At 41.8% G+C, this 121,905-nt stretch overlaps 9 protein-coding genes across 15 annotated transcripts; 6 read left to right on the top strand and 3 right to left on the bottom strand.

Annotated features, from left to right (window-relative positions):
• Nucleotides 1-817: 817 nt before the first annotated feature.
• Nucleotides 818-18,852, bottom strand: arsb (arylsulfatase B). Its single transcript, XM_055052448.1, has 8 exons — nt 18,366-18,852; nt 17,589-17,775; nt 16,327-16,517; nt 16,042-16,249; nt 13,743-13,986; nt 12,835-12,905; nt 2,917-3,048; nt 818-1,642 (listed from the first exon to the last, which is right to left on the bottom strand). Exons 1-8 carry the CDS (start codon nt 18,639-18,641, stop codon nt 1,377-1,379), a joined length of 1,575 nt encoding a protein of 524 aa, XP_054908423.1. The 5' UTR covers nt 18,642-18,852; the 3' UTR covers nt 818-1,376.
• A 486-nt stretch (nt 18,853-19,338) lies between these two features.
• On the bottom strand, nt 19,339-33,056 carry dmgdh (dimethylglycine dehydrogenase). Its single transcript, XM_055052440.1, has 16 exons — nt 32,776-33,056; nt 32,370-32,538; nt 30,365-30,463; nt 30,123-30,287; nt 29,161-29,365; nt 25,502-25,750; nt 25,213-25,411; nt 24,210-24,379; nt 23,974-24,127; nt 23,358-23,523; nt 23,132-23,262; nt 21,466-21,683; nt 21,171-21,325; nt 20,851-20,910; nt 20,629-20,763; nt 19,339-19,990 (listed from the first exon to the last, which is right to left on the bottom strand). Exons 1-16 carry the CDS (start codon nt 32,895-32,897, stop codon nt 19,778-19,780), a joined length of 2,610 nt encoding a protein of 869 aa, XP_054908415.1. The 5' UTR covers nt 32,898-33,056; the 3' UTR covers nt 19,339-19,777.
• Nucleotides 33,057-37,049: 3,993 nt separating this feature from the next.
• bhmt (betaine-homocysteine methyltransferase) lies at nt 37,050-42,076 on the top strand. Its single transcript, XM_055052457.1, has 8 exons — nt 37,050-37,176; nt 37,324-37,456; nt 37,560-37,672; nt 38,375-38,566; nt 39,405-39,552; nt 40,486-40,668; nt 41,304-41,532; nt 41,620-42,076. The coding sequence occupies exons 1-8, from the start codon at nt 37,162-37,164 to the stop codon at nt 41,798-41,800; spliced, it is 1,194 nt and encodes a 397-aa protein (XP_054908432.1). The 5' UTR covers nt 37,050-37,161; the 3' UTR covers nt 41,801-42,076.
• Nucleotides 42,077-45,669: 3,593 nt separating this feature from the next.
• Nucleotides 45,670-71,007, top strand: jmy (junction mediating and regulatory protein, p53 cofactor). Its single transcript, XM_055052432.1, has 10 exons — nt 45,670-46,921; nt 55,095-55,268; nt 62,489-62,639; nt 63,565-63,734; nt 64,189-64,354; nt 65,002-65,192; nt 65,283-65,357; nt 66,087-66,182; nt 66,688-67,207; nt 68,041-71,007. The coding sequence occupies exons 1-10, from the start codon at nt 46,106-46,108 to the stop codon at nt 68,349-68,351; spliced, it is 2,670 nt and encodes an 889-aa protein (XP_054908407.1). The 5' UTR covers nt 45,670-46,105; the 3' UTR covers nt 68,352-71,007.
• A 266-nt stretch (nt 71,008-71,273) lies between these two features.
• LOC129374190 (homer protein homolog 1) lies at nt 71,274-89,327 on the bottom strand. 3 transcript variants are annotated; one of them, XM_055052460.1, is made up of 10 exons: nt 88,024-89,327; nt 78,539-78,695; nt 76,069-76,200; nt 75,898-75,990; nt 75,476-75,529; nt 74,489-74,631; nt 73,727-73,886; nt 73,542-73,652; nt 72,919-72,999; nt 71,274-72,617 (listed from the first exon to the last, which is right to left on the bottom strand). In XM_055052460.1, the coding sequence occupies exons 1-10, from the start codon at nt 88,026-88,028 to the stop codon at nt 72,429-72,431; spliced, it is 1,125 nt and encodes a 374-aa protein (XP_054908435.1). In that variant the 5' UTR covers nt 88,029-89,327; the 3' UTR covers nt 71,274-72,428. The 3 variants fall into 3 exon arrangements, with proteins under 3 accessions (XP_054908435.1, XP_054908436.1, XP_054908437.1); XM_055052461.1 differs by lacking the exon at nt 75,476-75,529 and having other exon boundaries at nt 88,024-89,325; XM_055052462.1 differs by lacking the exons at nt 71,274-72,617; nt 72,919-72,999; nt 73,542-73,652; nt 73,727-73,886; nt 75,476-75,529 and having other exon boundaries at nt 74,485-74,631.
• Nucleotides 89,328-90,788: 1,461 nt separating this feature from the next.
• Nucleotides 90,789-95,632, top strand: si:ch1073-398f15.1 (cardiomyopathy-associated protein 5). Its single transcript, XM_055052349.1, has 2 exons — nt 90,789-91,017; nt 91,272-95,632. The coding sequence occupies exons 1-2, from the start codon at nt 90,893-90,895 to the stop codon at nt 93,502-93,504; spliced, it is 2,358 nt and encodes a 785-aa protein (XP_054908324.1). The 5' UTR covers nt 90,789-90,892; the 3' UTR covers nt 93,505-95,632.
• Nucleotides 95,633-97,629: 1,997 nt separating this feature from the next.
• On the top strand, nt 97,630-100,786 carry dtwd2 (DTW domain containing 2). The gene is made up of 6 exons (XM_055052348.1): nt 97,630-97,850; nt 98,174-98,264; nt 98,804-98,898; nt 98,988-99,186; nt 99,856-99,984; nt 100,109-100,786. The coding sequence occupies exons 1-6, from the start codon at nt 97,696-97,698 to the stop codon at nt 100,286-100,288; spliced, it is 849 nt and encodes a 282-aa protein (XP_054908323.1). The 5' UTR covers nt 97,630-97,695; the 3' UTR covers nt 100,289-100,786.
• A 761-nt stretch (nt 100,787-101,547) lies between these two features.
• Nucleotides 101,548-111,968, top strand: LOC129374120 (cytotoxic granule associated RNA binding protein TIA1-like). 4 transcript variants are annotated; one of them, XM_055052345.1, is made up of 12 exons: nt 101,548-101,777; nt 103,697-103,793; nt 103,982-104,080; nt 106,567-106,621; nt 106,945-107,032; nt 107,515-107,590; nt 107,685-107,790; nt 107,968-108,063; nt 108,152-108,236; nt 108,795-108,936; nt 109,042-109,190; nt 109,996-111,968. In XM_055052345.1, exons 1-12 carry the CDS (start codon nt 101,752-101,754, stop codon nt 110,132-110,134), a joined length of 1,158 nt encoding a protein of 385 aa, XP_054908320.1. In that variant the 5' UTR covers nt 101,548-101,751; the 3' UTR covers nt 110,135-111,968. The 4 variants fall into 4 exon arrangements, with proteins under 4 accessions (XP_054908320.1, XP_054908322.1, XP_054908321.1 ...); XM_055052347.1 differs by having other exon boundaries at nt 107,965-108,063; nt 108,795-108,921; nt 109,045-109,190; XM_055052346.1 differs by having other exon boundaries at nt 107,965-108,063; nt 109,045-109,190.
• Nucleotides 111,969-113,619: 1,651 nt separating this feature from the next.
• cunh2orf42 (chromosome unknown C2orf42 homolog) lies at nt 113,620-120,341 on the top strand. Of its 2 annotated transcripts, XM_055052254.1 has the most exons (9): nt 113,620-113,708; nt 114,999-116,025; nt 116,936-117,037; nt 117,195-117,275; nt 117,456-117,560; nt 118,730-118,837; nt 118,930-119,030; nt 119,679-119,841; nt 119,974-120,341. In XM_055052254.1, the coding sequence occupies exons 2-9, from the start codon at nt 115,020-115,022 to the stop codon at nt 120,210-120,212; spliced, it is 1,905 nt and encodes a 634-aa protein (XP_054908229.1). In that variant the 5' UTR covers nt 113,620-113,708; nt 114,999-115,019; the 3' UTR covers nt 120,213-120,341. The 2 variants fall into 2 exon arrangements, with proteins under 2 accessions (XP_054908229.1, XP_054908230.1); XM_055052255.1 differs by lacking the exon at nt 117,195-117,275.
• Nucleotides 120,342-121,905: the final 1,564 nt, after the last annotated feature.

Below are 121,905 nucleotides of genomic sequence, written 5' to 3'. Positions count from 1 at the left end.
CAGAGGAGGTGGGAGGCAAATTTATAACCTCAGCCACTTTCTCAGAAACGTAAAATAATATCATTCATTGCTGAGGAAACAAGCAAGCCGAGCGAGAGTCTGTAGTTTTAAAGAAAAAAAACCCCAAAAACATTTTACTCCCGAAAAGCATTAAAGCGACAAAGAGAAAATGAAACGAGAACTGTTTAAAAATTAAACAAATATATGTGTGTGACCATATGGTCTGTCTGTTACTAAATAAATAATTCAGCAAATTGTGATCTCAAATCTCAAAAGCCACATTAGGTTTAAAGCTCATTCTGGCCTACAGAGACTGATAGGGTTTGGAATAGGCCGTTTTCTGTAGAGTTGCATGGTTCAAAACGTCAAGTCAATAATCAGGAAGAGTTGAAAAACTGAAGAACACCATGGAATCTACATAAGGCTTCTGTTTTTATTTTTTAACATTAAATGGATCAGATTTTTTTTTAAAATCTCATTTGATGAGCTTTCATTGATTAGATATTTTTATTTCTATGATTTTTCTGATGCTGCTACATTAGCCACTGCTGCCATGGAGAATACCATGCTTTTTTTTGTGACACACCATAAAATGGTCAAAAAAATATTTGCTGAAAACTCATTGAAAAATAGATCACACACTGAAATGAAATAACCTTCATCGGCATAGAGTGAGAATGTGCATAGGATCAGATGAAACATGTTCATATTAATTTTTGGAACATTGCTGCGAGGTAGCAAATTTTAATAACCTTGTCCTGGAATGTAGAAAATCTTTTTCGGAAAGGAAAAAAAAAATGTACACAAGCTGAGAAACTGTAAAAAAACAACAAGACTTTATTCAATTACACAATATAAACAATATATTAATCTGGCCTGCCATGGTTGTTTTATTTATTCATTTTCATTTGATTTATTTCACATCTGAGTTCTGCAAAATCAAGTTGGGACATCCAACAGCAACAGCAACAGTACAAAGGCACAAAGCAACCTCCAACATACAAATATATTTATTTATATAATACATTTTATGCCTGGCAAATAACATAGAAGATTCAAAACTAAGATCATTTCAAACAATGATCAAAAATAATTTATTTTTACTGCATATTTTATATTAGATTAGCTTTAAGGAGCTACTTTAAAATCAGCACGTCAAGAATAAATAACTTCTGTTGACTTTCATCCATCAGATAATTAACAGCTGACGTTCCTCTGAATGATGAGATTCTTTCAGCAAGAGAGGAACTTGAGGACTTGTCATGTTGTACGGACACCGGAAATGTAAAAAAAAAAAAAGTTTATAAAAACATTTCTTGGTCACAGTGAACAAAGTGCAAATAGGATCCATCATAATGCCTCCATGCTGTCTCCATCTAAGCCCACGGCCCCCAGGCTCCAGTGGGGCCCGGGTCACATTTGGGGTCGTCGTCGGGGTAGTTTATGGGCAGCGCAGTTTTCTGGTGCTCCTGGAGTCTGGTGAGGAGGTAATCCACCACGCCGGGGAACTGGGCCGACACCTCGTTCCTCTCCTCGGGGTCTTTTTCCACGTCAAACAGCATGATGGGCTTCAGAGGGCCGAGCTTGGAGACCCCGGAGTCTGAGCCGTTGTGGCCGGGTCGGGGGAACCAAACCTCGCAGCCTGAAGAGAAAACGAGGTAAAAGACATGAACGTGTCATAACCTGCAAAAAAAAAAAACAACAACAAAAAAACCCCTCAATCTTACAGAGTATTTTTGGTCTAGTTTCTACTGTTAACTTCTTAGTACAGTTCAAATAAGATAAAACTAACATGCAAGTAATTTTTCAGCAAGAAACAGGTTTAAGTCTATAATTCCTTAATATTGATTACTTAATATTGTTATTCATAACATGGGAAACATGCTTTGTTATAAGTGAAATAATCTGCCAATTAAACAAGTAATTTTTCTGAAATATTAGGAAATTATTCACTTACAACAAGCTCCTTTGTGTCATTGAAACGTTATCCGTTCGTCAATTGTACCTCATTTCAAGTGTACTAACTAATTTGCACTAGAAACTAGACCAACAATACTTGGTAACCCGTTGTGTTTTTGCAGTGTAGGTTAAAATGAATTACGCTAAAGTTACATGCAATAACTCTCAATAAGCTTCAGTATTTATATATTTGGGTTAATCATAGCATCTTAGAAGCAAGCTAGCGTCTAAAACAGATTCCTTATCAGCAGGTCTGACAAGGTTACAACAAGATGTTCTCACAGAATGTGACGGAAACATATGGAACCAGATTACAAAAGACACAATGTAAAAGAAAAAAAGAGAACAAACTCCCTCAAAAATTTATATTTATAATGATATAAAACGGATCGGTTAGAATTACCCCAAAAGCATTTTTATTTGTCAACTGTCAGAAAGATGAGAAAGAGAGATTTGGCTAAATAAATATTTTTTCAATGAAAATACTAAACCGAAATTTCATAGTTTTCCAGAATTCTGCACGGCACAAATCTGGGACAAACATCCTGAAAACTGGGAAACTGCTGAAACACTGAGTTCCACCTGAAAAGTTGACTTTGATCGACAGTGAGCGGAACATCGATCAGCATATTTGTTGTGTATTGATGGTTTTGATGATGGTATTTGACCAAATGTCATATTTGCTTGTTTTGTATGATATTACTGGGGTGCACGTTGAACTACCTTGTCCCTGAAACTTGCTGTACAGGTAAACCTGACTATGAAGTGGGACACTAGCTTAAGACATGTCAGCAATGAAAATGAGCAATGCTGTGCCAACACTTTAACCCACAAAAGTTTTCTACCAGAAATGAGTGAACATGAAAAGTAAATGACAGCACAGACGCTCTACTTGTGTCCGACTTTCTGCCTTCACTTCGACTAAACGTGTCATTACTGGGCACAAAGAACACCGACCTGGGTATCCAGTCAGCAGCTTCCAGTTTGAGGATCGGATGGCGGCGTGAATGGACGCATTGAAGCCGGTCTTGGCCCAGCGGTCTTCAGCGACCCCCCGGGCCAGAGTTAACCGACTCTGGCTGCCAGGACCTGCAGGGGAGAAGACAATGGAGCTGATACTTCACTTCGTCAACCCCCCAAAAAAACATTTGAAAACGCTGATCCAGAGGATATCAGACCATCAGCGGACACAAAGCCCCTCCTGTGGGTGTCTGTGTAAACCAGACGGGACGGAAGAACGGCACCGAAGCCTAGAGCACGCCCGAACGTCGCAGTTGGTATCGAATGAAGACGTCAAAATAAACAGACTGAGAAAAAGGAGGCGGGGGCTTAAGAGTGACTTAAAACAAACAAATCTTTAAAAGCATTCATGTCATTTTTCCACAAAGCTGATGATGTTTCCCGAGGTTTTGCTGAGAGATTCTCTTTTTCCGAAATACAACAGGAACATAGCAGAACGGTGCAGTGGGACGGTCTTCTCTTCTAGCTAGAGCACAGAAAGATGCTGGGAAACATCTTCTGGACTTCACATCCATCATCCTGTCTTCATTTACCAAACCCGTCATCAGAACAAATGTTGCCGGACAATAAATTGTCCCAGAAGTTATTACGACAAAACGATGTCGTTGTTTTGAGACCCCTTTCAGGTAATGTGATGGTCATGGCATAATAGCACCAGAACACATTCTCAAAGATCAACATGAACACTTAACACAGGAACCATTTTAGACATTTTAAATATTCAACATTAATAAACATAAAACAACAAATAAAACAAATTATGAGGTCTCTGTAGACAAAAAGTGTTAGTTGAGACCAGACTGAAAACGTTTAATGTACAAATCATGCAAATTATTCAACTAATTTTAATTTATCAGTGATTAATTCATTTATTTCTTATTGTGACAGGCGTAACCAAAATTAAAATTCAGCTGATTTTCCTCATCTTTGCATCCTTTGGCAAACTGTAGTATTTGAAAACGTGTCAGTCAGGAGAGGGGTACAAAAAAAAACAGCCTTTGATTCACACAACGTTAGTGTTCTGTTAGATGACAAATGAGGTGGATGAAATTTCACAAACAGGGACGTCTTGGGTTTGTTTCTTCGCTCTCCATTGTTTTCAATGTACTTTTGAATTAACGGGTCAGGACTCGTTACTTGCCAACACTCAAAATCAAAGGACTTGGATTATCTGATCAGGACATCCTCAGCAAGGACACACACAAAACATCAATAAGCAATTACTTTTAATTGGAAGGCAATCTTTGACGAGAGAATTTGTAACAGGCAGGATTTTCCTCAAACGCGGAGCATTTAAATGTAGAAATCTGACAGATGGCGGTGATGTGGTCGACTCAGCACCAGTCTTCCACGCCTGCCAAGCACAATGAGTAATTCACCACGAGTGGAGCTCCACAGATACGGTGAAAAATTACAGCCACAGACACCAGTTGGCAGCACTTCCTCTGCTTTCGTGAAGCAACAGTCAATTATTTATCATTGTATTGACGATGTCCAGGACTTTCTGGAACCTCCCGCCGTGAGCTTTCTCAGCCGACGGAAAAAAAACAGATCTCCCAGAAACGGAGCACACATGTCTGTGATTTCCAAGAGGAGCAAGGGAAACCTGGCCTTGGGAGCATTCCCAGGTTCATGCCGCTGCTGACCCCAACAATGTGCTCCTGATTAAGCAGATTTGCAAGTGATCTCAGCCTCCCAGCGCTGCAGGAGAGAAAAAAAAAAAAAAAAGCAGAAGAAAAAGAAGAAAGTTCTCCCCTGCCTTCTTCGCGTACGGACAACGCCGCAACCCACGCGAAGCCCGTCCACCGCAGCGACATGACTCGAGAGTCAAAACATTTCCGATCTCAGCGTTTCTGAACCACACGATAAAAGCTACGACATTCAGTCCTTCACTCTTCGTTGCGCAAGTGACATGCGGGCATCTTAATGGCTCTCGCATGCATTCGGCTGGGCTGCTCAACAGGGAGAGGCCTGCGAACTAAACAGGCGCTGTTGCACAATGGAGTGGTATGTGCAACAGCGCCTTTCATAAGCCTTCAATTTTGTTTTTCCTTCTCCACTTTGTCACATTGCAACCACAAACTTTAATGTATTTTTATTAGGATTTTAGGTGTCAGAAAGACACAAACAGGCCCATAACTTTAAAACATAAAAAGAAGAGTGAACCCAGCTGTGAAGGCCTCAGAGGTTTCCTGAAGAACATTAGCGAACTGGAAGCTAAATGGAGCTAATGCTGCATTCAATCTGTAGTCTAAACTCAGGAATTCCCACTGCCCAATTGGGAAAAAAACTACTTTTTTCCACCCAAAGTTGGACCCCTAACTGGATCCTAACCCTAACAGTTAGGATACTTAAGGCCGACTTTAGGGTTCAATATGGCCGCTTTTCGCTCCAATAGTAACATGTTGGAGGCATGTTTATTTTACAAGACACACTAGTAAGAGTGCACGTAAAGTCTGTTACCGTAATATCCGGACTATTGAGCGCACCTGAACATACATCAGTAAAACATCAGTAAAAGTTCTGTCTGAATTTAAACCGTAAAATTGTAGCAAAGCTCGAACAACAAAGACTTTTTCTTCTTTCTGTCTGAGCTGGGGTTTCTGCCGATTTCACCAACTCAAATTTAAGACCTTTTTAAGACCATTATGAATTAAATATAAGACCTGCGTTACGACAAAAATGCACAAAGGAAAATTGCAACAAGGCAAATTGTATCGGTTGGCAACAGACGTGAGCAAACTGAAACCTTTGCACTCGCACATAATGGATGTAAAAAGGCGAGCTATTTAGCAGGAGTATATTAGCTGCTAACTAGCCGCAGTGAATGCGTGGTCAAAGTTTTGAGCAACAGTAAAGTTCTGCAAGAAAAATGAAAACTAGAATATAGAATATATGCAATTAAACAGTCCTGCCACAGCAAAATTTAAGACCTGTGATTAACGTAATTAATGCCAACTTATTGTTTTTCAATGGATTTAAGGCATTTTAAGACCTTAAGACTATTTAAAAGTCACCGGACACAATGGAAGTGAACTGGAGCTTCATCTACTTTGCAAACAAACCAAAAAAAAAAGACGAACACGTCAAAAGGATTGTCTCCAGATGTGAAAAACCGGTAGAACCTACCACTTGCGCCTGTGACTGCAGTGAGACGGTTCTGGAAAGTATCGACACAGGAGGACTCAACAGAAATGCACTCCGACCTACTGAGATTTTTGTTACTCAAAGTATCTGAAGACCATTTATCATTTCCTTCCACTTCACAACAATGCAGGCCGACTTTTGTGTTGGACAGTCACGAACCGTTCCAATAAAATACATTAGATCTTGAAGCAAAATTCAAGAGGAATAAACACTTCTTTTGCACAAGCAGGTGGGAACATAAATTATGTGAGCATTAATGGACTTGATTTGTTTCCTGGTGCTCGAGCTCTGGCTAATTTAAGGAATTTGGGCCTCCAACGCTTTTTCCCCCACATGTCCACGTGTTAAAATCATTCCACGGATGAGCTCGGGAAGACGATACGCTCTTCTAGACCCACGGCAGACGCTCTGCGAGAGGAGGAGCGAGTAGAGCGAGGAATATTTTGAATAAGAGAAACAGCTAGAGGGGGAAAAGCTCAAGAGCTTTGTAGGAAAATTTGGGGATGTTACAAGTCTTGGGTCAAGTCCAAGACTTCTCTTCCCACACCACCTCCTTTGTGCCTCTCCCAACAATCGCGGACCCCTCTGTGACACATTTAGTCGACATCCCTTCTGCTCGCGCTGCGAGAGCAACAGGAAAAGGAATTTTTTCAAAGCCAACTTGAAAGGAGGAAAGTATGTCGGCGGGGGGAATAGAACCCTTTTCATGAATTAAACCCAAAAAAAAAACTCAAAAGAATGGCAAGAGACCGAGAGGAAAAAGGGGAAGGAACTCGAAGTGAGAAGCAGCCTCAATAGGAGAGGAATCCCAAAACCAGGAAAGCTAAGAAAGGGAGGCTTGTTGTCGATCTGGTCGATCTGGTGTTGCTCTTCATGGGCTCCTCTTGTCTCAGTGATTTATATAGTAATGGTCACTAGTAAACTGCGAGGAGAATCCCAAGCACCATGGGATTTGGCTCCATAAAACCATCCCGTCTCAAAAACAGGTGACGTCAGCAGCCGGACTTTCAACATCTTGCTCCTCCGAACTGCGGCTAATTACCATATTCACTTGCTTATGTAGTTTCGGCCGATTCGAGAGGTCAGGAGTTCAAGCTTTCCTCACAAATCTTTGGAAATTATCAATACAGAACGCAACAGAAAAATATATATATATTTTTTTACAAGATCTGAAAAGTTTTGGATGCAAGTACAATTTGAAAACAACAACTTTAAGCAGGTATTAAACATACTTTTGATTAAAAATAGTTGATTTTATTGGGCTGGTGTAATATTAAAATTGCTAATGTTTCCTTTTCATTACCCTTTAGTGAAAAATAAAAAGAAATAAAGGCGTTAAAACATCAGTTTTGTCTAATTAATCTATATACGTATATATGGTGTTGAAATAAATTCAATGCTCAATAATCGTCTAATTTATTGAATATTGAATGGATGTGTAGAGGCAGAATCATGCTGTGGGCTTGGGGGACACTTTTCTTCATTAGGCACAGTGAAGCTAGTCCAACTTAATGGAAAGTAGAGTGTAGAAACACTAGAGCCACGGGTATAATTGAATGAGTTTGAGCAAGCGTTAAAATGGCCCAGTCAAAGTCCAGACCTGTATCCTATCAAGGATATGTAGAAAATTGTTCTTCAGAAGCTCTTTGACTGATGTTGGTGCTATTTTGTAAACAAGAATGGACCAGAAGGTCCAAACAAGAACAAGAATAATGCACTTCCTTGTATTGGGATTTAACAATGTATTATAAAATCCCAATACATTGAAGTGTGTGCTTTTTCACTGAAAGAATGTGGGAAAAAGTTCAGACATGAACACTTTTGGCACTATAACTTTCTTCATCCGTAAAGCCAAGAAAAACTCTGTTCCTAAGCTACTAGATTCCCAACCTTCAAACCCTGCTGTCCAAAAAGGCCCAAACAAATGTTCTCCCTAATCCCTTGTTTTCCACAAGCCACTCGAAAACAGCCTCGTGTCAAAATAGCTTGGCGAGATATATTGGTGTGGGAGTGTTGTTCAAATTACAATCCGCAACGCAGAGCTGAGGTCACAGGAAGAGACTCGCCACCACATATTAAAAACACTGCACTCCAGTTCATAAAGCTGTCACAAAGGATGTCACAATGATTGCATGTTAAGGGTTAAAACTATGGGATTCATACCGTTAAGTAGGGAACAAACCATCACCATCTACTTCCTGTCCCAGCAGCCAGCGTGTGGAATGCCGAGGTGGAGGTACACCCCGGATGTGTTCGCTAAATTTTCACCTCGCTTAGCTTCACCAGCATCCAATATTCATTTTGGATAATCAAGGAAAACATCTTTAATTAGGCAACTAATGCAACTAGCAGGGGGGCTTCACTTTGACTAGCTAGCTATTAGCTTTCCTCAAGGTTCCCACGCTCCAGAATGTCCCAGGCTAAAATTATCCAGAGTTCCAGTCTGAAAATTTCTAACTAGAACTTGAGATTTGATAGAAACATTTATCTAAATGTAATATTTTATTTAACTGAGTTGCATGGACAGCATCTTTAATGAGCCAACTGATGCAGATAGCTACACAGCTAGCTGTTGAATCGCATCAGTTGCCTCCTGTCCGCTAGTAGCTAGCCACGGCTAGTAGCTGCTGCTAGCTACTAGACAGTTAGCAGCTAGACAGATTAAGTAGCTAGCTATTGACTTTCCAGAATGTTCCACGCTAAAATTTTCCAGAGTTCCAGTCTGAAAATTTTCTACCAGAACTCAAGATTTGATAGAAAGATTTCAAATAAATATTTTATAAAAAATACATTTTTTAATTTGATAGAGCTTAAATAAAAACTTTCAAATTATAGCAGAGCTATGAATTGTGGTGACACTGAACTTTACGCTTTGTTCAGTGTGTACCTTTGTATTTAATTGATATTTTTTGTATTCTTTTGTATTTTGCGCACTGTGTGCCACTTTTCTGCCTGTAAGCTGCTGGTAACTTCAATTTCCTGAGGGAGTCTTCCCAAGGGATCAATGAAGTACAAGTCTAAGTCTAAGTCTAAAAGAAAAAAATAGACAAAATACACATGAGTGGGTTGTTCTTCAAATCCTAATAAAAGGATCAACCAGATCTGAACGTCAAAGTTCTCTCACAGCATTTCTATCATAGCACATCTGTTACAAACTTGGCAAAAAGTTATTATTTTGATTTTTGTCTGTTTCATAGGACCACATGATTCACATTTGTTCTTCCACAGGCCCGTTAAACCCCTACTGTGGCACATCAGATTTCAGAACAAAACAAAACGGTAATAAACGGGGGGAAAAAAGCATGGTATTTTTAGATGTTGAACATTAAGGTCCAGTCTTCACCTCAAAGTCAGAAATAGCTGCCGCAGACCAGAGAGTCCCATTAAGCCCTGAGAGATGGAGGTGGTGGTTGGGTTCACAAATTATTAAGTGGTTAAGAAAGGAGTCCACCCCTCTGTGTTTCCTCAGTCACGTGACCCTCTTCCAGGAATCCTCCCTACAATCAGAGGTTAAACAACACACGCAACACCCAGCTCTAAAAACCAGCATTTTAGCACTGTTGGCTGATAACAATGACTAATCACAACTTCAGCTGCATCAGCAGACACGTTATGGCTGAATAGCAACAAGAGGAGGCTCTAACAAAGCGTGAAGATGAAACATGTATCGCATGTTTCAAAGGTATTAAGTGAACCAGACGCAGCAGTATTTCGTTTTTGTCACAAAGTCGCAAACTTCAACAGATGGAGGACAAGATCACACGGTTTTCAAAAGCTGCTTGTTTGCAAGTAAAACAAAATATGAAAAGGGGGGAATGCATTTGTATTCATCCTCCCTGAGCCGATGCTGAGCTGTGAAGTAAGTACGAGTCGTTTGGCTTCTTCGCGGCGTAATTGCGATGTTTCTTGTTTTTATTATTACGGCATCCTGAAGTTACTGGTGTTGTGGCAGTCTTTAAAAAAAAAAAAAAAAAAGTTGCACATTTTTTTAAAGCTTTATTTTTGCCATTATGAAAAAAGTTGAAATTGCTGCACATTACCTTCCCCCTCAAAAGAAATTAGTTTAACATAATTAATATGAAAAGTGCAAGTAACATTCTCAAGCACCTTTATGAAGCAGCACCAACAAATAAAACTATTTCATGAGAAATAGTCTCCAGCATATAAATGTTGTCATGAACTGTCCTTCGGTAAATAGACACCTTTAATTTTATTTGCATTAAAATATGCACTGCAAGTGTCCACTTAGCATTGTTTGGTAAATAATTACATCTTTATGCACAATTGGATTAAATCTTAAATTCACTGTCCATTAATAGAATCCACTGTGCATTAAAAGTACCAAATGACACTTTGTGACAACAGCCGTAAACATTCATAAAGACTCATTCATGTTCATGACAGATGTTATGCACAAGCTAAAATAAAAGGGGTCTAAAATTCAGCCGAGTTGCAGTGATTGGTCAGAAAAGAAGAAAATAGAGCAAACATTCAGGTGATTGGTCAGATGTGCGGGAACAGTTGCCGTGACTGGTGAAAATTTGCGTTAATATTTGCGATCGCAACATTGCAACATCCTGGAGGATACTTGTCCTTAATTGAACTTCACAACTTTACTCCTGTGGAAACCAGGACTCTGCGGTATCATTCTCACAACTCTGTCCAAATTTTCCAGGTCTTTTTTTTTTAAATACTAAAGTTTTTTTGTCCTTGTTGTTTATTATTACTGCATTGTGACAAAAACACAGTCCACAAACACACCGAACATCCTCTAATCTCCAAACAAGCTTAGAGCAAACATATTTTTGTGCTTTGTCTAATATTACTCAACGACGTGCTTTGGGATCTGCTGCGGGACTCCAAACTCAAACAAAGCTCCTTTGATCTTCCTGCCCACGCCGGGAGGAAAGAAAACAGCAGATGTACACTGGCAGACGAGGAGAAACACGAATCCCGCACAGCGCGAACATGGGCGGCGGGGGGAAAGACGCGGCAAGAGGTTTCCATCTTCTCGGGCTTCATCAAACCGCCGGCCATCATCAAGCCGCCGGCCATCATCAAGCCGCCGGCCATCGCCCGGGGATGAATCACGACTTGGACAGCTTGAAACCGTCCAGCGAAGGTATTCTCCCACAGTTCGGGGATGCTCATGGTAGGTAAATTAGAGGTCGTAAATTTCGGTACGCCACGGACTCCAGCAAGCTGACGAAACCTAGTCGAGCTGCGAGATTTACAGCACAGCAGGGATGTATTCTTTAGAATCATGATTCCTGTCATATTCACTGTGATATAGATCACCGCTGGGCTCCTTTTACGTCCGCATGAGAATGAACCACTTCTTTCAAGATGATTTTTCATGGGTACGTTGTAATTAGAGTCCAAAGAAAACTTTGTAGTTAGGAATTTGTGAAGGAAAATAACTTAGTTACCAAATGCAGACAAGCTTTTGCAAGTTGCTCTTTTCAGCCTAAATTATCCCACATTAAATAACTAAAAAAAAAAAAAAAAGAAAGAAAGAAAACCAATTCATTTACATCCTATGTGGATTTTGTAGGAAACTGTGAATTGCTGTTAAGTAAAATATAACTTCATTTCCCCATATAAAAACAAATAAATAAAACACATCCATCTAAAGAAACTGAAATTTGGAGCAGCTCCCACTGACACACGTAAATGTCGAAGTTTGTAACTCCGTACGCCGTCGGGGTTAGCTAATATTAGCATTTAGCTTTTTCCTGTTTAACGTTCCGCTGTTGGTTTTAGACAAGCTCCAGTTTTAGGGTGTCTTAATATGACCTTTGACTAGAGTGTGGCAAATTTGAAATGCAAAACTACTCATTATAAGGTTGCCAATCACACATTGGGCCTCTGCTGCACTGCGACTGCTTTTTTAAAACATTTCATTCCCTTCGCTGTGATTCGTCTGCGCAATCGATTAAAAAACACGACAAAGTAATACCTGCGATACGACAGCAGGAGTTAACGACGAAGTCAAAACAACAAAGATCTGGGTATTTAAAGCAGCGCCAGGCTGCAGCTTGTGTTTACCCAGATGTTTACCCTTTCCTCAAATTCGTTAATTCTTTTAGCTCAGAATTAAAGTTTAAAGGGGAAAAAAAAAAGAAGTCTGTGGAAAAAATGTGTTTATTGCTTCGTAATTGTTGTGGCTTCTAGCAGGGAAAGTACTTGTGTGCAAGTAGAAAAATGGGACCCTTACTTCAATGTTTCCAATAATCAATCGTCGAATATTCAGCGTAGGCGTGCACAATGCACACATTATTTTTTTTTTAAAGAATTTTAAGAATGAGAAGAATTTTTCTCAAGAAATATCTTTGTTGAAAGCGGGTCAGGGCTTCTTTAAACACACAAAGGTCTGAATTTTTTAAATTTATATTTGCATTTTTAGGTTGCCCACAGTATTTAGGGGCTTTTTTTACTCTATTCAGGGATGGAAGGTGTTGCAAACAATAAGAAGATTGGAAAAAACAAACAATCAAGGAGCCAAGACCAAGTGATTCCCTACTGGCCAAAGAGGGATGTACAACATGCTCAAAGTAGACAGTTTGCTCAATTTTTTAAAATAAAATGGAAAAAAAAAAGTTGACTTAAATGTATGGATTTTTTTTTGTTTTTTTGACCAGAACAAAAGCAACAGTTCGTTCAGACAATAGGTCCTGATAGTGGGCCCGGATGGAAGAAGGAACTTACATGGAGCGAGGTCAGAATACAAAGGGTCGATGTTGTGCAGCAGCTCCTGTCTGGGTGAGGCGAAGCCTTTGCTGCAAAAAAAGAAAGAAAAAAAGAAAAGTGGGGGCGTTACTGTTGAACACATGGACGGACACAAACACACACACACACACACACACACACACACACACACACACACACACACACACACACACACACTCAGAGGGATGGTGACGTCTGACTCATGCACAGTGAAAACCCCGCTGGGACCTGTAAATGTGAACCAGCTGGCTGCCGTTTGCCAGCTTCTGACCGCACTCCACCGCCGAGAAAACGCTCCCTTCGTGTTCACCACACGCTCTGATAACACAACTAAAATAACTCTGGCTCTTCTGCTGCCTGCTCCTCGGTTCCTGTCCTGCCGTCAGTCGATAGGTCGGCCTCTGGAGGTGAGTGGAGATGTACGGCGTTGTCGCGGAGCGCCAACCAGTGGCCGTGTGCTGATTCGGTCCATCAGATCGCCAATAAATGATCACGATTGCCTGTCAGGTGGCAAAACTATTTGTCCTGTTTTGTTTTTCTGGTTTTACTTTTATTGTCTGTTCGAAATAAATCAATAACCGGACATATCGTGAAGGACACATGATCACCATCAATAAATAATACGTCTGAAAGAATATTAAATACTTGCACTGAACTCCGATGCAGAACCGCACAGCATTCTGGGAGATGTGGACATGTGACCCCTCAGAACTATATTCGCTCCTTTACAAAGTTTCATAAAATACAAGGGGGAAAAAATCCATCCGGCTACAAAAGTAATTCAGTCGATACTTTCAGAGCAGAAAGTATCTGCTCTGAAACTGACAGCAGAACATCAGGTAACAAACACAGATCCAGGTTTAGGGAAGCAGAAAGTGGGGCAGCACCTGATGGTCTTCCACACGTTGAAGCCGTCCAGAGGCTTTGTGCTGCTGGTGCTGCCTCCCGCCAGGCCGACCAGGGTGGGCAGCCAGTCGGAGATGTGGATGAGCTCCCGGCTGACCGTACCGGGTTTTTCCAGCAGCGGGCCGGCAACGAACCCCACTCCACGCACGCCTCCCTCCCACAGCGACAGCTTCCTCCCACGCAGCGGCCAGTTGCTGCCACCGTACACCGTCTGACCGCCGTTATCTGATGAAGAAAAACAGGGAAATCTGGTCAAAAGAAAAGCAGATTTCAGCTTTGGAGCTGAAATCAAAAGTTTTCATAGCTCTTTAGGTTTTTATGTTATGCTAAAAATCCACATATTTGGATGTGTTTTATTAGTACTTTTTGCTTTTATTGTGAAATTGAAAAAAAATCATTACTTTGTCATAAAAATTATAGGTGCACTGACACGATAAATTCTGACAGACGATAAATTATCCCAAAAATTATTGCGATAGATGATAATATTGTCGTCTTGAGACTATTTTGAGGCATAATGATGCCACTAGCTGGAGATAGGCACCGGCATCCCTCCCAACCCCACCAGGGGCAAGGATGTTAGAAAATGGATGGATGGATGATGCAAATTTCCAGAGAACATTTAACGCTGGAACTGGAAGACATTTTAAAAATTCAGAATAAAAAAAAAAAAAACACAAAATTATGAAATGTATCAGTAGGCTCAGACAGGCAAAACTGCCAGTTGGGACTTAAATAGACAATAAAAGTTCAAACTTACGACTTTGTCAAATATTTGCAAAATTTTTTGGATTGTAATGTGTGCAGACAAATTTTACCTACTCACTTACTCAAATGTGATTCTGATTTATTTGTTTATATTTTTGTAGCACACAGGCTGTCATCATCCATTACGCGGGTTTTTATATGCACGCTTCCCTCGGTCACGTCCAGCCAGGGATCCCTTTTCAGTAGCAGGGTGCCATGCGAGTCCAGGAAGTAGCCTGTGTCAAACTGTTCTGGAAAAACTCTCTCCTTAATACCTTTCCAAGCTGACCTGTTTGCTCTTTTCCTCCGCGCCGGTTTGGGCCCGGCTCTCCCTCGCCCAGAGGGGCGAACGTTTTACAGTAAGACGGCAGAGTAAGTTCAGGGCTCATTTACTTCCTGTTAGTCACGACACACAGGAGCCAAGCACAACAGCTCGACCAGGTTGGAAATGGATAAAACTTTACCGGGGGAGCAAGAAGTGTTTCATGAAAAGGTTGCGTCACTAATTATCAACACGCTGCAACGTGTTTTTTTTTTTTTTTTTTTTTCTCGCTTTATTACTGTAAGCGTTTGCGGTGTTTCCGACCAGCAGTGAGGCTCTGCAGCCAACCGTATGCGTGGAAGAAATAATGAAACGGGACCACCTACTGCATCCAACCTCACGTTTTCACTATCAAAGCATTGTTCCTGTTTTCTAATTAGCCATTAAAAAGCATGAACGCCACTAAAAATAACCCTCAAAGTGGTTGCCTGCTTCACATGCTAACCATTAGATGTTCCACATGTGGAAAACTGTGAGCAGCCACATGTTTAGATGACCAGATGATGTTCTCTCATAAATTCCTTTCAGATGGAGAACTGTCAAAAGGCCAGGGACTTTGACTGGCCCCAAGAAGTGCAGCGACATGCTGCCCTCTAGTGGGACATCAGGATATCAAAGAAAAGAACAGGTTAAGATCAGCTTGATTAGATTTCTACTTTTTTTTGGCCAGCATGCAAATATTTTAATCTCTAGATGTGCAAAATTATGTATGCGTCTGATCAGAGGTCTTTGTATAACTTTGACTAAAAATTAACAGGAACCAAGTGTTTTTAAATAGAAATATAATAACAAATGCAAGTTTTTCCATTTTTTTTAAATGTGCATTGCATTTTCACAATTATTGACAAAAAAAAAGCACCACATGCTTTTACATTTGTTTCCTTGTTATTAGGTTGGAGTCTATGTACTTAAAAAAAAATCCATCCTCTTTTATGTTTATTTTAAATACGATTAGAAGAAAAATGCTAGCTCTTTAAAAATGATGAGAAAATTTCAAGATATTTGTCTAAAATTTGTCCCTTTTTTTCCCCCAATAATCGTGCAACATTTGCAAGTTTTATTTCACTGTCATGAGGGCAAAATGGCTCTTTAGGTAAAGGTCACAGATAGTTACGTTATGCATCTGTAAAGGTAAAATAAAGCTGTTTTTGTTGGGTTTTTCTAACAGAATTGCTAGAAAGTGTTTGGTTCTGTAGCACATGGTTGTGTACCTGTGGAGAACACCAGGACCGTGTTGTTCCAAAGTCCTTCCTGCTGCAAAGCCAGGCTGATGTTCCCCACGGCCTCGTCCATGGCCGACACCATGCCTGCGTACAGCCTGCGATGACGGTCCTCAATGAAACTGTAGGGGGCCAAGTACCGCTCCGGTACCTGCAGGGGTGAATGAACCGCCTGCAGCGCCACGTACAGGAACAGTGGCTGAGAGATCAGAGGGAAAATGAAATAACATATATAAGGCAGGGAAACTAAAAAAAAAGAAGATGTGTGTGCATCACCTTGCTGGAGTTGTGTTTCTCGATGACACTGACGGCTCTCTGACTGAACAGCTCAGTGGAATAGTCTCCTTTATACGCCGCGGCCACCTCTTCCCCGTCCCTGAGGTCCAGCGCGCAGCGCGTCAGGTTCAGGGGAGCGATGTCATAGCAACGCTCGTGAGTGAAGTAGTCCTCACTTCCCGTCAGGTAACCTGCAACGCAAAGGTTACGACTTCAAACCTGCAGCCATGAAACTTCCCCCCAAAATCATTTCCTTACTAGTATTTGTGTTACAGTATCCTCATATTATGCCACATATGTTTACAATGTTGAAGTGATTTGAGGAACTTTGGCTCACACAAATGCAGTTTGTGGAGATATTGCGAGGGAGTGTTTATTCGACTGTTATATCCACTTCGACCACCAGATGTCAGTGACACACAAACCCTTAGAAGGTGCCGCATGTTTTGGATGTTTCCCTGGTTCTGCACTCCTCTATCCATTGATGGCTCACTATCAGGCCTCAGAAGAGCTTCGATCAGGGTTGCCACTTTCAGAAATCAAAATAAGGGACGCCCAGCAGAACTGTACTCCAATCAGAGTAGCATACCTTCAATACATTTACACTTAAGTAGATTTACTTGAGCTTTAATAAAGTGGGTGTAAAATGTATTTGGTAAAAATCCACTCAAGTACTGAATAATTGATCATAACACCTGATTTAATATTCAAAATGTGTCCAGAGACAGACCAAAATATAAAAGATATGTGAGTATTCTGGAATTTCAAATAGTATTACCAAAATATTTATACATATAAGGCGATAGGCTTTGTAGGACGTAGTGTTGCGGTTGGGAAGTTCTTCATCTCCTGCCATGACAATATAGTTGACCTTAACACAGTAGTCCCCAATCCCCGGGTCGCGTAAGAAACTCTGGAGGATCTTTTATTTTGAAAATTCTTTAACCAGATTCTCTCGGTTACGTCTTACGTGCCAACATTGAGCCCACAAGCAGCAAACTGAGTTAGAAATGGATCAGATGTCTTTAGAAAGTTTCTTTGGGAAGGAGAAAAGGCCCAGCATGCTAGTTTGTTCAATCTCCAAGCCATTGCTTTCTGATGCCGTTGCTTCTCTCACTGGACGATTGTCCCATCAATGCCCCTCCGCCCCCCACAAGCTGAATCCTGCCTTTTTCTTTTATTTCTTCAATTCATACATGGAAGCTGATTGTGAGAATTAAATATCCTCTTTCTAGAAATGTATTATTTCTATTGATACAAACCAAAGTATGTGTCAAAGCCGCGGCGCGTGGGCAGGCAGTCCTTCTTGTACATGCCCAAGTGCCACTTGCCCACCATGTGCGTGTCGTAGCCCGCCTCCTTCAGCAGCTGAGGCAGCAGTGTCTCATCCAGAGGGACGCAATACGGCTGGCACGGCCAGATGATCTGGTGCTGCATCCCCGTGTGGATCTGAGGGGGTTGAAGGCAACCGGACTGTTAGGAAACGGATGGAAAAAGCGGAAAAAGTTCCTTGCAGAAGTAGCAAAGAGGGAACTGGCAGCCTGTGATGGAAATGAAGCAAAAACAACAACAAAACAAAACAAAAGAAAACAGAAGTTGCAAAATGAATGTCAACATGGCTTCCTTTTCAAAAACCACGTCTTTAACTCTTCAGCATGTTTAAATGTAGGGCTTTATCTGGTAAATGTCAAGTAAAAACAATATTCGTTTTTCATTCAGGGGAAAAAAAAGTTGGATGTAGAACTAGTTCCTGAACCTATATTTAGATTAAGACAACTATTTTTAGTTGGTGATTGCTTAATTTTAATGAAACACAAGAAAGGTATTGATTAAACAACGACAATTCTGCAAAGAATAAATAAATAAATAAATAAAATAACATTTTTTGAAGGTTTTAGTCCAATGGCATCAGATTGCATGATGGCCCTAATCTAGCTCCATAGAGACAAACCGATTGTTTTGTTGTGCATATTTCAGATTTGTGCACGTCTGGGTGTTAAAAACGGCAGAACTGTCTGTCCCCTGCACTCGGGTCTCACCTGGTACCTCCCGGTCATGAGCTGGTTCCTGGACGGGGTGCACACCGGCTGGACGTAGTAGTTCTCCAAGCGGACGCCGTGAGCCGACAGGCGGTCCAGGTTTGGCGTCCTGATCTCCGAGCTGTGGTAGCCGACGTCGTACCAGCCCAAGTCATCGGCCAGGACGAAAACGACATGAGGCGGCCGAGCTGCTGACACCAGCCCGGTCAAGACAGACAGGAGCCCCGCGGCCAGGAGCCAGCAGCGCGTCGCCTGACTTTCACCGACCCGCGTCATTTTATTAGCGGAAACAAGGAAGTTCCTGCGGCCGCTGGCGGCGAAGTAAACGAGCTGCAGGAGCCGTTCCGGAGCAGCGTTTTAACACAAGAAAACAGGAAGTGTACTATTTACACGATTTGTTGTTTGAAGGTTCAGCACCGCGGTGTGTAACATGCCAACAGCGTTAGCAGTCAACACGCAGCGGCTCGTTCTCCCAGTTCCGCAAATTAAAAACACTGCCCTGGCTGCGATAGCCAATCAGAAGGCGGAGAAGAAACAGCGTCACACAGTACGCGGAAGTGTAATTTGTAGTAAAGAGTAATAGAAATATGATGTTGTAATTATGTATGTATATATATATATATATGAATGGAAGGCTTTAAATAATGGCTTGGATTCATAATGATGTAATAAATACAAAATTTGTTATGGATTTAATAAATTACAGTATTGGACATCTGACATTATAGTAGATACAATTACTTTCTGAATGTATGTGTTTCCAGTTTGATTTAAATAGTGACAAACATTTATTTAATTAAACCATAATGGCACATTTTGTCCGGATAAATCCTTTTTTCTTATTATTATTATTTTTTAAAATAATATTTTAAATATTTTCAGGTTTATATGGGTCATGTGCTGTGTAATCAGTAAACTGTATAATTTATAGCTTAAGGTCTACAGAGCTGAACTGAGCAGGATGCTGACGACGTACTATTTACACAATTTTAATTGCCTTAGTCACACAAGAATGATTTACAAAACAATACGCCTTTTTACATTTACGGAAACAACTTTTGTCCTGGTTATTTCTTGGCAGCTCCAGCTATCACACGGGAACATCTGACCTGTAAACACTGATCTTCCTTTTATGGAATCAGAAAAAAGGTAAATACTCCCCTCTCACACACACACATACACACACATTGCAGAGGACTTCACATGGCATCCAAACGATTTGCTTCTTTCATCTTGTCAGGACACAGGAGGTTTTTCTGTTGTTTGTTTTCATCTCAACTGTCCCCTGATCTGCAAATAGTTCGTCAACATGTGGACCACATTTCTTTATTTATTTTTCCTCCTTTCATTCTGATTTTCATTCACAGCAAGATTTTTTATTTTTTTAGCCGGTCTCTGATGTCGACGGCTGCTTATGCTTTGGCCTTTGCTTTCTTGGCGAGCCGGGTCCGCGTGGGCTCGGTGAGGACGAGGGGCTCCTGGATCACTGTGGCGGGGAACTTCTTCCCCAGCAGCTCCACCTCCACCTGCTGGCCCACAGAGCACAGCTCCAGGGGCAGGTAGCCGAACGCCAGGCTCTGCTGGCTGCTGTAGCTGTAGGCTCCGGACGTGGTGTTGCCCACCACCTGAGGAGGAGGAGTTCAGTTTATTGGACCTCTATTAAGAAAAAATAATGAGTAATAAAAATAACACTCACCTCACCCCTCTCTCACACACACACAAACACGCGCACACACACTTTGTGGAATCTAGAAAATTTCTGAAATTTATCGCAATTTTTTACTTATTTTTTTTGTTGGCTTAAAAAATTAACAACTTTTTAAACTCAGAAATTTCCTTGTTTGTTGTTTTTCTAGAAAATTTAAAATGTTGTTTTTGTTTGCAGAAATTGACTCCTCTATATTTTTCTGTCTGCATAGATAACCATCATTGTATCTTCATCATCACAGTCGATGCATAGCTTAAATGTTATTCACAGTGTCGTTCATTTCTCTAACATAGTATGGGTTTTGCTTTCTAGAATACAGGACAAGTTACTTAAAATGAACCACTTCTGCATTAATAATCGGCAAAATATGTAATAACTTTACTAAGCAATGTAAGCAAAGTATTGCAAAATGCATTCAAGGATTTTGCTGCATTTTTCTGAATTACTACTTCATGCGGCTTTCGTGCCTTATTGCATTTTGAAGCCTGATTTCATTACACGGCTACATATCGTGGTGTTATTACATAATATCACAACGATTTTATCGTTTCCGACCTTGCCGTTGAGCCAGATGGTCTCGTTGCCCTCCGGGTCGACGTCGTCCGTCCTCACAGAGAGGTAGGACAGCTTCCTCTTCAGGCCTTTGGCTTTGATCTCCTGAAGCGCCGCTTTGCCGATAAAGTCGGCCGGCTGTTCGCAGACCAGAGATTTCCCGCAAGTCATGTGACAGATGCTTCAATACAAAACGCCGCTCCTGCTTAAAAGCACCGGCCTTACCTTGTTCAGTTTAATGAAGTAGTCCAGCCCAGCTTCCAGAGGATTCGTGTCGCAGTTCATCTGAAAAAACAAAATGTTTTCATTCATAAAAGAGCAAAACTTTGAAAAACCGTCTCACGTTTTCTGGCATTGGAAGCGACATAGGAAACGCAGCAAAGATGTAGAAAAGACAATTCGTCCAACGAGAGAAGACTTTGATTTTGTGGACTTAACTAAAAAAGATAACAAAATCATCTGGAAATTATGTATAACGCAGGTAGAGAAATGGTTCCATGCAGTGTGAGTTTGGTGACGTTCCTCTGTTGTGTGAGTTTGTGCACCTCCGCCCCCCAGCCCCTGAAGCCCTTCTCCAGTCTGAGCGAGGCCATGGCGTAGGTGCCGAAATTGTCGATGCCCTCGTCTTTCCCCGCTGCCATCATGGCCTGGTACACCGCCAGGTTCTTCTGGTCCATGTACAGCTCCCAGCCCAGTTCCCCTGCATATGGAGACACAGAACATCCACAAGCAGCTCTGAACTCTGAAACAGTGGAGTGTGGATTCCTCTGACCATACTTCTTTTTTCTCTCTTTCTCTCCTTTTTTTTTATGAATGAATGAAATGAAGTGTGTCCTCTACCGGTGTAGGAGATCCTGATGGCCCGGACCGGGACGCCGGCCAGCTGGATGCTCTTGCAGTGGAGAAACTTGAACCCGGCGTCACTCATGTCCTCGTCGGTCAGCTTCTGGAGAACCTTCCGCGAATTCGGTCCCGCGATTCCCAGCACACCAACGTCGTCCGTCACGTTCCTGACGTCCACGTCGTATCCGCCCTCTGCAGCTTCTGCCTCTATCCACCTGAGCCCAGTTCACAACAAATGCAGGAAAACAAATTTTTCGAATCAAAACACAGAAAAACTGTTTATTTTTTGCACATTTAAACTTTTTTTTCTTCTTTTTTTGTGCCATAAATATCAATCTTTGAATACAAGGCCGACACCATGAGCCACGCAGCTCCACTGCGAGCAGTGGAGGTCGCTGCATAGCCGCTAATGTTCCCCAGCGTCTTGACAGTGGAGTTTGTAGGAATGTCTCGACGCGCTGCAGCTTCCAACTGGAGCAGAAGGAGGAGTGCAGCATCGACAGCTGCTGGGGGGTTTTAAATTTCAGCGGTTAGAAAAAAAAAGGAGAGGGAGAAGTTATAGAGCAGGGGCCGACCTTTAGCTGCAAAGAGCTGAAATGTTGCTGCAAACACAGAGTAGCGGACGTGCATGAGACAAGCTTCTGCTTCTGAAACGCTACCTTTTCACTTGTTTACGACGGCGAAACATTCTGCTTCACTCGGAGACAAAGTTTCCGCCTGTTTCTGCACCAGTTGCTGGAAGGGCTACAGCGTTTCTCACATGAATTTGACTGTTTAGTAAGAAACAAAGGACATGGTTGAAAAATCCAGGGGTAACTTCCCTCCCCTACCTGTTGCTGTGCCCCACCAGGAAAAAGGATACCGTATTTTATTCTATTTTTTTCCTTGCTCACAGCAAAAACAAGTTTGACAGTTCAGAGAGTTTCTTTCTTTCACAAAGGAAGAAACTTCATTGAAAAGAACACAAGAGAAACTGACTGGCAGAAATGAAAGGCTGCATGTCCGTCCTAGCTTGCAGATAAAAACTGCAATAGCGAAGCTGATTTTGCTAGTTAGCCTAACATTACGCAGAGATGGGCAGAGTCCTCAAATCATAATCGAGCAGCAGTTGCAATGTTCTCATGTCGTTTATAAGTTAGGCAGGGATGAGGCGAGAGCTAGGTCCAAGCTTGTGGATTGTTTAGTGTTGTCATGGCAACTCCTTAGCGACGGCCTACCAAGATGGCCGGCAGCTACAAAGTTCCCTGAAGTACAATTTCACTGAACTCAGATCCAGAACAGCACAGCATTCTGGGGGACGTAGGCGGAGAAAAGGCTTGGCCCACTCAGCCTCTCACAGTCAGCTGAGCGAGGAGGGTGACGTCAACGAGCTCGACGCTCTGCACTTACCTAGCAACAACCTGTTGACTAACTTGCCTAGCAGCAGTTTAAGCAGTTTCCCAACTGCTTAAAATGAAGAATTACAAAAAATAATGGCTCGGCGTAAAAGGAGAAAACGAATACAACAGATGGGGAGAAAACTGCAGATAGAACTGGAAGGATCACGGCAGTAGTTTAGGTATTTAAAACCCAAAAAGTAGCAGTTATTGACATGGACCCACATGAAACGTCTACATCGGGTTTTTTTCTAGCACATCGCCCAGATCGCCTGGCTGTTTCTCACCTGAGGTCGTGGAGCTCAGAGCCCGAGCCTGTGACGAGCAGGAACTCTCCCGGCGTCAGCTGGGTGATGGTGACCTCGGCAAAAACTCTCCCATCAGGGGTCAACATGTGGCTGATGTTAGTCTGGCCGACCTGGGACAGACGGTACATTGGGAAACAGACCATTTGTCTGACAGTGGGATCACCAGCTGGGTGACTTTCTGCAACAGGCTACGCTCTTGCTTTACCTTCGGCATGGTGTTGGCAAACAGGCGGTCGAGCAGCCTGAGCGAGTCCTTCCCTTTCACGACAAACTTTCCGAAAGGCGTGAGGTCGATCACGCCCACCTTCTCCATCACCAGTCTGCACTCTCTCCCGACGGGTCCGAACCAGTTGGTACGTCTGAAACTGGGCCTGAGGGGATCACACAAGTCAGTAGATGCGTTTCCGTCAGTCGTAAAATTGCGCAATTTGACATTTTGAAAAATACATTTTCGAACTCTCCGGAATGGAAACACTTTTCTGGCATCGCACGAGTTATGTGGTAAACACCTGGGTGTTACTGGTGGCGAAAATGACAAAAAAGGACAACAGAAAGTGGAAGGAGGAGGATGTTATTGAGCAGATTTGCAGATGACTGAAAATTGCAAGTTGAAGCAAAATTTGCGAATAAGTGAAAGCGCATTAAAACTTGAGATTACAGCATCACAACTTCCTGGAGAGACTGGACTGTGCCAAAATTTTCCCTGAAGACAACAAGCTGTTGAAAATGGTAAAAAAAAAAAATTTTTAAAAAGCTAAATAACCCAACGATAAGTTTTATTCAGATCGTAGGAAAATCGCAGGTTTAAGGAAACGCCATACTTATATCCGGTGTCATCTCCAGGTTTGTAGAACCAGTGGGGTTGCTCCCAGCCGGCGTGGAAGCCCATGGAGCATTTGTCCTTCAGCAGCTCATAAACGCCGCTCGTCCTGGAGGTGGGCCGACCGGCGAACCGCTCCTCTTTGGGGTAACCGACTGGAAAAACCCCGACACTCTGACCTTAGTAACAGTTCTCCAACAAAGCTCAACAGTGCGATACCTTTTATTTCCTTCTTACCAACGTTGTTGAAGCCGTAAGACTCCCTCGCTTTGGCACACATGAACGGTACGTCCGTCCATTTGCCGTATCGGTTGGGATCGCATTCAATCAGGTCGTAAGGAGGCTCTCCATTCCTAATCCAGTCGCTCAGAAACTTACCAATGCCGCCGGCGTGGATAACTCCATACCTTCACAGGCAAAGTTCAGAGTTCATTTGCTGGAATCAATCAGTTTTTACACAAGTACAAGAAATGTATTTTTTGATAGCTATTTTGCCACAGTGACAAAAAGGTATGCTCTGAGGAATCAAGGAGAGGCTTTCAAACCTATAAACATTGTAACCACTGAAAGCATGGTAGTGGGAGCATTATGCTGTGGGGCTATTTTGCTACTACTGGCACTAGTGCATCTCACAAGGTGGATAGGTCAATGAAGAACAACTAACCTCACCTCAAATCCACACATTTGGTTAGAACTTGAACTTGATTGGTTGCTCTGATAGGACAAGATGCCCAAACTCCAATCAAAACTGGTTTTGGAGGTAGAAAAAGGCCTTCCTAAAACACCCACTTCGAGATTATTGAACATTTTTATTGAACTGTTTCAGAGCCTCTTGTCACTTTAAATCTAAATAGGCTGCTGGCCACGCCCACCACAGCCCCAATTCAATGTTTACACACACAGTTTTATAATTGTGCAAAGAGATGCACAATTATACAACTGTGAATCTTTGAAAAGCAGAGTTGGGGCCTCCTGCACAACCAACCAGGCATTGTAGGAAGCAGTTCAGACCCAAATAGAAGCACAAAACGTGCAAAATGTTGATTTTTAAGTGACCATAAAACCAATGATTAGAAGTTAATACATATGTACACAAGCCGTTATATAATTGTGTAAATTTAATGTAATCGTGACTCGTGTTGTTTTCATATAGCTGCCTCCGATTTCCTTTATCTTCTGCTGATTTTTTTTCTATTTTTTTTGCACCTCTCAGTTGAACAAGCCCCTCTTCAACACACACCCAAAACCAATGGCGGTCCAGTAGTTGCGGACGCCGTGATGCGGTCCAACCATGGGCAGCAGGTCCGGGGTGTATGTGATCGGTCCCGACACGACATTTATGATGTCGGCTTTCTTCAGCACGGGAACCATCTCCATGGCCATCTCTATGTGCTCCATTATTCTGTCGAGATCCGACTCAAACAACTCCTTCCCAAAACCTGCAGCAAAAAGAAGAGGTCAAAGACAAACCTGCCGACAAAAATAAGTCGCTGCTAAATTAGGATATGGATGATCCGTGGGATACGGACCTGGCGGGACTCCATCCCTAACCCAGGAGTCCTGAAGAACCATCTTCTCCATCTTCTCATACGGACCAAACAGCAGCCCGTCTCTCTCCTGGCGCAGATAGTAGGAGCCCTCCAGGTCCCTGATGACGGCCAGCTCCTTCTCCAGAGCCTTCACCTCTGGTACCGTCGCCGTCACCACGTACTGGTGATGCACAGGGATGGTGGGGTGTTGGAAACCAATCATCTGGCCCAATTCACGCGCCCAAAATCCTTTTAAAATGCAAACAGAGTGACAGGAAGTCTACATCTATGTATCTGAAGCTGCAAGCCAGAATCATTAGAATAGCTCTGTGTGCAGTGGATCTATACGAGTTTCACATTTTCAGTCAAATTATTGAAATGAAAAGAAATTCCGACAATAAAGGTAGACGACAGAGATGCAAAAAGCTGCACATTTAATCAATGTATTTATTGATTAACACGTTTTTTGGTCACAAAACTGCCACCCCTCACCTTAGATAATGTACAATACACCACACCAGCCATTTACAAGAAGGACAAAATAAAGCAAGCAGGCGCTCTCACTGATTATATGAAGTACAGTACGACTTGGATTAAAAATTAACTCCTACAAAACAAATAAACTGGGTTTTGGAGTCTGCTGCTGCTGCCAATGAAGTCAAGGTCAAGTTGAGTGCAGCTGCAGCCAGTTGAAGCGCTGCTATTATATGTTCAATCACCCAAAAAAAAAACAAAGGAATCATATCTGCATTTTTTTTTTAAAGCAAGACGCCCTCAGCATGTGCCGTTCTTTCCAACCAGCTCAACTGGACAGAAAGGCTGTTTACCAAAAACTTGCACACAGGGCTAATTCACTGCATAATGAACGTCAACACAGGCGCCTCAAATAACACTCAGAACAACCCTGGTTGTGCTCAGTGTTAATCTGTCTCTCTGTGTAAGAGTTTAGGCTTTCAGCAGTCAAATCAGTGTCCTTCAAATGTCGCAGGAAATTAGGCTTTGCTGCTTCTATTTCTGAAAGAACAGAAGATGCTCAGTTGGCCGAGTTATCCGCAGGCCCTCATCACGTCAGCTGAAACTCCTTATCAGAATTTGCAGCGAGTTTCAAGGTTTGTTTGTCCGACGCAGCCTCCATGTTTTTGGATGTTTGTAGGCACCAGGACTGGCTGGGAAACTCCTGTGGTTTTAACAAATGGAGCCGGAAGACGCTGGTTACCCTCGCACGCCCAAATGAAGAGCGGCAGACGTAGCATCTGTCGGCTTTGGACTGCGCAAGGGGTAAAAAGCTTGCAGAGTTCAGTAGATCGGTTTGGGTCAGACAGATCCAACTGACAGTTGAACCAGCGCAGATGCGACCAGGAGTGGAGTCGTATTAATTGCACTTCTTACAAGTTATCGGAGGCCACAGTCAGTGGTTTTATAGGGAGAAAGTTGGATGCATTGATCTGCTTTATGTGTGATGAGAGCTGGATTTACAGATCAACTTGGTGAATATTAACCAAACCGCATAAAAAACGAGGCTGAAAAACCTCTGCTAATATGATTACATTTTGACGGATAACAATAGTACATGACTGATTTATTTTTTTATGACGGACAACAAAAAAAGTTTGCATTCTGGCCGCCATGTTGAAATTCTGACCAAACTGGCGGTGAGCACAGAAACAGTACAGGGCTCTCCGTGTTGACGGCTCCGCTCTCGTGAAAGAGGAGAGTTTTACCTCTGATAAAACTGATACAATGATAAAAGTTATGCGTGGAATTCCCATGGGGACTGCTGTAAATCCATCTCTGCTAGCATGTTTGTAGGTTTCTATTTAGGGGTGCACACCAGGGAAGAGGACCTGGTGTGCATATCTTAGGGGCCTTTGAAAGGAATCTGGAGACAGAGGTGAGGGACATGAGATTTCTTACACATGTTATGCAAGATAACAAAAATAAAAAAATAGCTTCCTGTGCTTTTCATCTCAACTCTACCCACAATGCATTTTTAAAAAAGAGCTAAAGCCTGTTCTGTTTCTGGAGATGTTCTCAGCCTTTGTAGATGTTTGAAAAAGAAAATAAGCTGGCCGATTTTGCACGAGGTTGTTCTGCTGCCCATGAAGCGGCGGCATCTGTTTTCAATCTATGGAAATCCACGGTGAGTGGAAGAACAGTGAGGATCAAAGTTGGAGCGAGCTCGACGTTCCTGACACCCAGCGCTGCACCACACACAAAAGAAGCAGCATGCAAACAATGTTGAACCAAAAACATGAACTAAAGCAGTTGAAATGTCAGGAGGTGTGCATGCTCTGCTCCTTCATGATTGGCTGGAATGGGATCTGCTGACATTTTTTTGGACTGGCTGAGAAGGCGTGCTAAACCTCAACAGATCCTCACAATATGTGTTCTGTCCCTGCCGTGTTATAATTTGCTGCTGATTTCTTATTTAACCACACTGCCTCAAGAAAAAGAAAGATGACTAATTAAATAGCTCAGCTGCACAACACGTTTCTCGGGGAAGAAAAGAGCCGAAGGGGGATAACGGACAGGAGCTAAATTTCTGAATCAGAGCTGAAAAAACACGCAGCGGGAGGAGGGACGAAACGAGACGCTGTAAACAAGATCTCCCCAGAACTGGTCTGGCCCAGTTCGAACTCAAAGTTGTCTTGTATGAACTCTGCAGGCTGTGGTCTGCTGAGTGGGCAAAGTTCTCCGGCTGTGGAGAGTTTTCAGATAAGATGCTCTGCTGTAGGAACGCGCCATCTGTTTTTCAAATGACTTTCAGTCCCATTTTGGTTAGAAAAATAGCAGAGGAAGGATTTGTTTTCTTGGCTTCAGGCCAGTTGCCAGAATACCTGACGAGTCTAAGAGATGATTTCTTTTTTTAATAACTTTCTTAAGCGTGGGAAAGCCCAGATGACGTTGCTACATCCTCGCGAGGCTCTGATTGGTTGGGTGACAATTATCTCTTCAAACGCTCCCACACCTGCATAAACATCACGGTCCGACGTCCCAGTCGACCCGGGCTCGCGTTAACGGAGTATTTTCCACTTTTGACCGTTTTTATTTTTTTGCAGACAAAAAACAAAAAACTGAAAAATGTGAAAGTCGCCCATCATTTTGACAGATTGCAATTCACTTTGGCGCAGATGCACAGACGTGCCTGTGAGGCTGTGTGTTCAGACCGCAGCAGGTGACGTGTCCACAATTCAAGTGGAGTCGTTTTAGCTTCATTGTTCTTATGTAGCTTTTGGGGCCAAAGTTGCTGGTTTTTGTCACTGCAGAAAAAAAAAGTGGCACGTGTTTGTCTGCTTGCTCTGCGATGGCGTCTGGATTCTTTGCTCAACTCGTTGAAGGTCCTTTTAAACGAAACCGAATGTCGATATTTTAAAAACCGATGTGACGACAGATTGTGACAGCATTTTTGATTTTTGGACACCTGCAGTCAGAATGACAGAAATGTAAAAGTCTGAGCTCGACCTCCAGGGGTCAGCTGATGCTGGTGGAGAGGCATCGGACTTTGAGTCAAATATATTCCCCTCTTAATATGAAACAGCTGGGTTGTTTTTTTTAATGATTATGATTATTATTATTATTATTATTATTATTATTACTGTCACTTGTTTACTTTTGCACAACAGTCATTTCCACAAACCTCATTCTCAGCGTGCACAAACCTGCTGTGTTGACGATGCGATTTGCGCGGATGGTCCCATGAGGGGTCTGGACGTCCCACTTCCCGTCTTCCATCGGGCTGAGCCCGGTGACCGGAGCCGGGTTGTAGATCTGGGCCCCGTGCATGCGAGCTCCCGCAGCCAGAGCCATGGTCAGAGAGTACGGGTCGATGTGGCCGTCTCCGGGGGTATAAAGACCTGCCAGCACCTAAAAGAATAAACGTAAAACTATGATTTAAATCTCAAGGAAAAGGGGAACCGTCAAATGTTAAATACCAGTTCCTGGACGTTCAGATCAATGGAAAAAGAACCAACTCAAAACTGTAAATTGGGTTAGAACAAATATTTTCTATTCAAATTAAGAGCAGGCTTCTCCCAACATTTTGATTTTAAGATAACGATCCTTCAATATCATTATTGATATTGGACAGAAATCTACCAGCGTCGGACGATAACTGTGGATGCACGTTTAGCACCTTTCATTCGGCCTTTTTTGTTTTCCACAAGTCTATAAATTGGTGTTTGTTCCAATTAAAACAAATTTAAAAAACAAAAATCCCCCAAAGATGCTTAAAAAAAACTATAGTGCAGGTGTGAATATTTTTGCACCGACTTCAGTTTGAGTGTTGGCAATTCTTTTTCAGAAATGTACAAAAATATCTCAAAATCATGTCATGTTTTGTCATTATTAACCATTTTGTGTAGATAGTTAAGAGCGAGCTATACTTAAATTATAAGAAGTCTTTAAGCAAAAAGAGTCACAAAGAGAGTGATGTGGACACTTTCTGGTGACATTGTAAAGTTGATGGAAAATGCAACATTCTAATTCAATTGATTTGTGTTCCAGGAGTTGAGTTCTTCCACTGTAACAGCCAACGTGGCGATCCGTAGGAAAGAACGGACGCCGACCGAAAGAAAATCTCCACAGTTGACTTCATCACATCAGCGCCGCTGACTCATACAACCTTGTCGATGTTGAGCAGGGGGAAAAGTTCTTGGACTTTTTCCGGGCCGATGAGATACTGCGGCGTTACGTGCCAGTGCGTCCGAGTCATCTGGTACTTCATCTCGTCCACGCGGGCCGCTGTGGAGGCGATGCGGACGCTGCCGGGCTGGTGGAAGCCCACGGCCTGCGAGGTGGGAAATAGGCGACGTGAGCGCGACGTCTCAAAACGCGGACGACTAAAACCCCGGCGGGGCTCAGCACCTGTCCCGTTTCCGCCTCCAGGGTCTCGTAGAGTTTGATGCTGTCGAAGTGGACTTTCTTCAGGTTGATGCCTGGATGGTAATAAGTTGTCAGACCTGCCTGGAATGCAAACAAACAAAGGCAGATCGTTCCTGTCCGTTTCAAACTAGGAATATCAGATACCTCAGAGGTCAACTGTACCAATGCAAAAGCCACAAAGCATGCATTTATCAAGAAAAATCTCCATTAGTCCAAGATGTTGCAAATATATAGAGCCACAGTCAAAGTCACTCATCTTGGGCTCACACAGTCTCTTAAAGTGGCTTTGCTTCAGAATCCTTCCACTGAACTTTCCCCTAAAATGCTTGGATACAGCAGAACAGCCGTCTTCATTGGCAACAACATGACCCTCCCTCCTGTTGGAGACTGTCAAGGACTGTCTGCTGGGCTGATGTCAAGTCAGCAGCTTTTCAAACGATTGCATAAGTTATGACATAACCTTCATTTCTAACATTGATGCAGTTCGATTTCAATGAGGGTCAGAAATGTGCCATATGTCTCAATGACATAGAAGTTTCACTTTTTGAAACAAATTCCAGAAATAAATGTACTTTTTCGCGATGTTTGAATTTTTTTTTGCCACAATGTCTGCACTTTTTCGAAAGCCCCATAGGGGTCCATGGAAGCCAAGATGTATGAAAGCTTGTAAATGAATATGGGTGCAGAGGCAGCTCTTAAGTGGGTCAGGAACTCCAACGCCTTGAAAACCTATAGCACGGCAGCTGTTTGGTGTGAAAGTTACAGCCGCAGGTTCACATTAAGAGCAGCTGCCGAGCAGGCGCTCACTTCAACGGGCTGTCGAGGAAGAACAACCGACAGCTTCAGCTCTACAGCAACATTAAATAAAAGAAATCAAAAGCTCTGCGTGAATCACTACATTTCCAAGGCGAAGTTCACACGGCAGGCGCGCGCGACCTAAACCCCGTTTTTTTGCCCATGTAAGATTTTTTTCATGGCGGTCTGAACGGCACCAATTCTGATTTTTTTCACCTCGCACAAAAAAAAATCTGATTTTTGACACTTCCATTCTTCCGTATCGGACGCGCATCCTGTAGTTTTCAGTGCATCGTCGCAATAATAAATAAATCAATTAATCGCATGAGAAATTAAAACAAACTCAATCATTTCCATCTGTATGATTTATTGTTTCTCTCTTTCTACCAAAAACCGGATGATCAAAAGCCTTCAGTCGGGTGCTTTGGTCTCAACTAGCACCTTTTGTTGTTTTTTTTACAGTGACCTCATCATTTATTTTATTTGTTATTTCTGTTGTTTTGTTTATTTATTTTGGATATTTAAAACAGCTTTCAGTTCCACTATTAAATGTTAATAGGAACTTAAACGTTTATTGATCACTGTGAATGTGTTCTGGTGTTATTAAGCAAGAAATCCGGTTTGTTAGCCTGTGCAAACACACCACCAACCGTCGGGTCTGTATTTCAAAACTATTAAGCGAAAACAAATGATTCTCCTTCTTCAAGTTTTTTTGCATTCATCTTAAATTTGGAGTAACTGAAAGTGTGACTGCTAGTTCTGCTAGTTTGACAAATCTAGCAGAACAAATAAGAAGGAAAAAAAAAAAAAAAGAGCCCAATCCAAATAATTGGAAACTCTCCAGGCCTGTCTTACACTCATCCAATCGTGCAATTTTGTATGTGCAATGATCTGCTTTTAATACAAATCCAACTATTTTGTTGGTTTCAGTGAAATTGCCATTTAGCAGTTTATTGTTGAGTAGATAAAGTGGGGTAAAAAAGGCTAAAAAACTTTGTGGTTGATGGTAGTTAAGAAGGGCCAGGAATCAAATCCTGTTCAGGGCCCCATTAAACCTCGGACCGGCCCTGCTGCGACAGCTCCTGTGACAATGCTCCTCGCCACAAACCAACCCAGCTGTCACCTTCCTGAGTTTGCCGGAAGCCTGCTTTTTTTCTAAGAATAAGTCATGTGGGACTGAGAGTGGACGTACGGCGTGCCAGGTGGAGCCCGCCGTCAGCTCGGACTTCTCCAGCAGCACCACATCCTTCACGCCGCCTTTGGCCAGGTGATAGGCCAGGCTGGCCCCCACACATCCTCCGCCAATGATGACGGTGTCTGCGGTGTCCTTCCAGCGCCTCCCCAAAGCCGAAGAGGCATCGCTGCAAAAGTTGCAGGGAATAGACTGCAGGTGAACAGATGCAGCAGCAGCAGCTGCATGCATTGTTTGCTCAGGTGTTGCGTGCTTCAGCTTTAAAGTTTAGTTGTAACTGTTTGGTTTGACACTTGCTGCGCGAGATTTAGCTTCGAGCGTCTTACACGCAGGCTACACTTTCATTACACGGGGCTTGATTCAAAGTGTTTGGTCCAAGCAGTCCGGGAAGGCGGATTCGTCTCACCCTTCCTCTGCGTGTTTTCTCGCCGTGCAGCAGATGGTCCTCGCCGGGAGCCGCGGCGCCCCTCCGCGCGCACTGACGCCGCGGCGCAGTCGAACGCCGATGAGGTTTGATATCCGAGACATGCCTGCGCTGAGAGACCGACAGGAAAGGAACCGAGCAGACAGCACGGCTTGCTGCCCCGCGTGAGTTACAAATACCCCACGTTTACACTGACATGTTGGATCCGCCCACTGGGCCGAAGGCAAGATAGCAGTTTTATCCGGAGTTAACTGTCTGTGCGCCGAACATCTGGATATCGGATATCGGATATCGGTCACAAAGGTATCGTCACCTGGAGTAAGTCTTTTTTTTTCTTCCTCTTCTTTTATTTATTTATTTTATTTTATCTATTTTGTTGTTGTTGCATAAAGTGATTTTTTTACTCTCTCTCTAAGTCATCTTCTGGTAATAAAAATGTGGTGTTTTATTTATTTAATTATTTATTTACCAAACGAAAAGATAAAAGTAAATAAGTTAAAAAAAAAAATTAAAAAAATCAGGCCAATAATTAAGTCAACTTTTTAAGATTAAATTTTATTTTAAAAGTGGAAAAGGAATAATAAGTGTCTGAAGGAGATGCAGCTTTTTGAATTTTGAACAGAAAAGCCTGTTGCGATGTATGTTTTTCGTAGCGTCTGTTGAACGACAAAAGTCTTTTTTTGTCGGGAGCCTGTTTAGTTGCACAGAGCCCTCACAATACATTTCACCTGATGCAACTTTATTTATTTATTTTGGATACTTGCAATGTCTGCCAGAACCTGAAATTAAACCTTATAAATCTTATCTGAAAAGAATTTTTGCAACACCTAGGCTAACTTCTCCTACATGTTTATCAAAAGAAGCAAAGTAATATCAGGACAGGTCAAAAGTCTGAACAGTGGCGTGTAGCATCCAACAGGAGTCATTAAGCTGACTTGAAATCATCTGTCAACTTCAGTCTGAACTTTCCATCCAGAAACATTGATCTCTGAGGGGCCCTTGAGCCTCTGTGGGCTGCACGGCCTTTAACCCTGCTGGACGCAGCAGGTTTCAGCCGGATGCTGAAAAGGATTTATGCAAGAATAACTGCAACTGAAAGGCCTGATGGGAACGCATCTCCTACCTGCCTGACAGTGTGTATTCAAGCGATGACGCTGAGAATCGAGGAAGACTTTGTGGGAGAAAGGAGCAAAGTTTTTTTTTTTTTTTTAAAGTTTCCATGAAAAAAGTTATTTTTCCAGCTAAGGTGAGGATGAAATCTCGCATGATTGAAACTAAAACTGGTCCACCTCTGGGTGACGAGTTCTTAAAACTTTTGAAAGATTTCCTAGTTTCAAATTTTGAATGCGTTTGACTTGCAACTCAGAAATGTGCATGTTCTTTTGTTGTTGTTTATATCAAATTTACTCTTGCTTTTTTTGGCTATCTATATTGACCCTAATGCGTCGCCGTACATAAGCGCTTGCATTGCAACACAGATCAAATATATTGTATTTTTCTTTTTTTTTTTTTCATTAGAATGAGTGTAGGATTAAAGATTATTTGACTGTTTCAGATTGAATTAATTAAGATGTTTTCAGTTGCTTAAAATGTAAGATTTAAATAAACTGGAAAGTTTGCTTTGTAAAAGTGCCAACAATAGCTTTTTTTTTTTCTTTCTTTTTTTGATTGCCTTTTTCTCCCAGATTCTAAATCTGTATTTAAACTCTATTGGTGGTGATTATGGTCTTAACAGGAAGAGGGGCCCCAAACAAAATTAAGCCCAAGGCCTCAGAAAACTTTGGGCCACCTCTGTGTAACAGGATATTACCTTCATCCTGTCTATTTCTCTTTTTTTTTTTTACCTGCAGCTAAGGATCAAGGGATTTTTGGCAATGAAAAATGTTAGCTTTACAAAATGTTAAGGAAATGTTTAGTCCAAAAGTGTTTTTATTGGGAAGTGGTTTAAAGAAGAAACTTACATTTTTAGTTTTGCCTCTTTGGCATTCGTCTTAGCTTATTAAGAAAAAGCAAATTTTCAAAATACATAGCACAAAGCGATGAGGTTGCTAGGATAATACAATATTTACAAATTTCAGATATTATGGTAAAATTCTAAAACTTAAAAGACTGTCTCATAACCCATAAGTTAGACAGTTTATGGTTAAAGTAAAACTTATTCCGTTCTAGGTGACTGGTCCACAGGACAAGCTTTGTGTTTTGGTTCCTCCTCTTGTTGGCAGGAGCTGGTCCGTCGCCATGGCAATCCGGACTGAAAAAAACCTGTTTCTTGCAAATTATGGCCTCGACTAAATTTTTTTCCTTTTTTTGGTTGCCATGCAAAACCACAACACAGGACCAGGAATGAAGACGTTTCGTATTCAGCGCACTCTGTATGTCAGTGAACCAACACATTTTGCCTGGTAAAGCACCTTCATATGGTAACTACTGATTCACACTGATTGTATGGGATGGAGAAAGCAAAGCTTTAATTTTTTTTTTCTTTACAAATTAAAATCTGAAAAGTGTGGCATGCATTGGTATCCACCCTCTTCATACCGGTATTTTACAGCACCGTCTTTCAGTGGAGTTGTACAAAAGTCTTATGGACTTTGTTTCTAGAAACTATCATCACTTATGCTCATTTTTGAAGAATAGTTCAAGTCGGAAGTGAAATTTCTGTGGTCCTCACATTTCTGTCATTTGCATCTTCAAATAGGCTTTCTTCCAACATTGTCTGGAAATATAGTCTGAATTATGAATCAGTAAATCACCAAATCACCAAACTCATTGTCAATACAGTTTTTCCACCTACGGAACAGCATGTCTTTGCTACATCTTCATAAATTGTTATTTAATCAAGTCACATCCACTCTCCCAGCAATAGCCAATTAAAACTCAATCAATCAACACACCAGATTTTCCTCACGTTTCCTCATGGCCATCTTCTCTCTCCTTAAAGCAGGTGTGTCAAACTCATTTTCCTTTTGGGCCAAATCAAGATCATGAAGGCTCTTAAAGGGCCGGTTGTGCCAGAATGTGTTGATAAAACCTGTTCACAAACTGTTAATATGTCAATGAATTCTTAAAATTACATGATATTTTTGAACATCTTTTCAGTCCCTTCAGGAACTAATAATAAATGTGACTATTTATTTACTCGCTGTATAAATTCAAAAACTAATCAACTAAATTCTCAAGAAACTGGAGGGATTGATTGATATAAATTGGCAGTAAACAGATGAAAACTGCATTGATATAATTGATAATATAATATTTAATCACACTTAGTGTTTAGTCTACACTGTGGAGGGCCACAAAAAAAGCTACGGCGGGCCGGATTTGGCCCCCGGGCCTTGAGTTTGACACATGGGCCTTAAAGCAACTGGAGCTCGAATCAAACGTGAACCGGAAGTGTCTTTTCTTGACCGCCTGCACGAGCGCGTCTACAGGTAGCGCCGTTTAGACGGCGCGTGCTATTCTCAGCTAACGCGTTGGACAAACAGATGGTGATAAAATTATAATAATACTACTAATAAAAAAGACGTCACGGAAGCGATTGCCGCCGAGCTAATTAGCACATTAGGTAGAAGCTTGAACCTAAATTGAGCTACGAGATAAATATTTAGCCCCTACGGAAGCCTGAGTGTTTGGGTTTAGCTCGCAACCATTTAGCGGGAGAAGCTAACTCTATAGCTAAATGCTTAGCTTGCTTGGTATTTAGTTAGCAAGCTAAACATGTAGCTTGCTAACTAAATGCTCAGTGTTTGGTTTGAAAATTAAACGTCTTGTAAAGAAAATAAATAATTACTTTGGTACTAAATGTTAAGTTAGCAATCTAAATATTTAATTGAAAATTTAAAGCTACGCTTTTGGCTTAGGAACTAAAACTTAAGACATTTAGTTGACCCGCCTGAATATTTGATAGCCAAATATTTAGCTTCCTAGTGTAATATTTTATTTGAAAGCTGACTGTTTGCTTATAAATTAATTTGGGACTAATTAACATGACAAAAACACTGAAAATGAATACTTTTTAATTAATTATAATTTTTTCCCCCTTTGACAGATGAAATAAACCAAAAATATTACTGTTTATTGTGTAAATACACACTCCTCTTCTCAGCCACTTTCCCCCCCCCTTTAAATCACACATTTTCGTCTGTCGTCCAACAGCAGCCAAAATAAATTCCTTGCGCTAAACTTGCAGCCAACAGCCAAGGGAGGGAGTTGGAAAGACGACCCGCGGGTGGAGAGGGGGCTGCGGGCGGTTCCCGCTGTGACATCAGGGCTTGCGCTCCAGTCTCCAGCTATAAATGCAGCATGGATGCCTCCGCGGATCCTTTTTCCCGGACTCGTTGCGGCTGAGAAGAGGCGTCCGCAGAGACCATGGCACCGAAGAAAGTAAGGGCGCACGGAGAGTAATGTGCACAATTCAGCTTAAGATGTTGTTTCTCTTTCTCTTGCACTTATTAATTTTTTTCAATTGAAAATTACGTTAAAAAATGACGGGGGGGTTTCTCCCCTGCACCTTTCTTGTGGCGCGTTCAGGGCATTCTGGAGCGCCTGGATGCAGGAGAGGTGGTGATCGGAGACGGAGGGTTTGTCTTCGCCCTGGAGAAGAGAGGCTACGTGAAGGCGGGGCCGTGGACCCCAGAGGCCGCGGCCGAACACCCCGAAGCAGGTAAACTGCATGGTTCCGGTTTATTTTCTCTCTCTTCTTGTCTGTCTTCTGATTTCCGGGCTCCTGGTGGAGACGATGCGCTAACAGCGGCGTGTCGTTCCAGTGCGGCAGCTGCACAGAGAGTTCCTGAGAGCTGGCTCCAACGTCATGCAGACCTTCACCTTCTACGCCAGCGACGATAAACTGGAGAACAGAGGGAACATTCAGCGCTTCACTGTAAGCTGCACCTCCGCCCTTCCTGAAAGTTTTCACACCTCCTGAACTCCCCCTTAAAAAATAGCCTGATTAAATTGTATTAATTAAAGGTGATGTTCACTTTCTGTCACAGATCTTCTGCTGGCTTTTAGATCTGGACTTTGACTAGGCCATTCGAACCTAGAATGTGCTTTGATAAGTGTCAATCTCTAGTGCTTTTGATCCAGTCCATTTGTTTATTATTACATTATTGGCTAAAATTATTAAGTTTTCAAATATATTTTTTTTCAATGTTTTGTGAATAACGTGACTTATGATATCAGAAACATGGGGTCAAAAATACAATATTATTTGGGGGTGTATTACTTCACGTTGTTACGTTATTGGTGGCCGCACAATGTGTTTTCCACTTTTTGTTTGTATAGGTATGGAAAAAGGATTGGGGTTACTGAAAAATAAAACAAATCAGATTTTAATCTCAGAATTCTCACTTCAGGAATCAGAATATTAAAGCCAGAATTCTGAGGAAAAAAAGGAGTCATAATTTTGACCTATTTTGTCAGTGGCCCTCTTTCGTACATATCACAATAAAATGCATTCATAACTACAAATGTAACGTAATAAAGTGACAAAACGAGCTTCGACGCTCCTCTTTGGACCAGGAGGGTTGCTCTCGAGCTAAGTGAAAGCGAAGCAATTTGTTTTCTCCCCGTGAACTTTCAGGGGGAGCAAATCAACGAGGCGGCTTGCGACCTGGCCCGGGGCGTGGCCGACGAGGGCAACGCGCTGGTGGCGGGCGGCGTCTCGCAGACGCCCTCGTACCTCAGCTGTAAGAGCGAGGAAGACGTCAAGGCCATCTTCAAGAAGCAGATTGACGTCTTCATCAAGAAAAACGTCGACTTCCTGATCGCAGAGGTACGTGGCCGACGCGAGACGTAGCTGGTGTTGAGAAGACGTTAAAAGCTGAAACACAAAGAAGTAATAATTCCTGCTATTTAGATTATAACTGCAATTGTGCGCTTTGGTCAGACGAGGTTACGACTGAGCTTTTCATCAACAAACTCTTAAGCAACACTTTAATATGTGGAAAAGCACCTTCTTATACTGTAAAGTACAGTAAAGGATATGTGATACTGTGGGCCTGTGTGTTATGCAAAAGGCCCTTGGAAAAGTTGTTAGCGTGTGACTGACATCATGAGCTCTTTTCACATAGCAGGATATTTTAAATAGAAATATGACTCAGATTGGCATTTCCATGGCAGGTTTTGTTCACATTTTCAAGAGGGCAGTGGCGTCCCCAAACGGTGGGCAAGGGGGGACCGTGGCCTCCTCTTGAAAAATATTGGCCTCGAAAGTCTTACAAAGTCATCTTGTAGTCATTGTAGAACCCAATAAGTAAATTTATTTTTAAAAATCAAAAATAAAATTAAATAGATATTATTATTATTATTATTAATAATAATAATGGCAATAATAATAACTTATTATTACGTATTATTATTATTATTATTACTTGTTTTTGTTTGTTTTTTTTTGTTTAGTTGTGCCCCCCTAAAATGTTCTGGGGTGCTACTGCTCCATACTGCCTATAATTTTGAAACTTTACCAATTTTCTGTGAGTTGTATTCTGAAAAGCCAAAGGTGCGAACATCACCAGAACTACACCCACTGTTGCCGCACTCAAGTGCTTTGATTCCTATTCCTAAGAGTCGTCTCAGATTGTAACTTTCCTCGTCCATTCTTCCCCATTCAGTACTTTGAGCACGTGGAGGAGGCTGAGTGGGCCGTCCAGGTCCTGAAGACCTCTGGCAAACCCGTGGCTGCGACTCTGTGCATCGGACCCGAGGGAGACCTGAATGGAGTCAGTCCTGGGGAATGCGGCGTCAAGCTTGTGAAAGCAGGTAACACGGCTTTTCATAACCCAACATGTCGTAGCCTGATGGGTAAAAACCATTCCTATGTCCTGGATTGTGGATTCTGAACATGGACAAGTTCAAAAATATATGTATTCCTAACCTGACTGGATTATGTAAGCACTGTGGCTAAACGTGACCAGTGTTGTCATTTTGTCTGATGTTCGGATCTTCTTACTAACGTCGAGTATATGGGGGTGTGTTGTAACTCATGACATGGGGTTTGAGTAGAGTGTAATAGAAATGGTGGCAGCAAAGTGACAAGCAGACTGAAGCATTTATTTTCACGCAACTGTAAAAATATAAATAAGAGAGCTTGTATGTTGCAATACAGAGCTTTTATATAATTACAAAGTGTAGAGCAGTGTGTAGAATCGGCTTATTTTGAGACAGTTCCCTAAATGCTCCTAGTTGGTTGTCTTATTTTCTTTAAAAAACACAGATCTGGACGACCGAATCCAGTCCTGTTCCAAACAATTTTCATGTCTAAAAATCTACAACAGCTTGAAAATCATCATCCTCCTTTATGTATGAATTGCTGACTAAAGATGACAGAAACTTTACACTCTAAGGTAAAGTGTTAATGTTTTTTTTTTGTTATTATTTTATTTTATTTCTTTTACAGTTTTTGGATGTAGTTTACAGCATGAAACCTCAGTTTTAATACAGGTTATGCAAATAAAAATAAACTTTCAGCATGGTATGCTTGTGCTGCCCTCTGCTGGTAATTTCAACACATTACGGCAGAAAACAACGTTTACTTCTTGGTATAAGAACTAAACTTCTGCACTAGCATCAACCATTGCAGGAAAAAAGTAAAAAAAAACAAAAAACAAACAAAACAAATAACAACAAATGAACAAACAAAAACACTGTTTTGCCAGTGAAGCACTCTCACAGAGTTATTCGTTTGTTTTGCAGGGGCAAACATTGTCGGCATCAACTGCCACTTTGACCCACAGACCTGCGTGAAGACCGTGAAGCTGATGAAGGAGGGAGTGGAAAAGGCCGGGCTGAAGGCCCACTACATGTCCCAGCCGCTGGGCTACCACACCCCCGACTGCAACCGGCAGGGATTCATCGATCTTCCCGAGTTCCCGTTCGGTGAGCGCTTCAACTTCGCTTTATTTCTCACCCCAGACACTGACCGTCAGGGCTGGACGATAAATCAGTAGCAATATATGTCGCGATCGACACGTAATCAATATCAGCAGATAACTTGTCGGGTAGAGTACTCAATAATGTCACTGAACTCCGAGCGAGAGCCACACAGCATTCTGGGGGATGTAGGCAGAGGAAAGGATTTAACCAACATCGCAAAGTTGGTGGCGTCAACTAACTCACTCGCTTATTGGTTACCTAGCAACTACCTGCTGAGTAACTCGCACAGCAGCAGTCTCAGGTTTTTCCACCGTCCTTCACAACCGCTTGAAAGTAGGGATGCATCGATCCGATATAAAGGTCTGAATTGTAATATCGATATTGAAAAAAATTCTTACTAAATTACCTAAATTCTTGCTTTATTATTTATTCTACATTATGGGATTACTAACTGCATTTTTGAGCCATTCGCAAGCTTTGCTGCAGTTGATTTTAGCATGTTTGACTTTGACAGTGAGTCTTTTGTTTTTGTCAGTTTCAGTTTCTCTATTATTACTATTATTACAGCCGTATCATCCAGCCCCACTGACAATAAACTGCGCCGACAACAGAATCATTTGCGTACGTTTTCCCGACAGCCCTGGAGCCCAGAATCCTGACCAGATGGGAGATGCAGAAATACGCCCGGGAAGCGTACAACGCCGGCATTCGTTATATCGGCGGGTGCTGCGGGTTTGAGCCCTACCACATCCGTGCTGTTTCCGAAGAGCTGGAACTTGAGCGGGGTTTCCTTCCCGCCGGCTCTGAGAAGCACGGCAAATGGGGCACCGGCTTGGAGCTGCATACCAAGCCCTGGGTCAGAGCCAGGTAGATCATTCTCTAAAGTATTACGTCTTGAATCCTTTCCCTTTTGGGAATAACGTGTAAACTAATGGGATGCGGTCCTGTGTGTAGGGCCCGCCGGGACTACTGGGAGAAACTGCAGCCCGCCTCTGGGCGGCCATTTTGTCCTTCAATGTCCAAACCCGACAACTGGGGTGTCACCAAGGGACACGCCGACCTTATGCAACAGAAAGAGGCCACCTCCAAGGAGCAGCTGAAGGTTCTCTTTGACAAGGCCACCCAAAATGCCTGAGCCACCCTCTCAACCCCCCTGCACCGGACACCCCAAAATAAATCCTCCTCCGAATGAAGGCAGAAAATGAGTGACATTCCCTCAAACTTCAGAAACAGAAACTGCCTAATCTAACCCCAACTGCGAGGATCTTTTAGCACTCAACAGGCAGTCTTAGTCAGATCATAAACCACGTCAAGTTACTGTACTGCAGGCTTCAAACTGGTGCCATAACACTCCAAAAGTGTCTGATGTTGTGTGAAACAATAAATGAACAAATAAAGCAAGTGAACCAAATCTGCATGTGTGGGTTGGTGTTTGTAAGAAACAGCAGAGGAAATGCTTTTTTTTTTCACCTAATCATTTCATAGTTTAAGCAAATGATAGAGGTTTTCAAAATACCTAAAAATCCCTTTAAGATTCCTATTTACAATAACTAATGTGCAAATGATTTATTCATTGTGAAAGTGAAAGCAAGTCGACTTTCAACACAACAGTAACAACCCAGTTTAAGCTTTTGCCTCCCTTGTAAATGTCTCCATGTTCCCGAGTCTTTTTAACATTTGGCCTTTTTGGAACCACAAACTTAGATGTGTTTTATTGGAACTGAATGTTACAGACCGACACAAAGTAGCACACAATTGTGAAGTGGAATAAAAGACCCTCGTGGCTTTCAAGTTTTTTGGGTTTTTTTTTCTTCTTCTTCTTTTAAATAAAAATTTCAAAACTGTGATGTGCGTTTATGCCCAGCGCCCCTGTCCCCGGGGTTCTAATTATTTGGGGATCGAAAACTTTATGGCCTCTTCTCCAAAACTCCCTGTAGCAAATCTGTGTAACCTTCAAAGAGCAGCTGAAATAAATTACACACATGTGGACTCTATTTACCAACAGCGTGTTGTTTGGAGTGGATTTTCTTTGAAGGTAGACTAAATTACACCAAATTCAAAAGACACACTTTTTTTTTAGAGTTTTTTTACTTGTAAAAAAAAAGCCATTTTCTGTACACTTTACAATTGCCTACTTTGTGTGAATCTATCAGATAAAATCCCAATAAATTAAATCAGTTGTGTCCAATGTTCCCTCTAATTTTTCATGTGTCTGGGCGTACACACAAGCTTCCTGGGCACACTGAGGACCACTGTGAGCATCATCTGTGTACACTGCGTGGCCACGCACAAGTATCATAAATCTGGGATCATAGAAAGTTGCATGGCTTATTTAAAAAATCTAATTACATCAGCAATTTTCATTCGTTTGCTTTTAATTTAAGTGATTTGCTCAATTAAAATAAAAAAAAAGAAAAGAAAACATTGCTGTTCATGAGATGCATGCTATAAGTAAGAGTCCTGCTTCAGCCAGGGTGAGAAATGAGACATTACACCTTTCAGACATAAATGTTTGTTAAGATTAAAACATTCACATTTTGCACAATGAAATGTTTCTGTAGCTTGTGATGCAGTATAAATTCTTGTAAAATATTTAATTACAGTTTTTTTCACGTCTGCCCTTCTCACTTCTCCAGTGGTTGTTCACTTAGCCCAGGTTGATGGTCAGTCTGCTTCTTGCTTTATGTACTTGAATTCAGCATATTGACTGTTAATGGCCTCCATAATCTGTGGGTGGAGGAGAATGGCCTCATACTTCTTTGCCAGTGTACAAATGTCTGCTTATCCATAGTCAAAAGTCTGAACTCAACATTTCAATATCAAATGCAGACCATTCCTTTCATTTGATTTGATTCCATTTGATCTTAGAAGAAGTGCACTTCTTTTTTTTTTACTTTGGCTTGGTGAGTGGATGTCCCACGTAGACATGATAAGGTGATGGCTTTCACGTTTCTTAACTCTACCGCACTATTCTCACCTGCACGGCGCATATGACCAAGGTACGTAACCCATGTACACACAGCCAATCAGCGTGCGCTGATTGGCTGCGTAGCGAAAGTGAACCGTATCGTATCATTGGCTGGATTCCTGTCACTCACTGTGTTCGATCGCAAAGTACGGAAAAAAAAAAATTTTATTGGTCCATAGTCAAAATTGATGTCTGAGCTCAATGTCCACTTTACGTTGGACTTTATTTTATGCGCTACATAGATTTTATTGTGCGCTGAGAATATGCGAGAAGTGCGCGATTGCGCAGGCGCACAGCTTAGAGGGAACATTGGTTGTGTCCCAAGATTTTTAGAATGAAGGCCCAAAATTGTGAAGTTCAAAGCAAATGGTGGCAACAATATATGCATATATATTTTTGGATAAAATATATATACAAAATATATTTCAAACTAAAATTGTTGCTTTTTAAAAATGATTTTATTGGCTCAAGAAACTTGGGAGATTTCAGTGAAACGGACAACGTAGCGATATCTTAGTAGAAAAGTGATCTGTCGATTTTTGTATGCCCAAAACGTAAACGGTATCTCTCACTACTCTGGACTCTTATTTTCCACCTGGACAGTTTTAAGAAGAAGTGGGTGGAAAAAGGTCGATCTTGTTTTTGCGTTGACATTAAAACCCTACATGAGGTCCCATGCCAGAGTTACAGTGTACAACATCTATGTGTAAAATCCCCTTTTTCCAAAAAGGGAGCAAGCTGGGATGCTCTATCTGTACGTGGGCATGTTTTAAACCTCGACTGTCCTGAGGGAGATTTTGATTTCCTGTTTATTCCTGCAGAGTTCTGGGTCTGCAAGTAACATGACATGAAGTGTTTTCCTACTAAAATACTTTTTTTTTTTTTTTTTTTTTTTTTTGCTGGAAAACACGCTATCTTTTCCCCCACTTTGTCTCCAAACACATTTCACCTCATGGAAACAACTTGAGTTTTTCCACTCACACACTCAGATAATCAGTTTATCTTCAGTCAAGGCACTCAGACATATATTGAGTAAAAATGTAAAATGGTCAGATATTTAAAAATACAATTAAAAAATGAAAAAATTAGACAGCAATATGACAGTTTTACATCATTACAGCATTTTATTTCCCAACAATGCAATCCTTTATACAATAAATATTGTATTGTACACATAAAATAAGGAACAACAAACAGGTCAGAAAGCAACTAAAACCACAGTAATAATAAAACTCTCACATTTGACTTTTGCTGAAACGTCGTCAAAAAAGGTCTTCTGAGCCACTCTGCTTGCCATACACAGTTTTTTTTTTTTTTTGGCCTACAAGTACGTGCTGTACGTGGTTGCGTCACGGATTTGCCCACGTGTAGATGTTTATGCTCCTCGTGCACGTCGACTGAAGGAGAAAAAGAGGTTTAAGAAAATCCCAGTGGGATTGAGGCATGTGAAAGAATACGTAGGTAAATTACATAAAATAATATAGCAAATGTTGTCAGCATTTGTTGTGTAATCTTTGTTAAATATTCAATTAAGCACAAATAAGAAAGGCAAAACATATGATGCCTTCATGGAACATGGGATAGCCCCAAACAGTGGTAGAAAGTGTATTCCACGCCTTTGAATAAAACCTATCTGTTTACCCTATTTAGTGTTAATCTATGTAAGAGCTACGGTGCATTTGAGTTCATCAAAATGAGTAGGTAATGGTCATTTATTTTCTCTGACAGAGAAATAGGCTCGCTGGTCCGAAAAACATTCTCAGCTGGGAGTAGGATACATGTCAAGATGCAAAACATAAGATGAGAAACTAAAATAGGGTTAGACAATTCTAAAAGATCCATAGAAAAAAAGTGAGTAAAAAAAACATTTCTAAATTGCCAGTATGCGCTTCGTATTTGAAGATACATTTTTAAAAGTAAATGTGTTTTTTCCCGATGGAATCGTGGACACTGAACACAGCATGCGGAGAGTGTAAGTCCCTCCCCGGATTTGACAAAACGCGCACGCACCTTGTGCTTGTAAACAGAAGCTCACACGTGACGCGGAGAGCGGAGCCGAGTCGCGCGACGCGTATTGTCTGAACGGACAAAGAAGCGCACTGTGAGCGCGAGCTTCGGCCAGGTGAGCGGCCAGGTGTTATGGCAACCGGCGTCATGTGCGGCAACACGAAGTCGAGTTCTCGCTCGTTTCGAGAGCGAGGCGTGGGAACGCGTTTGGCCGCCTGAACTTGATGTCTGGACCGCAAATCCTCGAGAACGTCGCTGACCGCGTTTTCGCTGCGCTCACGCACACAGCTGGCTCCCCCAAACTGGAGAGCCTTTGTTGTTCCAGCGCTACATCTCGCCGATAGGGATTTTTTCCCCCCTCCACCCTCTGTCGCTGTCGTCAACTAGCAGTAGCCTTTAGCCTCGGCGTCGGAGCAAATTCATTTCCGAAACGAGCGCAATCTGCGCATTCGGCGACCGGATGCGATGTCATTCGCCATGGAGGATCATTTGGAGTCCGGTTGGGTGTCGGTCCGACCCCGAGTGTTCGACGAGAAAGAGAGGCATAAATTTGTTTTCATCGTGGCCTGGAACGACGTCGAGGGAAAGTTCGCCATAACCTGCCACAACAGAACCGTCCAGAGACGGAGCGCTTTTCTGGACTTGGATTGTGGCCCCGCGGCTGCCCTTCCTGTCCCCGCTGCTGAAAGTCCGGCCAAAGCGAAGAAAGACGAAGCCTGTAAAGCTGGTAAAGTTAGACCGCACTCAGCAAACCCCAGAGACAAAAAGACCGCAAAAGATGATGCCTCGAAGGCGTTCGAGTGCGTCAGCCTCACGTTGGGCTCCTGGAACATTGTCACGCCGAAGGAGGTGGACATGGAGATCCTGGACGTCCCTTCGTCTCCCGAGGACGCAGACCCGGGAGACGGTGAGCTCAGCCTCCGCGAGGACTTCAGCTGGGCCGGCCTCTTCTCCTTCCAGGACCTGCGGGCGGCCCATCAGCAGCTGTGCGCCGTCAACTCGGACCTGGAGCCCTGTCTGCCGCTGTTCCCGGAGGAGCAGTCCGGCGTGTGGACGGTGCTGTTCGGCGCGCCGGGGATGTCGCAGCGGGAGACGGACGCGCTGTGCTACCAGCTGCAGGTGTACCTGGGTCACGCCCTGGACACCTGCGGCTGGAAGATCCTCTCCCAGGTGCTTTTCTCCGAGGGCGACGACTCGGAGGAGTACTACGAGAGCCTGAGCGAGCTGCGGCAGAAAGGCTACGAGGATGCGCTGGAGGCGGCCAAAAGGCGCATGCAGGAGGTAAAGGAATTATTTTTCCCTCATAGTTTTTAATCTTAATAATAATAATAATAAAAAGCACACACACGTCATCATCATTAAAGGTGATTTAATTATGTCAAAACTCATACATATGCCGTTTATTGTCAGTGCTTGCAAGATATCCGGACACCCACCCTCACCCCACCCCCCCTTGCACGGTCTATCATCTGTTGCAGCAGCACACACACACACACACACACACACACACACACACACACACACCCACACACACACACACGGAGCAGCAGTAACATGATCTGCTCCGGCCCAGACTGCCCACTCCAGTTGGCTGAATCGCAACAAGGAAGTCGCATAGAAACACGGGGCGAACAAACGGAGGTGGAGTTACGCAGGGACGCGTCACCCACCGCGACTGTCGGCTCCGTCTTCGCCGCGAACCCGTGTGACTTAAAAACACGCGGCGTTCGTAAATTCAGAGTCGGCGAAGACTTTGTGGGCGACGTTGGCCTGGGAACGTCTCAGACAGGACGCTCGCCTTGGACAATGTGCTTCAGATCTGGTTATATGCAGTTATTCTGTCGACTTCTTAACATTTGTATGTTTTACACTAGGGCTGAAGCGACTAATTCGATTAATCGTGATGACTCCATCATTGAGATAATCGTCCACGAATTCAGGCATCAATTAATTCAGAACTGGAGGAGGCAGACTGAATGTGCTGAAAGAACTGCATGCTCAAAGCTTTAATTAAATCAAAGTGGTGTAAAAGTACACAAACATTTTCCATTTAATCAAAAAAAAAAATTTGCCTTTAAAAAATGTTCTTCACAGAATTCTTCAAGTAGCATAGATCTATCTATCTATCTATCTATCTATCTATCTATCTATCTATCTATCTATCTATCTATCTATCTATCTATCTATCTATCTATCTATCTATCTATCTATCTATCTATCTATCTATCTATCTATCTATCTATCTATCTATCTATCTATCTATCTATCTATCTATCTATCTATCTGATTAGCCCTATGTTGTACAGTTTTTCACATATTGAAGTAAGAAATATTTTTTAGTTGGAAACGAATCCTTTGCTTGAAATAATCAAACGTAGACTAAACGAATACGGTTTTTGTCTGTAATAGTGTTTTTCTTATTTTTAAAAAAGGAATTGAATTGCTTATTTTGATCTTTTAAAGTATTTAATATTGCATTTTAAGAAAATCACACAGTCATAATATTCAAGCAAATACTTTTTAAAAAATATTTTGAATGTGACAAACTTAAAAGTCACAAGCACGAGAAGCTGCAAATCCTCCGCCACGTTTCTCGCGTCCATTCCAAGGACGGGGAATACGTATGCACGCCACACTTTTCAGATTAAAGACCTTCCTTTTCACAATTATCTACCTGGTTGCATTGGTTTACACAGCGACCAAAACGTGATTAACTAGGTTTCTGCTTGTACCAGAACAAAATGTGAAGTAGTTTTACAAGTGCCTGTGGAAGCCAGGTGACAAACCCAGTTATAAAGATGGTCCTTGGGGGGTAGAGATGGAGGTGTGTGGGGGGCAGAAATGAAGCCAACTGCAAGTCTTTCATCATCCTGGCTTTGTTCAACTGTTTGATTCACAAACAGCTGTGTGAGGGCTCAGCCAGGCCCAAAATAACCCACGAGATGACAAAGCGACTCACTTTTAGGTTTATGTGCGACACCACTTCTCTGACAGACGTTTTTTTATAGAGCAGACTGTGAAAAAAAAACAACTTGATTTATTAGGTCATTTTCTGTGATGGGCTTAACCTGCATTAAGAAGCAGACGGTTCCTTTTGAGTGTGCGACATCTGCAGCTGTTTTTCAGTGGCCTTTTTGTTAGAAAATGACCAAAAAGTGGAAATTTGAGATGAATCACATTTGTTGTGGTGTTGTCCTCGTTCCTCGATCTCATGATGTGTGGTGCGAGTTCTCTTGGGAACTCCTATATTTGGATTTTTTTTTTTTTAACCTCACACCCGTTTGGTCATCAGAGAGATGACCTCTGATTAGACGTAGGAATGTACTGACACAAGCATTTTGCGCTGACATTGATATCCGGTAACATGTTACGGCTTATTGAAATGTTACTGTTTATGCAATGTTCTTCAAAGAGTCATTGGAGGGCACGAAGGGTTTCCTGTAGCGGTCTGAATTACAGCGGTTCTGAAACAGCCTCTGACTGAACACAGTTTGTCATAACGGTTTTATAAGTGCTGCTGTTCTTAATTTAGTCATTAATGGCAACAAGAAGGAAATTAACATCTGTCATTGATATTCTTCCCTGGTTTACCTATTGGACTAATGTGTTAAAAATGAATAACCTTGAACCTTATGTTTCAGGTTGAATTTCTAATGTATGATATGTATTAAATTTGTAACTAACAAATTTAAGTGCAGATTGAACAGACAGTATCTGATAGATGTGGTACACTTTTTGGAAATTCTCTTCTTTTAATGTATATAAATTCAGTTTTTAAAGTGATTTTTAAAGGGGCAGCATAATGTATTTTCCAGGCACATTTTATAGCACAATCAATTAACTACGCTACCTTTGGTGGTTGTATAAATCAAATATGACTTTGTCATTTAATTTCTTGAAACTGTGCCTCTGTCTCTTTAAGAAACTCCTGCTCTTTCTGAAACTCTGACTTCAGGAAGTCGTGACAACATGGCTCCTCTATTAAACCTTTAATGTCTTTTTAGCAGGATTTCACTGAGAAGTAATATGTGCAATTAGCTCAGCAGATGTGCATTTCCAACAGGTGTTTGCTAATTGCTGCTGGCTAGTCTGAAGGAGCTGAGCAGCAAGCTTCCTCTCTGCCTGTCGTCGGAGGAGTTTCATCCTCAAAGGCGGAGCTAGGCCCACCCAGGTGATTTGCATAGGAGACTAAAGAATTTCTCAGAAATGCATGAAAGACACGAGGCAACACTCGATGTTGCTTTAATGTTGGGGTAACATCAAAACATGTAAAGCTAGTAAAAGTCCATTTTTACATGATGCTACTTTTAAGTAGGCGATCCATTAGATGCTGCCTTCTATTATTACACGAGTGTCTTTATCCTCGATGGTTTCCATCATCAGCACAATACAACAGTTAAGCGAATCTCAGCAACAGCAGAGATAATATTTACTCTATTGTATTGGCTTGTACATGTTTCTCTGTGTTCCAGGTCAGTCAGTCCGTTCCTGGTAAACGCTTACTGTATGCGGTGCGAGGTTGTTCTGACCCGGTGCCGCTGCTGTGAAGGGGCTAATCCTGTTGGGACAGGATAAGAAAGAGGACAGACTGATTTACTTTGGTTAAACTAAGCTGCTGGTTGATGTCCATACATTTAGCCTCCAAAATCAATGTGCAGTTTTCCAGCTTTATTAGATAATGATTATAATTTGCAATATAAATCGTGACACATTCTGGTTATGCATTAGGGGAAAATACAGAATATTTCCTGCTAAAATGTTTTTACTTTCTATTTAAAGCAACACTAGCTTTCCCCTGATTGGCTAGTTACCCCAGAGCAGCTGCAGACTTAAAATGCTTTTGCTATTTTTACAAAACCGCTGCGCTGTCTGGTCTTATCACCATCACACTGACAGACCCTGTCAGTGTCCAGACCTTGCTCTCTCAGATATCCGGGACAAGATGGACCGGTGGCCTGGAACCACGCATCCTCTCCATGTATCTGTTGATCATTGACCGGAGTCACTTTGGCCGTTTTCCCTTATTGCCGACCTGTTACTAAAGAAACCCAGACCTACAGCTTATCAGCAGCGCTAATAGTTACAGATTAATAGCTTATTCAGATCTTTATGGTTTTTATGTAGTGCCAAAAATGTGATAATGTAGTCTTATAAACTAAACTTTATTAGTTGTTTTAGATACAGATCATAGACTCGCAAAGTACTGCATATGAAGAGTAAAGGACTTTGTTGCATTGCACCAGGGCTACAGGACAATATGAATCAAGAGCTAAAATCTTTAAGTCAGTATTGTATCATAAAATACAATACGTTTTCGAGTTGGAGAGGATTTCAGTTTTACAGCATTTCAAATTTGTCTCGATCTAATCCCTAATTGTCATTAATTCATAAATGTCTGAACGTCTGTCTCCTGAGTGAAGGTCTGGTCTTGCGTTTTGTAAAATGATACAGCCACTTACCGTGACCTTTTGTTCACTAACGTCACTTTGGAGAAATGTGGGTGTGTTTTATTCTGTCAGACTTGCTCTCAATTTTATATGCACCACACAGTTTATTTAGATTTTGCCTATTGGGCATGTAGCATTTTCCTTACCCATACAGTGTTCAGCTCAGCTCTTCATAGAGTTGAAATTTAATTATAATTCCTACATTTTTGTTTCCCTTGTTAAAACAAGCCATGCTGTAATCTCTGGGTGATTTAAAATGATGAATTTTGCAATATGGTCTCCAGTTGGTTGAAGAAAGAATCAAACAGTCCTAGTTTGGCTCTACTGCTGCGTGGCTTTTGTTTTCATATCCTCGCACAGGGCTTTCAGAACATCCTAAAATTTATATGATTTATTGAGTTGTGTTTATGTGGCCTAGCTCCTTGCTTCCTCCCTACAGCTTGTTAACTTTACAGAGATGAGCAGCGGCCGTTCTCCAACTTTCCTTCTTAAATTAGGAACCCACTTACACCCAACATTTCCAAAAGCCATTTTAGGACGTTGATTCTTTGTAAGTAATTTAATTGCCTAGTGTTATGAGTTTCCAATTGGAAATACATCTCCTTTTCCTTTTCCTTTTCAAACATTCGCATAAATCGACTAACTATATTTTTGTGCAGGTAGTGCGTATACGTGTTACTTCAGCGGTGACAAACGTTGCATTTAATGTCTTTCAGGAAGCATTCCTTCTGTGAGGGGGCCTGATCACAGCCTGCATGAAAGAAAGTGAAGGCCCTCTCTTTCCTGTGTTGTATTTCAATTAAAAGGCACGAAGAGAAGAAAACTACTGCGGCGTAAGACGGGACAGATTTATGGCCGACAGGAACCGGTCTTAATGATAGGGTCTGTAGCTCCAGTATATCACCAAGAGGAAGATCTTCTAATTACGTCCTCCGCGCTTTTGCAGAGGACTTTTGTTGCCTTCAATGCTAAACTTAGCTTGTAAAAGTGTACCTTCGTAAAAGTGCTTTTAAAACACGAATCCAAACCTGCCGGCTAACTTGTTGCTAGTGAGCCTCATTAGCTTTGAGCTCACGAGCTTTGAGTTGGCTGATGATGCTTTTATTTTTTTTTTTTTTACCCCTGGTTTTGTAGGCTTCATGTCTCTATTAGTACATGCCGTTGAAGTGCAGGGTGGAACAATAACTTATTCATCATTTTTCCAGTCCTTGAACTCATATTTCATATTGATCCTAAATGATGTAGTAACACTTTAAAAGTAGACTCTTTTTTTTCCAAATCCTATCCTGTGTGACTTGGCTCATTTACCTCAGGGGGGATGGGTTGGGGGGGCGGGGGGTGTTTCCTGGCCAGCGGGGTGTGGGGTTGGTCAGCGGTTGCCAGGGAAACCCAGGGGCAAGGTAAACAGTAGGGTCAGTGTTGGAGCTGAATCGGGCTGTGTAGACGGGCTTTGGAAAATCAGCTCAGAGTTGATATAAAAGTCGTCATTCATATCTGCGGCAGATAGAGGAGCGGTTTATTCGCCACTTGAGGCCATTATTGGACGGCGGTGCTTTCAGCGTCACGTCTGAGGCAGAAGTAGAGGAGATGTGTTACGCAGCTTGAGTCAAACAAGAGAGCTCTAAACAAAAGCTCGACTTAGAGCCATTTTTAAGAACAATGAACAGTCTGTGGATTGTTGAGCATATGGTACGAATCAGTAGCAGTCAGGATCAGTCCTTTTTTTGTTTGTTTTTTACCCAACAATGTGTTTTGTGATATCATTCCTGGCCACACATTAATGAGCATGCACTAACAAATCCTCCCAGGCTGAGTCTTTGTGCTTGTTGAGAGGTTTTGATTATTTTTTTTTTCCTCCTTGCCTTGAGCTTTGAGGTAACCAATGTTTCAGACTGCATTTAGTTCAAACTGGATCCAATTTAAAATTAAGTTTTAAATGGTAGTAAATAAAAAAAATAGGGTTAGGGTTTATCTGTCATAAAATAGTGAATTAAAGTGGGTAGAAAAATACAAACTCCGAAGAACTTAGAACAAAGTAAGGTAAACAACCCTATGAACACATAACTTGTTAAAAATTGATGCTTTTAACTACGGTAACTTAAAGCTACAGTATTAAACTTTTATAAAAAAAAAGTATTTTTATATATAGATTTGTTCAAATGATTATTCCTGTAACATGAAACTAATTGCAAAAATACTCTACTCGGTCAGAAACGGCCAATCAGAGCCAGGAGGAGGGTCTTAGTGTTGTCAATCACTTTCATGCCCACCCTGCTGCATATTACAGCTTTAATCTAATTCCTCAGCTATAAGGTTGGAATGCAACTCTAATAGAGTTTGATCACAAATCAGTTTGTTTTCTCTGAAATGGAAAGGTGGTTTGATTAGGGAAGCATGATATGTCTGCATCTACATCGGTACTAACTGATGTTCATAATTTTTTAACGTATCGGTATGGGCCCGATAAGTAGAGCTGGGTTGATATTAATAACAAATGTTTACGTCCATTTTTTTGGTGTTCGTGTTTCAGGAGAGGGAGGGACTTGGTCATGTGACAGTGGATCGCAATCGACCTTTGTAGTCTTGTTACCTTTGACTACAAGAACGTTAGCTCTAGTGCCAGCAAGCTTTATGCTCCACGTTTTGTTGTCTTCGGCTCGTTTAATCCATCAATTTGCCACTGGCAATACAATAATTTTGTAAATAATTTTCAGTATTTGTTTGTGGAACAAAACCATTTCAAGAAACTGCTTTATGTTTACAAGTAATTTACAAAACGACTCGTAAAAAGATCATATTGGAAAACTCCACTTTCCTGCTTACAAATCCTACAAATCTTTAAGTTAGTAGTCTACTATGGTTAAATTAAACTCTGCTGGGTAAGTCCCCAAAACCCCCTTTAACTCTGTAGCCCATGGCCCACATCCTCCTAAATCCGGCCCTGGTGTTGAGGATTTCACGAGAGAAAACATCTTTATTAAAGATAATGAAGTGTTAGCACACATTGAACCCTGAAACGACGGCCTGCGTTGCAGGACGATGTAGAAACCATCATGTGACACATTATTAATTATTAATGTTATCAAGTGAGTCTGAAGTAATGACTTCAGTTACAGTAATCAAGAAATGCAGTTTACATGTCAGTGTATTAATCAGAGTAAAGGCTGAGTAAACATGTTTGTCCTACAGCCACTAATGCAGCTCAGATGATCACTAAGAGGGCAGCGAGTTTCAGCACTATATATAGTTCAGAAAATGTCTGGATTGGGAACGTGGTCAGATGAAATCTAGGGGAATAATAGTCCAGAATGTGTAGTAATTAGTGGTCCTGGTTCATGTGTAAACCCCTTGTATATGAAGCAGGCGAGTGAGAAATTTACGCTTTCCTCCAAACGTGGACTTCAGCTTCACGTTCTACATCGAAGGAATATGAAAAATCTGTTGTTTAAGCAAACTTTATTGAGCACACGTATAAATAAAGGCACATTTTCCGTACCCTTGTGTCTGAACAAAAAATAACAGTAAAAACATTTGATAATGACAAAAATAAAGAATAAAGTCAGCTATGTATTCTACAACTGTAGAAAACATTATGAGAATAAAGTCATACAGGAATAATGACGCAGTAATAAAGTTGAAATGATGGCAATGAAGTCATAGTATTATGGGAATAAAGTCTTCTTATGACTTTATTCTTGAAATATTACTTTTCTTACATCATAATGGCTTTATTCTTATTATTCCCGTACGACTTTATTCTTGTAATGATGTTGTTGTTTTTGTTTATAATGCTATGACTTTATTCTTGTAATTTTGTAATCATTTCGTTTTCCTTAGTGTAACCCTAATACTCCATTGTCGGAACTTGATTGTAAACTTTTTTAAAAATGACTTATTTTAAGCCTGCTTGCATAACTTGTTGCTCTGACTTTGGTGTGAGGCATCAGCTTGAGAACATGACCAAGAGAACCACTTTTCAAGCCTCCGCCCTGTGTGCTTTGCCCCAGGTGTTGGACAAGCACAAGGCCATGGACAGCATGGTGGAGCTGCTGCAAGTGTACCCCGAGGAGGACGAGGCGTACGGCGAGCTGCTCGAGGCGACGACTCAGCTGTACCACTACCTGCTGCAGCCCTTCAGGGACATCAGGGAAGTGGCAACGCTGCGGCGGCAGCAAATTAAGGTAATTCTGCACACAGGCACACGAAAACAAATGCCCATCTGTTTTTAGAGCTTGTTTTAAGCAGGTTTAGACCTCCATGTAGCCGGATTACTCACTTGCCCTTGAAGACAATTTGCCTCCCGTCGGACGAACCTTCATAAATCGGTGGACCACTAACCCTAACCCACATGGCAAAAAAAAACGGGGTTCTGTGGTTTTGGTTAGCAAAACCACAGAACCACAGAAAAAAACCACAGAACCCCACTCCACTCATAAGCCCACTGCCATCACATTACTGGTACATGCTGAGGCTTATGAAGCTGCCGTGGTAATGATGTAGACGATGGCAGGATGGAGGGTAGAGGATCAGCTAGAGAGGCTTTTTTCCCCCTTGCCTAGAGCAGATTAACCACCAGTCTAAGTATTATTACAGCGGCCACTAAACCACTCTAATTCTGCAGCCTCAGCACTCTTTCTCTACTCTCGTTGTTGCCTTTCTTCAACAGAGGCTTGAAAAGAGAATCTAGTAAACTTCAGAGGTGATCCTTGATAAAACCTGTCCTGTTGGTTAGTAGGTCAACGCCATATTTCTGGACAATTGTTAAACAGCTGCAAAACTGATCTGTGCTGAATTTAATTTTGAACTTTACATATTAGTATCTCTCAAATAAGTGACAGAAGAACAAAAGCATACTTTTTCCCATTCCATTCGGTTTCAGTTCAAATTTATTTGTATAGCAACAGGGCAGGTAGGTCTATAGCATAAAAACACCCGATAGTCATCCATTGTTAAACAAGCAACAAACATTAAATTTAAAACCATCGATGCACATCAAATATGTTGATCAATGTTTCACTCACTACTATTCGAACGTAACTCTAAACAGGTGGGTTTTAACCTTTACTTTAACTTTCCCACGGTCTTAAGAAATGTGGCCATTTGGACCCCATGAGTTTTTTACTCTGTGGTCCAAAGAGGTCACACTGACCATATGTGTGCTTTTATAAGCTTTCTTTTTTTTTTTTTTTGCGTGGTTCTGGGAACTGACGGTCTAACAGGACAATCTCCCTCCCAACCTTTTTCCCCGCTGTCCAACCGTGGCATTTGCCGCGCTCCTTCCTGAGCGTCGGATTAAAGGAGCTGTGTTTCAGCTGTTTTCTGGTTGCTTGTCTATGTTTGGTTCTGGGGATGCAGAGTGGACTAGAACCAGAACACCAGAGTGGTCGGTCATGTTGATACAACATCAGATCTTTAATGTGTTTTGGTGCAATGTCGTTAAATGATTTAAAAACTCACAAGCATATTTTAAAGTCTATTCTCTGAGCTACAGGGAGCCAATGTCATGATGCGCTCTACTATCGCTCATCATTAGGTCCATATATTCTATTGCAACTACGCAAAGAGATGATTTCCTGCTTTGGGAAACTTACTGATGCATAATTCACATACATAGCATACGAGGGAATGTGCTTTTTGAAGACAAATAATGTTTTTTCTGCTGCCTCAGCTTTATGTCAATGTTTAGGCTTTCACAATTTCTCACTATGGCTGCCAACAACCCTTAGCTCATTAAGTTGGCTGCTATAACCACTATGGTCAGCTCCAGATGGAAGGAGTCCTTTTCTCAAGTCCAGTGGAGACTTGCAGTCTTGTGTTAAAATTTAACACATCTACTTTAGGGACTCTACCCTAAAGTGGCCGGTGTGACTAGAAAACCGCTCACTATGGCCAGTCCATTCACTAGAAAGTTTTCAAGAGACTTTTAACTGAGACAGTTCAAGCTTCAATTCAAGCAGTATGGATTCTTGGTCATTTAGGACGTGATAATCATAAATGAAGCCTTTGTCCTGTAAGCTGATGCAATTTTTTTTTTTAGATTTTATATTAAAATAGCCAAAAAGATGCTGTGTATGGGTATATTTTTATTTTGGCACTACAGAGAAACCTAAAACTCGGGAGTCTTTGTTGGTGGTTTAAATTGTTTTGTTAGTTTTTTCTCAATGTACCTCAAACCTTGTGAAAATGCTCCTGTGCAATTTAGTTTTGGTAAGAGACTAGTTAGTTTGTCTGTAAATGAGCAGTGATCAATAAAATTTCCTCTTTTTTCTTTAGCTTTGCATCATGTTATAAAGTTATTCCCTCAACAAAACATACCCGGAGTGTTGCTTTAATTATTTCATGCATGTTTGTGAAATGCTTTCAACCATTGGGAGAGGGGGAGCTAGGACCGCCTTCCTGGATGCAGCTGCTCCTCTGTTCTGCAGTCTCCAAACTTCAGAGCTTCCACCTCACAGAGCGAGACTCCTCCACTCAGCTCCTTAAGACTAGCCAGCAGCAATTAGCAAACAATTAGAACTAGGCATCAGCTGAGCTCATTGTAGGAGCTGCTTCTCTGAAATACTGGTAAATACGTTGTTAAAGTTTTAATAAAGGAGCCATGTTGTGATGACTTTCTGAAGGTGGAGCTTCAGAAAGAGCAGGAGTTTCTTAAAGAGACAGAAGTCCAATTTCAAGGCCTTATTTTACAATGTCATGTTTCTTTAAAGTCACATTTGACCAAAATCCGTTTTTCTACTTGTTTTCTATAACAACTTAAGGGAACATAGTTACTTGATTGTGCTTTAAAATGCCACTTTGTGACATAATAGAGCCCCTTCATAATATGAAAAATTTAATAATTAAAGGAAATTTTTGTTGTTGTTAATTTAGTAGCATGGACAGCAATGCGCAATATTTTTCACGTATATTTGAGAGCGCCGCCTCATTCGGTTAAAACGAGCTTGGATTGTTTCACAGGTATTCTTCGGTGCTTTTCAATAAAATAAGATTGAAGCATCGAAGGTGCATTATATAACACCTAACACTGTCAGTTAGTTAAAACAACAATAAAAAAAAAACAGGTATCACCAGGTCAGGCTTTTTAAAGATTGTGATCGGCCAGAAAACTGCAATCGGTGCGCCCCCTATGAAGAGTGCTTCTCCTTCCCTAAACTGCATTCCTTACTCAGCATGCTGATCCCGCATGGCCTCACCAACCAACTCAAACAACTGTGTGTTTGTGGGTGTGTTTATGACCCTCTATTATGATGGTATTTAGGTTCTGGGGTGGATCCTGATCTAAATAAAGAATTTACAGTCTCTCTCAAAATGCAAAATGTCCGTAGAACAGAAATCTGTTTGAAATTTCGCCTTTTCTCGTCAGTGAATTCACTAAGAAGACCAACTACAGTTTAAGAAATGGTTTGATGTCATCTTGCTTTTCCTTTAGAGCTGGAGAAAGTATTTCAAGCTCAGCGGTGAGTCAGAGTGTTGATCTGTGTGGAACTGTGTTTATTAATATCAGCTCTATGGAGTTGAATGGGTTCATCCTGTTGTCAGAACTCTCTTCTTAGTGTTTTAATTGATAATTAAAAGCACGCCTCTGATTGGCTAACGATGAAAAAGCTGTAGTTTAATCAGTTAATGAGGTTTAACACACATGTAGGCTATTTTTTTTATCTTTTTATCTTAAGTGATTAGTTCTAGGCTACATTACTAAAATAAGAGTTAAATAAATAAATAAAACACATAACACGATTCAAGGAATTTTTCTCTCTCTATTTTCAGGATCTCTTCTTCACCCGTTTTTGTTTTCATAGATGGAAAATGTGCTGGATACCAAAGTTTTTTTTGTTTTTTTTCCCCAGCTCTGCCACCTGCTTCCCTCAGGGCGATCCAACGACTAAAAACAAAGCTGTATGCAAACAAATTTCTGTTGTAGTTTCGCCCCGCCCCCCCTCCATCCATAACTCATGAGGGAAAAGGAAGGCGTTTGGAAACTGGTACACATTTTCATTTACATGCAGTTTGCATTGTGCTCGGCGTTGCTGCTGAAAGAGCAGTCGGGGATCAGTTTCTAACTAGAGCGGCAGCCTCGCCTGACCTCCTTTGTTGGTGTGAATGTAAATACTGGAGGGGATGTGTGAGACTGTTGTAAAAACAGTGCTTCAGATTGCAAGCTAAGCTGAAAGAATGAGCCGTTGATGCCGACCGAGTATCTCTTCTGTCTGGTCTGGGCCTTGAAGTTTTGTAACTGGTTTTGTGGATTAGAGATGCACCAATCGAAGTTCTCTGGTCAGTTACTGGTTTTACACAAATCCTGACCTGCTGATTACATTTTTTTAAGAGAGAAGTCTCTTAACGTAGTGGAAAAAGTAGGTAGCGGTACATAGGATCGTTGGCATTAGACAATTTCTGAGCTCCGAAAACTAGGGAACTCATCCGGTTTATCAGGATGCTTTTCTATAGCAGGCAAAAAAGCTTAGAAGTGGAGGGACAACAAGACAACAGCAAGCCCAGTCAAAATCCAGACCAAAATCTAATTCAAAAATCTGCAGCAAGACCTGAAAATGAATGTAACCTGACGTAGCTATGTGTCAGGTTACATTATTCAATAGTCTGCTAATGTCAGAAAATACAATTTTGCGACTCCATCAAATGAAAAACTAAATTAAAATCACACATGAAAACATTTGATGCTGCGTGTTTATTCAGATGTATCCCGTGTCAAAGTCCGGCCACTTCCTGTTGTCTTCTGTCGTCTTTTCTGCCAGAAATAACGACCAGTCGATGACCACGACTCGTGTTATATAAAAGAAGTGATTTTATTGCAGTTTTGCGAAATAGATTTATTTTTTGATAAAGTCCCCCCAAAAAATCTCATACTATCACAGAAACCTTTTTAGTGGAAAACTTTATTTATTTATTTCAAATTGGAATATTTCCATTCAGCAAATTAAATTCCTTGTAATTCCAGTTTGTGCAATTTTATGAAAACACAGTTATTGTGCATTTCTAGACGGTTCAGATCTGAGCAAAAAGGGGTTTTGCAGAGTATTAATTCCTGGGAACCGAATGCATTCCTTGTGGTTGTGGTTATGACATGACAAAGTCGGAAGCGGTTGTATTCCTATCTGAATGAAAGAAAAGCTGCACATTTGAATCGCAGATCTCCTGATGAGTGTCAAGTGAACCGTGGTAACCTGCAGGACGAACCTGCGCGCTGTGGGTGTCCTGTTGTCTGGAAGGTCAGAGGGTGGCCATGAATTAGAAATGTGGCGATACTCCCAATGCGTCTGAGGCGGTTCGCGCCGCAGTTGGGCTCCAATTACCGCTTCACACAGCCCGCTTTGACACACTGCAACGGTTGCCCCGCTGGTCCCCGATCCCACCTGCCGCCTTCGCCTTCATCTGTAAAGCAAATTTGACCCCAATTCAAAAATGTCACATAGCGTAATATTCAAATTAATTAGTTCTGTGCCCTGGATTGAAGTAAATTGTCTCCCTGATTACAGCAGCTGTCATTATTAATCTATTGTTGGGTTGAAACCAATCAGGAATGTCTCGGGTCCCATGAGCGCCACATTCTGGTGCTCATTACCAAACGAAATCCAGTTTGGAACCACGTGAAACCACCAGGATCTTCTTCTGAGGCATTTATTCTCTTTGTTCGTCTTTATTAAGTTTTAAAGAACATTTTATTTTAGGTCCAAGTCCAAAAGCTTTTATGTTCATTCATGTGAAATGCTCTAAAACAGCTGAGCAAACTACAGTCTCCTCTTTTCCACCTTCAAGAAGTTCCAACTGCTGGATAAACACTCCCGTGTGTGTGTGTGTGTGTGTGTGTGTGTGTGTGTGTGTGTGTGTGTGTGTGTGTGTATCTCCTCCTTCCTGTTTTAACCAAATGAGATTGGGACCACCATGACAGCACGCATGTCGTAATCCCAGCACTCCATCATGGGAGGTGGTGTCACCTCTTTTTAAAGACAGTTTGACACATCTGGTTGAGTCTCCTGCGGCCCGTTGTTGCCGGGGTGTCGAGACCCGCTGCCGCTGTGTTCATAAGGAGGGAACGCCGACTTCTGCCGGTCTGCGTCGGGAGCCTCCTGCTTTGCATAAAAACCAGTTCAGCAGACTCCAAATCACGAGGCAGCTTTAATGTGGGGACATGTATCACCGGTTTGTTCTGCCTGTGGGGTCAAAGGGGTCAAAGCGAGCAGGATCGGCAACAAGACGAAGATGGAAGCGGGTTGTGCCATTCACACTGTGTGCTGTCCAACTCGCAATGCCCAAACACTGATGTAATGCACTCAACTTTTTCTTGACTAGATTATAATTGTTTTTTCTTTTTTTTTTTTTTTTTAAATGGTTGCTGATGTAATCCGCCCCGCCCCCATTCATGCTCTCTGCTTCACCTCAAAACCGCTCGCTGTGCGCGTGCCTCTCGCGCACGGTTCCCCAGGAACACAAAGCGCTCAGCCAGCGACCAAAGCCGTCGATCACACACGAGGGTGCTTTCGAGTCCTTTTATTGCCGATTATTGTAGTGGTGTTTATTTTGGAGCTCCTGCGCACGCATCTGTTTTACATCGAGACGTTACTGTCCAGCTGCATGTGCCGAGAGGCCCTGCAAGGGAGTCTGCTTTATTGGATGTGTACATTTTGTTCCACACGCTGCCCATCATGTCATCGTTCTGGTTATGCTTCCTCGCTTGCACCCGGAGCAACGTCTCACACTCGGCAAGCTTTTTCCACTCATCTTGCTTCTTCTTTTTTTTTTTTTTACACTCATGATTTAGGATGAGTGGCTAAAGTGTTACAACTTTCAGAGCTGTGCAGTGTTTTTAAACATTTGACTAGTGGGGAGCTGGGTTACTGTCACTATAAACGCTGAAAACCATACCCTTCACCACCCTCTGCTGCACACCGAGAGCATTACAGAACCCTTGGTGGGATTTTTTTTTTTTTTTTTACGAGATATTGTGAGGCCGTGGAAGGAAAAATTGTGTCTTGTCGAAGTATTCACACCCTTTGAGCCTCTCTGCGAAGGCCCCAGATGTTTATTAGAGGACATTTGTGGACAAATTAGTAGCATCATAAAGGCTGGGCAAACGGCACTCAAAGAAAACTCAACGTGCACATTACTCCCAGCACAGCGTCCACCGTACAAAACACCAGCTTGTTTCAATTAAAAGATATTTAAAAAACCCAATATATTCAAATGAACCTCATTCAGTCATAAACAGGCTGAAACCCATTTATTGTTGTCCTCAGCTAAACAGTTATGTGCCATGTTAGTTAAAATACATTAAAGTTTACTCTACTGTACACAGTGTGATGGGGATGAAAGAGAGCCGGTTGAGATTTGTTTTAACTAATATTAATCCAGAACTGCCTCTCTCTCTTTGCCTCTCTCTCATCAGATCTGCCTGGAGACGGAACGACTCGGCCCTCGCCGCGTGGAGAGCCTGAGGAAAGAGGATGAGGAGTGGCAGAAGAAGGCTCAGGCTGCCGTGCTCGCCATTCAAGACCTGACTGTGAAGTTCTTTGAAACCACAACCCGAGCTCAGAAAGGTAAACGGAGACGAGAGGCATTTCCTCTATCCGTGGGAAAATGTCAAACGCTCTGTTCACTTTGGCGTTTTAACATTTGAGTGTATGTAGGTCGTTTATAGACACGTTGCAGCGTGACGTGCGCTAGAGCCTTCACTCCATCTTCATTCTGCTAACCTGGGTTAGCAGTGTTTTGCTACCGACGATGACTGACATTGGCTTTAGCTGTCAAGTTGTCAATACAACCTGCTAAATCTTAAACGTATGTGTGATATATTAAAGAAAAAATGATTCATGGCTTTGCTGCCAATTCTCAAAACACTCAAAACAATCACAACTAGAAAAGGTCGATGAATAGTTTTAATGAAAAATGAGCAAGACAGCTTGAGGTAGGTCAGTTATGCTAGCTTGACTTTGACGACCGTGACATGTAGATGTGCTGCAGAATTCGGTGCGTTTTGGTCCAGCAAAAAATAAAAAATAAAAAAGCAAGCCCCACCAACTCTCACAGATTAATAGAATAGGTGTTTAAATTAGCTAACCAACCAACCGCTGTGTTCAGACCATCACTTTTTAATAATCTCAAAATAAGCGTCACGCCTGTTGACATAGAAATGTAACAGACTGAATGTTCTGTTCTTTGTGTGGGAAATGTTTGCTTGTTTTTTTTTTTTGGTGTTACTGATACTCCAGTGGAGCTGTTGTTGGTCAGTTGCTGTGGCAATAAGTTTGTGTGCAGCATAGCTGACACAGAGAACGAGGAAAAAGAAGAATACAAGTGGTTCTGAGTTTTTCTTGAACGGTTTTTCCGAGTTGCTTTTCCAGATGTAAACGATAACATCCTATAGGAAGCATTTCAGTTCTTTTTCCTGCTCTGCCTATGAAAGGGATTTTTACTCTGCCTCGTGTTTTCACCAATGCTGTGTGCCCTCCTGCATGTCCGCAGCTCTGTATGAGCGGATGCGCGCCGACCAGAGGAAGTTCGGAAAGTCGGCGTGGGCCACGGCAATCGAGCGCATGGAGCGGCTGCAGTACGCCGCTTCCAAGGAAACCCTGCAGCTCATGAGGGCCAAAGAAATCTGCCTGGAACAGAAGAAGCACGGCTTGAAGGAGGAGGTAAAGCGGGGCGACGCGGTGAAGAAAAGGGAAAGTTAATGCAGACAACGTGTTTTTACTTTAATAGGTTGGGTGGTTTTCCAAAAACCAAGACTTGTGCGTTAAAAGATGGAGGGAAAATGAGCAAGATAATGGACCCGGAGCGATGATCTCATGGCTCTGGCATCTTGTGATGGAGGGAGCAACATCCTGCTGTGCAACAGTGGAAATGACTCACTGGGAATGACAATCGGGTCAAACGTTTGTTTTTCATGTAAAGCTGCGCTCTGCATCTCATCTCAGGAGTCCCAACGCTACCAAACCAGAATCCGCTTCGGGTTTCCACTCCATCCGCTTCGCGTTAGAAGCAAAAAGCTCACGCTTTATATTTTTGGGGGAAATCAGCCAGTCTGCATGTCTGTGCCCTCGGGGCCCGGGAGGACGTGACGTAACGCCCAGGCTGTGCTTTTTGCAGATGCAGTGTCTGCAGGGTGGGGAGGATGCAATGATGCGTCTGGACCAGCTGGAGGCGCTGTACTACGAGCTGCAGCTGCAGCTGTACGACATTCAGGCGGAGGTGCTGCGCTGCGAGGAGCTGCTGCTGACGGCGCAGCTGCAGAGTCTGCGCAGGCAGATGATGGGTGAGCGTCTGCGTGGTGCCGTTTCTGTCGGATAAGCAATGCGTGTTCACAAGGAAGCTAAGGAAAAAGCTTTCCCCAAATGTTGAATCCTGTCCCTAAAAATAACCTTTTTTGTGTTCCTATGACGCTTTCCAGACGTGTATGAACTTTTTTTTCTCAGTTTGTCGCACGACTGCCAGAAATTTGAAGTCTTTTCATCAAGAGCAGAAGTTTTTAAAGAGACAGAGGCCCAAATTCAAGATGCTAAATATCAAAGTCAAATTTATTTTAAGCCACATTTGATATATGCAGCATTTTTATAAGAACTGGATATAACATAGTAACTTGATTTTGCTATGAAATGACACTCTGGCTGGAAAATACATGAAAATGCCCCTTTAATTAAAATGAAGTACTTGTTTTTGTTCTAATTCACTTTATCAAGCATTTTAATCACGACTGCTGTAATACATTTTAGTGAAAATGTGGTACAATTTGGGAACATCACTCCTTAATCTTACAAGATAATTTTGATACATTCTGTTAAACCTTGTTAAAACTCAATGGCTCTTGCTGATTATTTCCTCGTGTTTCCTAGATAGTCCCCTGATTTAACGCACAAAGCTGTTTATTCGTCAAACTAAACCCTCTCCTGGTTTTCCTCCCAGAGCGACAGGATGAGGTGGTCTACTACGACGCCTTCGAGAGCCCCGACGCCATGAAGGCCAAAGAGGAGCCCGCGTCCCCTCCGTCGCCCCTCAGAGACGACGAACTCTGCGTCCTCCAGCAGAGGACACGGCAACTGGAGGCCCGGAGGGGCCGCATCACTGCCAAGAAAGTCTACCTCAAAAACAAGAAGGTCAGATCAGCGCGCGCTTTCAAATGCCGCCAAGTGTCTCTCGTTATTTGAAGCTTCGCCTGTGTCATTTTTCTTGCTTTTTTTCGTTAGGAAATCTGCATCTTCAATCACAACCAGAAAACCCAGCAGCGCCAAGGACACAACGTCGACTTCAACTCTCTGCAGGTACTGCGGCAGGTTAGATCCGGTCATTTTGCTGCCCGTTGCTGCAGCAATGCATTAGCATTTGCCGTGAGGTGTTTTTTTTTTTTCCAAACTGGGATTTGAACCGATAGCCTTCTCAGCCGCTCCGCTCATAAATCAACACGAAAGAAAACCCAGAGATAGAAAGATGTTTATTAGCTTTCAACAATGTTTCGCTTCTTCATTTAACTCATCATTTTTATCATGAGAAATTTCTTATTACAAGGATTCTGATTTATCGTCCCAATGAATTTTAATTTACGCTTAAAACAAACCCAACAACAGTTGACCGTATGATCAGAAATGTTATTCTTGCTGTTTTCTCCACTGTTCAACTAGAGCATAAAGAAATATCAGCGCATTCAAAAATATGACGAAATGAAATCGTTTGCAGTTTACTGATATAAGTCACATCTCTGTAAGAGAAGAGCATCATGGGAATGTTTGTCAGGGCAGTGAGTGCTGTGGCCTTCAGTCACAGCTGTACAGTTTCCTAAATGTTGAGCGTTAAACCTTGAGTTTAACATATTTATCATTGCCACAACAATACTAATTATACTAATAACATTGTATTATTTGTAAGCGTTAATTATACTTTTGCAAAATATTGTGCAGAACGTTAAATGAACCCGGCTCGTCGCCACTTGGACCAGTCGCACAGGCGGCTCTAAACTCTGCTGTTTTGGTTGCTGTTTGTTGTTTTCTTTAAAGGGAGGAGAAGCTGCAGAAGACGACGAAGCAAAGAGAAACGTAACTGTGAGCCAGGAAAGGCAGAGGACTCTGGACAGACTTCGCAGCCTCAAACAGGTGAAGATTTCGCCGTCACTCTTTCTTCGCTCTTTGTTTTCTAATGGCTGCGTTAGAGGCGAGAATCTAAAGGATTCTGTCAGACAACATCACAACCTATCTGAATTCACGTCAGGTCGTGGTGTTGTTCCCTCATCAGAAACACACCTGGAGTGTTGATTTGATTGGCTCACGGGTGCTTGAGAAATCCTCTAATCTCCCGTGGCAACCGTTCGGCTGTGCAACACGCCGGGGTGGGCCTAGCTCCGCCTCTGCGGCGCAGCTCCTCCACGCTAGTAAAGAGACAGAGGCCCAATTTTAAGGCGTTAAATTAGAAAATCAAGTTCCTTTTAAGTCATATTTTATATATGTATCATTTTTATAACAACTGAAGTGAACACATTTACTCGCTTATGCTATAAAATAGCATTATGTGCATGGAAAACGCGTGATACTGATCCTTCATGATGTTTTTATGGTTGCGTCCTGTGGAGACGAGTGAATTGTTTTCCCGCCTCTGACGCAGCGTTATCCGGGTCAGGTGACCCTCCGGTCCAGTCGCCTGCGCCTCGCCCAGACTCCCGGCCGGAGGCGAGCGGCGCAGCAGCCCAGCACCCAGGCGGTCAGCGTCCAGACCGACTCCATCTCCGACCTCCCGGAGCTCTCGGCTCCGCCCCCGGCTGACGTCTGCAGCTGCGAAGGCGCCTCACTGCCCTCCATCGACCTCCAAAGCGCGCAGGCGGCGCCTCCTTTTCTCTCGCTGCCTCCGATCCCGTCGTCGCCATCTCTGCTCTCGGTGGGGCCGCCCGCCGCGCCTCCGCCTCCTCCTCCGCCTCCTCCTCTGCCTCCTCCAACGCCTCCTCAATCACTTCCTCCCGCCGAGAGCCAAGCGAGCAGCCCGACCAAGACGCTAAAGTGCGAGTCTGAATGCGCCTCGCTGCCGCTGGCTCCGTTTTCCCCGCGATTCTTCGACAGCAGCCAGCTGCTGACCGCCAGGAAGAAGCTGAGGAAGACGGCATCGCTGGACTCCTCACAGTGGAGGAAAGGTGAGGAAAACTATCATGAGCGACCCACTGCAGTCGTGTGGGGGAGTAAACTTCTCCTGACCTCAGGGTTATGACCCTGAGGTCTACCTGGGCCCCCCTTTTACAAACTAAACTCACAAATAGTTTTAAGTCTTAAATTGAAAATGTAAAATACTTTTACATAAAATTAAATCAAATTGTATAGAAATTAGCGCTGGAAACTTAGTACTCATTTCTATTAATTAATTACTGTGCAATTAATCAGAGTCATTTATTTGCAACATAAGAAAAAGATTTTTGAATTGCAAATGTAACTTGTTTTGTCGGTATGTGGTTTTGGACTGGAATGCAGATACTTGGTTACAAACACTGAAATAAACTCGATTCAAAATTTTAATCAAGCCAGAATATTTAAACATTGGATTTTAGATCTTTTTAAAAAAATCCGGGATTTATTAGAGTGCCCCCTGGTGGCTTGGAGGCCTTATCTGGCCTAAGCCTTCAGCAGGCCATGCTCTCTGCTAGAGCGGTGGCTGCATGAACTACCTTATTATGAAGTTTGTGCTGGTGAAACACGTTAAAACATTGCTACAAATATACAATTGCGCAAAGTTCTGGATGTTGATGTCAAAGTTATAGTTTTATTGCTAAAGAAATTCCCGATTTTTTTAGTTTTGCAAAACGACTATTAGTCTCGACCTCAAAAAAAGAAAGTACAGACCTTAAAGATTTAGACTAAAGGAAGTAAAGTTCCACGTATTCGGTCGTTGCACGTTGTAGTTTTCCAGTTTCACTTCATCAAGTTGGCTCCTCTTAACGTTTGAGCCCACTTGATGCTCAAAACGTCTCCGCAGCGAGCTCGCCGATGGACGAGGTGCTGGCCTCGCTGAAGCGCGGCAGCTTCCACCTGAGGAAGGCCGAGCTGCGCGTCCTCGGCCCCGACCCGGACGACGACAGCAACAACATCCTGGCTCAGATCCGGCAGGGCGTGCGTCTGAAGAAGGTGCGCGCCCGGCCGGAGCAACAGCGCCACCCCAAGAGCTTCCTGCACTCCGCCGACGCCCTGACCCGCAGCATCCACGAGGCCCTGAGGAGAATCAAGGAGGCCTCGCCGGAGTCCGAGTCCGAGGACGAAGGCCTGCCTTGCACTGACTGGGAAAACTAATAGAGGCTTAAATGATGGACTCTGTTAGTTTTTTTTTTGGGTTTTTTAATTCTATGCGGCCAAAACAAAGAGAAAATGAGGATCATGAAACAGACAAGCCTGAGTTACATGAAGGCGCCTCGGTGCAACTAGAACAAAAAAAGTTGCTTTTTTTTTTTTTTTTTTGGTTTGTTCATTTGTTATTCCATTCTTGTGTTTGTAAAGACTTATTGTTTTAAGGTGTTGCTGTTGCAGTTTTGGGGAGGGCACAGACCTCCGACCTCCTGTTACATCCGAGTCGTACTGTAGCTCCTTGTGATGGGTTTGTTTGAAGGAGGAAACGTTTTGCTCCCTTCTGCTACCAGAGGCACAAACTCTGTCGCACCTTTGAACTTTACTTCACAGCAACTATCTGTACCTGCAAATCTCTCAGGACTGTCCCTGATCACTGAAAGGAGCGGTGATCCGCACTAGCAAGGGAAAACCACGGGCTCCGTTAGAGAAGGCAGGAAATCAAATCATGTTCATCTAAGACAAAAATCAGTTCCTGTCGTGACAAAAAACGTGTTTTATGAACCTTTGATTTGTTTTGTTTTTTAAATTCTGTTGGTTTCTTTGTGTTTTGCCCTCACAATCAGGCTGAAGGTTTTACTTTTAATCAAAATAGGGAAGCAAGAGTTATTTTTTACTGAGGCTGAAAAGTAGAACGTATAGACGATTTCACTTTAAACTGGATTTGTTGTTCCCCAGTCTATTTTAAGCCTGGCGGGCCACCAGGCTTCATTAGCCAGCCCACCAGCCTGAGCGTCATTTGTTTATTTGAAGAAGTTTTTTTTTTTTTCAATAGAAAAGACCGATTGAGCTACGTTTATAGTGGACCCGTTGAGTTGCACCTCACGCAGTGTTTCAAACTTATGATGCCTGCTTGTGCTTCTCCGAATTTTTGTCACTTTTCACATTTTTTCGACATGGAAAAACATGGCGAGCCGTCGACGAACCGCCGTAGTTTTGCCGAGCTTTCTTGGGGAAACCCGGCGTTTGGCGCTAACACAGGTTCAACAAATGGACATCAGTCCTGTCGTCTCCTATCAGCCAGCTGATTAGCAGTGTGCAGCATGTAGGAATGCAACTTTCTAAATCTGCGGTATGCCTCGGTAAGGCGGCCTGCCGAGCACAGACGCTGTTCCTGCCAGCTCAGTATTTTTGATGAAAGTTGTTTTTGTTGCCTCCATTTCAACAGTCGAGTCGCATGAAGGCGTTTTTTGATGGTGTGGCGATAAATTGTCAGATTTACGGCTCGGTTTACTCATAATCTCAGCTGTGAGTTGATTAGCTTCACTGGGAAAAAACTGAGACATCAGACGAAACAATTAGGGAAGCGGATATGACGTAGTTCACGCAGTTAAAATTGGATTAGATTAAATGGGGGTTTTTTCTCCCCCATTTTGATTTGATGTCAGGTTCATTGGGACTTCACTGCCCCCTGGTGGCATCTCCTCACATTACAGCATGGGGTGTTTCCAATAGATTTTTCTCTTTTGCCTTTTTCTTTTTTTATTGCGTGACTTTGGACTTTGTGTTAACATTTGGTGCGTGAGTGATTATTTTAGGTTTTATTATTATTATTTAATGTTTTTAAATGTTTTTTTATATACTGAAAATAAGTTTCTTTGACAAATTATGCACCAAGTACTGTGGCTTAATTGCAAGATACATTTTCTTTTTCCTCCTAGGTAAATTTCAGGATTGTTTGCTGCATTGTTTTTTATTTTAATATTTGTTGAACGCCGATTTTACAGTTTCACTTTTGGTTAGAATTGAAAAGTAAAGCACAACTGAAAACAAGAGAAAAAACAAACAAAAGAAGAAAATGATAACTAATTGAACTTCCCAACAGACCAGAGAGCTTCAGTTGTGTTTCAGGTCGTGTTTTTACACGAACGCGTTTCCACTACAAAGATGTCGCTTTAATGCATCAAAGTGTGTGTGAGTGTGTGTTGACCAGCACCGAGAACTGAAAACCAGCATTTCTCTTCTCTAGTTTTATCTTAGCGTTAGCTTAATGTTAGCTCAACATTAGCTTAATGTTAGCTTAACATTAGCTTAATGTTAGCTTAGCGTTGGCTTCTTCCAGCTTTTTGAATCTCCTTCTACAGCACAAACGGAGCGCACTGTTTACATCGGTTTACAGTTAGCATGTGCTAAGCTAACTGTGGCATCACGAGTAATCTGGGCGTCGAAGCCGCCGTGATTCATTTGCATGCAGTTTCTCACAGCTAACTGGTTTGTTTTCCAGTTTATTGGGGAAAAGCAACCAAGAATACAACTTGATACTTTTTTGTTGCTGTTGTTAGACTGGCGTCCAGTTTTAGCAACTTTTGCACAAGACTGGCTCGAGGAGGGCAAACCCATCACAAAGTATGTGCAATAAGTGAAGATCGGAGGGGAAAAAAAAGTCATTTTTTGATTTATACTGTAAACAAATGTAAATCATGAGAAATGTATCCACATGCCTAAATGTATTGAAGTATTTATTGAAGCGTCATATTTTGAAGATGTTTTTAAACGTACCTGACGATGTCCTGTCACGCCATTCCTCTCTCTGCTTTTCCATAACCAAAACAAAAAAAAAAGAAATCTTTATTTTTCTTTTCATATTAAAAGCACCCAAAAAGTGTGTCTTGAAAAAAGTTCTTTCATTTTTATTTAAGCATTTAAGAGAGACTATTTAAGCAATAACTGATCTATGAAGCTTTGTACATGTGGAAGTTCATGTTGACCCTTTTCTTTTTGGGATGTAACTATGGAGGACCAACACTGACATATATATATATATATATCTCCATGTGTATAAACCAAAGGTGATTTTTGTAGTTTTTTTTATTGAATTGGAGAACTACTACGATTCCGCAGAGTGCAAAATAAAGAGACCAAAGCACAGTCTTCAACAGATTTTCTTTTAATATAAACTTAAAATTACAATTTGTGTTTTATCAGCACGTGTCTTCGCTCCGCGTTGAAACTATTTTTTTTTTCCCCGAATGCCTTCGTCATCAACAACGACGCACGTCGTCGCCTTTAAAGTTGGAAGCCGCCGCTAAAAATCACCCCAAGTTTGACCCGAACCAAGAACAAGCCCTTAAATTAGTGTTCTGCACGTGTTCGTACTGTAGCATATTCTTTCGTTTTTGGCAACAGGTAATCCCACGAGGAAAAATAAAAAATTAAAAATATCCCAAACGTACCATCAGTTAGCTACCGTTGACACAACTCGGTGCCCAAGGCAACATCAGCGAGAGTTCAGATCTGTACAGGAACAAACGGTATTTGGCAAAAGAAACAAACAAACAAACAAAACAACTAATTCGGTCGTATAAGTCATGATTTCCTTATGCTAATGAAACCATCTTCACAGCCACGTACCAGCATAATAAAATTAAATCCACACTTTACAATGTTTGTTATTCTAAATATCTTGGTAATAAATAATAATAATTAAAAAAAAACAATTCAAACCATTGCACTTCAAAATGCATCGAAAAGAAAAGGAAAGAAACGATCCGATTCACACACAAACAGAAGAGACTGAAGAAAATCCTGAATCGCTTTTGGTTCAAATCAGCCGGCAGGAGCAGGAAGGTTACCTGAAAGTGAGAGTGGAAACAGTTCGCAGTCCCTCCTCTAGTGTATTGCTCGAAAATTGTAGAAGAATGTAAGTCGGGCCGACATCCTCAACTTCCCGCGCTCGTCTCAGATCGAAGCTCATTCGGCCGATTTCCGTGAACAAGTGGGGAACAAAAACGTCGAAGCGTAATCGTGGGGTCGAGGAGACGGCTCCGGTGTTCCGCTGAAGCTCAGTCGATTAGCATATCATGGTGGTCGAAACAATCTAAATTACAACGAGGAGGTTTTCCACAGTGGAGCAAAGAAAAGGCTTCGCTTGGCTGTTTGTAAACCATCTGAGTGCTCTGAAGTGGCGAAGTTTGTGTACCGCTAATGCATCAAGCCGTGTAAACTCTTAACGTGTACAAAAAAAAAAAAAAAACGAAAGAGAGAGAGAAAGAGAAAAGAGATTTCAAGTTGTGTTGGTGACGACGTCTAGCTGCCCTCCACCAGCTTGGCCAGCGCGTCACGCAGCTCCGTCAGCTCGAAGATCTTGCTGTCCAGCAGCTCCAGCAGGGAGCGCAGGCTCTTCATGTAGGCGTCCCGCTCCAGCTGGCTGCTCTCCAGGCGCTGCTCCAGGTCGCTCAGCTGCCCCTCCAGCGTCCGGTTCCTCGACTCCGTCTCCTGGCGCCAAACGGAAACATCGGTGACGCGTATCGGAGCCGGAGCGACGCTTCGGTTTCAGATGTGCATTTTTATTTTTCCCCAAAACAAGTCAAATATTTTGCTCATGTATTATGAAAGGATTTGTAAACTTGTCCAAAATTTTTGTGCCAAGGTTTTGATAAAAATTATTTATGGAAAAAGAAACCTATAAAATTATACATTTGCCTTGACTAAATGTTGCCCCCTACTGGCTGAAATTTGCTAACACTTGTGGTTCTTGCAGACTGCTGATGTTTCTCTCATGCAGTTTGTTGCTCACCTTTAGTTTCTGCGTCAGGGCGTCTTTTTGAAACTTAAACTCGTTGGCACTCTCCACCTCCGCCTTAAGCCTCTCCAGCTCCTAAAGTGAAATATGAAATATAGAAAAATGTTTTGTTTTCAAATGTCGTTTAACGTGTGAGAGAAGATCAATAAGTGATTGAGCCATTAAGAATAATGATAAAAAAATACTCATTCAATTGAGACAATCCACATGAATGGTGTTAAGATAAATGACCTGCTAGCTCAAATTAAATTCTTGCATAAAAAAAAAAAGTGGTCAAAAAATATTCTTCATTTTTCTCAAATAGAATTAATTTGGCTGATTCTGACCTAAAACAAATGTAGTTTAATTTCACTTAGTGCAGTGGCTCCCAAAGATTTTCTGGGGCCCCCTATGGATCGCAATAAAATCCCCCCGAAAAAGAAAAAGGGAAAAATATATATATATTGCTCTATTTGTTTGTTGTTGGTTTTTTCTTTCTTTGAAATTCAAACTGTGCAGTTTGAATTTCAAGCATGTTCAAGAACTTTTTACAGAAATAAAATTTTTTAAAAATCTTTCCGACCCTTCAAAACACCCATTTGAAGCCCCGGCATGTTCTGGAGGTGGAGCGTCTTTACCTCCTCCTTGGCCCTCAGCTCCGCCTCCAGCTCCTCTATTGTTCTGTTCAGCTCCGTCTTCTGAGACTTGATGACCGTTGTTTGGCCGCTCACGCACTCCAGCTCCGTCACCTGCGAGACAAAACAGCATCCGTCTGAAGCGAACTCCGGTCCGGAGCGTGTGGCCGGCGGCGGCGGAGCCGTACCCGCTTGTGCAGCCGCTCTGCCTCGTCCTGATAGGCCGCCAGCTGCTGCTTCCACTGCTTGACGTTGGCGGTGGACTCGAGCAGGGCCGCCGTCAGCTTGGCGTTGTTCCCCTTCAGCGCCGCCAGCTCGGCCTCCCAGTGCTTGTTGATGCTCGAGGAGCTGCAGACGGAACGGAAAGCCGGCTGAGGTCAATGTCGGCCGAGCCGGCAGAGTCCGGTTCACGGCGTTACAGGTCAGCAGGAGGTCAGTAAATGTCAAATGAGGCTTTTTATTGGGCGTGCAATGAACTCGGCAGCTGGTCACATTTTCCTGTTGATCATTTCACTCCGAGTCAAACTGATGAGGCACAAGTAATCGACTGATTTTCACATTTTAATCATTTAGATAATGTGGAGAAGAAATCTCATTTCTAGCGTTCCCGCCCCCAAATTTATCCAGACTTGAGGGGGAAAAAAATCAGATTTCATATCTTTCAACTAGTTGTTGATCAGAATTACTGGTTCACTTCCAGGGTCAGAGTGCAGAACAAACACGAATAAATCACTGCAGAGTAAACTTAGAGCTGCCTGGTCGATGCTTCCTCCAGCACCACCGTTCTGTGGACTGGTGCACCCCAGGGCTGTGTGTTTAGCCCATCGTCGGTTACTGATGACGGGGTAAACATCGTCAGTATGCGGCGTGCCTGATGATGCATCAGGCACGCCGATGATGCATCGGCGTGCCTTTGCTCAGATGACTGCGTCATCTGAGCGCAGCTTCACCTGTGAGAGAACGGCAAAGCGTTTTGGGGAGGTTCCGCTCTGGCTTCGCCGTGCTTTGGCGTGTTCGGCGTCGCTCTGTCCTCGTCTGTGCCGTTGATGCTCTCCGGGGTCAGAGGTGACTGGAGGTCACCTGGCGCAGATTCCTGTTGTGATAGAAGAAAAAAAAAAGTACTGAATGGCGGTCTCATCCGACTGTCACACAAATTTTGAGCAAACTTGTTGATGTTATAATGACCAGAAAGTCGAGGTTACAAGCTAGCATGGGTCGCACATCTAAGGAAAACGGAGAGAGGTTTTCAGGAAAGCAACGCTGTCGTGCAATCTGCAACTGTTCTGTCAAGTCAACAAGTACTGGCGATGCTTCAAGCGGTCTGGACTCACCACCGCCCCCTCCAGGAACTCTGTGGTTTGCCAACATCTGGACACAAGTTGCAACCCCAAAAGCAGGAACCAACAGGCTGATCCACAGCTGTTCCTGCTCAACTGCTATTGCAATCCTGTTGTTCTTACTTGCCATTTAAATAAGGATGTAAGATTCTGTGGTACGTTTGACTTTTTTTATAACCATATGACTGCTCAGATGCTCAGCCCGTCTGATCATAAAAATGTCCATGTGGCGTCACATGCTCGTCTGACGCCCAGCTGTTTCGTAACCCAGCACGGTTGGTCAGCTGAGTCCTCTGTGAGGTTTCTGAATGACAACACCAGAACGTTCACGTTCGGGCTTCAAGTCTCTGTCTCTTACTCCCATTTCTCGAGCCGGTTCACGCAAAGCTAACCTATATCTCAGAAAGATAGTTATCAAAATGGTTGTAGTCTTTATTTATTACTGCACTTTCAGTAATAAATATGCTTAACTATTGGGAGGACAAAGGAGGCGGAGAGGGGAAGCAGCTACAGGGACCAGGTTTCACAAAACCGAGGAGAAACTTGGAGGGAAAGATTTGGACCAGAGTGAAAGAGGAGCATTGGCTCAGGTGGTTTTACCTTCTTTTTACCAGGTTTGTTGACCGACAACACATTCTGCTTTACAGCGCCACCCTGAGGAGAAACCGTCAGAGAAAAGGCAGAGGAGCCTCAGCAGGACACCGAGTGTTTAGAACGTGGCTTCGAAAAGATCAGGCAAAAAACATGCAGCCGACCAAAACGCCTTGCAAAAGTATTCATAACTCTTAATGATTAAAGTTTTCTTTCCTCATCACAACCACAAACGTCAATGGGCTTCATTGGATAGAATGGAGAGCGTCAATTCTGGCCATTTTCTTCTTTTGTTTTTTTTTTTACATTTCCCTCAAAATCTCTGAAATCCATTGACGTTTGGGCTTGTGACGTGAAAAGTTCAAGGGTAGGTCGATGCGATGTGGCTACCACAACTGTTCACACGCGACCGCACGGACGAGACTCGTTACCTGCGAGGGCGTACTGCTGAGCTCCGTCTTCTCCTGGGACTTCTCCTTCGCTAACCGGGCCGCTTCTTTGAACTCGGCGAATTTTTCTGCAAACTGAAACCAGAGGCAGCAGCTGACTCTGGTGCTCTGTCGGAAACCCAACACAACGAGCGTCGCACAATCCCAGCCCACCTTGCTCAGGTGACTCTCGGACGAGAAGCCGAGTCCGTAGACGGTGTTGGCCCGGCTGTCGGCCCACTGGCCGAACTTCTGCGATGTCTTGGTGAAGGTCATGTTGGGGGTGATGGTGCTGTTGATGATGGCCTGTGGGAGGATGAAACGTACATCACCGGAGTTTGCCGTAGCTGCTGGTGATGGAGGGCTGCATTGGCTGCAGGGAGGCTATTAACGCTGATGTGAGAGTTTAGCACACAGGAAACCGTCAATAAGGAGCTTCTAATTGAGTCCAGCTGGCTGTAATGTTATTGATCACCGTGGGAGGCCATTCCGGGTCTGCTGGTATAGTTGGCTCGATTCATTGGACGTTGACGTACGAGTCGATTTTTCTTTCCTGGTGCTTTCAACGTGAACCCTTCGGTTTAACCAACTACTTTGTGGAGACTTTCAATTGACCTTTAAAACATCTCAGACATACCACCAGCAGATAGACAACAAATAATACAATGAATCGATAAGCCAAACAGAGCAAGTTTAAATAAACAGCTGCAAGTTTGACAAAGTATTTGACACAAATAAAGTGCAAATTGAACAACAGGAACAGGTTAGGCCTGGGCGATATGTCTTAAAAATAAAATCTCAGATTTTACAAACCAGATCCAATTTTGATCATTTTTATTCCCACTTACTTTTTCAACAAATAAATTACAAACGACAAAATATTTCTTATAATTGAAAATAATAAAAAAATCTTTGCTTTGCCCTAATAACCAGTTTGACCCGAATTTAAAGTCCAAACAAGTAGAAGCTCTAAAACATGTTTGTCAAACAAGATGGCTGACATCACTCTGAACTCTGGAAACGCAAGGGATGCACTGGTGAAAACAAACATCTAAATGAATAAAATCTTCAAAAACAAAAACTTTGATGAGTGGATCGAATCGATTCACCGCCCGGCCCGAGGACAGGTGAAAACTCTAAAAGCCGACTGGTGGTCCTGACGCCAACACAAATCTATAAAGGCCAAACTGTGACTTTAGTTTTCACACTCTTTAAAAGTCAACAACAACAAAAATATTGACATCAATATGCAGGATGACATGAGATCTGTGTGTGCCATTTGACGTCCGTTCCAGTCTCCTTCCCTCAGAGGTTTGACTGACTGTCGGATGCTTCGGTCGCTGCCTGATTCAACTCCTGACACCATTCATTTGGTTTGGTCTCTACACACTGCGGCTCATTTACTCCCATCAAATGAATGGCAAATGAGCGGCACGGCGCTCCCTGAGCGATTACGCTTCTAGGAAAACTTTGAAGACTTTTAAAAAAGGACAATTTGGTTCTCATGTTCCTTTGGAAATATTCACATTTTAAATTTCTAATCTCACTTTTTGAAATCTTAGTAAGCGAAAGCAGTTCAATTGTGCTCAACAAAACCAAAGCTCGTTTTACACATTAACCAAGATGCATTTAATTTGAAGTTTATCCACATAAATAAACTGTAAATTAAATACGTCTGGTTTGACCTCAGCTGATCACAGTAATTACAGCGTTACAGGTGAGTGCAAGATAAAATTAGAAATGAAACAAAATTTGTGGACAAAAAGGTGTATATATATTTATGAAGTGTGTAAAGTAAAAAAGAAAAAAAAAGTCACTTTTTGTACTAAACAAAAGTTAATGCACCCTTTTTCCAAATATCTAGTCTTATCTGCTTTGGTTGACATAACTTCAGTGAGATGTTTCTTGTGTTGGTTGATGTTTGTTTTTTTTGCTCGGTTTAATAAAAGTTTTACTGTCATAATTTATTTTGGCCACTTGAGGGCAGCAGACATCCTCAACTTCAAGAGAGGTCTGGGAGGAAAGTGATCACTATTTTACTGTCTTGAGCTCCATGTTTGCTTTGATACTGATTAGAATAGAGACGGCAAGGGGTCAGAGGTCTTCCTGAAGCTTTTATCGGTCAACATGTTAAACTAATCTGTAAATTGGGAGTTGTTTTTTGATGCGGGGAGAAGAGTTGGCTCTCAGGAAGTTTCCGCTCTGGAATTAAGGGAACAGCGTGAGCCGTCGGCGCCGCGCGACTTTCCCCTCTGGTGGGTGACACGGCGTGTTGTTATCTGGGTAACGCCGCCCCTGCGATCCAGCACCACCGAGCTTTGCCTGCCATTTCCAGCCGAACGAAGCCGACTTGCTGGTTCCACAGCGAGACCAGTCATCCGGAGAAGCTCTTACATAACTGTGCAAACTCCAACCCTGTGCCTCGGGACTAAAATAATCACTGCCACATACATATCAGAGGCCCGGCTGCCTCAAGCAGACAGGCGAGGCAAAGCAGACATGTAACACGCAAAGTTTATTCCCCCCCTGATTAGATTAAACTTCAACGAGCCCCATTGGAAAAGTTAAAGAGGCTTTTCTGTGCATCGTAAAGTGTGTCAGAGTCCTAAGTACATTTTCGGATAATCAGATCGCTTAAGCATACCTTGGTGCCGTCCAGACTGATGATCCGATACACGTTCCTGGTACTGTCGAAGAAGTAGGAGACCGTGACGGCGTGCTTACTCGTAGGAACCCAGTTCTTCTTGGTGCTCGGGTCGATCTGGAAGACGTGGGCCCGCGTACTGAAGATGGGCTGCTCACTGCGCACCAAGAGAAGAAGCATCTTGATAAAGGCGTCTCTGGAGTTCGGATGTATGAAGAGCATATTCTACAGATGTTGTTTTTTTTTATTTAACACTTTCTATAGAGTATTAGAAATACGTTAAAAGATGCAAATGAATAATTCTTTTTAAAAATTCTGAAAATGAAAATATTTTTGCCCAAAATGCAAGACTCTTACACAAATGTGAACCAGGTGAAGCTAAAACTGTGCTGCTTGACGAGTTTTGGCTGAAACAAATTTCAGACGAAATATTTTTATCTTCAATTTAGAATGTAAACACTTTTGTTTTGCCTTAATTATTGCTCCCAATACGTTGAGGTTTTTGAGTCCGAATACTCCAGTTAACAATTAATCGATTAATCGAGGGCCGTCAGGCTGAACTGAACGAAGCCTCGGTGTAAAACGGGTGTGTGCGCTGCAGGGCTAACGCATGCCCAGCCGATTCAGCTCTGGACCACTGGCCCTCTCCTCCACATCTGGATGCAGGATTATCTCACATAATCTCCATACGTCTTGGCCCTTTTTTTTCAATCACATGTACGGAATCTATAGTAAAAATGGGGGGGAGGGACAAAAAAACAAGCAGCATTCTCCAATCTCGATGAAGTGTTGTTCCATTTAGACATCTGCAGTGCAGGGAACCTCGTCTTCATCCGTCTTATTACGACAGAAATCAGTTCGTTTTTATCGGCGTTCTTCATTGGCTAATGCCCCGCTGCTCCGGAGGTCAAATCTGACCTGCGTTTGCCCTCTTGAAGCATCTCTGACACAGAAATGTTGGTGCAGCTAAAGACCGCTTAAATAATTCCAACTAACTCAAGTCCTCCAATTTGCTCAGAGGCAGAAATCCAAACGGCAACTCTAAAGGTTAAAAATCCCTCCTGCAAGGCTCCTTGTTTTTCTCCCACCAGCTTAAATACAGACATCAAACCCACGATGCGATCAATGGAAACAAAGTAAAACGCTCATCGCAAAGATGATTTCATGAACTCCAAGATGTGCAAGATTTGACAAAGCCTCTGGAGATCAGGAAGGCTTGTGCAAAAGTTCACTCAGAAGGCAAGGTGGAGAACATTCCCGGACCCCCACTGTGAGCATGGATCATAAAAAAACAAAACAACACAAGGCTGGAGTCAGTTATTCCGACTGGAAGAGAAGTGTGGTGCAGCAAATATGTGAAGGAATAGAGGAGAGATTTCCCAGTTCAAACTGTTTGACAACCAAACGCCTCAAATGTCATGTTGTGAAGCGACAAACCGGCTGGATAGAAAACAGGATCAGATCTCCCTGAAGCTGTTGCCAAGCTTTTACAGATTTTTATCTAAAAAAAAAAAAAAAGTAAAATCTTTCTGTTTCACAACTATGCATTACTTTGTATTGGTCTAGTAGATCGTAATTAATTATAATGAATTGATTTTTGAAATACTACTTTAGAAATCAATAAATTAACTTCAATTAAAGTCAATTTACTGAAAAACAAACGTAATCAAAGCAGTGATTAAGCCAAAACCGTACAAAAAAAATATGCTTTACATTAAAGACATAATAAGAATAATCATAATTTAAAAAAACATTGTTTCAGCTTTATCTGGTTGAAACACCATATAAAAAAAAGGTTAATCTAAACAAATCAGATTAGCCAAGCAGAAAAGACAGAGCTTCTAGTTTTGTTGTTTGTCGTCGCCGATGGATCTTTTGCTGCAAATGATCCAGCATAAGCAAAGAGAAGGCTATGTTACTGTATTTTAGTCAATAAAACACTTATTTTTCCATTTAAAAAAGGACAGAGTTTATGCATTTGCATCTTTTAATGTTATTTCAAAAGTTTGAACTTAAAATCTGCAGAATGCGCCAATTTTTCTCATCCGATTAACCGATTAATCGTCAAGCTGAACAACAGATTAACCAAGAACTAAAATAATTGTTAGGGTTGCATCCCTAATAACCAAAGCTCAGACCATTGAAGTTTGTGGTTGCATCACAGCAAAATGTGTTCATAGAAATGAGGTAGATAAAGTATTTATCACTGATAACTGTGTCATTATTATCAACTCTGCTCTTTATAGCAGACGCTCCTCAAAGCCCCACGCTCGAATGATGATGGATCACAATAAATAAATAAAGCTCTGGGTTGTATTTTTTCTGTCTAATGTGTGTGAGTGAGTTCCTGGCAGGTCTGACCGGCAGCGCCTGCGCTCACATGAGGAGAGAGGCAGCGAAGCCTGAGGTGACCTGGAAGCAACCTGTGCGAACATACAGAGATCAGCTGCCACTGGACGACTTCCAGGCAAAGCTATGGATGAAAATCTCACAAGGCCTTGGGGATTAAAAGGCAGTGACTCCACAACCGGAACTGCTCACAATACCCAACGCACGATGCGGCTGCTTTTCGCTTCGCTCCGCACGTTTGTATGTTTCTAAGGGCAAAAGCGAACATAGAGGAAACAGAAATGTTAGTTCCTCGGATTTGATCTGGGCTTCATTTGGTTAGACGCGGCTGCAGGTAATCGCTACTGGTTGCAAATTCACCTAAAACGTAATAGACTCAAATGACAAAAGTGTGAAATATGCATTAAGTGTAGTAGCTCAGTTTTCCTTTGTTAGAATGTGGAATTATGGGTACTGTAGTTGTAAAACGTATTGGAAAGTTGGATGCAGCTAAAAATGGATTGCATTAGAAGACAAAAGGAGAAAATGTTTGCAAAGGCTATTAAAAGAAATGTCAGGGCATTGACAAAAAAAATTTTTAATTCTCAAGGCATTGAACATCTCCTGAATGTCAGTTAAATTCATCAGAGAAATGTTTTTCTTTACGTCCCATCGTCGTTTTTTATGCTTCTGACATGTTGCATTAAATTCAATCAGTTTTCAATCGTGCTGCTGTTAGTCAAAGTGTTACCCAAATGTTCGGATGCATAAAGGCAGCAAAATCATACAATAGCTAGAGGTTAATATTAATTTCTTGAATCTGACCACTGAAAATTAAACTTACTAATCCAACAATCAATTTGGGGTTCAGACATGGAGAAGTTGGAGACTAAATCAAAGTTAAGACACAACCAACTGCATCCTCACATCACTAGAAGCTCAAAGAACCACTTCTTCTACAACCTAATGCTTAAAAGGTTATTTCTTTATGCGGCTTTTTTTTTTTTTCCAATAAAGGCTGAAAAATACCAAAATGGGGGGAAAACCAGACTTGTTAGGTCAACAATATGTCCACAATCTAAAGCACAGGTGGTACACATAAAAAAATAGGACATTGTTTTGCAGCATGGCTCCCAGAAGTGTCACAGCTGAGTTTATTCAGAGATCCTGATCATCAACAAACGTACGATTATTTGATTCTTGAATTCCTGCAAATAATGCAAATAATTCAAGGATGCAGGTGCAAAACAGTCCAGAAAGCTTTTTCAAACAAGTCACTGATGTTTATCGTGTGACCAGAAATCCAACTGATTAACTATTTATTCAGATAGTCTAGACATGCAGTTTTATCAAATGTATTGCATCAGTGTGTCTGTAGAATAGGTGAGGAATGTAAAGTTTGCCCCAAAAAGGGATAAATTCCTGATTTTGGAACAGTCACTATAAGGTACAGTCACCACTTTGTCAAATGACTAAATGTTAAGACTGAGAGTGAAAATGTCATGCAAATGCATCTGATAATTTCTGAGTCAGCCACGGACTGACTCAACAAGTTTGGCGCTGGCACGACTGAAGACAAAGTAACTCCAGGAGTGACATCTACCCGTGCTTTGGTTACCATGTCGATAACCGTATCTTACGCAGATATGATCATGACAACATGCAAACTGCCAACACCACTTAGTGCTACACAGCAAGAGGATCAAGCGAGATCCGCTTTCGTTCTCTCAGGTCAAAAGTAATTAGCCAAAAATGAAACAAAAGCTGGTTAAGTGGTATCCATTAAGGCTTTTACAAACTCAGCAAGGCTCTCCAGGGTGCATTCACACCAACTCTGTTAATCCGTTTTAGTCAAGCTCTAGTCCATTTGCCTTGAAAGTCTGTTTTGTTTGAGGAGGTGTGAATCCGCAATTGAAATCCAGTCCACCTTAAGCCCCAGGTCTCAGTAAGGCTTTTAAATTTGGAGAGGTTTGAATGCCTATATGAACGCCAAACGGACCGGAGGCTACTCCAAATGCACGAAGTGGACTATACCGCGGGGCATTCGGGGTAAAATCAACCCAAGTAAACCTATGTGTCGAGCACTGGCAGGACAAATGTCTCATGGTGTTTCAGACATGGAGAAGTGAAATCCTTAAACTGCTCAAATCTGATGCCACTCATTATTTTTGTTTTTTGCGCTCATGTTTTTGTCAGAGGTTTTCATGTCGTTTCATTCAGAGGTTCAGTGTGAATGCGGTGCAACGCCACTGCATTCACACTGAACGTAGATTAGACTCAGGGCAGTGAGAAAGAGAACAGCACCAACTGAAAATGGAACAAATGTTGTAATTTGGGTCCCCAATCGAACCGAGTCTACCGGACTAGCAGGAGTGAAAACTCCCAAAAAATCCAAGTTTATCACAAGGATGTCTGTCTGCCATGCTTCTAGGAAAAGTAAAAGTGATAAAGTCTTAGCTGGAAGTTGGGCATCCCAGAACTCCTCTGGGATCCAGCTATTGTTCCCGTCACTGGAAATCTCCCATCTCGTCTCAGTGTGCTAATTAAGTTAGCAGAATGGAGCCCTGGCAGACGTTACTTAAAAGACAGACTGTTAATCAGAAAGATGTGATAATGGGAGGGGGTGTACACTGACAAGAACAGGCTGCAGGCACTGTAGTATGTCAACAGATTATGTCTAATATCACTTGTTAGCGATAACTGACACCTGGAAAATGTGGTTTCGTGTGAGCTTCTGGTCGACTTTAACACAATGCGGTAGAATTGACTCTACTTTGATCTGAGGAGTCCCAACTTTTCTCCTTCTTTCCCCCTCAGGGCACCACATGTGGGTGTGGTGGCCGTTCAGCCGCAGAGTATCAGAGTACCTCTGGTGTGGCATGATGGCCTAGATGAAAATCAGCTCCAGTTTTGTGTGCATCTCTATGAGTGAGTGAGTGAGTGAGTGTGGTCACTGTTAACCCATAATCCCTTTTTACAATGAAGCGTATTGAGGCATTCAAGTCTCAATGACGAGGGCTTTGACAGGAATCTGACTGCAAAGCTCATCAGTTCTCCAAATACAGCTGGCAGAAACATTCCCAATGACTGAGGTTCCACGAAGAAGATGGCTTTCCACAGGAAAGAACAAAAATATGAAATTACTTTAGACAATTTCCCAATTAGGAGTGGGCATTTAACGTTTATCATTTATTACAATAAATTTCTTAACTGTTCCATTAGTCGGGATTGTTGGTGTTACGGTTCTCTTCATCGTTGTTTTTAGTGAAAGTCTAAATAAATAATACATTTTAAATATGACCGACTGCAGTGATTGTGTGCAGATCTTTAATGCTTTTTACTTTCAGAAACTCTAAGAACGACCAGTAAGATTAACTTTGTCAGAAACTAAAAATGCATTGAGTACTGTCCACAAGAAAACTGCAGTTTTAAAATGTGGGCCTAATGCACTCTGCATTATTTTAAAAAAAAAAATTTTAATAAAACAACTAAAAAGTATCTAAAAATGCAACCAACCCTCAACTTTACAACATTTCTTCACTGGGGGATAAAAAAAAAAGAAAAGAGAAAATGATTTGACTTCTACAAGATAAAACCCTCAGAGTAAACGGCCGCAGCTTGGGCTCGCTGCGCACAGCAGTAATAACCCTGCATTGCTAACTTCGCTGATGCCACGTTGCCAAGGCAATGGCCCACGTGATGCGGGGCCGGCCGTGAGCCGCGCACATCCTCCAACTTCCATCACTGGCTCTCCTTCCCACGTCCACGTGCGCTCTGGCCCAATCCGATCCCGGTGTCCCTGTCAGTTAACCCACTCGCCTCGCAGAGGGAGACAGCAGGCGCCTGGCAAGGCAAAGCCTCCAGACAGACTCCCATATGCTGCTCCACAGCAGCAGCTCCTTGCACAAGTACATACACAGCGAAGCACTGTGGAGAATTACTGATAATAATAAAAAGTTACATTTTCAAAGACGCTCCTTTTACTTTGCGCGATTCGCTGTTCCAGCGAACTCCTCCGGCACCTTAAAGGAACAGAAGAAGAGCTGCACAAAGTAAAATCTTAACATAACTGAAATCGTTTATTGTGTTAGAACCTGGAAGCATAATTTTATTTCTCCCTTTCCAATTTACCGCCTTCAAGGACTAAACTCCTACTTCCCCCACTTAGCTCCTTCAGACTAGCCAGCAGCAATTAGCAAAAACCTGGTGGAACTCATTCTATGAGCTACTTCTCAGTGAAATACTGGTAAGAACTTTGTTGACGGGTTGTGATGCCTTCCTGCGGGAGAAAGTATCGGAAAGTGCAGTTTTTAAAGAGGAAGAGGTCAACTGTCAAGACATTAAATTACAAAGTCAAATTTCTTTCAACTCATGTTCGATATATGCAGCATTTTTTTTTTGACAATTAAATAAAATACTAAATACTAACTCATGAAAAAATAAAATAGATGGCTAAATTCTACAAAAAAAAAAAAAAAAACCCTGCCAGATAAAAGATGAAAACGGTTTTATTTATCGGTATGCTAAACAAATGAGAAAATATCGACTAATACCAATGTTAGCACCGATATATCATGCACCCCTACTGAAAGCTGTGCTTTAAATTTTCACAGTGCATTGTTTGATAGCAGTATGGTAGACTCATGCTAAACAATACACTAAATTGGAAAATCAATTTAAAATATTTAATTGCCTTTTCCTCACACTGGGATATTAAGGTGGTGAGGAAGACGCAGACAGACGCAGGAGAAGACCTTCATTGCGGGTTACGTCCACACATGCTTGAGTCGCCCTCTTTTTCCGTGCTTGAGGAAACAGCCGTTTGCTGTATTATAACTGCGTGAGCTTGATAACTGATGGGTATGAAGAGGTGAGCGGTTCACTGCTCTGCTCCTCCGAGTCTAATATTACAAACTAATCACGCGTCACGTCATCTGCTTCCATCTGCAGCCAGATGTAGGACGCTCTTGATCAGGAGAATCACCAAACATCTGCAGGTTCTGCTGCGACGCACGCGGTACTTAATTAAAGGCTGTTACTTCTGGAGCTGAAACATGCGCTGCCCTGCGATCTGTGGCTCACTGGGCCACAGCTTCTGTAATCTGAAGAGAAAATGAATGACGATCATCTGCTTAAAACCATGTGTAAAGAATTAAAAGTGGAATAATTGGGATCTTTTATGGAGTTTATTTATCAGGACTTTGCCTTTGCAAGCGTTGCACAGAAAAGATATCAATACTTCGTGTCTGTGCGCATCCATAATATTGATAAGTGGGAACGAAAGGTCAGGAAAACAGAAATCATGCAGCAGCTCAGTTCACACATATTTAATTCGAATACATCAATATGGCTGTTGAAACCAGTGACCATTGCTTTGAAGGATGCAGTTAAAAGTTAACATGTCAACTTTTAACATTCTCCTTCTCCGAGACGCACAGAGTAAACCGGCGCTTCACCTCCTGCGCACTGCCGCCCAGCTGGGAAAAATTTGTGATAAAGAATCAAAGGGTTTGACATGGAGTTTCTTACAAAATTTGGTTGCTTTATAAATAAACAAATTTTGGTTACAGGTAAAAGTTACTTTGAAAAAATGCAAGACAATTTGCATGATGTTAATGGTTGTTGTGTTTACTGTTGCTAAATGAATGTTTAATGGTATGTCAGATGGCAAACTTGCTTTATTATATCATTACCATTGTGTTGAAAATGGTCTGAAAACAATAACATTATCGTTTATCGCAATAACTTCTGTGACAATTTATTGTCCACTGCGATGCAAACGAGTGGAGTTTTTCTTGAAGAAAAAAAGACTCTTTTAGAGTCTCCATAAGTTAATTTCTAGAATAGGAATGAGCTAGTCAAAGTAACAATTGAGGGATTTTTTTTTTGTCTGAAGAAGTGCGCAACACCTCTTCTTCCTCTTGTTGAATGGCGACTAGAAAGCAACGTTTTGGTGCATTACCGCCACCAACTGGAAAGGTCTGTGGCTCATAATTCAAAATGCAGTCACATTTATGAAGCTAAGACAACTAAAACAATATGAATGGGACCACTGTATCTGTGGTGTTGACAGTAATTTGTCTGTGACACGTACGTTTAATAACGGGGTGTTGTCTAATTAAACTGGTTAACTGTCACTTGTGAACAAAAGGTCATAATTCTGGGTATATCGAGTTATGCAACCAGAAATTAAACAGTTATGTATAATCTTATATATAAAGGTAATGTTGGATTCATTGTACATTTTACGTTCATAGTGGAAAATGTCTTTTGCTGAGTCTGCCTGCAATTATTATTCCCGATTAGAAATTTATATACTAATTTGGATAATTCTCATTTGTTTTCTAATTAAGCTTGTTTAACCTCACTAAGGAGGATAATAATGTAGGAAAAACAAGTAGTGCCATTAGCAACTTTCATTGTATCCCCATAATGATGTTGATGAACGCAATTGTAGTGCTACATTTTTATCTTGTTACATCCTTACAAAGCCTGATGGTTTGTCGCTTTTGTATTTACCACAACAGAAAATCTCAACCAAAATGGCAAAAGAAAATTACCTTAACGAGACAGATTTCATGGTAGCCCTGGGAGTGAGCATTTATTGTTTATAATTTATCACAATAAATGGTGTCACAATAAATTCCAATGAAGGGTGGTCAAACCCTCCCCAAAGCTGTCCATATTTTTTGGGATTGTTAGTTTTAATCATTTTCTCCACTCTGTTCCTTGACAGTAAATGTCATGGTTGAACATCTTTATGCGTCTCTTTATGCCCATTTCAAGAGCAGTATTTGGGTTGGTGGGGCTTTGAATGCTTTCACACACTGTCACAACCGCAGAGTTATCATAAGAAAGATGAAATAAATAGTTACTATTGTTTCCACAATACCACTAAATACCGTAATATTTTTTAATAATTGAAAGTATCGCGGTGTCTGTCTGGACCAGATTTAAGGAGGGGGGGAGTAGGGGGAACTTCATTTATAGTTAGCTGTGAGTAGCACGCTAGCCTTGTGTTGTGTGGGTCAGGGAAGATGAGACTCAGCTCGGCTCCACTAAACCACAAAAACAAAGTCAACCCTCCTTACCCCTCCCCTCTCCCACGCTGAGTGGAGCGCTACAGCTTTGCGTTGAGTGTGCCGCCGGTTACATACCCCATTTCTGCTCGGTTTGGGTGCCAAGTTGGGTCGAAAATGATCCAGTCGACGGTCTCCTGTTGAATTGGGGGGGGGTAACGGGCTAGTTGCTGCTGCTGGTGTTGATCCGCTCTCTCTCCCCCCTCTGATTAAAGCCGCTCCGTTCTGCTCGCTGTGGGGCTGCTGGACCGGCTGCTCTCAGTCAGACATGGCCGGCTGTGCTGTTATGCCCTTGGGCACATCCTCTCGGCTGGCCTCGTCGGAGCGAAACGTGTCGGTGCATGCATGATGACCGACAACACAACGGCAGCACAGACGCTAGCCGCTGCTAGCCGCTGCTTCCGTTAGCCAAATAAAGCGAGCGGCTCGACTTTAACGGATTATGTTTGCTGGCTGACAGCAAACGGAGCCCGGTTTAGAGCAGAATTAGGCTATTTTGAGTCGAAAGTTGAAATACCGAAAGGCTCGACGGTAAATGCTGGTAAGTGTTCGAAACATCCCCAAAATCTTGACCAGTAAGACTTTTAGCTCGCTTATAAACACGAGGAGTTTGGTGTCAAATCTCACAAGAAGTGGGATGGATACGAAAAAAAAAAAAACAGGAGGAAAAATATTCACATTACTATTTTGACGAGTCGCGGGAGTTCATAAATCCCAGCTTAAGTCGCTTATTTTTCCACCAAAGTCCAACGTGCCATTAAACAAACAAACAAACAAACAAAAAAAGCCTCCCGCTGAGAAATATTACTGAGTTTTTCTGCACGTGAGGCATTCACTGCAGCTCGGAGACGACAAACATTTTCCTTTCAGACGGCGCTCCATTCCCTCAGTTGCTCCTGGAGACGATGCAAAAGAAATGCGGTTCACTCTCCGGGTTTTGCCATCACGTTCCGTCCTCCTCTGAGATTAGACGGCAGCGGCTTCACCCGATGGCCTCGTCCAGCATCTGCACGGAGGAGTATTTACGTGTTGTTGTTTTTTTGTTGTTGTTGTTTGTTTTTTTGTCCTCGGTATTTCTCCAAAACAGGCACGAAGGTGACGCCAAACTACGACGGCGATGCTTCGTTGGCTTGATCATTCTCCTCTTTTATCTTCACCATCGTCGTCATCATCATCATCCACCCCTCTGCCCTCTGCCAGTCTCCCGTCTCATTCATCGCACAGCTTTATCTGACGCTCCTGGGGGAGCGTAAAGGTCTACGACGTAATCGCGTCACGTTCGGATCAGATTCTTTTTTTTCTTTCTTTCTTTTTCCTTTTGTAATAATTGGCAAGAAAATGGTTGCGCCAGCTGCACATTGTGCAAATCAATCCTAGCACGCGTCAACAATACACAATTTAAAAACTTTGGAAAAAGTCATAGAAAAATGGAACAAGAGAAAATATGTTCTAAAAAAAACTCAATGTTGTTGTTATTTTTTTGAAGAATTGTTTTATCATTACAATGTTTTGTTTAAGGTTATGGTACAGCATCTCAATTTAAGTGAAGACTTGAGACATGCCTTAGTTAGGAGAACGTGATGTGGCGATCTTAATACATTCCTTCTATAATCCCTGTTTTTATTCCAATCCAGCAGGTGGCGGTAACGTTCCTTACAGTGCAGGGGAGCGCAAAAGAACCCAACGCCGTTGTTTCCGCCATCTTGGGAGGGGAATCATGGGGGAAAAAACTGGTTTACAGCTACAAGGTTGTTTGTGTAATGTGTGTGTGAGCGTGTACTTTTTTTTTTAGGAGTTTATTATTTATCAAATTTTAAGCTTGATTGTTTGTCAGAAAATCACAAAAAAGGGCTTAAAAATGTTTCATTTTTGAGGGTAAAAAGAAACGTTTAAACAAAAGAAAACTTTTTTGGTTGGATCAAGCATTTTCTGTGTCATAATTGATCTAATTATAAGATTTGGTCCTCTTTGGTTGGAGTGTATCATTAGTTCACATTTCACAATCTATGAGATTGTAAGACCACCTCTAGTCCAGTTCTGTTCAAGTGACCCCACATATGTCTGTTTTCTAATAAAGCTGTTTTTTGTTGTTTGTAGCCAACTGTTGGACTGACAGTAATGCTTTTAGCTTTTAAGTGAACAACTGAATGGTTTGGGTGAAAACTCCCTGGGTCTGTTCTTCGTTTCATCCACCTTGAAAAGAAAATGTTCCAGTTTAAGAAAAGTAATCCTGGAATAAGTGCCACCACCACCACATTACACTTCTTATTGGACTGTGGCTAATTGATATTTGGATATTCCAAACACTTCAAGAGAGTTATTGTCTCCAAAGATGGCTCGGTTGAGGTACTAACATTTTTGCACAGAACAAATCCTCCAAAAGAATTAAATCATCACTTAATGACTGTGTTTTGTGTTTACTCTGGATGTCTTTCTCTGCTGTCAGTATTCATTTGATTCTAAGGAAATAAGAAAAATAAGAAAGCACAAATAAGAAAAAACCAAATAAATCCATACTTATTTTAAAAAAAAAAAATTATTCAACCCTCTTGTCTCTGTCAGACCCACAGACTGAGTCATGACACTGGATACAGGCCACCAGCACTAAAATAGACCAGTCAGGAGTGATAGGGATCACGCATTTCTTTAAAATGCTGAATCACTTGTGTTCAGGTTGTTAAAATACTAAACTCCCTCCCCACCTATCCCATAAAAAAATAATAAAATGCTAAGATATTACAGATGTGCTGAATCAGACACGTTGAACAGACGGCAAGTGAGCTCCCCCAACATGCTGCAAATACTTTAGATGAAACACAGGAAGGCCGGTTTTCTATTTCAAGATTACGCTGAGCATGAAAACTCAACTTGAGCACGCAGTGGTCAACAGTGACAGTGTTGAAGTGTGCTGGGAAACTCAAGCAAATCCATCAGGATAGTCCCTACAATGGATACATTGGCAGAAGATTTAGCACGGTCTGATGTCGAAGCCGAAATGACGATGTTGGGTGCGGAAGATGCACCAGAACAAAATGTTGAAGCAAGTGATGAAGTGGAGAACCTTCGAAACAGGTATTTTTGCTTTGAGAATGTAATCAGCTGAAACTGAATTGTTTTTATATGAAATACTGTAAAAACAATGAAGGATATTGCATAGAAAGATAACTTCTGTATGCATGAGTGCTGGATGGTTGCGTGTAAAATACAATCTTTGTATTGGAACATTGCCGCTTTCATTAGGAGAACAAAATAAATTGTGTAAAACTCAAGACTTGCAAAGAAAGAGCTTTTTGGTCCTGATTGTCACTTTGTGTACATGTCTTTAGTTTACGTGAGGCCGTCCACGATGACAGCGTCCGACCCAAAATGCAGTGCCTTTTGATGGACACTTCTTTTTCCATGGTGACTATGCAAGGCGAAGACAGCGGGATCGCATGGGAAACAACCGCGAGTCGCTGTGCCACACCTTGGACGCCTGCCGCAGGAACAGCGGATGTTAGCTCACCAGCTTCAGTCCGACTCGGAGCATCGGGGTCTCAGCCTGCAGGAAAGATCATATTTGTCATGGATGAAGAGATGATCACAAGACAGAGAAAACCTAAAGAAAGAGTGAACAATCAGAAGAGCAAAGCGGAAAGAGAGCAAGAACTGTGGGATGAAACCTTTGACAGCGTCTCAGGGCGACCAGAGTTGGTAGAAGTGTCCCAACCCAATGTAAAAACAGAAGCGGAAGAGGAACAAGAGGAAGTGACTGATCTTCTGGAGGACAAAGAGCAGCGTTTGTTCAGGATAGTGTCAGAAGGTTCAGAAATCCTCAACATTGTCGTTCCTCCTAAATTTGCCACGGTGGACGAAGAGGAGAGCAAGGAAATGGTTGACAACTTGTCATATCTGGAGGAGAGTCTTGTTCCCAAAACCAGTGCAGAGACTCAAGACAATGACTTACTATTCTCAGCAGAAACTGGTGATCAGATAAAGGTTTTACCTCCTACAGGTCCTGGTGCAATGGACCCACCAGGAGCTCCAGTGGCCAGACCTCCAGTAAGAGAAGCAACTGGGAATGTGGACTACTTTGAGGCATTCTCTCTGATTGAGGCCCAGGCTCCAGGAAGTCCTGCTGTGATTCCACAAGGGCAGGAGGAGCATGAGGCAAAAAAAGCCACTGACAACCTGGATGCTGAGAAACCAGAGGCACCTGAAAATCACACAATGGCCAAAAGTGTGGACATTGATAAATCAGACATAGTGAGTTTAGAGGAAATAACCAGTGATCTCCTGGACGATGTCTTCTATGGTGGTACAGAAAACTTCACTTTAAAAAGTATGGACATTACTGACGAAGTCGGAGGAGCAAAAAGTCCAATATCTAGGCTTGTTTCCAAACCAAGTGGTTCGTCTTTGTTCGGTAGCCAAGAGGACATCCTGACACCAATCTTCCTACCTGAAGGACCACCAAAAATTATTGACCAAATATTGCTGGAAGAGCCGAAAGCCATGGCTTTCCTTTACACTGACCTGTATGAGGAAGCATTGGGCAGTAGGAAAAAGGAGGAGGATGCAGAGAGCACGACGTCTGAGAAATCCTTCCATAGCAGGCATTCAGACCGAGAGGCCAGAGGTTATTTAGAGAAATTCGTCCTGATCGATGAGACTCCTGCAGTGGAGACAGAACAGCAAGAAAAAGAAATTTTCACATCAGAGGAATCTCGAACTCTACCTCAAGATATGTATGACTTTGAAGACATTCTCGCCAAGTCTGAAAAAGAGAGGCAACACTCAGATGAAGTCACGGACTTCTTCAGGTCTAGTGCCAATTCTTCTCCCTGTGACGTAGAACCTTTCCCTCAATCCCTAGAAGAGGACGACATTCAAACAGCAGAGAGGAGCATCAAGACTCAAAAAAGCGTTTCAATAGCTGCAGAAAAAGTCTCAGAAACCCCAGTAGATCCTCTCGCCTTTTCAAGCTATGAGTTCCTGCCAGATGAACCAGACTGGGAGGCTGTAGATGATGGTCCTACAGACCTGGACAGGAGATCTATTGGAGGAGAAGAACTGGGAAGGCAAGAGTCCGAGCTCAATAAACCAAATGTCCCTCCCAGGAAAAAGAAGACATCCTCTTCTAAATCATGCTTGGATCTAACACCTCTTACTCCGGTTGATATGATTGCACAAGAGAAAGAGGAGGCTGGAGGAAAGGAGCACAGGGTGGAGGAAAAAGAGACAGCATCACCTGCAGAGACTGCTGACGAAGGGGATGGAAATGAAGAAGACACTGTGGCGACTGAATCTGAAGTTGCGCAACTTGACAGCGATCCAGTTGAGTTGAAAACCGGGGCCCTGGAGAGTGAAAGCACCCAGGAGTCTGATGAGATGACTGTCACAGACGCAAAACCAGACGAAGAGGAAGAAACAAAACCGAATGAAGATAGAAGTGAGAGTCAAGCAGCAACGACCGCTACAGATGTTGAGACAGAGGTTAATACGGAGAAACAAGAAGACAGACCCACCACCTTACCAGCTGATCCTGCTGTAAACAAAAGGCAGTGTGTGATACTTTAGTTTAGCCAAAAAGCTACGTTTTAAAACCCACTAAAATGTTCTTCCACACAGTTCCTACAGGTTAAAGTCAGGTTGTGTAACACATAGAATAAGTGGTTTTTGAGCCTCCACCACTTAGTTCTTTTGAGGTTTTGATTGTTTTGCAACCCAAGGTTTTCAGGTATGGAATGGTACTGTCTATTGTTTCATACTAATTGTGTCAGGCCACTTTGTACCTGCTCTGACAATGAATGATTTACGGTCATTCTCTTACTAGCAGGTCACACAGTTCTTTTGGCATGATCAAGGGTTGGGATTTGTCATATGTTAAGAATTAATAGGCAAAAATACAAAGTAAATAAAAAATACAATTGCAACATTTTCAGAAAATACAGCATTGTTTTATGCTGTGCCGTGTGAATCTAGTATTTTTTTTTTACTGTGCGCTAGTTCATTGGGCTCTGCACGCGTACATGTGGAGTTCATTTTTTGGTTGATCTGGTACACTGTACACACCTGCACAGATTTGAATTCCCCCAGACAGTGGCAGCAAATCCAGAAAAAAAGACACAACACCCTTGTTTGCAAACTTGCACCTGTCTAGTTTATATGAATACAGAGAGGTATACGGTAAGTGCATTCTGATTGCTGGAGCAGATAGCCTGACTAATTTATCAGCTAATATCCGCTTGTTATGTTTGTGTACGCTCTTAAGGGATACATTGTAAAATATTTTCAGATTGTGTGGTTTGTTAAGCTTTTGAAAACTACTACTAAATTTGACAGGTGTTTGTTTGATACATTTGTGGGCAGAAAAGCCAACGTAATATACATTACCGATTTCTTGGCTACAAATACAACAACCAAAACAACAACAAAAATTCATAGTGTGATGTATTTTGTTTGATTTTTTTGTGCTATTTTTTTACTCTAGGTTTTCACATTACAAAAATAGTCCCACTGTGACTAAATATATTTTAAAAAAATGTTTTTAGTATTATTGTGCTTGGACTCTGCATTAACTCAAAATGAACAGCTGCTGTCACATTGATGCGTTATGTTCCGTTTCTCCAGGTGAACCCAGTCGCTGCAGCAATAATGGATGATTCACAAGTAGGGGGGAAAGGTTTGGGTCACGAGTGCCAATAATAATAATAATTTTAAAAAAGATCTGAGAACATGTGTGATGTCAAGGTGCACCTTTGACTAAAAATAAACCCGTCTGGCTGTTAATATGACACCACTTCTCCCCCGGCTTGTAAACAGCCAGGCCACAAGTTTGCAATGCGTGCACATATTAAAAATAAGGTACTATAGCTATATTTGATGTGTCTGTCTAACCCATGACACGTTATGAAACGTTTTACGATGCGGAATTGAAATAAATTAACAATGTGTTCCTGTTCCGCTCCGGCACGACTCCTGCTGAGTCACAGTGCCCTTGAAATAATTTATTAAAAACATATTTTGGGAGAAAACTCTCCTCAAGCGTTGTTTTTCACACTCTGGATTTGCACCGAAAAGGCAGGAGAGGAAAGAATTTCCCTTTTTTTGCATGTGAGGTTGTGCTGCAGACCAGACGGTGAATCTGGCCACAGGAACCCTCAATCCTGTGGCTGCAATGGACTTGCAGAGGACAAACACAAACAGGCCGTCATGTAAAAGTGTATAAATAACATTTCAACAGTGTTTTAAAGAAACAAAAAAAACAACTTCTTTAGAGAGGAGATAAGTTAGATTGCTGGAGTAAGTAGGGTAGGGCCAAAGTTGGACCTGCCAACTATCTACTTTGCAAATTCTTAGGCAGGTCTCAATAACTTAAAATATCTTTGAAAAGTTTCTATTTTAGTCATTTGATTCAAAAGCTGAAACTCTTCAGATTTACCACTTACCCTTTGTATTAGTCTTATGTTAAATTGTATTTCTCAGAAATAAATGTTCTTTTTTTTGTTTTGTCGTATTTTGCCCTTTATTCCATTGGACACCGAATTGAAAACAGGCAACACTTACTGTTCAGAGTACTGCACTTGTTCCTGTGTAACGGACATCTGCACTTTGTCTGCTTTCGTCCCTCTTTCTGTCTATGATTGTAAATATGCACAACATTGGACCTTGTAAAATATTTTTAAAGTTATTAAATCTGGACTAAATTACCACCAACCAAACAAGACTGGATGTGTTCTTTTAGCGATCAATGTATCGAAAGAGCTTTGTTTCCCTCCTCCCGCTACAAGAACTTATGGAAAATCTTTCATTCTGTCTTGTATAATTATGATGCAATATTTTATTATATTTCCTTCTCTGTCTCTCTTGATTTTGTCCCACAGAACTATAGCAGCATCAACAGGAGCAAAATCCATCATGACTGTGTGAGCAAAGTCCGTCAACGCATCCACACTGGAGAGAGGCCGTACAACTGTGGAAAGTGTGGAAAGAGCTTTGTTCAAAAAGCACATCAGGTAGTCCATCAGTGTGACTGCTGACGTCATCATACTCAGCCATGTCATGTCTGAGTATGATGAAACGATGTTTTTCAGAAGCCCATCACTGACATACAATGAACATCTTGGAATGCATGTAAACAGTTTCAATATGTCATTACAAAAGGAAATTAAAGTTGCAAGGTTTTGAAATTTATTTTATAAATAATCATGCAATTGACACTCATGTAAATCTTCTCACATTTAAGAAAGAAGAAAGACGATTCTCACTTAGAATCTTCTTTCTAAGTCCAGTTCTTAGAAAGTGTCTCTTATTGAGGCGACACTTGATTCCTCTTTTGTCTTTAGCTGGAATTTATAATCACATCACCTGCTATTAATGTGCTACTTAGGGAGTATTAGAAAAGTCATGCTGTGTCAGCATGTGTCAGCAGCCATTGTACTGCACTTGTCTCCTTCAGAAAGCAAGCAAGAATACATTCTTCCAACTATTTAACTATTTACAGTTAACCTAGTAAAGTTTTTACAACTCTCTGCCAGTGCGGATCACGTCTTTTTTGAAAATCCTACATGCAGCTTTACGGCATTTACAGCAGAGATGTCAAACTCATTTTTATTTTGGGCCAAATCCAAAGTCTGAATATTCTTAAAGGGCCGGTTGTGCCAGTACATATTGATAAAACCCATTAAACTGTTAAAATATCAATAATTAGCTGTTTGTTTCAGTCTTAAATCATACTGAACATCTTTTCACATTGATCAGTCCATCAAGGAGTTTGTGACTGTTTCTGAGGGTTTTTGTGCAATCAGAATCACAGATTTTTTGGTGCTAATCTGGAGATATTTGTAAACATTTTTATTTCAATATTCGCGCTACTGTGCAACGTCAAGTGTGACTTTTTATTAAGTGCCGCATCAATCAGGTGCTACAACTTGACATCAAGTATGGCTGAGGCAGCAGTCACTTAAACTTGATGGTTTAAGTGACTGACTAACTCCGGTCAAATTTCTCAAAAATGTTACTGCAATTTTTAGGGAAAAGTTACTTACAAAGAAAAACTCTTCTAAAATTGGTGTGCATTTATATCAAGCTCCATTACCCGAATTCACCTAAATAAAATCCAGAGCACCAGTAATCGGAAAACAAGAAAAGAGATCCCAAAGACGAGACCAAATAAAATCGTAAAATTTCCTGTTGCTCGGCAATCCCAAATTCACATTTCCAAATTAAAATTGATTTCATTTTGGAAATCTAGGTGCCTTTCACAACCTTAACCATCTCAATGCTGCTTATTACTCTGAAATAAATCTCTCTTGAATGCAAGTTACATTTTCCTTTTGCAACTGTGATTAGGGAAATAAAGCCAGTTTACGATGATATGACAAAACCATGACTGCAAGGTTAATTCGTCACTTTATTTCGCTTTTCACAACAATCACTACCTCACTATTTGATCGGTTTCTACACCGGAAATTCATTTTTTTTTTTTTTGACGCTGTTGTCCTTCAGTGGAGCGCGTGTGTTGCATTCGGGTCGCATTCGAATATTTGCTCCTCCATTCGAGTAAACATACAGGGGGGAAAAAATACCCTAAACATCAAATTTAAACTAAAAACCTCTTAAGTGAAACAGATTCAGTGTTTATATAAAATCAAATAAATGTAATCCGGCACATTTTACAGGAAAAAAAAGGTTGAGTTTATGGAGGGGATTTAAATTTCCGAGTTACCTGAACGCGACGTCGAGGTTAGCTAAGTGGCTAACACCGCAATGGACAATGGTCCTTGTGTGTGCTCTCCTGTGGAAAACGGACTTCCTGCCTGTGACGAGTCTTATGCAGACGACGAGTTGGTCGACGCTTTCGGAGACCTGGCTGCCCTCCCGGTTGAAGTTGAGGAAAGAAGACCGACATGTTTGCGCTGCCGGTGAGCTGAATGAGAGCGAAGCTAACGCTAGCTAGCCTAGCTTGAGTTAACGAGCATCTGAACGAGAAGCTGTAAGAAAAAAAAAAAAAAAAAAAAATATATATATATATATATATATATATATATATATATATATATATATATATATATATATATACTTCCTCTTGTTCAACATTCTTTAAATGGCATGCTTTAATGAGGGAAGAGATTTATATCGTTTCAGAAAAAGCTGACGACCAGCTGAAAACAGATGGGGGCGTTAGACGGGGGAAATAACTGGGAAATCAGAGCTTCACGTCTTCAACTTTCCTCCCATGTTGTAGTCGTCCTCAGAAGGTGTGTCTCTGTCCCTTTCTCCCGCAACAACCACTGGAGGTGTCCACATGTCTGTACGTAGTGCAGCATCCCGCAGAGGTGAGTCAGTAGATCTCGTGTGTTTATCTTTTGGTTCTATCAGAAGCTTCACGTGGTCATATCTCTTATTGGCTAATTCTCCGAAATAGATGTTATTAATATTTTTTAAGTGGTAGACTGACAGACATTAGTGCAAACTGGTGAATTATGAACTGTGTGTAGTGGGGAAAAAAACCCTCTGGTAATGGCAGCATCATTCTGCAGGGATGTATTCTGAGAGTGGCCTAGTCAAAAGTTTATTTTTTCCAAGCAAGAATCTGTGGTGAGACTTGGAGACAGGCGGTTCACACCTGCTCTCCTTTTACCTCGAGCTATTTTGCAAAGTAGAATGGATAAAGTGAAAATTATGTTTGAAGTATAACAAAATGTGAAGAAGCTGCAAAAAGTCCAAGTTTGTATTGTAGTTGAAGACCTGGTACATTGTTTGGTTATTGAAATATTTCATGTTTTTCTGTTTTTCTTTTAAAAAAAATAAAAAAACGTACCAGATTGTAATATCACACTCGCTGATGTCTTCCATTTTTGCATTCTGCTCGCAGGAAAGCCGAGTACTTCGGACTGTGCCTCTTCTTGCTGCTTGTTTGCCACAGGGAAAATGCAACGTTATAGTAGGAAGGAGGTTTAATGAGGAAAAGTAAGTTGGCTTCATTTTATCAGCCCAAACCTTCCCCCAGAAAAATTGTTAAAATTGCTCATTTGTTTTCTTAATCGTTCTGCACTCAGGCATCCAGAGCTGGCCGCCGTGTGTCGGGACGACAGAACGCTCATCCTGTACCCCGGACCTAAATCGCAGAACCTGGAGGAGTTGGCACAATGCCTGGAGATCTCCGCCGTGAAGCACAATGTGATCATCATAGACGGCACGTGGAGCCAGGCCAAAAACATGTTCCTGAAAAACAGCATGTTCCACCTGCCCAAACAGGTGTGGGCAACGTTTTGATGTAGTTTCGAAAGTACATTGGCTTTTGCAGAAACAATGAAGTTGACATTTCAGTACAGCCCGTCCAGAGAAAGAAAAAAAAGACAAACAAACAACGTAAGACGTGGATAGACGGGTGTTTTTATCAAATATCTTCCTCCAAAAAGTAATAATTCCCAAACATAGCCAAAGTTTGCCGAACTATCAATTAGTTCTAAGATAGAGGTTTCTATATAAATGAAAACTGACTTTAAAAAATTTAGTGTGTTTGTGTGTGTGAGAGAGAGACCAACAATAATTTCAAAACAATCAAAATGTGATTATAGAATTAGCATTTTATTTAGTTTCCAGCATCGTTATGGTAGCCTGATTAGCATTTTCCAGTTTGGTCATTTTACGGAAAAAGCTTGATCTTTCTTTTATTTTATTATTATTATTTTTTTACTTAAAGCATTGTTGGTGATTTAAAAAAAATACAGTGCATTGCTTTTACAGCAGGCTGTCCTGTCAGTGGTCATATCATAAATTATAAATCAGATTTTGCTAGCATTGATAGACGATGTGAAACTATTTTACAGAGGTATCTGAATTTCATTATAGAGTGTATTTTTAATGTGTATTACAACAGGGCTATTAGCAACTGCATCGATTCCTTCTGCTTTGATTCATCAGGTCCAGCTTAACAGGAATCTGTCGAGCCAGTACGTGATCCGGACTCAGCCCTCCAACATCTGTCTGTCCACGCTGGAATGCGCCGCCGTGGCCTTGTCGGTCCTAGAGAAGAACGACGAGATCCAAGAGGTGAGTCAGTTGACAATTTAGCTAATATTTCCTTTTCTTTCTCAAAAAGAAATTCAAATATTTAAATCCTTGTTTAATTGAAAGAAAAAAACTGGTTTTTTTTTTGTTTCTTTTTCATTCTCAGATATTACTGAGGCCTCTGAAAGCTCTATGCTCCTTCCAGCTGCAGCACGGCGCTCAGGTTCACCACAGCAAGGAGCATCTCCTTCGAAACGGCATGTACGACAAACCCATGCCAAAAAACAAGCGCAAAATCAAAAGAATGGAGAAGCTAATGACGGACCACAGCGTCTGTCCAAGATGAGGACAAGGCTGGTGACCGAGTGCAGAGAGCGATCTGTGAAATATCTTTGCACACGTTTTGTTTAAATAATGTAGGACTGCATCATCTGGGTACAAATAACTGGATTTAAAAAAGAAGCTGTTTTAAGCTACTTGTTTCATGTTGGTGATTTAATTTATATCATTGTTATTCATTTTAAATAAATGACTAAAGTTCTACTTAAAGAATCATGTTTTCCAGTAAATCATGTTCTTTTATGGAGGTTTTTTTTTCTAGAAATTGTTCCACATTAAAATATTGTTTAATACAAACCATGTAATGCTCTTACGTATTATGGCAGTCTCTCCTCTATAAGGGCTGATTCATTTATTGTTTTTGCAAAGCGAAGTCTTAAAAGGAATGTATTTAAATACAACAATTACCAAAGTTGTACAAATGTTTGTTTTTCTTTTCAGTGGTCAGGTTATTGCCTGAAAATGTAAATACATCACTTGTAAATAAAGCCTCTTTGACCTTTAAGGCTGTTTCAGTTTTTCATATTATAAGACTTGCTGAAGTTCCAAACTTTTAATTTTAATTCCCAGATTTTTTTTTCTTTAACAGAAAGTACATGTGATGGAGAAATGCCTACCTGCAAAAGAGGCAAAAAACACCAAAACACCTTTATTCTGGTTAGTGCAACATTTTAATGTTGAATATTAGGATAAATGTGATCATTCTAGAAATTGTCACTAAAAGTCATGTGTAACAGGAAATAACCCATAATCCAATGAAAAATATTAAACTATTTTAACATTTAGGATAATATGCGTTATTTTTCATTTTATGTGATAAAGGACTAGTGCCATATATACATGAAATTAGTTGAAAAGGTGACATCTAACAGAAAATAAAGTGCAATGTTCCATTATACATATGTATATTAATAACATTGCAGTTGATGTGGGAAAAAAAGTTGTTTTGTGTTGCATTCAACATACGTAGAAGGAGGATGGATAATTTAGATGCTTTGCATTTGTTTTTGTTTTTTTCAAACAGAAATCTTGACAGGAAATGAAACGTAGCAATAAACGTGTAATTGTTACACTTTTAGTTGTTACAATCTGACCTTTCATTGTGCAACATTTCTTTTCCTACTATAGAACAGGTCAAATGTTACCAAGTATTATTGACTTGAAAATATTTTTTAAAAATATTGTTTTAGCGCAAAAACAACAACAAAAACAACAACCCTAACACGAAATCTACATTTGCGTCCAACTCGCCTTTGGCTGAACTGTCGCGCATGCGCGTTTGGAATCGGCCCCCGGTCGCTCCGCCATCTTTGTCGGCAGCCCATTGTTCACTCCGAAGGCTAACAACGGTGTCAAAACCCTCTACACCTCGTATTAAAGTGTCCCGACCGTGTCACCGACAGCTGACCGCGACTGTCGTGGATTTGCTCACAAGGTCGCGACTTGTTTTCGGCCACCAAGTGAGACATAATGGACGACGAGCAGCCGAAAACCCTGTAAGTGTATGACTGCGTTGCTCTTAGCTAGCCGCTTGTGTTCGTCACACAACGTTGAGCGGTACATGTAAATAGGAACGTCTCATAATACCGGTTTTTGAACGAGAATCAGTTCTGTGAGGTGGAGCTGTCCAGCTGGTATCTCGGTAGCAACAGCACATTTTCTGGAAGGTTTACAGTTGATGTGATCGAAACGTTTAATGCTAGCCACATAACTAAGCTAGCTACTTCCAGAAAAATCCTAAAAATACCAATTGGATCAAGCTTCTTCCTTCGAGTACAATGGAAGCGCGTTTTCCTTTTGGGCTTTTGAAAAAAAAGTATATGGCAACGGAAACCATTCCGTTCAAACTCCTACTGTAAGTAAAGGTGCGTTAAGCTGTACTATTTTGTGTCATTCACTCCCGAACAACGGTACATTGATGATGTTGGTCATTGTGAAGGCCAGTAGTTTTATAACATCATCCCTAAAGCCTGGGCTATTGTAGTAGTCACTATTCAACACAATAAACTAGCGAGACAAGCAATATTAAATGCATTTAGTCTTTTTCTGAAATGTTTGGTGATGATCTGTACAAATATATATATATATATGATTATGTGTCAGTATGGGTTTGTAAGCAGCTTGCAGCACAGTGGGCTTGATTTTAGCAACTATATAAACTGTTTTTTAATTTGAAAACCGTACCAGTGTTCTTTAGGGTTGTGGAGTTAGTTGACAAACAGAAATCAGTTCAAGGTTAATGATGAAAAATCAGCATGCAGAAACTACATTAAATATTATGAGCATTATCTGTTTATGGAGTTTAATGATTTCTGATGATTTCGTTATTGAAAGGAATGCTTTGTTTTGGGTCTTCTGTGTAAATAAATGCAACCATGAATGTTAAATTGAACGTTGTTTGCAACTGTGGCAAAAATCTATTTATTGGAACAAAGCGGGGAAAACTAAAATGATGTGGCGAAGTTGAAATTTAATATTTTGGTTGATTTCAGTTCTTCATACTGCTATTTATTTTTTCTCTCTCCCAAATTCCCAAAGATTTATTTATTTATGTATTTTCTTTGCCTCTTGGAAGCTAAGAATTTTAGTTTCATTTGGAATTTATTATTTAAAACCCAATTTCTTCACTTTTAGCATCAACTAAGTTTTAAAGACTACTTCACCGAAAGCATTTTTGTATTTAACAATTTTTCCACATTTTATATGTATATATGTATTTAACGCCGTATCTAAAAAGGAAATGGCTTAATATTTATAAAGGATTTTCATACTCAGTGACCTGTTGGGTGTTAGGATCTTGCTGCCAGCAGATTCCTACATAATGCAATGGGAATAACTGGGTCAGGACTTTCTGTCCTATGTTTCTTAGTGAACACAGATTCTTGAGGGGTGTTAGCAGAGGGGGATTTATAACATTATAGCGTAATTTATAAACTGACCAAAACATCATTTTTAACATTTTACCCCACTCCTCTTGTAAATCCTCGCCTCAACTTTTTCCGAAAATCTTCCAAATCCAGCGCGTTCCAAGTCGGACGGAGATTAAAATCTCAACACAATCAAACCAGAGCTTGGCTGTAACATGTTCAGCCTTCCTGGTAATCGCTAAGAGCAACTCGCCGCCAGTGGCGGTTTAATAAAACATCCCTAAGGAGAGATGTAGCCTTAAAACTTTGCAATAAAAAGGAAATAAAGCAAAAAGATGCTAAATGGCTGAAAAAGCTCTTTTTCAAACTAACATGTCTTTTAAACAGCTTTTTGTGTCTTGTGTCTTCCCAAAACTTTCAACCATCTTCCAATCCTCCTCCATCTGCATTTAGCTCCAGACGAGACAACGTGTATACGCTTCCTGCTACCACATCATCGTGAACAGTCACTCATGTTTTCTTGGTGCTGTTTGTGTTTGCGTGTGCAGGTATGTGGGGAATCTGTCCCGGGACGTTACGGAGGCCCTCATCTTGGAATTGTTCAGCCAGATCGGGCCTTGTAAAAGCTGCAAAATGATAGTAGATGTGAGTTCACTTTATTGCATTTCGTCTCACTGGTGCCTTGTATTTACTTCGACTGACCCTATTCTGATGTCTGTGATGCTAAGCTATTTTTTTTTTCTTTCCCAGCGGCGCGCTAATTACGCGGCCTCCCATTTTTATCGTTTAATTCAGAGCGCATTTGTTGAATCTGTGTCTCTTGTCCACTCCAGACAGCAGGTCACGATCCATACTGCTTTGTGGAGTTCTATGAGCATAGACACGCCACTGCTACAATCGCAGCCATGAATGGTCGGAAAATACTGGGTAAGGTAAGCTATCATATCTCCTTAGCGAGCCGCCGAGGGTGAGGCCGGGCGGGCAAGGTTATAAACAAACAACCCGTTAAAATACGGATTACTTCCTGTTTTCCTGCTCTGCTTCATGTTTACTTTATTCCCTGTGTACAAAATGTCTGAGTTGGGAGTGCTGCTTTAATCATTCTCTCTTCGAATGTTTCAAAAATCTTGAGAGCGTTGCTTAGGGATTTTTAGTCACGTTTTGAGTTCTGCGTCGAGAACTTTCCTGTTTCGTCTTTTAATATAAAATATGCACGTCGGTGATTTTCTTTTGTTTGCTTCCATCAGCTAGTCTTCTGATATTTGTGATTTTATGTTGCAGGTTAAGTGGAGCCTCTACTGTCTTAATGTGTATCAGGTAGAATTCATTAAAGCTAATTTATTGCAGGACAGTATTCAGACTGTGTCCAGACAAAGTAGTCAAGAAAAAAAAAAGGCAGAAATAGGAAAGCCTACGTTTGCGTCGCATGTTGCTGCGAAAGTACGTTTTATTTTTAGTTTCTCAGCAGTTTTCTTTCTGATTTTGATCACTTTCCCATCCTAACATTAATATATTGATTGGTGTATTTTGCTTTCTGGGCTTAATCTTCTTCCAAATGAATTCTTGCATCTTTAAAGATCACCAGAAATGTTACTTTTCACCTCTCTTCAATCAAATTAAGAATGAAATACTTTTTCATTCCTCAACTTCATCCTTTCACCTTTTATACCCTAACACCTCACCTCTGTAACGCTATAATAAAACTTAATAATGTCCGTTCTTCTCATGCATTTAGAATATTTTCCATCCTTCCTTATTTACATTCAGAACTGAGTCGAGGTTGTTTTTAAAATGATTCACAAATTTCAATTCAGTTTGTTTCTATAACACTAATACACAACATGACATCTCAAGGGAAAGTTACAAAAAAAAAACCCCAAAAACTTCAATCTATTACATCCCAATTGATCCAGCTATCAAACGATGCATGGAGTTCAGCTTATTATTCAAATTAGTTTCAAAAAGTGCAACATCTAGTTAAATCCAGCATTCACTCCTCCTGGTCAAACGTATAGTGACGCCAGACGATCCATGTCGTTGACTCGACAGTAATCCCTCCTGCAAAGCATGAATGTAGCGACTGTGGAGAGGAAAGAGGAAACCTCGGTGCGAACATCTATTGTTGGCAGGTTACCACAGTCAAAACGGAACGACAGGCCGGATTTAACGTCTATGGAGAGGAAAAAAAACTGAGCGAACGTAGAGTGTACAGTTGAAATAAAAGCAAATAATCCGAATTGGAGAATAGTAGAAGAAGAAAGTAGCAAAGTGAGGTAAAGTGGTCAGAATATCCGCAGCACAACTACAGAAATTAAATTTTACAAATTTTGAACAATCCTAAGCATTTTAGATCTTACTCTGAACTCCTTAAATTTCCTAAACATCTCTGAATCCATTATTACATGTTATGGCGAATGTGGATCATCTTTTAACGTTTTTACCTCTTTTAATTGTTAAAGTCTTGCTCGCTCATTCACAACTGCAGACTCTGTGTAACAGAAACCACAATTTTCTTGAAAAAAGCTTGCATTTCTAGTTGTTTTTTCCTTTTTCTTCACTCAGACATAGCATTGGCACAAAGAGTGTTTGCAGTAACCTGGTAGCGCTTAGCTTGCTGTGTCCACCGATTGGGGTTTTAATCGTCCAATCACTGATCGGGGCATATCAAACTGAAAATCGCTCGGTAACCAGATGATTTCTCTGCGTTTGTACTATTTAGGTTATGTTAACACGTGTTGGGCTTCTGTACAGCAGAACATGCTAATGAATACAATATGAATACAGTCCTGTTTTTTCTCTTCATCCTCCATTTTGTCTGTTTTTATGGATTAATTGAATTAAATGTTATTTTCTTTGACCTGATTTTAATTGATGCTCTTCTGTGCTCCCCCCACCCCTACATATTTAATGCTGTGTGTTCTTTGCAACCTTATTTCCACGTAGAATCCACATAAGAGCAATTCTTAAGGAAAATACTTTGAGTTGAAAATATTTTATCCTCAACAGGTATTGAAGGACCATTTGAGGAGTATAACAAGTTCGTAAAAATCACTTGTTTGTAAGTCCCTTGTTATTTGGACCTTACTTCCTACAGTTTTACTCCAAATTACTAGCCTGAACATAATATCCTTTTATGTACTCCACTGTATAGCAATGTCTTAATTGATGCAGGCTATATGTAAAATTAGACAACCATGGATAATTGGTTTGTGTTGGTGGTTTAATAAGTATTTCTGTGGCTTTTCCGAGGCCGTCCTAATCAGGAGTTCTCAATCACGAAATAAAACCAAAAGTAAAACTGGTTGTGTGACCCCCTGCCCCCCACCCTCTAATCAGAGAACAGCAACCCGCTTTTCTTCTTGGAGCGCGTCTCACGTTTTCGTCTTCCCCTGCTCTTTGCGTCTTGTGTCTCTTGCAGGAGGTGAAGGTCAACTGGGCCACGACCCCAACGAGCCAGAAGAAAGACACGAGCAGTAAGTAACTCGCGTGACGACGCTCGCAATTAGTCATTTATACACAGACTTGTACATTTGTATATGTGGAAAAAAAAACCCATTGATTTACACACACACCTAGAATTTCAGTTTGTATGGACAAAACTCCATAAGGTTCAGTGGTTATGATTCCTTTTACAAAACATGCATGGTGCTGTTTAAAATTGAATTTTTCTATTTGTGTAGTTCATATGTGAGATGTTGGCTTAGATTGTTTTTATATTCTAGGCCATATTCCTCTAGGTATTTTTACAATGTTCAATTTTATTTTCTAAAAATCTTTGCTTTTCTTATGTTTTCAGGTCACTTCCATGTTTTTGTTGGAGACCTTAGTCCAGAAATCACCACAGATGACATAAAAGCAGCTTTTGCTCCTTTTGGAAAAATATCGTAAGTTTCTCCTCATCACTACACGTCTGACGCTCTTCCCCTCAAAATATTTCTGCTGCTCATGCTCACAAAGCGCTTGGCAATTTTGAACGAATCAAGAGGAACAGAGAAACTATCAGAAACAAAAGTAGAACCACAAGTTTTGAAAGAAGGCTGTTTTTCTTTCAGAAATGTTAAACTGAAGCTCGGTACCGATCTGAGAATCGGATCGATGGGGAAGATAATTATGAGTGCAGTTCATGACCCTAATTAAAATAAAAGCAAAATTATATATTGTGTTTACTGCCTTACGTTTCAGACTTATTTTTGAATTTGAATTTCAGCTGCATCTTAATTTGATGACATAAGATGCTCATCTGCTCCATTTTCAATCTATCAGCACTTCCTAATACCTCTGAACAACTTCTAATGTGAAACACAAATTATTATTATTATTATAATTAACCTGTTTAATCAAACTGTGTGACTGTGTTTACATGCAGGGACTGTCGCGTTGTGAAAGACATGGCCACAGGTAAATCTAAAGGCTATGGTTTTGTCTCCTTCTTCAACAAATGGGTGAGTGTGTCTTCACTGATCTGTCTGCTGGTCCTGAGCTCCAGCTCTAATGTGCGATCAGCGTTTCTTTTTTTAACTCTCTTTGCGTGTTCAGGATGCAGAGAACGCCATCCAGCAAATGGGGGGTCAGTGGCTAGGAGGGCGGCAGATAAGGACCAACTGGGCCACGAGGAAGCCTGCTCCTAAAACGACAAATGAAAGTAAGTTTGCAGCGATTCACATTTGCCGTCGGTAGGATTATGTGCAAATCGGACGCCACTGCGTTTTCGTTAGTCTTTAGTTTCTAGCTCACTGCGTTTTGTCCTGGACCTTCTTTGTGCGCCATCAGCATTCGTATTTGTCATGTTCTCCTCCATCTTTCATTTATTTTTTAGCAGCCAGTACCAAACAGCTCTCTTTCGATGAGGTGTTAAACCAGTCCAGCCTCAGTAACTGCACAGTCTACTGTGGAGGAGTCACACAAGGTCTCACAGGTGAGCAGCTGTTCGATGACACCATGGTGAAGTCTTGGAAGCACAATTTTAAAACCTTATTTTATTTTATTTTTATTTTACTTCACAGAGCAAATAATGAGACAGACCTTCTCACCTTTTGGCCAAATAATGGAGATCCGCGTTTTCCCAGAAAAAGGCTACTCCTTTGTGAGGTAAACTGGTTTGTAATAGAGAAGAACTGATCCGATATTAATATCTGTATCGGTCCCGACATTTTTAAAAAATCAGATCAGGTGTCCAGGGACACCTGAGCGACTTCATTCTTTATTTATTTTACATTATGTTTAGGATTCCTAATTGTTCTTTGTGAACCAGTTGAAAGAAGGTTTGGTCCACTTTATTTAGACACGTTTGACCAAACGAGTCAACTTACTATTTCTTTATTTATTTATTATGATCGTTATTATCCTAATTTCACCGTCTGAACAAATGAAAGCTGTTTTGACGAAGCTTGAGAAGCTATTGGTGTATTTAAGTGTGTTGGTCCAGAGTTATCAAATGAAGTTTTAATTCAGTACATTTATGTCTGTTTTTCTGTATCAGATCGGTATCGGGCGATACAAAATCTCAGGTATTGGTATCGGAAGTGAAAAAAGTGGATCAGTGCATGCCTAATTTTAGATGCACCTGTTTTAGGCAGAGGATGAACTTTACAGGATGACTTGATATCAGGTAGTACATAATGTCTTAGTTTTTTTTTCTCTGCACAGGTTTAACTCCCACGAGGCCGCAGCTCATGCCATAGTTTCTGTAAATGGCACCTCAATAGAGGGCAACATTGTAAAGTGCTACTGGGGGAAAGAAACAACAGACATTGTACAGGGCCCCATACAGCAGGTACAGATGGCACAGGTAGGACCAATCTTTATTTTTCCTTTAGAAACAAAGAACACAACTTCTGTTATTTCTTTTTTTTTATGTTATTTTGCTCCTCAAACAATCTTGTCTGTATTTCAGCAGAACACGCTGAGCTTTGCAGCCCAGCCCTACAACCAGTGGGGCCAGTGGTACAGCAACACGCAACAGATCGGTCAGTACGTGCCCAACGGATGGCAGGTGCCGAGCTATGGCGTCTACGGACAGGCCTGGGATCAGCAGGGCTACAAGTGAGTGGAAACGTTTTACCAATCAAAATAAAGCTACACCGACTGCCTTTAAAAAGCAGCTGAGAACACGTTGTTTATGATTTATACCACATGTATTCTGTTTGATCTTGTGTGTTTTTAGGTCTTGTATTTGGTAAAACAGTTTGTGGTTTTCCACCTGCAAAAGGTGCTATCTAAATAAAGTTTACTCAGATACTTAATTTCTGTGTTTACCATGAAACTCACTGTAAAAGTCTAATAGTTTAGGCTCTTCAAAGTGAAGTTTATGTAAAAGATGTTTTAAAAAAAACTCCAAACAAACAGTAGTCACCCACGTCTTGTTCTGCTGTGGCTTTTGAAGGCGCAGTACCTTGTAATGCTCCAGTACCGTAATGAAGAATGTCTGGGCGTACTCCAAGTTCAGGCGCTGCTAATTTTACCAAGGAGAGATTCCAGATAACTTGGCTCACAGCTTACAGAGAGAGAGGGCAACTATTAAGGCTTTTAACTTATTAGTTGCCCTCTAAAAGTTCCCGATGAAAGCTTTGCATTTTACAAGTATTGTTGTTTTTCATTTGCTTTTCTGTCAAAGCAAATGGTAGACTTTTCCTTCAAATGAAAAGCATCAGATTTGGATTTGATCTCTTGTTTTTATGCCTCTAAAGTGCCAGAGTATTTTTCAGTCTGTTGTGCCGGATCACTGCTTTGCTCTGCGTAAGGAAATCCACATTTCAGCGATTTTTATATATATTTTTTTCCCGGTCGTTTTGTTTTATGTCTAGTAAAACGTTCAGCACCCGTTTCTAATTGTCGTTTCCTGTTTTAGTCATTTACATGCTGGCGCTGGATGGACGGGCGTGGGCGCCGTGAGCAACGGGGGCATGGTGGAGCCCGGGCAGGGAGTCAACGGAACAATGCTAACCAACCAGGCAGGCATGAGCACCACTGGATACCCCACCCACTGATCACAGACCCCCACACCCCCACCCTCTCTTAGCGCTCAAGGACACCAGGATTACACTCTGCTGGGGGAAGGAAGGAGCGCACCAGACGTGCTCTGACTGTCACACCACAAAAATTACTCCTAGTGAAGCTGGTCTGCCATTTTCTTTTTTTTTCTTCTTTTTTTCTTCTTCTTCTTCTTTTTTCTTTTTAAACCGGCCCAAAGCCTCACCCACTGCCCAAATCAGCAGGTTGAAACATGACTATATACACATTAAACACTGATAAAGCCACCGCTAATGCACAGTGCATTCCTGGACCCCCCTCCACTCCTCCATTTTTATTGTTTGGTGTGTTCATGGCCAAATGCAAACTTAACATGTTTATTATATTTCTAGCAGAGAGGGTTTAGTTGAAAAGAAAACAAGTGTTACATTTCTGTGTCCTCAGCCCCTGAAAGCCAAAGATCAAGGGCCGAATTTTATATCACTATTTAACGATCAACAGTCCAGGGGAAGGCGGTGAGACGACGAGTCGCGGTGCTCGGTAACCTACAGTATTTCAAACACAGCCGCTCCACATACCGACAAAGAGCTGTTCCTTTTTCTCTCCGTTGAAGCGCCGCCAACCTGTCCGCTCGTTCTCGGGGTGCGCTCTCGTTCATTCTGATGAACCGTGGAGGTCAGCAGGTTGGGAAGGAAACTGGTCACAACAAAAACCTGCAAACAAACGCCAGAGCTTCTTCATACCATATCCTGGACCGCGACCGGAACCGGACGGAACAGACAGAGGAACTCATCTGTGGATAAAGAAGTGTGTGTGTCAGCGTGTGTGTGTGTGTGTGTGAGTGCATGAACTGACGCTTTTACTCACCAAGACTACATCGCCGTCATGTACCCCCCAATAAACCCAAACGGGACTACGCCATTGTATCTTTTTTTTTAATTGTGACGGGGGAGTGGTTTGCTACAAAACTGCTTGAGAAAGATTTTTTTTCTTTTTATTTCCGGGCAACGTTAAATGCTGACATTGTATAAAGAGCTTTCGCCTTTTGTGTTTCATTTCAGGACTGAGAAAACGTTGAGGCGACGCCATCGAATCATGTACACGCGAGATCCTTTTTACGTTTGGACGTGGCTGTCGACCTGATTTATTATTTTTTTTGTTTGTTTGTTTTTGTGTTTTTTTGGAAATTCGTATATATCTAAACAATTGCAGGGATTACTGCCACTCTTATCTTACGTACAGGCAGACAAAGATTGCACAAAAGTTAGTTATCCTTCCACAAAATTTGAAGTACTCTAAATTTTCTTTCTTTCTTTTTTTTTTTTTTTTTTTTTTTTTGCATTCCACTTTTTCTGCGGTTTTTATTTGGAAGCCTGTTATATGTAAATAGCCAAACAGTCTGTTTAATTGTACTAAAGCTGTATAAAGACATGTTGAAGGAGAATGCGTGCTTGCTCCTGGTTGGGGGAAAACGATCCCGGCGCCTGTTGGAAAGTAGCATCTCTGTCCAGTGCTGGTAGAAGCAGAGCAACGTTTCACTCGTCCAGCAGACTGGAGGACAAGCGGCATTGCTATGTAATGCGGAAGTCTTTAGATTAAACTTAAAGAAAAACAAACAAACAACAACAAAAAACAACTTTATAACTTAAATTATTGTTTCACACCATTGTAGTGATTGTTTTTATAGATTCCGAAACCTACTTCTAGCGCTCAAGACTTTTGCAGCTTGTCTCCAGTCATGTCCGTAGAATTGGAAAAATCCATTTTGTTGCCTTATCAAGTTAAGTTACTTTTAATTTAACAAAAATAAAGACAAGAGAGTAGGCAGTGCCTATGAATGTTTTCAGCCTATGTTTTTGAGAAGATGAGTTCTGTTCATGCATCAGTGACATGGTTTGTGTTTTTGCTTTGTCCCATTAAAAAAAAGAAGAAAAAAAATCCAAAAGCTGGCGTTTATAACAGCTCACGTTTACACCGTTTCCTTCTCCTCTTTGGAAACGACTCGATCAAATCGAGCATTTGTTTGTCATTTGCAGCGAGTTTCCCTGAAAACAATCTTTCAAAAAAAAAATGTTTCTTTGACTGTACAATTGAGGGCTGAATCTTCACATGTACCGTTTTGAGGTTTATGGAGCAAGTGGCCACCGAAAAGTTTTCCAGACTTAAATGGAAACTTCATCACATGGTGACAACATGGTGCAGATCCCATTGGTGCCTCGAGGCGTTTTGGTGAACTCACCTTGTTTTATGAAAAACCAGATTTTAGTTTTATTGTTTAAAGGGCTTTTTGGAGTGAAGAAGAAGAAACTGTTCTGCTTTGGTCTCTGGAATTTTCGTCAAAGGATGTTTTTTTCACACCCTATGATTCAGTCTGTTGAAAAACCTCCATCATAATTTTAGCTCTTTCTTTCTTTCTTAAAGTCTCAGATTTTCTCCCCAGTTTTTTTGTGTTTGTTCTGCTGTATCCAGTTCTGGCCCACTTTCGGCTGTCAACAGATTCTAAGACATTTCATTAATCAGCAGATTAAATGGCCCACAGTGACTGTATGGAACTGCTAAACAAGCCCAGACCATCACACCCCCACCTCCATGCTTGACAGCCCATTTGAGATGTTTGTGACAAGGTGCTGTTTCTAGCCTCATCTATAGAAATCACAGTGTTCAAGAAATGTCTTGGTTCCATCAGCTGTGATTTTGCAAACTAAAGGCATTTAAGTGTATTTTTCTCAGAGGGAGGTTTTCTCCTGGTCAGACTTCTGTAAGTGAGGCGTACGGTGTCGGAGACAGAGCCCTTGGGTTTTGTTTTCCAGCAGTCGATCTTTCATCCTTTACAATTTTGTGGCATTAAGAGTTTAGAAAAAACAAAACAACAATTCTCCCTTCTTGTTGGCAAAGTGAAAAACATTAAAGGACTTGATTACTGTAGCTGGGGATCAATTAATCAATAGCTTTATCTTGACGACCCCTGGCTGATTCTTTTTCCTCCCCAATTTGGTTTGATTTTGTTTAATAAGTGACTGTAGAATAAGCTTTTGAATGTTTTGTCCAAAAAAAAGATTACAACCAGGTTAAAAGATTGACAATTTTAATTGTCAGAGTGCTGATGGGCAGAGTAATTTAAATTTTTAATACAGAAAATGTCCTATTAAATATTGGTCCAGGTCATTTTAGAATACATTAGTCATTGGAGAGGCTACATTTATAAAGCTGTTATGGCTAAAAGTTGAATGTTTGGGCTGCCATTCTCACACTGGAGGTAGGTTTCAGCATTTTGTCTTCATTGTACGCGATGACTTGTGAGGAAAGTTGGAAACCGTCTGAAAAAAAAACCAAAACGGGATATAACTCAAACGAAAAACGCCTAACAAGACCTCCGGGAGCTCGGGTTGAAAAATCAACTACATATCCCGTGATCCCTCGCTTCCGAAGCGCACGTCCGCTGTCTGTTCCCCACGTGACACCCGCCAGCCAATGGGGAGGCCCGTTACAGGCGCAATGCGGGTGTCTGGATGTAAGGAGGAATGGCGACGGTCGAGACGCTTTAGGAGGCCAGAGTGAAGCAGAATTTGACCAAACAGAGGCGGATTAGAGGTAGTTCGAGCATTTGTTCTTAAAATATTCATAGCGAAAAAGGCTAGACGGACCGTATGGTCACGAAAGGTTCTGTGTAGCAATTCTGCACAGGCTTGTTGCATTTGAAGCACTTAGAAACATTTGAACTGATGCAAGATCAATGAGGCGGTGTTCTTTTATCACAAGTTCAGGATTAAAGGGGGTTTGCAGTGGTGGATGGGTTTTTACCCCCCACTGACTCTCAGTGACCCAGAAGAAACGCAGCCGGACAATGAATTGTGTGTCACCGTTTAATGATTTGTCTTTGACACCAAGTTTTTAAAAATCACAGCAAAGAGCAAAACTTTTCTCTGAGATGCTTGATGACATCACAAGAGGTACTGAAAGGCATTAACTTGAATTGGTGAATACTGTGGCAGAGGAGACTTTTGGTTCATTTCTATATAGATTCTAAAGCTCTTGAGAGGCAAGAGGTTAAACTTTCGATGCTCCACTTTCCTATGATAAAAGGCGAGTTTGGCAGTGAAGACGAGAATCGTTCTTCTTGGTTGCGTTTCTTCAGACGGAGCTTTCAACATGGGTGATATCATGGACCGATCACAATGTCAGCTTTGTCCCAAAACGTTCCGCCAGAAGGCTGAGGAGGAAGAAGGATTTCATCACTGTGGCATGAAATTAGAGCCAGAATGTGTTTGAGCTTATTTGTTATATGTGCGCCTAACATATTGCTGATTAAATACAGATTTGCAGCGAAATAAACTGAATGTGGGACATTTTGCAGTTGAGGTGGGTTTTTGATTTAAGAGAAATGTTTGGTTTAGAGGAGGCCCTTTGGTGATATTGTTATCAGAAATTGGTCCAATTCCAACCAAAAAATGAGTATTGGATTATATCGACCAACATCTAAAACCTATGATATGAGGACGCTGATAGAGGCTCTCTGATCCAGCATTTCTATACAGCAGCGCTCTTTGTTCCACACACAGACCCATTGGTTAACAATAAATTGGGCAGTTGTTCTCATAGCAATTGTTGAGTATTATTCCCTGGGTATTACCACAAAATCAAGTCTTTTGTAACATTCCACGCTACAAAATAAGTAATAAATATGCACATGATACATCCTTGGCTCAATATCGGTATTGGCCATGACTCAAAGCAGCGATATCAGTATCGTATCGGAAGAGAAAAAGTTGTATTGGGGACACTTGTAGTTTGGCTTAAAGTGGAACCGGCCAATGTAACATTTTAGTCCTATTAAATTGTTTTCTCAACAATTAAAGAGAGTTGTTTTCTCTCTTTTTCAAGGCTTGGTCTTAAACCCTTGAAATGGACAGTGAAGTCATCGTGTCCCCCTCATCGGCCTCCCCTCAAACTCCCGCCACCCAGTCCAGTTTGGCTGCAAAGCAGCGAGAAAGCAGGAGGTCCGCGGCCACAACTCCCGCCTTTCTCTCCAACCTGGGTAGGGCCACCCTGCGGGGCATTCGCAAGTGTCCCCAATGCGGGGTCTACAACGGCACCCGTGGGCTCAGCTGCAAGAACAAAGCCTGCGGCGTGACCCTCAGAGATGCCTCGGCGGCCTGCAAAGGCGGCAAGAAAAGCGCGGTGGAGGTGGTGAGGGTGATAACCGACAGCGACGAGGAGAGTTTCGGGAAGGAGCAGGAAGCCGGGGGCGGAAGTGCGCAGGTGTTTTCAGTGTGCCACAGAGGGAGAGGAACCACGCAGTGGGGCTTCGTGGAGCTGGTTCCCACCGACACGGCCATCGCGACTGGGGATGGAGCCACCCTGCTCACGCGCATCAACCTGGGCCGCTGCTTCCTGCCCTCGTGCAGGCAGGGCGAGAGGTCAAGCAAGCGCGAGCCAGAGTCGGCCTCGACGGAGCCGTCCTCCGACAGCCTCTGCGTCCACATCAAGCAGGCCATTGACTGCCGGAGCCGCGCCACGCCGCTCACCTTCAAGAGCTCCGTCCTGGAGGCCTTGCAGGCTTCCATCCAGGCCAGGGAGGAGCTGTGGCGGCTGGCCACGGAGTCCCCCGGCCCTCTGGTGCAGCGGGTTTCCAAAGACACCCTGGTGGTGAAGTGCCACACGGACTCGCAGCACCCGCTGGGCCTGCTGCATCTGACCGTGGCTCAGACGGAAACGCAGAAGAACAACAGGAGCGCGTTTCACTGCAGCTGCCAGCTCGGCGCAGGAAGGATGAAGCACGGCCCGGTTGGAGCTGGCCCCCTCCCGGCCGCTTCCCAGCACTGCCTGCACTTCTACGCCTGCGTGTGCGCCTTCTCAAGCAACGAGAAGCTGGCCGCAGAATTTGCGGCCTTCGTCAACTATTCTTCAGGTCGGGTTAAGTATGGAGAGAAGAAAACTTTGTGGCTTGTTTTAAAAGTGTGTCCAGACTTTATTTCCTTGTTCTGTTACCCGAAATTCAGAATAAATAGGATCCTTCAATAATTTGTGTGAAATTGTGCAAGTCATCTTTTAACAAGCCTGACAAGCATCATATCAGTAAGTCAGAGCTGATTAATTGTGATTAATTCTGTCACTATGACAACTTTGGCTGGACGATAAATTCCCCCAGAAATTATTGCGATAAATAATAACATTGTTGATTTGAAACAATTTTCAAGTGATACATTGATAACGGCATTATGATGCACATGTGCCCTTTCAAAGATCAATAAACTTGGATTTTCTAAGGAATATTAACACTGGAACTGGAAGATATTTTCAATAACCAGAAATGAAACATGACAACCAAAAGCAATAAACAAAAATGCAAATAACACACAACTTAAATGTACGTTTTGTTGCAGAAAATATTGCGATACACGATAATATTGTGTTTTTTGAGAGCATTATTAAGAAATACATTGATAATGGCATAATAATGCAAGTTTGCTCAAAGATTAATACATTTAGATTTTTAAAGGAATATTTAACACTTGGAATGGAAGATATTTTAAAAAACAAGAAAAGACAAAAAAAAAAAAAAACAATCGATAAAATGGCAATAAAAATCACACACTACCAAAACCATAAATTAAATAGAATATGACGTCTTTAAGCAAAAATTCCCTCCAAAACATTTTATTCATCAGAATGAAAAATATTGACCTCATTTTAATTCATCATTCAATTAACTGGTTATTGCGAAAAGGCTTGGTTGCTGTTGTAATTGAAAGATTTCAAAAGAGCCAAGAGATTAAAATGACAGCTGATTTTCAAAGTGTTCTGTGTTTCCTCCTCAGGCGTGCAGCAGATCTCTGCCGGTGACAAAGCCCTGCAGCAGGCCGAGCCCAACAACTCCCCCCACAAAGCGAAGAAGCAGCGTTTGGACGATCCCGCCTCCGGTAGCCGTTCCGAACACGTCCCGATCTCGCGCAAAACCGCTTCGCTCTCCCTTATTGACGTCGGTCTGAACCTTCCCACTGTGCTGCCTTCTCTGTCTGTATTCCTCCTCTTCCCAACCTGCTTTCTTGACCTCCATCACTGCGACGCTCCTCCCAGTGGCGGGGAATGAAGGCGCCCCGGCCTCGGCTCTGAGGAAAGCCGGTCAGAGGAAAACTGCTGGTGGCCTGAAGGCTGCAGGTGCTGCCTTTCTCACCTCTCTGCCTAGTTTTGTTTTTCTCCTGTTGCCTGTCTTGGTCTCACTCTTTGCCGTTCTTCTCTCCGACTCTCTCCGCTCGTCCGGAGAGACCTTGTCGCATGCGTGACGTTTGACCGGCAGCCGATGTGAAGTTTTCAGTGAACTGTGTGGGTTCTCCCCAGGCAGCGCTCAGGTTGTGGATGAGCCTTCGGTGACGATGGGCTTCCAGCAGTGGCTGGCCGGCGTGACCGAGAGGATCCATCAGACGATGCATTACCAGTTTGAAGGTAACCTCAGCAATAAAGTCCTTTCATATATATTGCTGCACATTGGAGCTACTTATCGCATCGCTTATCATTTATTGTGATAAAAATTTTGAGTTGTCAAGATACATTACTGTTTTAAAAAAAAAACAACAAACAAACAGTTTTACTCTTTTCTCCTCTGTTTTTCAGTGGGATTCTCAATAACTATCGGTAAAATTGAAAATATGATTAAATCCAGTTACTGTAGTGATTACAAAACAAATCACACTTTTTTCTGTGACTGTTGTCCTAAAGAAGCACACTGGTAATTTTTCAAGAGCAGAATTTCTATTTGTTGGGCAATGCTTTCTATGTCATAAAGTCAAAACTACACAGATACCTAAAAAAATAAGTGATAAAATGTTTGTAATGTCACTTTGATTGTTATCACATTAGTACCAAAAGATATTGTGATAAAACTATTAAGTCCACAAAACACCCCCAGGCTGTGTATTCGTCACCCTTGAATTTGGTTAAGTTTGACCTTTACAACTATAAACGTCAACATGCTTATCAGAGGTTGTGCGATTGACCAACCAATCGCACAAGTGTATGATTGTGAAGTAGAATGAAGATTCTTCATGTTTTATACAATTAATAGTCCCAAAATACATGTCCTGTATTTTGGGATCCACACCTTTGCTGTGCTGCTTGTTCTCTAATGTTCTCTAACCGTTAACACAGCAGCTGGATTTACTAGTTGGCTGACTTCTGAAGGCACCAAATTTTATTTCAGATCATCAGATTGGCCACATTTTTCAGCTCCGTCACATAAAGTCGCTCTAATCAGAGGTTTTTGAAATTAACAGTAAATAAACATGATCAACAATGATAAAATGCCATCAATGTCAACATTGTATGAAAATAACTTCACTTGTTTCTCCTTTGCATCAACATTGCTGGTTTAGTCCAATGTAGTTCACTCTTTTATCCACTAGAGGGCAGTACCAGAAAGCAGATTGCAGGCAATTTAAGCTCTTTTTCTTTCAACATAGAAATATTTTATTCTGAAAGTTGGATTTTTACTGCCTAGAATTTACCTGTAGCTCCACAATGATCGATTTGGAGTACACAAAGTGAAAACGTTTACTTTTTCAAAGCGTTTGATTTTAGCTATCGCTTTAAATGTTAATTGTGCTTCTTGCTGTCAGGGAAACCCCAGCCGTTGGTCTACCTCATCCCGCAGGAGTTCTTCAACGCCCTCCAGCAGCGTCTGTCGCTGGGATCTAAGAAGAGGAGACTGCCCAACCTCACAACAGGTCCGTGTCTGCACAGAAATGTCCACAACACCTTTCAGATTTGTAGAAAAGCTCAGCTTGTGTGAACACATGTCTTCCGTTTCCGACGTAAGCGTTTGTGAGGAACGACGGACTTCCTCTGGGCTCCTTCTCCAAGTACACCTGGCACTTCACCAATCCGCTGCACGTCAAACACATTTTCGACACTCCGGAGGTAAAACCTGATTTTGACCAGACTACAGACACATTTCAATGTGACATAAAAAGTGCGAGATCCCTGCCCCGGCTCCCTGGTTTTAGCTCTCAATATAATGCGCTAAATCCTAAATGTACTTGTGTCATGTAAAATGAAAAGAAACACAGTGCTTTGCTGCTAATTGTCAAGACTATGACAACTGTAGAACAAGGTCAGTGAAAAGTTTTCATAAAAATAAAATAGTGAGGGAGAAGAAAGTAAATCAGTTACGCTAGGTTGACTATGACAACCGTAACATGTAGACGTGCTGTGGAATTTGGTGCGTTTCAGTTCAGTTAGAAAAAAAAGCCAACCCACACACCAACCCTCTGACAAATCATGAGGAGAGCAGATGTTGAATGAGATAATCAGGTGATCACAATATTTTTATTATTAATAATACACGCAAAATAGAAATCAAGCCTGAAGACATAATATTGTAACCGACTGAATGTTCTGTTCTTTATGTGGTACCCTTGAACGTAAGCTGTTAGTCAGTCAGTTGCTCTGGCAATGGGTGCATCGTAGCATTAGATACAGTAAATAAACATAATCGACATGAGATCATATCCAGTAGAATTGTTCTAGTGGATGGCATGTAAAGGGATCAAATGCTTGGTCCACCAGCTGCCACTGGAGGTCAGTCAGAGTTTTGTGAAGAATCTGGACGGCTCCTACTCTCGCTTCCACCTCCCTGAGCTGCCGCCTGAGCCAGAGGCATCAGACGGTTACAGGACGGAGCGTCCGCCGACCATACGACCAATGGAGCACCGCACTTTCCTCAAAGTTGGTACGTCAACTTTCCCTTTTTTAAGACGATCTTACATTTGGTTTTAAAACCCCCTAACAGAAGCAAGTTGTAGCTCTGCCAGTTTTATTTATTTTCTTTTTCTACTTCGCTTCTGTTTTGTTCCCCCGACAGGACCGAGTTCTGGGGACCAGAAGGAGTCCAGCCCCTTCGTGATCGAGTGGATCCCCGACGTTCTGCCTCGCTGTCAGATGGGAGAGCTAAGGATCAGCTTTGAATTCGGCCACCAGCAGAGCGGCCAGTCAGAGTGCCAGGACAAAGCGGGCGGGGCGGAGAAAAAGGCTCGCAGAAAGTCGGACGGCTCTCAGCCCAAAGTCCCGAAGGGAGTCGACGTTCTTCAGGTGGTTGTGTGACAGCCGCCATGTTCCTTCCACTGTAACCGTAGCAATCGCATAGCGAGAACTACAACGTGTGACCTCCGCATTAATCCGTTTCCTAGTGTTGATATATGCAAAGTGTGGAGAATAAACTGCCAAGCAGGTTGTGGTTCCTGGTTTTACTTCTTTATCCAGAGTTGAGAATTTCTTCTTTCACAAATGCACAAATACATTTACTAACAAAAAAAAGCGAAGCTGAGTCGTTTCAGTGCGTCATGGTTGGCATAGTAACAGCATAATTACATAGGCTACTAAGGATTTAAAATTTAGAAACTTTGTTGTTTAATTTTATATTTTATAACTGAATAGGGCATTTATTAATCTAAAAAACATACTAATGTACTTTGATTTGATATTAAATGTTTTATTTTCATTCTGAACACATGGATTATATTTCTGCTATAGATATATACTTTTTCATATTTATTTGCATAAATTACAATGATGTAGTTTCCTTTAGGATGATAATCCTTCTTTTGGACTAAGAAGTTTTGAGCAGTGATTCAGGAGGAGTGACAGTCTTTCACCAGCAGATGGCAGCAGACTGCTGCTCGTCTAACAACTGACCAACAGCTGAACCACAGAGAGTAGAGCAAATAAAAGATCATATTTCATCAACTTTTGAAAATGAGTAACTACAGAATAAAACTACTCGTATAAGTTTGCTTCAACGTATTGTAAATTGGCTGAATTTGGATTCCCTGTCTACCTTCTGGACATCGCAAAGCAGCCAGACTGTGATACATCACCGAAAACATCCAAAACGTGCCCAAATGCTCATGAATTAATTAAGATTACAAGTTAGTACCGTGAACCACAGAACAGCAAATTAGATGCAAAGCTGGGAGTAGCAGCTCACTCACTGCCGAGTCTGTACACGAGGGGCGTGGGCGTTAAATAAATAAAAAATGCACACACAGGGCCACCTCGAGGCTCCCGTCTTCCCTCGCGAGGGCCCCAGGACATCAGAGTGAGTACAGCCTCTGCCTGCGCAGGGGAGCCCGGATCCCAGACAGATCGCTTAGCTGTTTGTGTAGCCTGTCAGTCACAGCGACGGAAGACGCATCAATCCTCTCCTGGAAGGAAAAGCGTGCACATTCTGGCACCGACAAGCCCTTCACTGCCTGAAAGATGTGCTGGCAACCGCCTGAGAGAAAGAGAGAGAGAGAAGAGGAGGAGGAGGCAGAGTTGGACAGAATAAGTTACAAAAACTAAAATGTGGTCTTAAAAAATGCAAATAATGATCTATTTTAGCGGGTTAAACATGAGCCATTGAGCCTTTTTCTCTCCTCCCCAGCCTGGAATGTCAACAGGATGCTTGATACAAATCTATTCTCACGTCTCGGTACAGCATCCTCATTGCTCTCATCAGGTGACTCAGAGGTCAGAACCCACTGCACGCCATCACTGAAAACAAAACAACACTAAAAAGCTTTGCATATCCGGGCAAACAAACTGGCAGGGGAAACGCCGATCATCAGTTGTACACCAGAGCATTCTCCAAACCTGTCGGGAGTCTCGCGTTCGAAACGTTTTACACCTGCAACAACAACATGTCACGTATAAGACAAGAGGGAAGCAGCCCTGCCAGCCGACTGGACTCCTCAACGCCTTCCTGATGGCTGACAACACGTTGTGACGCGAAACATTTCCACCGTCTGGGAAACCT

Source organism: Poeciliopsis prolifica, unplaced genomic scaffold (genome assembly GCF_027474105.1).
Source record: "Poeciliopsis prolifica strain line A6 unplaced genomic scaffold, Auburn_PproV2 SCAFFOLD035, whole genome shotgun sequence".
Classification (NCBI taxonomy): Eukaryota; Metazoa; Chordata; class Actinopteri; order Cyprinodontiformes; family Poeciliidae; genus Poeciliopsis; species Poeciliopsis prolifica.
The sequence above is the reverse complement of the archived record's forward strand: the minus strand, read 5'-3'. Positions and strand labels throughout refer to the sequence as shown.

Bases quoted from the DNA above. Each gene is read 5' to 3' on its own strand.
- arsb (XM_055052448.1), bottom strand. From the start codon at position 18,641: ATGACGCGGGTCGGTGAAAGTCAGGCGACGCGCTGCTGGCTCCTGGCC. The intron at 16,518-17,588 runs GTTTGTATCAAT...TTTGCGTTGCAG, and splicing joins CGGCTTTGACACATACTTTG to GTTACCTGACGGGAAGTGAG. The intron at 1,643-2,916 runs GTCGGTGTTCTT...TTTTCTCTTCAG, and splicing joins GCTGCTGACTGGATACCCAG to GCTGCGAGGTTTGGTTCCCC.
- dmgdh (XM_055052440.1), bottom strand. From the start codon at position 32,897: ATGTCTCGGATATCAAACCTCATCGGCGTTCGACTGCGCCGCGGCGTC. The intron at 30,288-30,364 runs GTGCTGAGCCCC...CCCACCTCGCAG, and splicing joins TGGAGGCGGAAACGGGACAG to GCCGTGGGCTTCCACCAGCC. The intron at 23,263-23,357 runs GTAAAGCAAGAG...CGTCTGTCCCAG, and splicing joins TTGCCAACACCATGCCGAAG to GTCGGCCAGACTAACATCAG.
- bhmt (XM_055052457.1), top strand. The intron at 39,553-40,485 runs GTAACACGGCTT...TTTGTTTTGCAG, and splicing joins CGTCAAGCTTGTGAAAGCAG to GGGCAAACATTGTCGGCATC. The intron at 41,533-41,619 runs GTAGATCATTCT...TCCTGTGTGTAG, and splicing joins AAGCCCTGGGTCAGAGCCAG to GGCCCGCCGGGACTACTGGG.
- jmy (XM_055052432.1), top strand. From the start codon at position 46,106: ATGTCATTCGCCATGGAGGATCATTTGGAGTCCGGTTGGGTGTCGGTC. The intron at 64,355-65,001 runs GTGAGCGTCTGC...TTTTCCTCCCAG, and splicing joins TCTGCGCAGGCAGATGATGG to AGCGACAGGATGAGGTGGTC. The intron at 67,208-68,040 runs GTGAGGAAAACT...ACGTCTCCGCAG, and splicing joins CTCCTCACAGTGGAGGAAAG to CGAGCTCGCCGATGGACGAG.
- LOC129374190 (XM_055052460.1), bottom strand. The intron at 73,000-73,541 runs GTAAAGACGCTC...ATTTCACTTTAG, and splicing joins AGCTGAGGGCCAAGGAGGAG to GAGCTGGAGAGGCTTAAGGC. The intron at 72,618-72,918 runs GTGAGCAACAAA...GTTTGGCGCCAG, and splicing joins CCCTGACGCAGAAACTAAAG to GAGACGGAGTCGAGGAACCG.
- si:ch1073-398f15.1 (XM_055052349.1), top strand. From the start codon at position 90,893: ATGGATACATTGGCAGAAGATTTAGCACGGTCTGATGTCGAAGCCGAA. The intron at 91,018-91,271 runs GTATTTTTGCTT...ACATGTCTTTAG, and splicing joins GTGGAGAACCTTCGAAACAG to TTTACGTGAGGCCGTCCACG.
- dtwd2 (XM_055052348.1), top strand. From the start codon at position 97,696: ATGGACAATGGTCCTTGTGTGTGCTCTCCTGTGGAAAACGGACTTCCT. The intron at 97,851-98,173 runs GTGAGCTGAATG...CCCATGTTGTAG, and splicing joins CCGACATGTTTGCGCTGCCG to TCGTCCTCAGAAGGTGTGTC. The intron at 98,899-98,987 runs GTAAGTTGGCTT...TTCTGCACTCAG, and splicing joins AGGAGGTTTAATGAGGAAAA to GCATCCAGAGCTGGCCGCCG.
- LOC129374120 (XM_055052344.1), top strand. From the start codon at position 101,752: ATGGACGACGAGCAGCCGAAAACCCT. The intron at 107,033-107,514 runs GTAAGTTTCTCC...GTTTACATGCAG, and splicing joins GCTCCTTTTGGAAAAATATC to GGACTGTCGCGTTGTGAAAG. The intron at 108,237-108,794 runs GTAAACTGGTTT...TTCTCTGCACAG, and splicing joins AAAGGCTACTCCTTTGTGAG to GTTTAACTCCCACGAGGCCG.
- cunh2orf42 (XM_055052254.1), top strand. From the start codon at position 115,020: ATGGACAGTGAAGTCATCGTGTCCCCCTCATCGGCCTCCCCTCAAACT. The intron at 117,276-117,455 runs GTGCTGCCTTTC...GGTTCTCCCCAG, and splicing joins TGGTGGCCTGAAGGCTGCAG to GCAGCGCTCAGGTTGTGGAT. The intron at 118,838-118,929 runs GTCCGTGTCTGC...TTCCGACGTAAG, and splicing joins ACTGCCCAACCTCACAACAG to CGTTTGTGAGGAACGACGGA.